General features: G+C 46.7%; 1 protein-coding gene and 1 long non-coding RNA gene across 5 annotated transcripts; both read right to left on the reverse strand.

Annotated features, from left to right (window-relative positions):
- Window positions 1-1,563: 1,563 nt before the first annotated feature.
- Fndc1 (fibronectin type III domain containing 1) lies at window positions 1,564-83,440 on the reverse strand. 4 transcript variants are annotated; one of them, XM_021635732.2, is made up of 23 exons: window positions 83,170-83,440; window positions 64,594-64,788; window positions 61,271-61,357; window positions 60,644-60,712; window positions 49,767-49,973; window positions 46,285-46,383; window positions 44,396-44,513; window positions 41,294-41,481; window positions 40,277-40,384; window positions 36,825-37,013; window positions 32,773-35,223; window positions 30,974-31,074; window positions 28,774-28,885; window positions 27,417-27,860; window positions 20,501-20,569; window positions 18,582-18,725; window positions 16,019-16,249; window positions 13,172-13,280; window positions 9,537-9,616; window positions 6,854-6,883; window positions 5,536-5,697; window positions 4,531-4,653; window positions 1,564-2,294 (listed from the first exon to the last, which is right to left on the reverse strand). In XM_021635732.2, the coding sequence occupies exons 1-23, from the start codon at window positions 83,270-83,272 to the stop codon at window positions 2,179-2,181; spliced, it is 5,535 nt and encodes a 1,844-aa protein (XP_021491407.1). In that variant the 5' UTR covers window positions 83,273-83,440; the 3' UTR covers window positions 1,564-2,178. The 4 variants fall into 4 exon arrangements, with proteins under 4 accessions (XP_021491407.1, XP_021491408.1, XP_021491409.1 ...); XM_021635733.2 differs by lacking the exon at window positions 46,285-46,383; XM_021635734.2 differs by lacking the exon at window positions 36,825-37,013.
- An 8,221-nt stretch (window positions 83,441-91,661) lies between these two features.
- Window positions 91,662-109,621, reverse strand: LOC132649569 (uncharacterized). Its single transcript, XR_009588074.1, has 2 exons — window positions 109,521-109,621; window positions 91,662-92,106 (listed from the first exon to the last, which is right to left on the reverse strand). It is a non-coding gene; the product is annotated as an uncharacterized LOC132649569 (long non-coding RNA).
- Window positions 109,622-144,179: the final 34,558 nt, after the last annotated feature.

Genomic DNA, 144,179 nt, shown 5'->3' on the forward strand with positions numbered 1-144,179 from the left:
GCATCACTAGCCTTCTTCTGAGAGCAGACGAGGATGCCAGATCTCAGCCCCCATGGAGACAGCATAACTGATTGTAAACTTTCTTAAAACATTTCCTGGGTAACCCTCGATCTGGCACTGTGAAGCACATTTGGATGCTGGAACGTGTGGGAAGTAGGGAGTCTTCTTCAACAATCTCCCTTGAATGTGGGAGAGCCTTCCCAAATGACTTAAGAGTCCTACCCAGCTTGCAAACTCAAATTTGGATAAACATATGATTTGTCTCTCTAGAGCAGGTGTGCATGACCTTTTGGCTTTGCAGTGTGATCTTTGCCATCCACAAAGTTCACACTTGAAAACTGTACGCTAGACTTACTGACAGTCCCAAAGCTTTCACCATGTTACATGCAAATGCACCATTTGGGGGGAGGGGCATTTATAGCTCCTTGGCAACCTGCGTCTCATGGGCTGCAGGCTGCTTTGGGGAGTTCTAGCACTCTCCTGGACTGTCTTCTTTGCTGTTGCCATTGTGCAAAGGTCATGGTGGAACGTGAGGAAGGGACGGACGTCACAGACTGGTCTCAGAGTTGTGTAAAGACAACTGTGTCCTTGTAAGTTTTACCTTCAGAACTTCCGATCCACGAGGTTTCACCTCAGCATGGTGCAGGAACGGAAAACCACAGCACCGCACTCCTGCGCTACGCTCTACCCTTCGGCGGTCCTCAGGAATGGCCCTCAGACCTGGCAGCATTTCCTTCCACCTCATCTCTGCGTCAGCACCACTAATGCTGACACTTGGATGCACGAAGACGAGGCCTTCATTCACAGGGCTGTCTAGGGCCATAGAGGAAGGACAGACCCTTTTACAGCAATGGGAGCAAAGGGTCCCAGTAAACCCTCTTGTATAACCATCAAGGGAGGAAGATGCTTCTATTTCAAGAAGCTGAGAAGGGAAACTGAATTTTCAGAGACGTGACTTTAAAATCACTTTGAAACTAAAATATTCATTCATCTGGAAGTACATTAGACAAAGAGCTGGTGAGGATTCAGCTAGAAAGCACTTCTTTATAGGCGTGGGATCTGAGGTAGGTACCCAGTACTCACATAGGAAGCTGAGTCCTGGGGAGACAGAGACAGGCAGCCGCTGGGGCTCACAGGCTTGCCAGCCTGAGTTAGCCTGTAGACCCCATCTCTCGGTGAGGCGCATGGCTCCCGAGGGATGATGTCTGAGCTGATCTCTGCCTCATACGTCTACCCGCACACACAACAAATGTGCACACAAGCCCCCCTCTGTTTCTGTCTCTGTCTGTCTCTGTTCTCTCTTTCTCCCTCCTTCAACAAAGGTAAACAAAGTCATCTCCATGATAAAAAGGCTGGAGGAAGGCACTTGGTATGCTGGCAAAGCTGTTACTCATCAATGCCTCCATCATGGCCCAAGGCCAGCAGCATCTGCGAGAAGCATGCATACCTTTTTAACCAAAGCTATATTCTGTAGAGGACCTATGCCCTGGCCACCTAAGAAAGATATTACAAGCAGGACCTCCATTCACAATGTCTTACACACATTCATCTAAAGAACAAATATACATGTAGCAAGTTTAATCAGTATTCTTGATGAGTGTAAATATGTATATGCATATATACACACACACATATATATATATCAAAATTGAGAATTTACAAATAAAATTTGGAGCACTTAACCCAGGGGCTGATAAGTCTTTAGGATAAATCTCAAAGAGGATATGTGCTTCCTTTGGTAATTCAATTCTACTTCATACAAAGAGGTGTGAGGCTTAAACACAGCTGATTTGAAGGTGAGAAAAGCAGAAAGCGTTCTGTGAGGCAAACACAGCATGCCAGCGCTGTTCCCTGGAGATCCCGGAGTGTCTGAGGAAGAGTCTGGAAATCACACTGGATCCGCTGCAGGGTTGACGGCTCTGGAATGTGTGATTACAAATAAACAAACGAAGCACAGAGAAGTGAAGTTTCAGCAAAACTGGATTGTATTTATAGTCCAGACCAAGAAATGTGGCCAAATTCCGACGGAAGAGGACTAAATGCCCTGTGTCCACCCTGTGGCCTCCTGATAGGCCGGGGCAGCAGGCTTGGAACGCCATCTTTCTTTTACCCACAGTTCCTAGTGCAAGTTAATCAAATGGGCTGGGAGGGCGAACTTGTGGCAGGCCGATCCTCTGGTCACCACTTTCCTGGGATGGAGACTCCACACTCGTACCAGCCCACGTAGTAGTAAGGGGTTCCAAAACCAATGTGGCCAAAGCTGACAGGCTCCTGGCGGTACTGACGATAGTAGCCTGGAAAGGCAGTGGAAAAGGTGGGGGGAAAGAAGAAGGTTCAAAGTCACTGACAGGAAAACTTCTCCCCCTACAGCCTACTTTCAGGCAGCATGTTCCGGTGAACATTTCTGGGTGTTACTTGTGAATCCCCTGGGCCAGTTCTGTGTCACCATAAAAACATGGATAATCCAGTCCTCCTCCAACTCATCACCAAAGAATGTGATTTCAGCCACCATTGGTGAGCTTTTACAGAGATGCACATTCTAACCTGGGGAAACTGAGTATCACTCACACCCATCTGTTCTCAGAGTTCAGAGCTTCCAACTTCCCAGAACTGCTCAGCTCCAAGGTTTAATTAAGCCTGAAAAGCTGAAGCAGATCTGTAGATCTTTCCAGAAAAAACAGTCTGCGCATTGCTGACCTCTCAAAGTAGAAGGATGCTCTGGTAGCCTCAAAATGTTTGGGGAACTCTATTGCTCTCGCTTCTGGCCTTATTTCCCTCTTGACAAACATTGGCTAGCTGCCAACTCTACCAGTGAGTTCGCTAACCAGTCATGGTCAACACACAACCTTGGCACAGAAATACAGAGGAATACAGATAACACAGGACTGTAACAGAAGCCAGGACGCTGCAAGAGCTGGAAAGGCGTGGACTGTGTAGATGCTGTGTATTTATCGTGACGAACTGAACCGGCTTACGTATTCAACCCAGCATGACTCTGGATGTTCCCACTGAAGCATTGCTAAGTGGGGTTACAGCTTAAATCACTATACTACCAGATTATCTCTATAATGTGACCTTATCTGATTGGGTGAAAAAACTCAACAGACATGGCAAGACTCGGTAGGAAGCAGAGGCGACTGAGCCGCTGCAGTCTCGGGCTAGAAGCACAAACCCTTCCCTGAGTCTTAGCTCCTGCTCCATCCATTGTAGGTTTGAGCTTCCCCAGAATTTACATTGACTAGAAACAATTCTCTATAATAAACCTAAACAGGCAGATAAAACCCTTGGTTCTTTATTCTAGATGAAAGATTCAAAAATATGCTCATTTGGCTACCTATGTATTTTAATTCTTTGAAAATCTGTAAGTGGTTGTGTTAGAGTTGTTTTTTTGTTTTGTTTTTGTTTTTGTTTTTTTTCAACTTGAGACAAACCAGGGTCATCTGAGTGGAGAGAACTTCAATTGAGAAAAAAATCTCCATCAGGCTGGCCTATGGGCATTTTCTTTACTAACGAGTGATGTGTGAGGGCCCAGCTCACTGTAGGAGGGGCCACCCCTGGGCAGGCAGTCCTGCATACAGAAGAAAGCAAACTGAGCGAGCCAATGAGCAGCCTTCCTCCATGGCCTCTGTTTCCATTCTGGCCTCCACGTCCCCAGCCATCTTGAGTTCCTGCTGTGGTTTTTCTCGATGGTGGTCTGTGATCAGGATGTGTAAGCCAAATATACCCTTTCATCCCCACGTTGCTTTTGGTCACGGCATTTTTGGCACCACAAGAGAAAGTAAGCCCAGATACTCATGTACAAGCTCACATATTTTTCCACAAATATGTGGACACCCTGAATGTACAACATCACCAAGAACCGAGTGCAAGATGGAAAGATGCTGGACCACCTTCAGCTGCTGTTGGTTTGCATGGAATTCTGGGATCCACAGGGACATACCACAACTACTGTGTTCCTGCCTCATAATACGATCACCCAAGAGCTGGTGCCCTGGCCCTGAGGCCTCTGCTGGTGACTTTCATGTTTACCCATGGGTCAAGCTGGGTCCCCTGGAAGGTCTCCACTGTGCCCTGTTCATATTCATCCACATTGCAAGACTCAACTCACACTGCCTGTCCTGACAACCTTCCTTAACAGCCTTGAGTGTTTGCCTCCCTTGAATGCATATGGTCACAATGATTCCAATTCCTTGACAAGACGACAACCACGTGGTGGGAGCTGTTGTACACATAGTGCCCACTATAATTAACCTCTCATACAGTCGCTTCCTCTTCCCGGTGACAGAGCTTGCTTCTGAGAGCAGGGATGAGGTCATATACACCCCCTTATATTTCCGGTTTCCCAGAGCATTCCCAAGGCCAGCATGTGATGGACGTACTTTTATTCCTTGATTTTTTATTTTCACCCTTTATGATCCAAAGTGCTCCCAACATTAATCCCTAAACTATAAATCAAAGGCAGAGCTACCATGTATTTTCTCATTATAGCCATTTTTCTTCAGTATAAAATAGCAACTTTGTTCTCCTTACCTTGAATGGTAGGGAGGGCTTCTATATAAGACTGAGGCCCTGTTCTTCCATCCAGGTGTGAATCCACAAACTGGCAATGGTCTTCACCTCTTCCCCAGCTGTCTCCAATGCTATAGAACGTGTCTGCGTGAGAGAGAATCACAGGTCAGTGACTACTAGAGTGTCACTGCTGGCTTACGAGTTAGAACAAGCTTTGGGGACTGTTTAAATTAGGAGCATTACTTAAAATATGCGTTCCATGGTTTCCATATCTGAGAAATGTTTTTAATGGCACAAATGACACTAAGTGTGTCAGGAGCCAGCAAGCTCGTATACTAACTACTCAACATATGTTTAGTAGGGGGACTTTGGGCAGTACAGGCAGCTCTGATGTGTAAATGATGGACCCTTTTAAAAAGCCCTCTGCTCTCTAGAAAGAATGAAGAAAACCACAATCCAGAAGAGATTTAGAAGTCTGAGGCAGATCTAGATAATTAGAACCTATGTCCACACATAGCTCCGGGCACAGAGCGCTGTCCGCGGTCCTGAAGCGCAACTCAAGGACCTACAGTTCTGTGTTCCCCCACACTGGGGTCCTGAAGGTGACTGTGTGTTCCCTCCTAGAAATTCTGAAGGGAGAGAAAATGGGTGGAAAAGACAGAAAGAGCTGGTGGAGATGGGGGGAGAGAGAAGGAGGGAGAGAGAGAGAGAGAGAGAGAGAGAGAGAGAGAGAGAGAGAGAATTATCCAATAATGAGATGAGGCAGGTAAATCTCCAGAGGGGGGATGTGGGGGAAGATTAGTGAGAAATAAATAATAAATTAATTAGTTAAAAATTATTCAGGCCAGCTGTTCTTGGATTTCATTTCTAAAATGTAGGCGCAGTGTATATGTAAAACTAGTATCTACAAAACTGGTTTACAGTAAAATCCTCACAGCTCCAGGCCTTAGACATGTTCTAAGCCACCTGCTTTACAAGTCAGTAATGGCCAGAAGTTTACTGCAGCCACCCAAGTGTAAGTCCTACCTTTGAGGTTGTCGCTGAGGTAGATCTTATACCTTAGTGAATTACAAAGAACGACCCCCACAAACTTCTTGTACCATGTCCGTTTCACATACTGCCGACCGTGGCAGTCGGTGTAGCCAGGGTCATGCTTGAAAGCAAACGGGATCCAGATGGGCTCGCCACCTTGACAACACAAAACACACGCTCTAAGGTACAGCGGGCTACAGAGGTTATTGTTCTACACAAACTGTCGGAGAACGGGGAGTTTTCACCAGGCCTTCCTTCCTCTCTAGCTTCTCTGAGCAAATGTGCAAACATGTTGGATTCCCCTTTCTCTTTTAATTCTAGAGTACAACTGGAGCATTATGGGTTAGATCTATTACTGTCCTCCAAAGCCTCACGCCTCTGATGGGCTACGAAGAGATTATTGGGTCAGGAAGATTTGAACTTCATCATGGGTTAACCCATTGAGAAACTCATACCTGAATGAAGGAGGGGCCTCATGAAAGAAATAGGTAACTGGAGAATGGCTTTGAAGGGATCTCCCCTGCTCCCTTCCACCTGCCTGCCTACCATGAAGACAGTTTTGCTCCTTGTGTCCCTCAGCCATAATATTATACCTCACCTCAGGCTACAAGCTAGGAAGCCAAGTGACATGCTCCTAAATCTCTAAAGCCATAAGCCAAAATAAACCGTTCTCTCCCAGTTCTCTCAGATTTTTTTTTCAATGCAACAGAAAGCTAACTACCATCTCTGAAGGGAAGGCTGCTTTTTACCCTGGAGTATTTAAGATCTTGTTATTTTTAAAAAGGATTCTCAAAGCTCATGAGCAATGAAAGACTCAAGGAAAAGCAGCTGTATTGGCATAGTTGACCCTTGGGGCATGTCACAAGTCCCTCAGCCTGGAGTCCAGCTCTTTTGGTCACTCTTTATTCCTTTCTTGAACTTGGAACACAGGGATTGCTCAGTTCATGGGTGAGGGAGGTAAAATGTCCTTGCACACTTGCTGCATTTTGACATCTTTTCATCGCTTTAAAATGCTCATGGGGACCATGTAAACAAAGAACTTATTTTATAGGGATTGGCTATTCCCCTCATAGTTTCTCACTGACACCAACATCTATAGTCCTACTAAAGCATTTTCAAGTCATTCTCTTCCACAAAGACAATGGAGGGTGGATGAATCAAAGTTGTCAGAAAAAAAAAATCATGCAGATGTAAAATGTTCCACCATCTCTGGTTGTGAGTCATGACAGTGATCACGGACCTCACGCTCACTATTTGCATCTCATTCACGTTCGCAGCCAGAGCGGCAGAATCCTCGAGGCATCGAACTCACCTGGGGCTCTCACAACGAGCAGAGGATTGTCTGCGGATGAAAAAGAAAGAGTTGACCTTGTAACACACATTGCAGTTGGGAAAATGTTGACATTCTGGCTGTAATTAAAAGAGCTAACTGAATTGGAATAGAGAAACAAAAAACATAGGGTTTATTTGTCAGCTACCAAAGAATCTCATAGGCTTCACTCTGGGAGCATTTTCTTTCGGGAAATACTCTCAGGTCAACTTTGTTATTGTTGACACAGAGGCTGGGAGCTTCTGGAAGTAACGTTTTGAAGTTGTATACTACCAAACAATTCAGTACTTCAGGCTAGCGAGCTGATCCAGTGAGGAAGAACCTGGGTTTCACCATGTGATGAAAGAAGAGAACCAACTCTCGAAAGCTGTCATTTGATCTCCATGTGCACACGCACACACGCACACACACACACACATACTCTCATATGCACACCGTAGCATACACAAATATACGTGCATACACAAATATACGTGTACACACACTCTCTCACATGCACACACACATACACACACTCTCTCATTGTGCACATATGTACACAAATACTTTTACATGCATCCTGTGGCATGGATGTGGACAGATGCTCATTCTCTCATTCACATATGCGGATTCAAAATAAAACATTTCGTGTAAACACTTCATAAAAATAAAATCAGCTCTCTTGTTTTTAAACCTCATATTTGGGAGAGTCTGGTGATTTCTTAAAATGTTCTGCATACTATAATATCACATATTTTCCATTCTTCAGTGTTTACTCAAGAGAAGTTAAAATACAAACCTAAACATTTGCATATAAACACTTATAGCCTCTTTGTAATTACTGATCGGTGCGAATAACTGAAATTATAGCTGAATGGGTCAAATGAGAGGATTGTGGCATAGCTGTATCATGAAATACAGACCAGAGATAAAAGAGAATGAAGAACTAATGAAGAACTAGTGCGTGGATCAATCAAAAGTTCATTATTTGATAGCTGGGCATGGTGCACGCCTGTAATCCCAGCACTGGGGAGGCAGAGGCAGGTGGATCTCTGAGAGTTTGAGGCCAGCCTGCTCTACATGACACGTTCCAGGACAGCCAGGGCTACACAGAGAAACCTTGTCTCCACAACAAAACAGAAGCAAACAAACATAACAATTGATTATTTGGAGAGAAGCCAGCCAGAGGGGTATAGACTCTAGGGTACTTCTGTCAAGTCCTAGAGGATGTGAACTCAGTGGGAGAGAGCAGAGGGTGCAGGACAGCAGGGAGGCCCTGCTGGAGGTGACAGGCATGCTGCTGGACAGTGGCCAGAGCTGAACACAGCTCAGAATCTACGACATTCCGTATTTTAAAACTGTTTATGCTTTAACTGTGAAAAATACATCAGAGAATATGAAACTTGTTTTTGAAGAAATTTCGCTTCCGAAAAGGATCTCTTTTCAGGTGGTGTTGGGGCTCAAACCCAAGCCCTCTGCCATGCTGGGCCAGCCTTCTGCACACTGAGCTATTTTGCTAGCACACTGATTTTCACAAATGCTGTACATGGACTAAATAAACAAGACTCTCTCCTCTCCACACTCATTCTCTCTGTATCTTAATTTTTGCAGCATTGGGAAGTAAACACAGGGCTTCAATTTGTCCATGTTTACAGCCACTCAGCCTCCGCTTAGAAAACCGGGTTTTCAGGGTGCACACCTAATACACTTTAACATATATAAAGTCTCAGAGCTTCCTCTCCACATTTAGGATATTACGTCACCCCGGTTTTCCCTTGTCCTTTGTGTAGACAGCTCATTCTGGCACTGTCTGCTCTGCATGCAGTAGTAATGTCAGTTTAAGAGGAAAAGCTCATAGTGCTCCTCTCGAATACCCCAGAACAGGGATGAAAATGAAACAACAGCAAAAAACAAAACAAAACAACGATGACAAAACCTGTGGGGTAAAACAGCCCTTTCACAGAGGTCGCCTAGGTCCATTGGAAAATATACATTTACGTTTCAGTTTATAACAGTAGCAAAATTACAAAGTGGCAACAAAAGTAGCCTTATAGTTGGGGGTCACCACAACATGAGGAACGGCCACAGCGTTAGGAATGCTGAGAACCACTGGGATAGAAGTTAAACCTGAGGTACTTAGTACGGACGCCTCCGCTTCTTCATAAAAGAAGCCATAGATGGAAATTTGGCTAGCCACAGGGGCATCGGCCCCCCAGGTCATCTAAGGTGGATGTTTTCCAGCTATTTGAAATAAAAATATTGTTGTTGTTGTTTTTAAACTTTAAAACTAAGAGCAGGTGAGGTCTTACAACCCCAGTACTCAGTAGTCTGAGGCCAGCCTGGGTTAGACAGCCAGTGCCAGCTCAGCCTGGGCTATTCTGTCTCAACAAAGCCAAAGCCAAATAATCAGTAAAACACAAAGAAAGTGCTGAAACTATTTTATGCTAATGAGTTAAAACTATCTTTAAATTGAAAACTAAATTTGCTTTTCTTTTCATTAGAATTTGACCTCAGCTCTCTCCTAACAGAAAAGGGGGAGAAATGCTTGTTTCATAAAGAGAAATCTGAACTGATCTAACAGAAAAGACATTTTCCTGCTTTAATTTTCCCCTTGCCAATAGATGTCATTCTGGTTTGTTTTTGTTTTTTTTTCAAAGAAGCAAAACAAAGATAAATATCCCCATACCTGATTCTGTAACAAATGAGACAGAAGGGCTGACAGGCCCATATCCATGAGGATTTTTAGCTTGAACTTTGAAGTAATATCTGAAAAAGAAGGAAAGCATCTTTTAAAAGAGAAATTGACTGGACCTCTGAACAGTGAGACAGATTCCCAGTATTACAAGCATGTTTCTACAATAACATTGGAGTCATGTTGTATGTTTTTAGACACACACACACGCACACACACAGAGAGAGAGAGAGACAGAGAGATACAGAGACAGAGACAGAGAAAGAGCTGCTTATCATGTGTTTTCCTGAACTTGCTTATTGTTTGATGATTTCTTGAAATGGTCTAATTAATGCAGCACAGGCACACGGCTGATGGGAATCGATAGAAACACTAATATTTGCTCAGAGGGCTTCTCCCAGAGTATCCCAGCAGGCGCTGGATGACTCTCCAAGCCCGTCCTTTAGAAACCTGCTTAAGACTCAGATGCCAGTATAAACTCCAAGAGAGGGACAACAAAACACAGAGTAGAAGTCAGGTGTTAACTCAGTCAACGTCTTGGGCTCCGTGGTGGATTCAACAAAAATGTGGCTTGTGGCTGGCAGGAGGGGCTGGCTAGAGGGTGGCCTTTTCACTGGAACTCACAAAATAGCCACGCCTTGAGCTGTGGCACCTCCAGAAGAGAGAAGCATGTCCAGGAAGGGGAGAGAGGCTTTGCTGCAGGGCCAGCTTTGTCTAGGAACAGAGAATGTTCTGGAAAGTGCAATGTTTGAGTCATCAAGAAGGAAAGGGAGTCTCGAAGCATTTTACTTCATCAACACTGATGCTCAAAGAACTGGAGACCAGAGCATCAGTTAGAACCACTGTTAATAATACTTGTGACCTCCTGGGTTCCATGTACCACAGGGCTCTTCTAGGACCCATGAATGGCTCTTTGAACCTTAGAAAATGACACTTCCCTCTAGCTTTTGGCCAGAAGGAATGTCTCACTTAACTACTTCAAAATTCTTTATCTGCTTAAGTCAGGTAGAGACGTAAGTACTGATGAAAAACTATGAAGAAATTTTAAGGAGGGACCATTCACATTCAGAGGGTGGCCACAGCCATAGTAATGATATCGCCTAGGTCACCTCTGGCCTCACTGCATGCAGAGACATTCTCCGGTGGTCTTACCAACCCAGAAAGAAGAGAAAAGCCACTTGGTAAAATCTGAAATCCATATAATATGACTATTGATTTAAAAAAAAAAAAAGGATGAACAATTAAGAGCATGTTTCCAAATCTCAATGGGTGCAATTAATGTTTCTAGATTATTTACAGACTCGCTCAGTGGCTGTGAAGTAATTTAAGGCAAAACCTCACAGGCAGCTTCAACAGGGGGTTTGACACATGTCAACGATTCTAGCTAAATTTTGCAAACACTTTAAAAAGAAGTCATTTAAAAATTAGGAGTGGTATCTAGGCTCATAAGCCCTTGTGTGAAAACCTTGTGCTACACAGCTCCTTGTGTCCCTGATGGAATGGCCCTAAGATGGAATGATCCCAGCTTTTCATAGTAAAATTGAGTTTTAAAATATGCAGACCGTAAGGAGTGATGGTGGGGCCTTCGTTTAGTGAATAAGGTAGAATGAACTTATTTTAGTTAAGAAAACAAAAACAAAAACAAAAATCAAAAAATCAGGATCTGACATAAAACACCCAAGAGGCTGATTCCGAACTCTGGGTGCCTGCGCTTTCACAGTGGTTTGGGAAGCCTCCCTCTAGTCAGGTGGTAAAATAAATAAATAAGTAATTAAGTAAATAAATAAGTAAATAAATATTGTTTCTGCTCATTGCTTCCACGCTGCTCTGACTGTTTATAGCTGCTACTTACCTGGGTCCTGAGGAAATTTGGCCAGAGAAGCTCCCATGTTACACCCTTCCTGTATACTCTACTGAAGTGGCAGAAGCCACTTTACCTGACCAGCCCCAGGCTCATGAGGACAAGAATCCCCCTAGTATGTACTCTCCCTAACCTTCCTCACGACACTGGCTGTGAAAGTCTGTCTCTGTATTGCTTTTCCTTTCTTAACAGCTATCTCCCCCACCACACAAAAATCCCCATGGAGACAGCACTATACACATTAGGAGAGCTGAATCTAGTTCACCCCCACGCCCTGAACCCTGGCGCAAAATAAACAGGAGGAACTGCTTGAATGAAGGTTGGACCCAGAGCCACCGTTAGAACACCTCCACCTTAAGCCACCATCAGTGGCAGAAATGGCAGAAATCCAGTATGGCGGCAAAAGGTGTGCAAAGAACACGGGACACAGACAGGCGGGACAGGGAAAGGTCAGGAGAGTTAAGATGCAACTTTTGTGGCTAGCGGTTCTGTGATGAAGCCACTGGAAAGCATCCTCCAGCTTTCTGATCTGTCTGGAAGCTGTGCTATAGAAGGAATCAGTGCACACAGCGGAAGAGAATGCCGACTCCATTTCCTCCGGTTCTGTTGCTTTTGTTTCCTCTGGTCGGCTTTCAGTGCTGTTAGAAAGGAACGAAGCACTTTCTCCATTCCCCAATTTATTGCTTCTTTTCATTTGCCAAATCCCGCAGTTCATAACAGTTTACAGAAGCTTGGTTCCAGTGAGCCTAAATGGCACATTAAAATGTCACAGGGAGTGCTCCCAGCTTTGGGAAGTCTCCTGGTGGCCTGGTTCTGGCCAGATTCTGCCCTCTCTAGCACATGTCTGTTCACTGAGTCATTTGTTGCCGTCTTTTCTGTGCTCCTCCGCCTGTGGAGGCCGCTTTGAGCTCTTCGCTGCAAGCCCACTGGCTCTGTACAACCAGCGTGTTGCTGTGGCTGTCTGGACAACCTCAGAACCCAGTCAGGAGCTACTCAGGGATCCTACAGGCCCATTGATACTGTGGAAACAGCTACGGTGGGAGCACCTGAGCCACCGGTACTGAAAATACTACAGATCCGGGGTTCCCCATGCACCCCATGCCCAGCGGCCCAGACAGCCAGTTGAGCAGCACACCACTGCCTGGCCACGGCGTGTTCAATGCCTCCCTCATGCTCATCCACGCATCACTTTCTGAGAGTCATACCTCCCAATCCAGGTAACACAACAGAAGAATATACAGCCAGACGCTCCGATGAGAGAAAATTTGGCCAGTCTCTCCCTGAGTGCCATAAACTCTGGCGTCCTGAACAGTGCTCTGTCAGACATGCATTTCTCTGGTGATTGTAACCTTTGCTGATGCGTGCAACGCACCTCTCAAGGACGTTCTGAACATCCACGCCACAAAGCGTTAAGTGTCAGTTACTGTGTTCGGCAAATACTGCCCCACTGACGTCACAAAACAAAACTGTCCTACCTAGCGTCACTACATTAGTGAGTAAAACTGCATCAATTATCTTCCAATGTATAGAATGACATTCCTGCCCTTATTGGAAGGTGTTGCCTAGGAATGCAAGGAACAAGCACGATGACTGTCAAGTAACAACTTCAATACATGCAGTAGCTTCTCTTAAGCAAGAGACATGGTTTGTGGCAAGCCTTCATTGGTATTCCATGAGCTACACCAAGCATTTAAGGGGATGTGGGACGACTTTGTTCTGGAGCGAAGCTCACAGAGCTGGATCTTTGTGAGTGACTGCCATGGCATACCTTGTGTTTGGCTTCAGGTTCTCAATGGGCAAATGGGTCACTGATGACGTCTGAGTTGACCATTTATTCCTGATGAAGTCCTCGTAAGAGGCACTGTAGACCAAGTAGCCTGGAAACAGAAAGAGAAAGAACCTTGTCTTAATTTGCTTTTTGGTTGCTTCGGTAAACACTGTGACCAAAAGCAACTTAGGAGAGGAAAGGGTTTATTTCATCTCAGACTTCCAGATCATGGTGCGTCCTTAAGGGAAGCCAGGGAAGACACTCAAGCCGGAACTTGAAGTAGAAACCACAGAAGGATGGTGCTCACTGGCTTGCTTCCTCCGGCTTCCTGCTGGAAGTGTACCACTCATAGCGGACTGGGCTATCCCACATCACTTAGGAATTAAGAAAACCCTACAGCTGCCTCTGTGGGCCAATCAGATAGAGGCAATGTCCTAGCGGATTCTCCCTCATATAATTCTGGGCTGTGTCAAGTTGACAGCTGAAGCTAACTGAGAGAGAACCAAGCCAAACAGAGCTATGGTGTGTTTTGAGGGCATGTACAGCACCACGAGGTAAAGCCCCATGAGATGCTCAAGGAGAGCAAGATTCACTGTGAGATGGGATGATACACTTCGCTAGTTTCTGGTGAATCCAGCACAGCAAACACATGTGCTTTCTGATGTCCTGGTCTCACTCAGCTTGTCAGGGCTAACTCTATCTAATCTTGACTTCACAGAGAAGAAAGAAGAAGTAGGAGTAAAAAAAAAGCAGTGCCCTGAGCTTCCTGTTTACTGAGCCAGACTCAGACAAATGTTTTGTTTTCCTTATTATATGTGGAATATAGATTGATGATAAATAGATAAATAATAGATAAATAGATGATGGATAGATAAATGATTGGTAGATGATAGATAGATGATGGTAGATAGATTATAGATACATACAGATAGATATAGATAGATAAATGATTGATAGATGATAGATGATTTGTAGATAGATACATGATATAAAATAGGTAGGTAGTTTGATAGATAGATAGATAATACATATGACATTAAAATAGAAGAGGATCCATTTGGAAAAAGGGAGATGAAAGGGGAGAAGGACAAGGGATAAATATGGTTAAAGTATATGATATACTGGAATAAAAATGTGATTCTGAAAACCATCACTTTGTACAGTGAAGAATTTAAAAGACAGACAAAACCCAAGCTCCCTGCAGAGACATATAGTTGTACTTTACATGAAATGAAGAATAATGGCAGTGACTCCCAGGCATATGGGTGTGACTAAAGGACTCTGAGTGATCGTCATTCATCTGTCAAAACTCATCTATGACTGTCGTCTCTTGCCCTTGTCCTAGTTGTTTAAGGACAGAAGGAACATGAGGGATCTGAAACCAAATGGCTTAAAATGAGATTTTTGCTTTACTCGGTCCTATGTGCTCACCTATTTGCCTTTAAAACTTGCCAGTTATGGCAATGGGATGATGGCTCAGCAGGTAAGAGCACCTGTGGCACAAATGTGAGGCCCTGAGTTCAAAATCTCAGGTGCGCCCAAGGTGGGCACATGCCTTCCTATAACCCCATTGCTGGGGTGGGGACACAGAAAAGAAGACTGCTGGGATTTCCGGTCACCAAACTAGCTCCATGTTTAGTTCCTGTCTCAAGGGACTAAGGTTGCCCTCCTCTGGCTTCCCTACATGCAAGGACACATGTACCTACACATGTGCACACAAACACCTCAGACACACACATCACACAAGCACTCACAGAGGGAGGGGACGTGGGGGAGGCCATTCATAAAATCACATTCAGTCAAAAAGAAAGTTCTCAATGATTGGGTTACAGGTGGCTTTGTTTGTTTGTTTGTTTGTTTGTTAGTTACAGAAATGCGCTACACTTTGCAGAGATGGGTCTCATAGAGCACACACCATGAAAGCAGCAGCTGTTGATTCTGCTGAAGACTCAGACACCTCACCCACTGGCCCTGTGCCCGTAACCCTTGGCCACACCTAGAAGGATGCATGGGGCTGGAGTTCCTGGCCCCTGACCTAGCTCTGGGGCCAATGTGCAAGCTCTAGAAGAGACTCTGCCCTTGGAATAGTCTTGCACACTTTCCTCTCCTTGAAAGCCAACACTGGGGTCCTACAGCAGCTGTAGAGTCACAAGAGAGACACTTGGGATAAATAATACTGGTCTCTAACCCCTCACACTACCCCTGCCATTGAGAGACACATTCACAGCCAGCATGGACGCCTTCCTGTCACACTGCTCACAGGTCTGGAAGGAATCACCTTCAGAGGAAGAGAGTGCTCACGGGAGAACTCATTTCAACAGACTCGTTCTCAGCTGTCATCGTGGCAGGGCCACAGAAACTCCCAAGCGTCCCACAGGACGGTCTCAGAGGAGGGGCTTAAGAGGATTTTGCCATCACTTCCAATGCCTACATAAGGAACTGGGAAACACCCAGGCTGCTCCGAGAGCAGCCAGCAGGCATGGAAGAAGGAGAGACACACCAATGGCTCAGAAGAAACCTCTCCACCAGCCTCTCCTACAGGATTTCATCTGACAGGTGCTTGCCTGGCTGTTTGCAGTGTGATAAGAGATTGAAGATGTTGTGATATTTAGTTGTCATATGAGGAAACAAGCCCCAGCACGGTGATGTATTCTCAGCTCAAGGTCTAGGATTGTTGTTCAGGACTCTGGCTTCTATCCAGCGTTCTCTAATGACCCACAAGGCTCCTGCAGGTGCTCACGTGCCCCGTGCCTCCGTCTTACCTGTTCTTTGTGCATTGACCCATTCATTTATCCCCCCACCCCCTCACAGACTGGTGGGAACACTGAGCATGCACCTAGGACACACCTGTTACCACATCTCCAGGGACAGCTTTGTTCCAGTCCACAATGACGAATGAGTGGCAGCCTTCCATGGCGACCACGGTGATGTTGCGGGGAGCATGCTGGGGAGGAAGGTCATTCTTCGTCAGGTCGTTTGGAATGAGTTCATCCAGGCTTTCCACTTGGAAATGATCCAGAGCATCAGTCAGGGAGCACGGGGCCGACGGGTCTTTACTGAGGTATGTCACGTAAGGAGCTGGAAAGCACAGAGATGCCCAGTTGGACTTCTGGGATTTTGTTTTTGTTCTGGAAGCAGAATCATAGCATGTGCTCTGTGGAACCAGACCCATGATTTAGCCTCTTCCTGCCGAGACTCCTGAGACATCTGATGCTGACCCAAGAACCCATCCCAGGGGGCTGGGGAGGTGGCTCTGGGAATGCAGTACATGCGACACCAGATCTAGGATCTAATTTCAATCCCTGCCACCTATGTAACAGTGAGGCAGGCATGCCAGCAGCCATGATCCCGACTGGAGAGGCCGAGGCGAAGGATCTGTGTGGTAGGCTGGGTAGCTAGACCACAGCAAGCTGCCTTAGTAAATAAAGGGCAGAGTGATCAAAGACACCCAACATCAATGTCTGGCCTCTACACCCACAGTCCCGCACACATGCAACTATGCATACATACACACATGCACAGCACCCACATATATGTGGGCCAAGTGAAAGATCACATCTCTGCCTCTCACGAACGGATCCAGGTGCACACAGTTTGAAATCTGGAGGGTTGCGAAAGGCCTCACTGCCCCATCAGTGCTGATGACCGTAACCTCAGAGTGATTCAGAAAGGTCCTCTGACTGCAATTTGATGTAACACAAACCTCCTGCATTCTTCCGTTCCCATGCCCTCAGATTCGGAAAACTGTGAGTCACTTAACTAGCATTCCTGCACCACAGTCCGTTCCCTCACCACTCTTGAGATCAGAGAAACAGATGACAGCCTCCAGCTTTTTCCCTGGGTGGCCTCCTGTAGCCCTCCGTGAATCTTACAATCCTGGTGGAAGTTAACGTGAAGCCAAGGCCCAAACAGACCTCTGCAACATTGTTGCTCCGCTCACTGCACGCTGAAGCCCTTCCTGCCCACATGCTTTCAGTGGCTGCAGGAAACTGGGGGTATGCAAATCAGATGGCCTGGTACCTGTTACAGTGAGAATGCACTCCTGAGCCAGGGACAACCAGTGGGCTCTGCTGCCAACCCACAGCTCTTTTGATTATAGTCCACTCTAAAAGAAGGTAGGAATGCCAAGGAATTGAAGTTAAGGCTTTACACATCCAAGACCCTCAAGTCCTCTCACCCGGAATGGCTAGAGATCTCTAGAGGCCTTTTGGTCTTCGGAAGCAATCTGTGGAAGGGCTAACGATGCCACTGGAGAGTGGTGTGGTATCATGGTACAAATGGCGTCAGTACTGATACCGCTAGTGATACCACACCTCTTTCCCTTTCTTGTCAGGCAGCAAGCAGGGAAGTGAAAGTTTGGTGGGCTCCACCAGGCTGCTGAACACTGCGGCAGGCAGACACTGGCTGGAGCCCCAGGAATGCTGCCTCAGACTAATAGTCTTGCTCTTCAGCTGGCGTGATGAGCCGCCCAGTCATTGCGTCTTGGCTGGCAAGACATCTTCTCTGCTCATGGCAAGACATTTGTTTTGGAAACCGAAAAGTATGATGTTAATTTAAGCTGTTACTTGTCTGCACTCAGTAACATATTAATTCAACTGTCTACCAACACAGTTCATCAAGGGCCTGGGAAATGACTTGGGAAGGGAATGGAAGATACTTCAGCTACATAGAATTTTCAATTGAAGTTGTTTTAACTGCTGGGAAAGAAGAGGAGAGAAATAAATTTCTAGATCCCAGTTCTTTGAGACTTAATCAAGTTGGAGAAGAAAACTGCACAAAAAAGGGGTTTGGTCCTGTGACATTGTCATGGCCACTGACAACATACACAAAGCCACTATTTCAGAGTTTAGCAAGCCTTGTGCAAGTTGAGGTCCAACCATCAAACCTGTCTTCAGAACACTGGTCACAGGGCTGGGGAGACGCTCGGTGGGTCAGAATGCTTGCCTGGTGAGCGTGAGGGCCTGAGCCTGCATCCCCAGCACCCACGTGAAAAGCTGGGCAAAGCCGGGCACCCCTGCCGTCTGGGATGTCTCCCTAAAGGAAAGAGCAAGCTCCTGATTCTTCGAGAGATGCTGCCTCAGGAACAGCACAGGGTGGCAGGGAAGACACCGGCTGTCCTCCGGCCGGTGGGTGCATGTGTGTGGGGCATGCGCTGGCACACTCTTGTGAACACACTTGCTGAAGTCCTCTGTTGGGCGCTAACAGTTCTCCAGCCCTCCTCTCATCTGGCTTTCGCCAATTAATGCCAATCTAAGTAATGGATGCTGAATTACCCTGAACAGAAATTTCACCCCAGGGAAGCGCTTTCTTCAATTTTTTTTCTCTGCCTTAGCCAGGCTGTGGCTTAGTTATACTGTCTTTAAGGGGCAAAGCTAAAACTAATTTCTCCGGTCAAGGAAGTGACATTCACCGACAAATCGTCTCTTTCCAGCCAGATCAAATTCTTCCTCTGGGAAGGAGCTGACAGTGCCTTGCTCTGGGATGATATTGGGCGTGGCAGCAGTGGTTGAGGGCATGGTGCTGGCCGGTGGCATCGTGGTCACAAGTCCATAATCTGAAAAGATACAAAGTCTTTGTAACCACGTGCTACCAGGAGAGGCATTGGTTGCAATCTATGGATGCTTATGATTCAACTGTAGACACACGTACAGCACAGAGTCACCCACATACATGACACACACAGATACGCAAACACACACACACACACACACACTAACACACCCTGGAATGACCGCTGTACGCAGCTGCATATTCAAAGAGAGAGAAAGAGAAAGAACAAAGAAACACACAGGCCCACAAACGTGAAGTCTGGGAACAGAAGAGGAGACCTTCAGGACTTCCAGGCCACGCTCATGCGCATTGCTGGTCCTGACCTCAGCTTCTTTTTCAGAGCTATAAAAGATCACCTCGGGGGTAGAGAGATGGCTGAGTGGCTAAGAGCACTTACAGCTCTGGAAGAGGACCTGGACTCAGTTCCCAGCAACCACGGCAGACGGCTCACAACGTCCTGCACCTCCAGTTCCTGGGAACCTGACGCCCTGTGGCCGCCATAGGCACCTGCACGCGTGTGGTGCATATAAACACACACAACACACATATGCACAGACAAACAGCGAGTGGCCAAGGATAATATAATAAATCTTTAAAAATCACGGCAGATCAGAAAATAAATTTAAATTAAAATAAAAGGAGAGGTGGCTTGGAATTTAAGAGCACTTGTTGCTCTTTCCGAGGACTCGGGTTTGGTTCCCAGCGCCCACACCAGGCAGCTCACAACTGCCTGTAACTCCAGGTCCAGGCCCCTCTTTTGGCCTCCAGAGGCACGAGCTCATGTGCCATCCATGCATGCACTCAGATATAACAAGTATATATATAACAGATATAACACAGAATTTAAGAATGAAGAAAGCTTAGAGAAAAATCCAGGTACGGACTTTTTCAGGGAAGAGGCTGGAATTAATGTTCTAAAAAAACAAACAAAAAAAACCCCTAATCTCTTAACACTTGAAAAAAAAAAACTGATCCTCTTCAACTGCTCAAAGATAATAATAATAATAATAATAATAACATAAGGCAGGGGGCATCTTCTAAGGTGCTGAGGAATCTTCCATGGTTTCCTAACACCTGCTGTATTTTTTTTTTAATCAGTCTTTATTTGAAGACTGCAGTGGGTTAAGCCACTGAGTGTAACTTAACACTGAATGAAGAAAGCATCAAAGCCAATGTTGTTCCTAGCACTGTGGCTCAAGACACAGGACCCCAGCAGATGAAAGGAAGCCAACAATGAGCTTGGGCATCAAAGGTACACACCACGCAGGCAAGTCTCCAAGGTGAACTTCTCACCTGCAGAGGCAGTTACAGAAATACAGGACAACCCCGGGTCCTAAGAGTAATGAGCAAGAGCAGTTGCCATTTCTTAAGAGATGGGTGTGGCTGAGTCAGGGGCATTTTGGAATCTTGAACTTAACTGTTTGAAAAGACTCTGTGATAAGAAACCAACACCTCTGTAGCAGCAGCTAAATAATTTAATTAGGAAAGGAAAAAGTGAGAAGGAACACAGCCCAACTAAGGCTCTCCACTGATTTAAACTGAATGGTTTTGCCAACAGAGATGCTGATGAAAGGGGAGGTCTAGGCAGCGGTAGTACCAGCTCCTCGAGCTTCCTGGTTTTCTTTAGATATGAACTTGAGAGTGACTTGGAAGAGGGGGTGGTTACCACCGCTGCCTCAGTTTGAACCAGAGGAAAATGCAATCATGATCAAACACTTATAATTAAAATAAGATCTTGTGATCAGAAAGCAAGCGTGTGCTTTGGGATGGGCTCCATACCATCATCATATACAACATAGTCCTCTTCCATGGGTAGAGCCGTGTCAGTCTCCAGGCCGGAGAAATCATCTAGGAAGGAAGAGGGAAGAAGAGAGATCTTCACAGGCTCTTCCCAATGCTCCTAGAATTCTGCCCCTGAGAAAAGCAACTCAGTGGCTCCCCAAAACCAGCCAGCGATACCAGTGTCTCCTCACTTTCCCAGTTGTTAGGAGACAGTTGCCTGTCCAACCATCTCAGGAACAACCTCCATCTCACTGGCAGGGTCAAAAGTGAGTTCTCATTCCCAGGCCCCTGGAAACCAACGCCTATCCTGCTTCTTCAGGTGTTTGATGTTTGTCTGTTAATCAGTAAAGAAGGTAAAGAGGGAAGCTGCTTTGTTCCTTTATCATTCCGACTTCTGGGCCAGAAGTCCAGGGGGGACCTGACTGCAAAAGCTCAGTCAAGGAACACGAAACCGGGTGACTGGGATAAGGTCCAGTCACCAAAGTTTACTTCCTTGCTCAACCCCTTGTGTTAAAATATTATTGTGTTAAAATATGCTACAGCTCCTCCCCCACTCCCCCTTGCTTTGGGGTCCTTTAAAAACTCTATACAATTTCTCTTCAGGGTTGCAGTTCAGCCAGTTCTGCATCCCTGATCAATCAGTAGCGGCCTGAGTTTGATTTTGTCATCTTTAAATAATGACGTTACTAAGATGAACGTTCAGAGAGGCAGTCAGCTCCTAGGTCTATGCTGTTGTCCCTGACTGGTCAGTTTTGGCTGCTTAATTCAAATAAAGATCTTGCTTTGCTGGACTCTTGTGACTGCTTGGGTTTGGTTTTTTGGACCCCAACAAGATCACCAGAACCTCAAAATGGAAGTCAGGCCTTCTCTCTTTGAGATCAGAGAAAAGCAATCCAAAACCCTTTACTCAGGAGCAAAAACCCCACACCCAGCTCTGGCTTCCTAGAGCCCTCTGCCACCCTCCCAGTCACCTCCACCACCCACCTGTCTGAATTGCTGTATGCCTGGAGGGAGGGCCTCTCACGCTACTGTCACTAGCCTGGACACATATGCTCAGAGGTTGGCCAGAAGAGGGAGGCCTTGGACGGTGACATAAATCTCTTCCCCAGATAAATGTTATCTGCCTTTATTCTCCCCCTACTTCTCTTTGCCACTAGAATATTCTAGAACCAGGATGGTTTCCTGCCTCCCATTCCTTCTAGCTCGGCACTACCCGAGTTTCCGTCGATTCTCTGTGTCAGCCAGGGCCATGCCTTTACATTTTGTTTGAAACGTGACAGTTCCTACAACTACAGCAATTTGGTTCTTAGAAGTTAAAGAACTTGCTTTTCCAGCCCCTGCCCTCCTTGCCTTAGGGGACCAGAGTAATTGCTGTGAGAGGTATTCCTCATTCACCTTCCATTATCTGACTCAGTGGTTACCCCGAGCAATGGCCAACTATGAGCTAAAAAGGGAAATATTTCAACCTCCTTCCCTGCTATCTCTTTGTGCCTAAAACTGCCTCCACTTGTAAGCAGATGGCAGAGTCAGGGTTTTACGGAGAACCCTTGTGTAGCCCCACTTCTCAGTTAAAGCTCCGGATCGTCTTAAGTTGTTCTTTCCCAGCCCCCTTCCTCCCTGATTACATACTCAGGAAATTGGTACCAATTAGATTCCTTGACTTGCAGGTGAACTTTGAAGCCAGGGTATTTTCTATCCAAACAGCTCAGAGGATTTCCTCCCTCCTTATGACCCAAGCCCACAGCCACGGTACAGAACTCTCCAGACACAATGCCTTCTTGAGAGGGGTTGAGGGGAGGACAGGAGGAAGGTGACTGCCTGTTGCCTTCTGGACTCTGGGTGTCTCAGTGTAGGCTGTGTGCGTCAATCTTCACAACACACCCTTGGGATCATCGGATTTATTACACCCTCTACTCAGGCTCCACACGGGGGCTCTGAGAGGATTTACAGCAGCCTGAAGCCACACGGGTGCTAACACAGAACTGGGCCTGGGAGCTCTTTGGCTCAGAGACATGCTTAGAGTTCAGCAAACCGCCTGTGCTTTTTAGAGCAGAGCTAACCAATCAGTTGTCTTCCAGCCTGTGCTGCTTGACTCAACATTTCACAGTGAAACAAGAGGGAAAGGAGTATACAAATCCCATCTCCAGGAAACCAAATGTATCGATGTGACTTTTTTTTTTTAACTGTTAGTCACTGTTCTAACTCTCAACACGTGTTTGACTATAACAGTCCTACTGGTTCTTTGAAGCTTTCCGCTCGCATTAAAGGGCGAGTGTTATGGTGCTGAAGTGAGCTCGCGCAGCGGAGGGCAGGGGGACTCTGCTGTTGGCTGCCCGGCTCTTAAACACCCAGCAGAACCCCCACAGCCACCGTCCGTTGCCCAAGACAAGGTCCAGTATCCTTGAACATCACGCACAGGCTGATAACCTGTGCTTACAGTAAATGCTAATAAGGCCATTTCCAGACCATCCACCCTTCAGGGGCAGAATGGTCATCTTGAGAAAAAAAATCCCAAGCGTGGTTATTATTGTATAATATTACTCTCCCTAGGCCAGAGCAACATCAACATGCCTGTATCTGAGCCAGTGCAAGCCTGTTTTCAGGTCCATGAGCCTCTTGGGTTTATCTTGTCGCTGGTTCCTGACCTAACTTTTTTTTTTTTTTTTGCCTCTGTGAATTTAGTTTTTAGGAGCACAGTATGACTTTCTTATTAATCATTTCCGTTATGTCTCCTGTCTCAAAAAGGAACGAAATGTGCATTCCTAATATCCCAGGTCAAAGAGAACAGGGAGAAGCGGAGCTTCCTTTGTGGATTCCCAAGTTCACGGCAACTTCTTGAGATGCCGAGGTCACTTGGACCTTGCAGGAGGCCACATGTGCTTTTTACCTGCCAACTTATATCACCTCTTGTGATGGCCAACATAAGGCCTCTGGCACAAATGAACATCCCACTGTGTAATTTTATACATTTCTAAAACCAAATAAAATCCGTTTTTTTTCTGCGTTACCACCATCTTCTCTTCAAGTAAATGTATCTTCTGTGTGTAATGATTGTACATCCATGTTTCATCAGAACAGATGACTCTGCCGTTCAAAACCATCCGTAACCATGTAAAACTGGGTATCAAATAAGCCAACCTTGATCCCCCTCCCCCACAAACACTTTGACCATCATATTAAAGTGGCTTCCAGTCATCAATGTAGTCAAATCTTCCCAGTACCTCACCCATAGTCAGGTTAAAAAAAAAAAAAAGAATGTGTGATGTCTTCAAGGAATTAGGGCCTCAGCTCCAGAGACATTAAAATGGCGTTTTAAAAGTTTGTTCTCCATAGAAATTTAGAGGGAGGAAGTAGACTCCAGCCGTGGGAAACTGAGCACATTCCCAAATGTTAGGGTGGGTCCACTGCACATACGTTCCAATTATTCTCTTTGCATTTTTTGTCAGGAGAGTGAGCGTGGCCGGCTGGAGCTTCTCTCTGTAATGACGAATGTGTGTCTCTCCAACATGTAGCAAGGTCACGTTACAAATCCTTGAGTGTCCGGTTGGTTAAAAGCACTTCCATATGTGCAGTCACCCAATCTACCGTAGGAAGAGCCTGGAAAACAAAGGTCACTGGCTTTTACCTCCGACGTCGAAAACCCAGAGTGTTTGTATCTTAAAGATAAATGTCTAAAGAAGAGAGCCTGCTACCCTGAGCAATTAGAGTCATGACGGAGCGTGTTACCTCAGTTCCAGGGTTTCGTTCCTGAGAGGAGAAGTCAATTCTAGCTAAAAAAAAAAAAAAACATAAAAACAAAACCCACTGTTTGTGTGTGTGAGCTCGCGTGCATGTGCGTGTGTGTGTGTGTGTGTGTGTGTGTGTGTGTGTGTGTATGTACAGAGAGAGGCATAAATGCAACACCACACAGAAAGCAAGCATGTAATGTGCATGAAGGGCTATGGAAAAGTACGGCATCCATAACAAATGAGGACGTATCCATAAATAGCAAAGTTGTTGGCATGACTGAATGGCCCAAGGTTATTCCTAGAACATTTCTTGAAAACAGTTTTCAAAGGAAAGGAGGAGGCATGGCTTAACCAAGGGAGCCAAGACATAGATGTTTAAAAAGATACTTTTAAAGTGGGAGAGCCGAAACAAAACACCAGGACTTTACAAATGGAAGGGAATTCCAACAGTCAGCTGAAGCAGGTTGAGAAGAAAGGTTTGGACCAGCCTCTCATTGATATTCTTCACTCCCAGCAGTTCGGGTTCCAAGTCACAACCGAGGCAGTGAAGAACATTCAAGGTCCTGGGGTGGGGAGAGCCACACCCAGGATGTTCTCTGGCTAATTTTAGCTGCGTGCAGGGGGAGCCACAGTGTATTCATGGGGAGTGCGTGTTCAGGACTGAACTCAAAACAACAAAGGAGATTATGCAAGGGAGACACGAAGGCTAGAGGCAAAGCCAGGGCATGGGTGAGCCCCAGGTGTTCTCCAGGTTCTTTGGAGGAGGCCAGGAACAGGTCTCCCCCCATGATGCTGCGGTCTCACTGGCACCATCTCTTCACTAAGTGCCGCAACAGTGTTAAGAAAGCGTTCTGCAACTGAGGCCACTACGAGGCAATGGGCCGACAAAGAACGAGTATGTTAGACAGCTGCTGAGCAGTCTTTTCTAGAGCAATCTGACTCTGGTATGGTCAGTTCTCAAGCCTTTTTTGGAACCAAGTGTCTACACAAGAAGCAAGCACTGTGGCTGGCTCATGGTTATATCTGATAACGCCATGTTAAACCAGAAGTGAGCAGACAGAAAGCCACTGGAGCCTGTTGTAAGAAACTCAGGCAGGAATAACATGTGAGTGTTAAGCCAACGGGCCAGCTTAGAGACACGGAGAAAAGTTACTCCAAGATATAAAATGGAGGGGAAAGATAAAAAAGAATAAACTGACAGTAGAGGGGAGGGGGACTCCGAGGGATGGATGTGTCTGAGGTCCTGATGATGGGATGTGTTTACAAGTCTTCTCATCCCCAAACTCCTCAGACTGTAGATTAAACACGCATGGCTCTTTACATGTCAACACCTCAGTGAAAGGGTTTTTAATTAAAATATAAAATAACTACAATTAGAATAAAAGCAAGGAAGAAAACATTCAAGTTTTAGAAACAGCTGATATAGAAGGCAAAGCACACAGAAGGATTTTTAAGAAATAACACATAGTCCATTCGGAAATGGTAGGGGAATGTGTTGTTCTTGCCAAGTTTAATTTTTTCACAAGACTCTTTGTTTATTTGTACTTGACTTCAAAATGCTGCCTAGAAGTACATTAGTCCAAGGAGCCAGAGAAGGGATTCAAGTGAAATGAACTCTATGCATTGCGATTGGCAAAGAAAAACTGACACAAATTCTAGGAAATCTATTGGATTTCATGCCAAATTAAAGTCTGGAATAGAAAAATGTCAATGAAATAAGATGCCACAGGGCCTTTAAAATGCAGGCAAAATAAAATGCAAAACAGCAGTGATGAAAATCAAATCCTAGCAATCATTCTTTTGCTTGCAACCAATTATTAAGCAATTGTCTGCACCAGTTATATTTCTACCTTCAGAAACAAACATATTAGCACATGCAAAAAGAAAAGTCACTTTAACACTACTAGAGAGTCAAAGGGAAAGGAAGGTAACCAGCACGACAGCTCAGCAGGTAAAGGCACTTGCCACCAAGCCTGATGACCGGAGTCCCACCCCTGGGACCCAAACGGTATAGAGAACTGGCTGCTCTAAGTTGTCCTCCAACTTCTCTACACCTGTTCTGGCATGTGTGTACCTAACATAACTTTCCCCAGTAAACAGATGTTTAGAAAAAGAGAAGAAAAATCAGATGTGTACTCACTGAGTGAGCATTATACAGATCCTCTCCCCAGTGGCTTGTTCCCTTGGTTTGTGTCTCTTTCCACTCTGCGGTAGACCTTCAAGGTGTGTCAAGCTTTCCTATTAATTCTTCACCGTTCCGTGCAAACAACGCCGTGAAAGTGGCTCCTCGCTCTGAGCACAGTGCTCATGTTAGAATCACCAGGGCTCATCGCCGACAGCCATGCTCTGAAAGAATTCCGGGCTTGCAAATACATCCTGAGAAGAAAGCTCTTCGGTCTGTGTAAGACTAAAAGACAGGCTTTTCAGCCGCCTTCCAAAATGAGGGAGGAGAGGGCGTCCATCTCCTCTGGGTCTGAGGCAAAGCTTTGGCCAGAATAATCTGAACTGAAGCCTGAGAGGAGAGGACGGTGACGTGCTGTTTTGCCATGACCTGGACCTTTGTGGCTCTCATTCTTTGGTGGGAAGACAGGCAGATGTCAGGAGTAATCAGAGAGCCCAAATCAAGCATGGCAAACAGGAATATGGAGGGAGACCCTCAGGAGAAGCCTCCTTGCTTGAGACTGGCTTTCTCCAGAGGGAAAGCTGATCACCACAGACGACTTCATCGCCAAACACAATGATGGCTTTCCTGGAGCTCACAGGAAAACTGTTATCTAACGGGTTACCCAGTCAGAAAGCCATCAGACCTGTTAAATCGCATGATCACAGAAACAACGTGCCTATATTTCCTCTCTCTCTCTAATACACAGTAAAGAACCTTAAGAAACATAGCCCAAACCAATGATAGTAAGTTTATGTTGTTAGGGAAGCAAAAGACCCTGAATTTTTAAATATCATTTGTGTGTGTAGGTGTCTATCACACCACATTTGTTATTTACGGAATCTGATGAACCTGATTGTATCACAGCATTGCTAAACAAACACGCTGGGATTCAAGATGCCCCTGCTTGGCTGCCATTCTGCCCTGCACGGTACTCACCCCCTTCTGGCAGGCTCTGGGGTACACCTCTGGCTCCCAGGACATTAGGTAAGTAAGTTGTCTACATTTGAGCAAAGCTGGTTACCTTCCTCGGGGTAGCACTCTGGGATCCCATTTGAGGCCATTATAAGGTTGCCGGCTTCATCCTGTTTTTCCAGGGTCCCGGGGGGACAGGTAGGTGAAGGGGTGGTAGGCTCTGGAGTGGTGGTAGTGGTCGTTGTCCTCCGAGTAGCTCGGACCGTAGTTGTGGGACGCCTGGTAGTGGTTGTGCGGCGGGTGGTGGTCCGGCGGGTGGTGGTGGTTGTGGGCTGAAGGGTTGTGGTCGTAGGCACAGTGGTGGTCGTTGTGGTTGGTGGCATGGTTGTGGTAGGAGGACGGGTGGTCGTTTTGATGACTTCCAAGCCCACTAAGGGCTTCCCTCCGAGACTTAAGATGGGTTTATCCTGAGCACTGGCCAGAGGTTTGCCATGTCTCCCCTGCCCAAAGAGGGGGAGTCCATCGGGACTCACCATAGGGGTTCCTCCCAGATCTGAAATAAAATCAAGCAAGAGAGATATGCAGAAGATGAAACAATCCCAGAGACAGAAAACACAACGGGAAACTGTCTTCTCGAAGCTTGTGCAAGCCTATGCTTTAACCAGCAAAAGGCGTGTGCCTGAGGGTAGCATCTGCTGCTATCTAGGACAGATGGGCTTAGGACAGGGTCCCCCTTACAGAACTATATAGACTCTTAAGTCAGAGCATGCCGTTACTAGAGAAAACTCTGTCTATTGAGGGGAGTATCTCTCTGCTCCTCATTTCTACTCCTAGGGGAGAAAACACGTTAGTTTGGGCCAGGGACAGCAAACATCTTCCACTAAAGGCCAAAGAACAAGTATTTTAAGCTTTGCAGGCCAGATGGAGCTGTTCAGCTCAACCCGTGTAGAGCAAAACACACAATAGACAATGCATAAACAATACATAATAGATGAGCTAGATGATACCTAAATAAATCTCCCTGTGCCCAGTGAAGCTTTTGTGTAGGGACACTGAAATGTAAATTTCATAATTTTACCACATGTCACAAGACAGTCTTTTGCTGTGGTGGTTGTGTGGGGGGGTGTTTTTTTAAGATGCTAAGAACTCTTCTGGGCTCAGAGGCCTTCCAAAACCAGGCAGTCCAGGAGCAGGCCTGTGGGCTGTAGTTTTCTGACCTGTGCTCTAAATGGCCAAGTTCAGGAACAAACAAGAGTACACGTCTCCAGAAGAGGAGTCTAAAGAAACAGAGTCTCTGAAACTAGGAGGAAAAGGCTCTGTTCTGGGTCCCCTTTGTGGACCTTCTTCCCACGTGACTGAGAGTGACAAGGACCACTAGCAACCATTAGAAACAAGGGGTGAGGTGAAGCCCAGAGCCATTCCACAGCTCCCTCAGCTTTTGTTTCTTAGGCGTCAGTCTCACTCACCCACGATGGTGCGACCATCGCCCCCGAGTCTCACCCGGAGAGGATTGCCGTGTGAGTCTTGGAGGTATCTCCCTTCTGCATTCAACACCAGCCCACGGTCCAGGTCCACAACCTAAACAACACAGACGGAAAGCTATACTGGGGACCCCCAAAATGCTCACATCTCCAACAACATGAACAGACAGGTGAGCATCCACAGAAAGGAGCAGGAAAAGCTCTCATCCTTATTTGCAAGGCTTGTGAAATTAGATGCAATTTTATCTTGTGTTTCATTGCTTACACTGAATCACAATTGCCTGCCTATATAATGCAGGAACTGTTTTGCTTCTCAAATATGCAAAAGATATTCAAAGTACCTTTTTTACCATTTTGTAATCATATCTAATATCAAAAACAGGAACCAACCTAAGAACCCATCAATTGATAGAAGATCTTAAATAAATAATTACCCGTCAGCCTCCAATGGAGGACCATAGCAATCTCATATATATTGATCTAAATTGATGCATACCAGGTAACAGGACTGATTATTTTGAAAAAAAAAATGCATTTTGTACATAAGATTGAAACTGGCAAAGGCACACATTCTGAAGGAATATCCACCAGGTTGTACCCGAGAGACCACTTCAAAGAAGCTGTTTGGAGTAAAGGATGTTTGTTTCCTTCTCTTGTATTTCTGAGCTACTTTAATCATCAGATGAACCAATGGCTTAAAAACATGAAATGTTTTTATTGTTACTTATCTTAAAATTAAATTAAAATTTGAGTATTGAATTAATTTTTAATTTATAGAAATATTAAGTATTATAGAATACATATAGAAAATTTCTATTCTAAGAAATTATAACTCTTGAAAATGTATTATTTTCCCTCTGAGGAAGAATCCTCTGTCTTCCCTCATACCCTGGACTAGCAGCCTCCCCATGTGTTAGTGACTTTTCAGATACACAATGGCCTGACACCGCACTCACGGGGCCCCACACTGAGGGACATCTCCAACCCTGTCTCTACATAACCACGAGACAAAAGGAGTCCTGCCTTGACAGCAGAAGTAAGACATTGATTAGAGACCCTACTTTCAAAATCAGCTCTGGTCACCTCTCAGCCATTTTTGGCTAGGAAGTGTAGTTGTCAAGACTTTTTCAATTCAGAACCATTGATAAAGTAATTCTGTTTTGATTTGCATGGATCTCGTATTTAGATCACATATTATGACTTTCAGAGGCCTTCGGTATATATTTTAAAACCTTTTCATTGTGAGTATTTTTTTATTCTTTCAAAGAATATTTTCAAGCCCTGAATATTGTTTTCTATTCACTCCACTCAGCCCACAAAAATCCCCTGGACATTTATTTTAGTTCCCGGCAGGGGTTTAGCATACTCTTTGTCTAAACAAAAAGCGCTATGGCATATTTTCAATTTTAGTCAGACAGCGTTCAGATTCAAAAGACTGTCTGATAAAATGATCTTTTTGACTTAGTTTTTAGTTTGGTTTTACTTTTTCATTTACAAAGGATTTAAGACGACTAACAGAAAATACATATACTAACTAATTATATACTAAGCTAAAAATAAAAATTAAATATAGGGGGCACATGGGAAAAGCCATTCTGTAGGCTGCAGGTAAGCTGCGGTGGAGCCCCACATTTATCTCATTTTCCTGTCAATCAAATGGAAAACCCTGCTGTGAGGTTTCCCAAGCCTCACTGATCAGCCACTTAAGGAACAAGTTAGTTAATCGGGAGAACCAAAGACTTCTAGGCATTGAAAGCAACTGTATTCAAGCACCTTTACTCAAGTGGCTAAAACTAAAGATAAGGGAGAGAGATAGAGGGAGTGAGGGAGAGAGAGAGACAGAGACAGAGAGAGGGGGTTTCACTTGTGGAGTGGCCATCATATTTGCTGAACATGAGAGAGCCTCAGTTTACCAGATATAAGCCAGTGCCTTTTTCTCTTTCTTAAACTGTTAAATTCTTAGCTGGGCAGAATGAGGCACTCATACAATCCCAGCACCAGAGAGGCCGTGAAGCAGGAGAATCTCGTATTTGAGGCCAGCTGGGGTACAGTCAAAATTTATCGATAAGAGAGGGGAAGGAGGGGAGAGGAGAATATGAGAGGATTTATTGGTGCACAGTATCCCTGATGTTTCTCTTCCCACCAACATAAGGACACCAAGAGTGTGTAAAGAAGTTTACCCTACCCACTTTGTTCCTTGAGGACCATTGATAATTCTTTGTCCATTTGGTTTTCCAATACTACCAGGAGGTATGTTCTCTTCTGCATTTGGTCTTCCATTATAACCTGCACAGCAGGGAAAAGGGGGAACCTGGTAAGGTCAACCTTCCTGGACTATTGACTTCATCAAACCGTGAGCGCAGACACCTCATTTCCAACAAACACAAAACGGAATTCCAACCAATAGCATCTACGTGTTGGATCACAAGCTCACACTGTGACTTCTACATGGCAATCATGTCTATAGAAGGGCAGTCAAAGGACAGCCTGACAGTGCTGGGGGACTGAGAATGAGACTCAAAAGTACCTCAGTGCATGAAGTTTAAGACCTTGGTGGCTCTGGTTTCGTTGTCACTGATTAGAAGAACAGGAATGCATTTGAATATGGGAGGTGCGCTCTGACGTGACTTAAATGCCATCCAACAGGACAGCTGTTTCCAGCTGCCTCCTGTCCCAGGTCACCGGGTAGTCCTGTGGTGTGCTCCCAGCCTGCCGGGCTCTGCAGCACAGCCTGAGAAGTATTTAGTGAGGTTTTTGCTAAGGGGCTCTTCCAGGGGACAGTTGGCCTTTGTTCTCAGCCTCTGGGGCCCAGCCCCACTTCAGGAGGGAGCGCTGGGGCTCCTGACAGCACTGCTGGCCACACTTAGTTCTCCGCTTCAGTCACAGAGCGAGCACCTATTGGGTTCTATCACATGCAGGGTGTTGGTAAGCGCTACATCTATTAATGTGATCATCCCTTAAAACAGTCTTAGTGGGAAAACTATCCCAGCGCGGGGCCATCTGGTCTGGAATACAGACAGAGGCACTATCCTAAATCAATCAATCAATCAGTTCGTCAATACCACCAGATCCTAATACAGTTGTCAAAGATGTTTAAGAAACCCCAGTTAAATGCAAGAAAAGTGCAAGGCTCAACTGAATACAAATCCATCACATATACCTCAGACCCTGCCCTGTGTCTTCACATGGACCTTCATTCAGAGCTGTCTATGTTCCATCCTCTGTTACAGAATTCAGGTTATCCTAACCCTACTCCGTGACAACTGTCTTCATCACGTGCTTTCTGCAGGTTGGTGAATGAAATGTCTAAGCACTTCCTGTACAAGACGTTTGAAACTGAGCCAGGGTGCGTTTGGTTGCGTTTTATATGCGAAAGATAAGGATGAAACAGGCAAAAGGCAAGTCAGTACATGCCGTGTGTATGGACACACACACACACACACACACACATTTGTTATTACTGTTCCTTAAATATCTTCTGCCAAGTGAATAACCAATGTGTACACAGACATATGACATACGGAACAAGCAGAAGATAAGTCAATATTTATTCACACATATAGATGTTATTACTTTTCATTCCTTTAATATGTTCTGGCAAGTGAATAACTGAAGGTGACATCTGGGCTATGACACATCTTCAGAGATGAAGGGCTAGGTTGGAGGGTGATGGGAGGGTGGATTTCATGTTAGGAGCTGCAGCTCAGGCATCTCCCATATATGTGACCTGAAGTCAGCAGCTCTGGTCTTAGGGTCAAACCCATCTGGAAAGCAGAGACCACAGTGCAAGTATCCTCCACACACGACTGAACAAAGAACTGGGAATAACGTCCATGCCCAGTTATAGCGGATGCTTGGTAACACAAAATAAGCTAAAAACGAACGAACGGACGAACAAAATACTTTCAGACATTGTGACAAAGACTAAGCTCTTTTTAGAAAGAAATACAGCAGGCTGGGTGGCTGCAGGTGAGGACCAGTTACCTGATGTAAGCACGGGTCTCGGGGGCTGGCGCGAGACTGGGGTCCGGAATCTGCGCTGCATCCGCTGGCGCAAGGAGAGCATGGGTGTCGTGGACGAGTAGCTGGGAGGGGCCCGGGTGGTGTACCTCGGCCAAGAGTGGGTGCTTGCGGTTGGGCTTGCAGTGGCAGGGTTTCGAGGCTGGTACCGGGTAGAGGGGTGCGAGGCTATTGGAGGACTACCCGGTGGTGGTCGCCTCCCAGGGATGGTGCTCTCTTCCTGCACAAGGCTCCCTCCCTGGGGAGCCAGCCCAGTGGCGGCCTTGTCTTTGTCCAGGTTCCTGTTGGCATACTTGTTGTCCCTGGGGGAGGAGGAAGAAGGCCACTTGGAAACTGAGGTAGACAGAGAGTTTTCCTTGTCTTTTAAATTTCCTTCATTTTCCTCCTCCTCCTCCTCAGTGAAGACTGACTGCTGAGATTCCAGTGGCAGGGGACGCTTGGAAGGTGAGATCTTCTTCCCTGGTGTGGCCTGGAGCCCGGCCCTGCCAGGACCCTGAGCCCGGGGCTGGGCGCTGCCAGGCCGGCTGGGTCTCACAGAGGCTCCTGCGTGGTTGGGCTGAGGTCTGCTGTCGCTGTTCCCTGACTGGGAGCTCGCCTGGCGAGGTTTGAAAACGGATGGGGTAGCATCCTTGGCGCGGGCGGAGTGAGTGGGAGCCCGGGAATCTGGGCCCTCGATTTCAGTGCTGTTGTCCTCATAGCTGCTCTGGGAATCCTCATCCTGACCCTGGGAGGCTAAGGGCAGCGCCTGATGGGAGTTCACTGTGCGAAGGCGCTCACGCCCTTCCTGAGCAACAGACAGCTTGGGCTGGGAAAGCGACCGATCGTCACCGTGGCTCTGAGAACTAGAGAGCTCTGAATGGCGACCAGGTGTCGTTCTTCTGGGAGCGGTGGACCCAGGGGAGGGCTGGGATCTCGATGCTGGAGGCCGAGCAGGGGACGGCTGGCGGCTGGTGGCCCCTGGGGATGTTTGAGGAGCATCCTCGGTGCTCTGTTCAAAGTCCTGTGCCTTGGAGGGCAGAGGGGATTTGCCCCCAGAATGTACATCTGCTCCAGCGGTTTTGGAGTTTTCTAGGACAGGCTCCTTCTGGTACACGCTGGACCCTCTTTGGGAGCCTCTTCTTAGGGTGTCCCAGCCTCCAGACACGGGCTGCCTGGAGAAGGAAGGTGTAGTACGATCGCTGACCACGGTGGCTGGCAGTGGCTCTTCATCCTCGCCATCTCCGTAGACATTAGGGCTAGGCCTACTGTGGGATGCTGGCTGCGCAGGTGCCCTGGTAAGGACTTTTGAAGCTGAGGTAGACGGAGGAGCCCCAGAGGGCTGCAGCCTTAGTCCCCGTAGTCTGGGGAATCTGTTCGGATTTCTGCTGTGGCCAGCAAAGGGCTTATTCCGTATCAAACTGAAGTGACCCAAGGCAGGCCGGGTCTGTTGGGTCTGAGCAGTGGCCTCAGCCCTCTTTCTGGTGTCTTCTGCACCTCTGTCACTATCTCCCACCCCACCAGAAACGTCATCTTCCTCAGAGCCAACTGTCAGGGAAGAGGGGTGAGAAGAGCCGGCAGCCCGGGTAGGTATGTGGGAGCTAGAGGCATGGGTATCCTGGCGGTCCCTCCACCCCTTAGAAAGCGGGGATCTGGAGTGTGGGTGGGAGGGCAGCGGTCGAGAGGACCCTCTGTGCAGTGGGAAATGTCTTGAGGGTTGGGCTGCAGCGCTGGAATTTTCCTCACTGGTGGAAGAATGGGAATGACTCGCTGAGCGGCTTTTGTCCCTGAGCACAGTAGAAGCCGCAAGGCGGCCAGCAGCTGGGGTTAGCTCGGACCGGATTGGATTCTTGGGAGGTGACTGAGAAGATGCTGCTTTGGGGTCAGGGGAGGCTGCTTGCTCATCCTCATCCTGGTCCATAGAATCATTGTCTGTAGGGCTGAGCCGGTGGTACCCAGAAGTAGCTGCCACTGATGAGTCAACCCCTAGACGAGGGTTGGGGGCCAGTGAGGGACCACGCTTGTCCAGCCCTTCTTTTCGGGGCAGTACTGGCAGGCCAGGCCTTGCTGGAATCCTGCCAGGAGCAGGAACCCAATGACCAGATCTACTTGGTACCCTCAGGGGTCGCCTCTGGTCTAGGGTCGCCAACCTTGATGAACGAGGATCTTCAAGGGAATCCAGTTCCTCCTCGCCAGTGACTTCTGTGGACTGGGGATCCAGCTCTCCCGTTTTAGGGTGAAGCTGGGTTTTCCTGGGCACCGCACCACCGTTAGCCAGGATCTTGTTCTTTGAGTCAGGGAGAGCATCCTTGACGTTTTTGGCTGGGGTCGAGCGGTCGGAGGAAGCTGCAGCTTTGGGCGTGGGGGAGGAAGGCTGAGGTTTCTCATGTTTCCAGCTGTCCCTCCCATTTGGCTGGGCACTGGCCTCAGTGGAACTGGCTGGAACAGATTTTAAAGAATGGATGTCAGAGGACATTAAAAGGTAACCACCACCCAGTGTCCAGGTGTTCCAAATTGCACATTGTAATCTGTCACTTCTAACTCCTTAGAACATTGAATATAAACATTCCCAACTACGACATTTTTTAAGTTATAGTTTACTTTAAACAGCAGAGTTCTTGAGCATATGTGTGGCTTGAATCAGGAGCTGCCAAAATGTATCATCTGAAGAACGTTTGGAATGAGTGCTTAGCTATAGTCGGTCCTCTGCATCCATGGAGTTGGCAGCTGCAGATTCAGCCAATCTTGCCTGGAAAATGTTCGAGGGGAAAAAAAAATGTGTCTTTGCGGCCATGTATATACTCATGTCCCTGTAAATAGCTCAGTGTTCATACACTGTATTGTTTGTTGTGTAGGTGAGCTCAGGGTGATTTAAGGTGTCTGGAGAGATATGTGTGCAGACTGTGCAAACACTTCTATTTCATTAAAAAAGACTTGAGGTTCTGCAGAGCTGGTATTCTTGGGGGGTGTTTGAACCAACCCTAAAATACTGAGGAATGGCTATCTGAGTCACTGGTTTTATAAGTACAAAATCCTGAGTAAGGCATTCTTAAATTAATCGTCAGTATGTCACCAATGTGGTATGGCTGCTCATAGCGCTGAGTGACCCACACTCAAGAGCCAAGAGCCATAGCGGAATAAAGTATGGAACTTCCAAGTGGCCGAGTAAGCTCTCAGCTTGTAGACGCCGAAGCACCAGAGTCCTGCCCCTCCCCCAGCGTGCTTCCACCTGCTTCCTCTCTGCTTAAAGTTTCTTTCATAATGGATGCAGTTGTATTCCCCAAATAAGGCTTAAAATAGAGCCCTGAGTCGGCAAAATAATATCTTAGACATATCCTGTGATCCCTTCTGTCTTAAGAACAGAGCTGAGTGAGGGGAGGGAGGTTGTATTGGAAGGGGATTTATATAGCAACGGGGGACCTAGAGAGAACAAACATCTTTTTCCTTGTCTTCCAACATGAAACTGTGGCCCTCACAGCACGCAGTGAAGGAAATAGTGAGGGAGGCAGCTGTGCAGATCCAGAATAAATGCGGAAGCAGCAAAGAAAGCGTGGTCCACAAACAGCCCACCAGCCTCCGGATCTTCAAGCACTTGTTACTTTTAATGTTGCTCAGACCAACCCAACAATCGAAAGTCTTCTGAGTAACATTGTATTACAAAATAACAGGACAAAGTGAACATGTCTCAACGTTTGCAGCAAAGGACTAAGGATTAAAGTGTCAAATTAAATTTACCAAAGTGTTCTTTCCCTCCCAATAGAAGTCCCAACTTAAACACTAATACTAAAGGAATCATATAATCAACATATTGATAATACTGTAAATAATTATTACTATCAGTGATAGCATCTTAGTCTTTGGGCAGATTGATTTCAAAGGGGTCTATACAATATTTTGGAGATAATAGTGCAACCTCAGCCCTGAAAAACCATCAACCCAGTGTTTCTAAACCCAGAAGCATGAATCAAAGTAACACAAAACACATGAGCAGGAATGAAGAGGGGAAGGAGAGAGGAGGAGCGTGAACGCACAATGCTTACTTGTTGGTATAGCGACAATGAAGGCTTTGGAGTGTGGCCCCGGGCCTCTCCTGTTTGTGGCCCGGATTTTGAACAGATAGCGTTCCCCAGGCTGCAGACCATCCACCAGGGCAGAAGTAGTGTGTCCAGAGAAGGTGAGGGACTTTGCTCCGAATGGTTTGAGAGCCGGGGCGTATGAAAGAATGTATTCTGAAATGATTTGGCAGATGGTTGGAAGGCAGAAAATGAAAACAGACCTCTATCCAGCAGACAGACCGTGTGGGCAGGATGAATTAGAACACACATTGCTGAAGCTAATACCCTGGCAATGCACACCTGGTCAAGAGCTGCGGCAGAAGAATGGGGTGCAAGAGAGCTCACCCTCACGAGAGCCCCTGGAGCTTACTAGCAGGCAAATTACTACTTTGAGCAAATGAAGCACATGGGATGGGGACCGTTATTCTTATAAACTGACCAAGTACATTTACACCAGTTTTTGTATTTATTTAAAAACTTCCAAATATATCTGGGCACAGGGTCTTTTCTGAGACTGACATTCAACTAAGGACCATGTATGGATATAACCTAGAACCTCCACTCAGATGTACCCTGTGGTAGCTCAGTAAGCAATTGGTTTCCCAAAGTGAGGGGAACAAGGACTGTTTCTAACAGGAACTCAATGACTGGCTCTTTGGTCTCCCCACCCCCGAAGGGAGGAGCAGTCCTGTTAGGCCACAGAGGAGGGCTTTGCAGCCAGTCCTGAAGATACCTGATAAAACAGGATCAGATGAATGGGGAGGAGGTACCCCCCTATCAGTGGACTTGGAAAGGGGCACGGTGGAGATGAGGGAGGGAGGGAGGGACTGGGAGGGAATGAGGGATCGGGACACGGCTGGGATACAGAGTTAATAAAATGTAACTGACAAAAAAATAATAATAATAAAATAAATAAATAAAAGAAATATTTAACTCAAACAAGTGCATGCAAAGATAATCAGAATCATTATTCAGTAGGGAAATACAAATAAAAACCATGCAACATCAAAAAAAAAGAACTTCCTATGATGGCTGTCACACACCCCAGTGTAAGAAGCCAAGAAGCCCCAAAAGTTCCAACTCCCGGCAACTGGTTCTGAGCAAACTGCTCATATCATGTTTCATTTACCAAGCGGAGTGACTTTTAGTGCATTAATTCAGAAAAAAAAGTCATGTTTTGCATATAACTTCACTCTTGTGAGAACTGTAAATGTTCTCCTTCACTCTATGTTGATTCAAATATTTCGCATTTTTTAAAACTGTGAAGGAAAGCCACTGACAGAGTTGTGTGGTTCCTAATGCTTCCATCTTTCCTGGCTTGTCTGTAAGCACATACTGCCCGTAATGGGCAGCCCAGCCTAAGAATCTGTTTCTTTCATTACATGGAATCTTTTATATTTCTTTACATTCTGAACTTATTCTTTACTTTGGCTTTTGAAATTAAAATATAAGTACATCATTTTCTTCATTCCTTCTCCTTCCTCCTACCCCTCCCAAGTAGCTCTGAAATCATATACTGAGCAGGTTGTATCTATAGATTTAGAAATATATAAATGCATCAACATTTAAGGACAAAGGCATATTTCACAGTAGTTTTAATATTCAACAAAGAACTGTCCTTGCCAATTCTCTAAATGAATTTAAGATTCAAAAATCTTACCAAGTAAATACAAGAATGGTCTCAGAAAAATAATTTGAATCACACACAAAAACAAATCAAGTGATTACATGAGTATGTGGTCTCGTCCCCTTTCACTAAGGTCTAAGCTTTAAAAAGTACACTAAATAATGAATCTTTCAACCAGAAATGCCTTTGCATCATCTGTCTGGGAAAAACACAGCATTCTTTTCTCAAAGAACCAGTTATTATTAGTAGGAACTAAAAATGAGAAGAGAGAGAGAGCTTCTCCTTATGATTTCTTAATGGATTAGGCACATCCGGGAAAACATTTAACCACATCAAAATGGCTGCTCTCTTACTATGCTTTATGTGTCTCTGACATAGATAATGCCCCATTAATTAATCATGAATTTTAATCTCACAATTACACCTGTATGGAAACTAAGCAGGGTGAAGATACAAAAATCTTCCATCTATAAGAATTCAGTAGCTATCATTACTTCTGGCAGTAGTTAGCTAGTGACATGTGGCTTCCTTCAGCATTAATTGTGATATAAAGTAAGACATAGGGCAGAAAAAGAATGAGGAAGTAGCATGAAAATAAATTCACTAGATGGACTGTAACTGCTGTTTTCAAAACTGAAAAACCTATCTAGCCAAAGAGGCATCTTCATTCCACTTTCAGAGGCCTTTCCAGTATCACAGTCCTTAATACCCAGGGAATTAGTGCTTATGTTGTAAAACTCATAAGGGGGCAGCTAAATATATATTTGTTTACATAACTATTTGAGTAAATATATATTTGCTTCTGACTTATTCCTGTAGGGGACGGGACAAGCTAGAATAAAAATCCATTCTTTCTGAAAAGTGAAAAGAAAACATTATGTATAGAAAACATCATGGCAATCATCGCCCTGAAGCTCCATCGTCCTATAAAAAGACACTCTACATGGGAGCCAAGGCAACTTAAGGTTGAATGCAAAAGAAATGAACCACGCAACAGTTTCCATTGGGAAAGTCTCAGAGGAGAAGGCTGATAGTGAGTTTCCTGTCTCTCTAAGCCTGAACAAACTGTTCATAGCTTTTGGGTATACCAGACTTAAATTTGCCTCCCCCAAACCTAAAGACCATAAAAAGATTCCTTTCCATCTTCCCTGCTTTGAGGGTACACTGGCTGGCAAAGCCAGGTAAAAATCCAACACGAGTCTTTAAAACGTCCAGATTCGTGAAACTTTTAGAAGTCCATTAACACCGAAGTTGAAAGATTCCTGTCTTTATTTAGCAGTCCCAAAAAGGCTAGTTTCAAACGTCAGCACCTGCACAGATCTCACTCTTTTCTCCAGAAATCTGCCCCTCCCCCTATTTTTTTCATCCTTTCCTCGACCTCTATAAATCAATACAGGCTGAAATTTAGGGAACAAATCCACTTTCTGGAAATTATGACTTAAGGTCTTCAGCCCCATTAAAAGTATTTACGGTCTCATTAAAGGTCTTTATAGTCCCGGTGGACCCCCCTCTGATTTCTCTCTTCAGGATCTCACAGGCTCACTGGAAAGGGTACAGAGGTTATGATAGCACACAGTGCAGTTAACAGCATCTCCAGGGCGGCTCTCCTGAAGATCCCACCTACAGCAAGACGACAAGAATAACCGGCAGGTGACTGCCCAGCTCTCAGATAAGGTCCACGTGCATGAAGCCTTCACGTCCCCTGGGTTAGCACCTCGCTGTACATGTCACTTGCCTAGTATTTTTGTCAGCCTCACTGAGGTAGCATTTCTCAGAAAGGCCACTCAGAGGGCAAGGAGGAGATACCTACCTTTAACCTTCCCCTCAGTCTCTGGCAGTGCATCCCAGGATACGGTTACAGTGGTGGGCTTGCCGCTGACTGGCCACACATTCAGGTTCTCAGGCGCTGTGGTGGGAGCTACAAGATGACAGGGAATCAAACATTTCACAAGGCTCTCGTGGACCTCCTGAGTGGAGATAGAGACAGGCCCCTCACACACCATTTACTTGAAGAGAGAGTGTGATCATATTGATGACACATGAAGAGATACTTTTCACGAAGTGGCTTATGTCATTTTCACCAACTCCTGTAGTGAGTTTAGACACATCTAGAAATAGTCTTTTTGGAATTCCAATTTTTTTTTCTTCCAGCTAAATATTGCAGTATTAGAAGTTAAAAACCTGCACCATCCTTTTGTATGACTTTTATTGTTGTCGTTTTTAACAGAGTCTCATTATGTTGCCCTGGCTAGCCTGGAACTCAATACATAGGCCAGGCTAGCCTCAGATTCACATAGATCCATCTGCTTCTTTGTCCCAAGTTCTGAGATAAAAGTCATGCTTTGCTGTATCCAGCCTAGTTCAACTTGTAAGGATGTAGTTTTAGCTGTTATTGAATATTATCCTTGGATACAGATAACAGTTTCCCCAAACTCAAACATGACCCCAGCCTCAGGAAGATTATAGAACACTAGCTAGGCAACCTAGGGACATCTTGGCCACAGTTATATATGGTATGCATTGGAGCTTTAAGGGTTTGGCATATCAGAAGAACGCTTTGACAGAAAGGGACTATCAGAGTACAAAGCATGGCCCTAACACAACTGCTGCTTAGCCCCATTCAAGCCTCACTCTCTCTTTTAATAGTTCTAAACCCAAACTCTAATTCTAATTAAACATACAAACTCTACTAAGATTTATAGTTAGTGAGATTTAAACACTGCCCAGGCTGGCCACCGACTTCTTGAGTTGCGCTAAGTCTCATTGCGCTAAGTCTCACTTTGGAGTGATCCTCAGTTGAAACCCCGAGGCCATTGCAGATACAAACCAGACTCCGGTGTCCTCTGGAAGATGGATGCGCTCCACTTGCCATCTCGTTCCCCTTGTGAAATCCGGACTGCGAATTCATACACTGTGTCTGGGATCAGGCTGTCCACCAGCGCACGCCTGTTGGAGACTTGTTTGTAATCCCACCTGGCCGACTCTCCCTTCTCGCGGTAGCGCACAGTGTACTGTCTGTGAGGAAACACAACACAACAATCATCCTGTGGGGCAGAGTTTTTGCAACTGAGATCCAGGGTCCTTGCTGTTCACACTCCCTGTAAGTGGTCATTTTTTAAAGTAAGCAGGGAGATTTGAGGAGAAAAATCTAAACTTTCAACTATGTCACTGACTCTAAGAGTCTGTAGCAAGGGTCCTGGCCAAGAAACATGGAGTGTGTTGCTGTCCAAGACTTAAAATGTTCCAAAGACCAGAAATAACAAAAACAAACAAACAAACAAACAAACAAACAAACCACAGGAGGCAGGCAGAATTTACCAGCACCTAATTACCTTGTGATGAGCACACAGGCTAAAAAATGTGACAATACCAAGAATCAGAACTGGTTCATGCACACACATACACACACACACACACACACACACACACACACACACACAGAGCCAAAAAGCTTCGTTTCATACTGAATTCTACAGGCTCAGGAGAACCCGGAACATGTGGTCTTAAGTAGACCTACTGCTGTGAAATAGAACAAAAATCTAAAACAGAGCAGGTCAGAGTGGCTTAGAGAGGAGGCCGGTATGATCTTCAGGGAAAGAAATACACGATGTACTGATTCTCAAAAACCCCATACCTCCTTGACGCTCTAGGAGCAGCAAGCCCTAAAGACTGGAACCCTTAATAAAACGTTTCTTCATGGCTTCTTCCCAACAGAGGGAAGGCAAGTATAAGGACCCATAGTTTGATACACACACACACCAAGTAAAAAAGCCAGGCATGGCAGCAGACACTTGTAATTCCAGTCCTGAGAAAGCAGAGACAGGGGGACCCCTGTGGCATCCTGGCCAACCAGTCTAGCCTACTTGGTGGCAAGCTTCGGGCCAGAGAGAGACCCTCTTTCAAGAAGATGAGTAAAAACAAGATTGAGGACACCTGAGGAACAACACCCAATGTTGATGTCTGGCTTCTGCATGCACATGTATACACACACACACACACACACACACACACACACACACACATACACAGAGAAAGAGAGAAAGAGAGAGAGTTATTCATTACATTTAGTAAGTCAGGAGAAGACATCAGTTGAAGACATGGCACAATAATGAACAAAGCAGTTCTTCTGAAGAGAGTCTACCTCCCCTGGTTTTTCCCAAGATTTTGGAAAGCAAAGCCTAGAGGTAATCAGGCACACTTCCCACTGGGGAACAGTATACAGATAAAGAAACACAGGGAAGCCAGACCCAGGGGCACATGTCTGCAATCTCAGCACTTGGGGAGGCAGAGGCAGGTGGTAGATCTCTGTGAGTTTGAGGCCAGCCTGATCTACAAGGTGAGTCCAGGACAGCCAAAGTTATACAGGGAAACCCTGTCTTGAAGAAAACAAACAAACAGAGAGAGCAAGATAGAAAGTGACTTCTGAGTTCATCAATAGAAATAATAGAAATAGAAATGTCATTCAAGCTGCAGGACAGTTAAGGCCATCCTGCATCTACTATAAATTACAGTTTATATACATTTATAATCTCAGCATTATACTTCTTTTATTTCAAGTATGTTCTACTTTCCTGATACAGATAGGTTCAAAACTTAATACATAATAACCAGGCCACCAAATCTTTGCCTTCCTCTTAGTTGTAAAAACTATCAAGTCTTTGAACACAATTTTTTAAGTCTATATTCACCAGTTTCTATGCAATGTGGAAAACTATAAAACTTACATGAAGATTATTCAAACCTGATAAGATTTTTTTGGGGGGTGGGAGTAGTAAGGAGATGGCTCAGCAGTTAGGAGCACTGGCTGCTCTTCCAGAAGACTCAGGTTCAATTAATGCCCAGCACCCAGCTGTCTGTAACTCCAGTTCCAGTGGATCCAACACCCTCCTCTGGCTTCCATGAGCACCATTCTTGCAATTGGTGCACATGTAAGCAGGTGAAACACCCATGCACATAAAAATTAAAAATTTTTTAAATCTTTAAAACGGGGGTGGAGAGATGGCTCAGAGGTTAGGAGCACTGGCTGCTCTGCCAGAGGCTGGTTCCATTCCCAGCAGCCACATGGCAGCTCACAGCCACATGTGACTGTAGCTCCAGAGGAGCCAACACCTTCACATAGACATACATGCAGGCAAAAACACTAACGCACATAAAAAATGAAAAGGGATCATTTAAAAAATATATTTTTTGGTCTGTGGCTACTACAGATGGGTATAAAAAGCAGAACAGGAGACCATGATGAGCAAAGAGAGAAGCAGGTGCTCTTTGTTACTACATACAACCAAGCAGGATCTGACACATCAAAGACCAGCTAATGTGTACAACATCAGACAAACACCTGCCACTCCACATAAAACCCGTTCTTCCTTGACTCTTCAAGAAGACTCCTCCCACGGCAAACTCTTCATAGAGGGAAACCCTACAAAACTGAGGCAGAGGAAAAACAAAAATCGGAAATTTCTACATGTAAGACAAAGTGGAGCAGGTGAGATCTGAGGTCCTGACCCATGAATTATACTCCAGGCCCTATTCAATTTGCAGGAAACTGATTGCCACAGAGTACTGGACCATCAAGACCAAAAGAGGGGTACACACACACACACACACACACACACACACACACTATAAAGAAAATAGAATCAGGCTGAAGAGATGGGTCCATGGGTCTGGGCTCTTCCACAGGACCCAGGTTCGGTTCCAAGCACCCACTCGGTGGCTCACAATCATTTGCAATTCCAGTTCCAGAAGCTCTGACACCCTCTTTGCCTCTGTGGGCACCAATCATGCACACGGTACATATACATACATGCAAGCAAAGATATTCATGGAGAAAAGGTTCAATAAGTCAGTCTTTACAAGATTAAAAAAGAAAACCACTGAATTCATCTTAAGGCCATTCATACAGATAAGAAATGATGAGCATGTGTACCTTGATGCAACAACTCTCTTCTGTTTTTCCACAAGAGGATCTACCCAGGTCACAAGTACGGACTGAGGTGACATAACCCGGACACTGATGTCTTCGGGTACATCCAGTTCATCTGCTTCTGCAATGATAGTGGGCACACAAAGGGTTCCTCTTAACTTAGGCCCTGTACTGACCGCCTCTGGCCAAGCCTAACTCTTAGTTGCACATGCTTAACTGAGGTAAGACGAGATAAATAGAAAAAGTGATTACTGTCTGTATAAAAGGGGAAAATCTCCACTCCTGTGTTTCCTAACTACAGACTGAGAAGCAAGTACTCCACCTCAACACGCAGAAGAGTATAAGGGGTGTGCTACACCTTGGTGAAAAGTGCTGCAAGAAACTGTGTTTGCTCATTATGAACTGCAAATTTCTCAGAAATAATAAAACTTTCATGAGCGCACACATATGGGGGCAGGGAGAAAAGTTCACTCTGTTATTCCTTAGAGATTGTGATGAAAAGTAAAAATTCTGCTTTTTAACGATGGTTATGAGTCTCATGGGAGTCAATGTCCTTCATATGTTAGAGTATGTGGTTGCATGGCAGGTTAAACGTTGCATCTGAATATAAGGTAGAGTTGAGTTTGCCAGTTTCTTATTGAGATTTATTTTTGTAACCAAAATATATAGCCACAAAGCTCACCATCTTAATTTGGTCTCTAAAATTCACAAAGCATCCTTAACTTTGCCTGTAAGTCTCTTCGTTTTGTTTTGTTTTTTTTTTTTTTGGATGGGCTTTTTTTTTTTCCAAAAGAATACAGATTTTACTTGAGTGGAGGAAGTTGGTATAGACTGTTAGAAAAATCCATCAGTTTTCTATGGTAGAAATCAATGAAAGAAATGAAACAGCTTTGGGGGAGAATCTCTATGCAATGTGGAAAAGCATAGTAAGACCCGCTTTACACACTGTGACCTCACTAAAAGGTTGTGACAGGATTTCCTCCCGTCCTGCTGAGCTTTTATTGTCAACCTCCACAACCTAGAGTTACCTGGAAGGGAGAGCCTGCACTGACAAACTGCCCCAGTCAGATTGGCCTGTGGTCATGTTCATAAGACACTATCTTGATTGTTGATTGATGTGGGAGGGCCCAGCCCAACCTCAGGCCACTGTAGGTGACACCTCCTTAGTGAGGCCAGCCCGGGCTGTATAAGAAAGCTACCTGAGCACGAAGCCACCAGGTAAAGCAGGAGCAGCATTCTGCTTTAGTTTCTGTGACAATGCCTGCCCCCAACTTCCCTCAACAAATGAGTGTGACCTGAAGTATAAGAAGACATAAACCCTTTCCTCTCCTAAGCTGATTTTGGTTTATCACAGCAACAGAAAGGAACTAGAACACCCTAAATTGAGGTTCATGGCCAGAAAATATATGTGAGGAAAAAATACACTTCAATAAGTGCACAATGATTGGGCTATTGGTGAACCATAGTTATGTATTTTCATACTAATCTCAATGCCATCACTTCTGCCTAAAGTGAGCTGAAATGGTGTGTATGTCTCCATGCTGTCCCAACACACCTACTGTTTCCCCTGCTTTGTTCAGTGTCTCAGTGGGGACAACTAACAGATGGACCAGTCCATGTCTTTCCATGGAATGATGCCTCGCTCTCTCTAGCAGTGCAAAGCAACTGTACTAGAAAGCTATCCATAATCCCCAGTGAAATGCGCTTTATTAAAAAAATTCTCCTGTCTCTTCACATGAAAGAAACATGTTTGCACCTACAACCCTCTACCCTGTAGTTTTTTTCATTTCCTTTGAAATTCACCAATCCCGCCCTCTCATCACAGCCAGCATCATGTGGAAACAGCATTCAACCAGACCACCGTTTCGCCAATGGCATCCCTGGAAACATACCTGCATTCTTGCGCTTTGTGAGGGCAGCCCTATACACGGGCTGACTCTGCCCTTGCGAGTTCGTGGACTGTAGGGAGACCACATACACCGACTCAGAGGCTGTGGACCAAAGAGCAGGACATGGGACAGTGTCCTCGTTCCCTAGGAGCCTATGCTCCCTACAGAAAACACCCCTTCCCTCCCCTGTCCCTGCCCCAACTCTGCTAAGCATTCACACGTAAGTCTTCATTTAGTCATGCTCTGCGAAGAGGCCCCTACCACTGTCTTTGTTTCATGGGTAAGGACAGGCTTGGAGGGGTGAGCTGTCTGCCAAAGCCCTAGAGTAAATTGGGTCTTGCAACCAGCTCTGTGTAACTTCAAGGCCCAGGCTCTCAACAGCTTCACCTGAGGAAGGGACAGGGCCCTAGGCAGCCGTCACAGAGATACAAAAGAGAGCATCCAGCCCTGGGCACACACTTCTCTCTGTGCCTTTGTTATTCTGGACACCAGGCATCACTACCCAATGATCCCTGGGCACTCTGCACACACCAGGCATTGCTTCCCACTTCTCACGTGTCTCCCCTCTGGCATCTTGCTGAAGGTCTTCTGACTTCCGTGTCCTCCACCATTTGCCACTTCTACCTGGAGTCTGACCTTGCCATCTCTTCTTGTAGTCCTGAGGCCCTGCCACTTCAACTATTGCTTCAGCAATACTGCATTTCCTGGGGATTTCACTGACTCAGAGACCACTGGTAAAATGTGCTTAATGATTGGCTAGGGGTGGGATTCATTGCTGATGGGACTTCAAGCCAACCTCTCTAAGGTTCCTCAGCGTATGCCCACTTCCCAAGGTAGCCCATGGGCAGTGCCATCTCTGTGGTAAACAGTGTTAAGGTCCTAAGCAGAATAAATCCCAAAGGCACAGCAGACCCCAAAGAATTCACTTTACCCTCACCCCAATCCCTGTTCTGAAGCAAGCTTCTGTTTGGGTCTTCTCTTCATAGGCACCCACTGTGGGAAGCCCAGATCTGTTGATGAAATAGCAATTCCAAAGATAACACATTATAGAAGAAGTCTGAGAGGGGCCTGCCCCAGTGTGGTTGTACCGAGTCCAGAGCTCATGTATTCCTTGGACCCAAATTTGCTCAAGTTTAGGCAGCAAAAAAGGCAAGATCATGTCATCTTAGGTGAGCAGAGGCGTGCTAGTGAAGAGATGAGAAACTAGCGGCCCAGCCACGAAGGGCAGGGCAACGGCAAACGTTAGTGATTGCTCTGGGTGTGACCCGTAAATGAAACACTCTCCACGGCATCAGACTTGCAAAGTGTCTCTACTCTCTGGCTGGATAGCTGGGTAGAGTTTGGTCCGTCTCATCAAAGGGCTGCACAACACGCCTATGAAACCACCCAGCGGCAAAGGGACAGCTCAGGAATGAGGGACTGAAGTGATCCCAGATTATTCCGTGCTCTCTTTTTTCCCACATCTGCTCTTCCCAAGAGACACTCAGCCTGAATTCTCCTTCTGTTTCCTTGGCTCTTTTGACATTTCTGTGTCACTGGAGAACAGAGGTGGTTGGTGTCTTCTTGCTGGAGCCTGGGTTTTGATGGCTCAGGGTCCTTTTGTGCTTCAGAGGGCATGTGCCTTCTTGTGGGGACCACGTAGATACAAAGGATACCACATAGTTGTCTCGTGCTGGGAACATCCTGTCAAGAGGCTTAACAGACACTCTTCTGGCTGAACATGGCATCCGATAAAACTAGAGACTTCTGGGATACTTCAGAAAGAGGGATGCAGTCATTTGCCCAGGGTCTTTGCCAGTTCAAATCTGAGCTGCTCACCCTGCAGCGTGGTCCTGGGAGCCAAGTCCTAGGGACTTGTAGGACTGTCTGCCTAGGCTCTGTAAGGATGTACACTTTGCCTTTATGTTCTCTGAGTAAACCAGCAGTGCAGGCCACGAGGCCTTCTTCCCAGAGCTGTCTCCCTGACACTGCTCTCACGCAGGGCCATTCCCTGAGTTCAAATCACTGGCCATCGTGGCATAGCGATGAATCTCTTTTTCTCCTTCATGCTCTGACTCCACTCTCACTTCTTATTATCTACATGCTCCTCACCTACCTTGGAAAAGAACTTACCTTTCATGACAGAGATGCCAAGCAAGCAAGCGGTACGGTACTTCTTTCCCTGTGTTACACTCTTACATGCCACCCACAGGCCTGTGGGTGCCTCTTTTGCCCCTCCCCACCCCAGCTTCTGTCCCCAGCAATGCCAATCACCACTTCCAGCCTCCTTGCCCCTGAGTGACGTGAGCCTTCACCTTAACTATCTATACCATCAAGTTTGCAAGAACACTAAGAGGCACCTGATTAGTGCTTGAGTGAAGAGAACAGATGTTTTACTAGAATCTTCTGAGTAGGCCCATGAAGCCTCTGCCTTGATTGAGTCTTTACCCATTAGGATATAAAAGAAGTATGAACCACGGGGACCAAAATACTTATCACGAGTAAAAGAGCAGGTGGCAGGGAGTGCACCCAGGGTCTTCCAACTTATAGCACAAGATAGATGTGCTGCCGCCAGGGACCCTGGACCTTGAGTCTCTATAGCCTAACCTCCCCAAGGAGGGTTTGTAAAGGGACCCAGCTATGCATCAGTTTATTGGGTAGATTAGGGCCAAGGGCAAGGACAAGAGTGATGTGGCCATAGACAATTCCTCAAGGGCTACCAGCATCTCTTCAAGACATGGTTTGTGTCCCAGTCTAGCTTGCCAATAAAGGTTCAGGTCTATTTAAGTTGGGACCACACAGTCCCTCCTGATGCCAGCGAATGTGCCCATCAGGATTGCATAGCTAATGCTGCCTTTGCTCTGAAAACAGGACCATAAAGGGGAAAATACCTCCCCACAATACTTCTCATCTAGAAATGTGCCATGGCTCAAAGCATCTGTGTATAGAAACCACTTACAAGACAGTATGGTCCTGCCACTGAATAAAAGTTAGTATGATGGGGGCCAAGACAGGATGGGACAAAGAAATGCTGTGCTTTGAGTAAGAAATGTCTCCTGTGGGTTTCTGTACTTGGCCCCATGCTGGGGGCTCTGTGGAAGGTGGGGGGACCTTCACAAGATAAGGCTTGCTGGAGAAAGCACATCACCAAAGGCCAGCCTTGGGAGTTTTATAGCTATTTCCAGTTCACTCTGCTTCTTTTTCTGCCAAGATCTGAGAAGTCCCAGGAACACACTCCCACTACCATAGAGCCTCCAGCCACCACGCCTTCCCCTCTGTTGGCCCCATCCCGTCCACTGTAATCCCAAACCACCCCTTCCTTCTGAAAGTTGCTCTCGTAGGGTGTTTTGTCACAGGGAAGGGGAAAGTAGCTAAGGCAGAGCTTTACCTTGAAGAGTCATCACAGCGGGGAAATGCACCTCCCAGCTAGACAGCGTTCTGTTTTGAGTGAGGGCCTAGATAGGGAGGTGATGGAAGCATGGTCTAGAAGATCATTTCAAACTCACCGAGCTTTTTAATTTCATGCGATCTCTCATCTCTGGTCAGAGGGACATAATTCATCTTCCGGCCACTTTCCCCATAGCCCAGGAGAAAACCCCGAGATCTGCGAGGACTCTTGGCCCCAGATAGGCGTGGTGCCTTCCATGCAACGGACAGTCTGTCATCTGAGGCTCGGACGCGCATCCTCAAGGGCTTGTTGGGCACTTCCTTTTCTTAAAAGGGACACGACATAGAAATGATTAAAGGCTGCGCTGCATGGAGTTTCCATCATGCTATGCAAAAATCTCTGCTCACACTGAACCTCATCAATTAATCACTGGGCTTACAACACTTGCTTTTTGGTACCCTGCTCTGTTAATTTCTAGGGTAGACCGGACCACATGGCCTTGCACTTCATGCCAAGAAGTCTCAGTGAACTTAAAATGAAAACATTCCATGCGTAGGGCTGCCAGCCACAGATCTTGGAAGCTTTATAATGTCACTTTTCATCTACTTCCTTTCATCCCCCTTTAGGCTAGACGGGCTATATTCTCTCTGGCGAGGGCTGAAGGTAAATATTAAAATATTGCAGAGTCAGTAGGTGCTATTTATAACTGGGCCCCAGAAGGCTCTTCCTCTGTGGTGTTGAAAGGACGGCTTTCCTCGTTTTAATGAGCTAAAGGCTAAGCTATTTCAAGTTGGAGTCTCTATTCCCACCCCCAAGTTTTGCTCCCAGACAAATCTTGGTTATTTCCCATCATTGCCACTACCCTCAGGGTCTCTCTGGCTTTCAAACTGGTTTCCAAAAATCCTGCACTGACTTGAAATGTGACCATTGTTAACTTTCTCAAAGTGTGTCCTGGGGACACTGGTTAGTGTTTAGATTTTTTTTTAAGTAGGAACTCATATGTTGCAGGACAAGGGTTTCTGAATCACGTGACCACCATGCTTGTCCATTTCTAATAGCCCTCTCTTGAGGATGCTGCTGAGCAAAAGAGCATCTCTCGAATTATAAAAAGCAGATGCTTCCAAGCATCCTTTCTCTGCCGTCTACATTAGCTCCAGCACCGATTCTGACTAATTCTTTCAGACTAGAAATTCGAAGCTCAGATAATAGATGAAAACTAATGCCATGAGTTGGCGTGAGCTTCACCGACACACATGAAGAGCCATCTCAGTTACTCTGGAATGAGTTATCGCCAATGTTGTACATCTAAGGAAAGGACCATCCTTTTGTGGGGTGCCTTGAGCTGCTTAATGAGCCACTGGACACCCCTTTAAGGCACCTGAGAGCAGTTTATATGGTGTAACAAAAGTTTTCCCCAATATGCAAAAATTTAAACTTTTTGTTCTCCAACAAAGTGATGCAGCAAAATGCAATGGGCATGGGTCCTTTGTGAGTTCAAGACAGGCACTGGCTGCTGCATAGGACCACATTCTCAGCCTGCACTTGTTTCCCATCCCTGCATCCTTCCAGTCAAGTAACTGGTGTCCCCTGTTCTGTCCTTGAGAGTAGCTTTAGGTTTCTTCTCTGGACAGACAGACTGTCATTTGGCAACACCTGCCTTCATTAGTGAAATGCTGAACAGTGATAAGCCAAAGAGCCTTAGAATTCTATAGTGATGGGGTCAACAAGAGGAAAGAATGAGGTTTCCAGGACAGCAAACGCAAGTCTGTTGGCTCTGGTGTGCGTCCTGGAACTCTATGCACAGTGGTCCTGTCAAACATTAGCCACACCACCCCATGGCAGAGACAACAGCCGTCCCAGCGTACTGCATGGTTCCTGCCACCATCAATGACCAATCTTCTTACTGGGGCCCTAGAAGGGGTTCAGGACCATAGAACAGCTGATAACCCATCACAATGACCTACATTAGATAGAACTCTGAAGTGGGGGGAGGGCACACCTCTCCTATCTCCATCCTGGGTGTTCATATAGTGGCCTCAGAGTGAGGCATGAAGACGGATTCAGAGGTGTTAAAAAAAATCTGAGACAAAGCAGATAAAGTCACAGAGACTTTATTCACTATCATTAGCGCCAATTAGGGATTATCCCAAGTACTCTCTCTGTTTAAACTCATACTACGCACCCTCCCACCAGCCACCGAGTCTCTCATGCTAATGAGCGTGAAACAAGAGTTTGGGTCTAGACAGGCTCCGTACAGCTTACCCTAAACAAGCCGAACTGCTGTCTGCCCATGCAGAAGGGAAGGGCTTGGGTGAGAGGCTATTCCCGGGACAATGGTAGTGTGGGTAAAAGCCACAAAGTAGAGAGAGAGAGAGAGCCCACCCCTTCAACACAGTTCCTTCTCTTTCCCGGCTTTGATTTTCAAGCACCTGGAAACTTCCCTTTCTTTAACGTTCCGTATCTGCATCCCGTCAGCTACTTCCTGCAGATCGCCCAGGGAGCCTCCCTTAAAGCAGATCCGGGCATCGTGCATACATGCATTGCACATGGTTAGGATTCATCTGCAATTGAATTATTTAAGTCGTCCCTCCGAGCTGTGTGTGCAGTCGCCTCTTAAAAGCACACTGACTTCTTCTAATAAATTCTGTAGCTCCTTTATCTTAAAGACAGGAAGTCACAACTGCCAAGAGCAGTCTGGCTCACACCCACACAGCAGAGTGTATTTATTTCAAAATTAGCAGGACATACTCTGCCCAACACCCTCCCCCCATGAGTCTTAGTGCAACCAAACCACGTAAGCCATAGGTAGAGCTGGCCAGTCATAGAAGACCTGTGACAGTTACACACTGTTCCCTGCCAGGCATAGAATGAAACAAACAGCATGTGGCTGTAGACCAGGAAGCCAGGCGGGACTGGGCTGTTCCTCATGATTTGTAAGTCAGCACATGTCAAATTTTCTTTTTTATGTCTGTAACCCCAGCTAGCCTGGGCTATACAACAAGCTCTGGGATAGCTTTGGCTACAACAATTGCATCACCAGCTTACGTTCATCATGAACCCACTTTTCCTGGGAAAATTCAGACCCAGCCCCCTGAACCCTTTCTGAATGGATTCCCTAACCTCTTCAACACACATAGTGTTTACAATACAGTGGTGAGTTGCTAAAGGCAGAAACGCACTCTTGGAAATGTGTTGTCAGGTGATTCCATTGTGTGCCTGCTACATGCCGTGCTCGCATACACTAGGGTAACTATGACATCACTAAGTGATGTAATCTCGAGGGCTAGGCTCACGTACACAGAACATTGTGATGCCTGTGCCTGCTCCAATGAGCACATTGTGATGCCTGTGCCTGCTCCAATGAGCGACTTCAATACTTTTAATTCTTTACTAAATGAGTTTTGGGGAGGTACTTAAATAAGACCAATCAATTAATAATAACAAAGGAGGACTCTCAATTTCTTTATTTTGGAATGAATCTATTGGACCATAGCTCACCAGGAATGCATCCCTCTAACAACAGACGAAGAGACTGAGAGGCAGAGGTTGGGGGAACGTTGCAGAGCTGGGTGACAACGGGCACTAGCAGGAAGTAGGACCCTGCTGTTGGATCTGTAGTCCTAGCTCGCTGTGCCTCGGTGCCTACTCAGACCCTCCTGGTGGCCGCACTGTGAGCATTCCTAGTACACCACAGCAGCCACTCTGGGAGAAGACCACGGTGCCTCGTGAATGCTCTGAGCAACAGGGATCCATTGGCTGACTTGTCCGAGGAATCACTCAGAACCCAAAGTAGAGAAAGACAGCACCCAGACACCCTGCCACCCTCAAAGACACCAGAACAGTGCTTGGCCAGTGCCTGGAGTCAGGAAAGCATTTGCAGAAGTGAAGGAGGAGAAGTCTCAAAAACAAAACGTATGAAAGGGAGAAAAAAGGAGAGAGAAGAACCTTGACATTCTCCAGGCTCCAAAGAGCCTTCACAAAGGACATAAAACTAACTTCAAACACCCACACACGGCCCTTCAGTCCCAGGTCACTGGGCCTGTGGAAAATGTCAGAGGCCCTGCCTTCCTGCTTCCAGGGTGTCCTCAAGTAAGGAAGCTACCAGAAGCCTGCCCGTCATGAGGGCAGAAACTCATGCTGTAATGAGAAGGACCCCACAGGACGATGCCAAGCTACCAGAATCTGAACCCTAGAGTTGGCTTTTGAAATCCAGCAAGCTGTCAGTCAGAGGCAAGGCAAACCCCTTGCACTACCCCAGCATCACTCAGGGAGCAGCACTTCATCACTTAAACACTTCTTCCTCAAGGTTTTCACAAGACAGCAAAGAAATTTACCTCAGTTCCCCCAAAGCCTGGAGTGGTGCTGGGTATATGCACAATCGATTTTAACCTCAAAATTCTCAAGATTGCATTTGAGTTTTGTAGACCACGTCACTGAATGCTGCCATTTGCTTTACAATTGCAAACAGCCGTTTTTAGTGCCTGATCATTGAGAGGGGACCCCCCCCCATTGGAGGTGTGCAGTTTTTCTCATGCCTTTGCTGATTCCTGGTCATATCCTGTGGACTCTGGTCCCTGGGGGCCTCAGTTTGGCTGACTCCATATATCGCGGCTAGGGTGGCTTTGTTATTGGCCCCACCAGAGTCGACCATCAGCAGCTCTGTCACCGGCACCTCTTTCACTATGTGGGACCGAGGCCCCGCTGTGCTGCAAGCTGCCAAGTTACCCACAAACCGCAGTGCATCGGCAGAGGAGGAGTCTGCGCAGGTCAGTAGAGACGCTTTTGATAGTACTGCAAGAATCTAGAGGCTCTACCACTGCCTGCGTGGATATGTCTGGGTTTTCATGAGTCACAGACCTTCCCTAGAACTCTCGCTGAGGAGACAGTCCTAATATTTCTGTGCCCCTTCAGTGATGGTGGCTTAGCTAAACATCCAGGAGACCAATGCTGGGTGCTAACATCCATGGGATTCTGACAGCAACATCACCAGCTCACTTGTAAACAGAGCTCTGAGGGTTCCCCTTGTGGAGCCCAATCTACCGGCTCCCATTTCTGACCTTATTGCCCTTACCACATATGAAGAACTTATCTGTATTCTCAGGGTAGCCAGCTCTCTGTGCTCCTAATGGGTGGCTCAGACCCCACAGCTGCCATGGTGTGTTGATTTCCTGTCCTGTAGTGTGTTGATTTCCAGCCACACTTTCTGAGCGCTCACAAGGGCCTCTAAAAGCAAAGAGAGCAGTAGTCCCTTCTGACTTCAAGAGCTGATGCCTCTGGGCCCCTTACGACAGCACAGGGATGGGATCCCAGACTGTGGAGGCTTAGAGGGACCCATGGGAAATATTCTAGGGAAAACCGTTTCTCCATTCCAAGGTTTGATTTGGTTTTCTCTGAGGTGGTTTTAAAGGAAGTCTTCCTACATTTGCTTCATCCGGGGGTCGAATGGAGAGCAAGGCATGTGTTCCTGAAAATAAAAGGCCTGGCCTTGTTGAATGAGGGCTTGGTTCCTTCAGCCTGCTACCTTTACCTAGTCCCCCAATTTGTAATAAAATCCAAGTTATGAATAACTTGATAAGAAGAGATGTTTCTTTACCGACCAATATCAGATTTTTTTTAAGGATCTTGGATAATATACTCCAGGCTGACAGTCCCAAACTTTTTTTTTTTTTTACTTTCAGACTTTGAGAGGAACGCCTTTGGTAAACACAGGGTCAGAGAGCAGGACATGGCCCCACTTGTTGACCTCCAAACACGTGTTGTCTTTTATTAAACTACAGAGGTCCTTCTAGAACATTCATTAAGGCTGCATCAGCAAGCACAGCTCAGTCTCTCCAGCTTTCAGGCACTCTGGCCCTGGCCTAGAAGCAGCCACTCCCATGGTGAGACCCCATGAGCCAAACCAGACCTCTTTTCTCTATAATTTATCCAGCCTCAGACATTTTGTTTCAACCACAAAAAAAAAAGCAATGAACTAGGTAAGACAGCAAGAAGAGGTTAAGCCGAATTTTCATGATTTCGTGGTTGAGTTATTTCAGTGTCAAATTATTTATGCAACAGTATGTGTCAGCCTTTTGAGCCAGGCATTGGGAGGCTGCTGGAGGGAAGGTTCAAAAGAGAAACCCAACCTCAAATTTGCCTTGGGGTCTCATTGTGGTTTAAAGACACTGCGTGAATGAAGCCTTCAAAAGAAGAGGTGACTCAGCTTCCCCCAAAGCAGAGAGAAAGGAAGATGGCAGTCACCCAAGGACGATAAGGTGTGTCACTCCTGGGGAGCAGGAGGCGAAAGCACCTGGCAGAAGGGAGACAGCACAGCCAGGAAAGAAGCTGATGAGAGTGGCTACCTTTTGTGGGAGCCCTCTGGGAAGAGAAAAAGCTAACTGTGTAAGGACAGACAAACTCGCTGAACCAGCGCTGAGGGCCCAGACTGAGAAAGACAGCTGTGACAGTTGAGACAACACAGGTCAGCTGAGCTCTTTATTTCTCTCCCCTAGTCCAGCTATGAGATGCTAAAGAGGGAGTCCCAGGAAGCTGGGTGGTCCGGGTGGGACCAGCGAAGGCAGTTCAAAGAGGGGAGATGTTTTGAGTGCGTGTCCGGGTTAAACCAGAGAAGAAGCAAGCCAACAGTGGCCTCAGGATGCTGTCAAAGGGAAAGGCCTGCAGAGCTCGGGCCTGACAAGGTCTGGAAGCAAGCTCACGGTGAGAGATAGAAGAAACAAGATTTCCTACCAAGAGACAGAGGAGTTCCGAACTCCAGCTTAAGCAGGGACCAACTTTAGCCTAACTCTAGATCTATGACAAGATCTAGCACTTGGAAACTGGGAGGCAGAGCTGGCCACTATCATGGATGACTGGTGTGAAAGACATTAGACATGTACCCTGGTGTACCTGGACATAGGGAGCAGCCACAGTGGTCAGTGGCTGTAACCAAAGGGTTAGAGTGTCTGGACCACAGTGCTGGTGGCAATGGCCTGAGAGAACTAGGCCATACCACACACCCAACTTAGGCCAAGCTATCGTTCAACTATTGAAAACATGAACAACCTTCATAACTGAAATACAGTTCAAAGACAACATGAAATACAACTCAGACTTAGTGTCAATTCTGGGTCCAATTCAGCTCCACAGCTTGAGGAAAAAGCACAGAGGACTGACTTTGTAGGAAAGCATGTAAATTATTAAAAATAGATATGAGCCTACTCTGTGCTAAAATTAACTAGGATCTAATGTGGTTTCCAAGATGAAATTTTGACAAATACTGAATAACCGTAGGCTGTTTACTATCCAAGTTGGGGAATGGCACAGTCCTGACCCCAAAGGCCTGCCTCTATGTGAACTCATTGCTCTGGACCCACTGCCAAGGAAGCTAAGACAGTGATGAAGAATTCTGCAATAACTGGATACACACCCAGTGTTCTAGAAAATGAACAGACTCAAGGCGTCACAGCCCTGGGATCATGAGAGGTGGTTACAGGCTGACATCTCAGCAGATAGGCTCTCCATGAAGAGCAGAGGAAACCTGATTGGGCTAGGAAAAAGTCAAGGCTACTGCCCACGATCTGCAGTTTTAGCTAGTTATCAATTCTGAGTCTAAACCTTTTGTATTTGGATAAGCGACTAGACTCAGAGTCACTCAGGTCCTGTCCAACTTTTAGGCCTCAGTAGAATGTTCCTGTTCCTCCTCCTTCTGCTCATCCTTTACTATCTCAGCTTGAATATACATTCTTATCACCAGGCTCCTCCATCTTCTTATTCGAGATTACTATGCAGGTTCCCCACACACACATAATACGTTATTATTTCACTGTATCCTCTCAAAACTCACATATTAATGTCTTAACCCCAGAACTTTGGAATGGAGCTATGTTGGGGTGTAGGGCCCTTAAGAAGGTAATCAAGTTTAAATGAGGCTACCAGGGTGTGGCCTGATCCAACCCAACTGCTGTCCTTTCAGAAGGAAGGGGTGTACACCTACAGATGTGTCCCTTTTCCTGTGAGGTGGAGGGAAGTCTGGGTGAAGAAACAAAAAACGAAGGAGGCCATCTGCACACACAGAGAATTCTTGGGGTTCAAACCTGCTCATACCTACTCTAGGCCGTCACACTGCAGAACCCTTGGAAAGGCATTTTGTTGTGCCAGCCCTCCCGCCCCCATCTGTGGTAGCTCTAGCCAGCACTAGTCGTCTGATGTGCACTGTGGGTTCCTTAGTGGCTTCCCAGTTTTCTTTCCCATTAGTGTGTACACTTTATGCCGATGAGGCCTCATCCATCTTCTTCCTCATGCTGGAGACTTCTGGTTCCTGTGCCTGCAAAACCACAGGCACTGAAGGAAAAGATTAACTGAAGTTCTATTTTTAGGTAAAGAATATTTATTTGGATCTGATAGGTCTAAGCCAGCAAAAGGAGGACTTCTGGAATTTGAATTGAAATCCTTGTTTTCAGCAGAATAAAGAATGGATTCTCCCCTGATTTCAAACTGGTGCAGCACAGACACCATCGTCCAAAGACCAGCCAGTGCCTGCAAGGCCTCATGCTAGTGCTGATGCTAAGTTATTTTTGTATTTTTAAAGGTGAATGCTTTCCTCTGAATGAAGACCTGCACCATTATGAATGCTTCTTTTGTTTGACCAAATTATCATCCACTTAACCATTACTCTGAATAAGAATGCTTTTTTTTTTTTAAGTTTCAAAAGCAAAAGATCTAGAAAACATGTCAATCAGTCAATCAGTCAATCAGTCATGGATATTTCCTGCAAAGTCTTATTATTTTCACTGATGATTTTCAGAGCCTGTGTTCTATGCATAGATACACATGAGTTGTTTAGTTTGGTGTTTTGAGGTCTGGCCTACATCATACACTGCAAGTTCAGCTAGGGATCTCTCGTCTAGTATCTTTTATTCGTCCTGTATGGCAAATGGAGATCATGTATTTTAACAGAGAGCTTTGGTAGTCACAGATCAAAAGCTCCTACAGAAAGAAGCAGATTATGTCATGGTGTACAAAAACAACAATGAGTTTAGAAAATGAACTTTTTGACTCTCAAGCCCTAATCTGTAACGCTCGGGAGGCCACATCACACATGAAGAGACATGTCCACATAGATACTTCAAAAACACTCACACACTCCCATAAATGGTGGCAGAAGAAAGTGATTGTCTATGAAAAAGCAAGAACGTTCCTAGTTCTAAAACTAATGTCAGATCAAGAGTACAAAATAAACACTTAAAATACAATTATGATACTCAAATACGAACCACGCATACCTGTCAGTAAAACGTCTGTGCCTGATTGATGTGCGATAATGTGTGTATTTTCAGGTGTAAACATATATGAAAAAAACATCTTTTCCTACGTTGCCCTTATCTTAGGTGTGTGGTGGTCCCTCGCCATCCGAAGTCTAACTTTCCCAGGGTCAATTACAGCTATTCCCGAAAAATTAAGCGTAAAATTCCAGAAGTCAACAATTCCTAATGAAAGTGCACATTGTTCTGCCACGTAGAATGGACCCTCACATTATCCCACGCCACCCTGCCAAAGATATAAGCAATGTCTTCGTGGAGGGTGTAACCTTCTGAGTCGTCAAATTGGCTAAATATGGGTCCTTCTGTTCTAGTGCCATCTCCGTGTATGTCGTAGCCTACCAAGAGTACCACAGCTCCTAGTTTGTGTTACATCATCCAGTCGCCTTGGTATTGTATCAGCTCAGAGAGGAGAGCATCTACAGCACCGTTGGCTATTCTAAGGGAGGCGGGAGAGAGCAGTCACACCCACATCACTTTTATAACGCACCGTTATAACCTTTTGACTTACTAGAGTTAGCATTAAAGTCTCATTGCACCTGAGTTACCGAGTTCTAATAGAAGGAAAAGCACAATAGAACATGGTATTATTTGTGGTTTCAGGTTCCGCTTGGCCTTTGGAACATGCTCCCCTCAGATGAAAGGATTTTCTATACATCCAGAGAGTGCCAAGTTTGATGTTTGGTCCCCTCTTCTTTTCTCTCCCAATCCTCTCCTACCCCTCTACTCTCTATAATTCAATTCTCACACTGTAGAATGACTCCCCAAACTAACTGTGTGTTCATTCTTCCAAATTTCAGCTCCTCATCTCTGCTTGTTTACAGAATGTTTCCATTACAGCACCCCGTAGTCACCTCCAGCCCAGCGTACCTGAGGAAGAGTGTACTGCTTCCCCCGAGCCAGTTTCTTCCCCTCGTCATTTTGTTCTTCCACCCCCTTTTCCTATATGAAAGACATTCTTATGCAACTGTCTGCACAAGAAATACTGATTCGAGAAGCCTATTTCAGCCATGTACTCACCTTACTCAGAACAGTGGCACCAGGTCAACGTGTTTGAACACACAGTACACACACAGGAAGCAAGCATAGTTCTTTGCCCAGTTGCCTTTGAGCTATCACCTAACCACATTCAGAAATAACTGCATTCTTGTGCATTATTTTTTTCTTACCATCAACTAAATGTATTCAAGTAACAGCTCATGAGAAATAGCAACTCTTCTCTCAGTAAGCAAAACAGTATGTCCAGACAACACCAATGTCCACACGGCAGCACACACATAGACAAATATGGAGCAGAGATGGAAGGCAGGGATCTGGCACGTCACAAAATTTTCCAGAGTATTCCAAGAAAAGTGAGGACACACAGTGGCCATTGCTTTTAAGGGTCTCAGTCAATTACGCTGTTCACAGATAAAAGGTTATGAAATTCCTGGCTGGGCCAGTCCTACCATCTCAGTCACCACATTTGCCTGTTAGCAGGTGACCATCTCCAGATGTAAGCACAGGCGCTGCCCACACGGGGACGGGGAAGAACAGGAAGCCACAAACAACACCAGCTGCGGTCTGGGCCACCGGCATGTGCATTAGTTTAGCGATGAGGACGCGATGAAGGCTTGTGAGCACATGTGTGTGACAGAGCCACAGCCCTTTTGGGAGAGGTGGCTTCAGTGAAGACACGAACCAAGTGAGCAGGAAGTACCTGTAGTGGTCTCATTAAATGGTCCTGGACCCTTAATGGCAAAACCATCAATCTTGATCCATTCACCTCCTAAATCAGGAAAATGCAACTGGATAGTTAGAAACAAGGTCTGCGGGATTCTCAGAAGTTCAGTACATCCTTAGTCAAATGGTTTGAGAGACGCCACACCTAAGCTTTAGGGACAACACCATTACTTGTAGCTAAGGTCTTCATATGAGCTGTGTTGACAAATATCAAACAAGATATTCATAAACTGCATCAAAGTTTTCTTCCCAAAATGGGAAGAAAAACCACACACACGCGAACACTGTATTCTAATTTTCTCTCTTTGAGCTTGCCATACAAGCCTACAATGTGGGGATCTTTTAACCATTATAATTTTCCTTTCTAAATTACATTCCACACGTGTGGTGTGTGTGGCTCAGAGGACAACTTTCAGGAATCGGTGCCCTTCCACTCTGTGCATCCCAGAATCGAGCTCAAGTCACCATGCTCGGTGGCAGGCGCCTTTACCCACTGATCCATCTCACCAGCACAGCACTTCTGTGTTTTTACTGGTGTGGAGAAGCCAGGAGAGGGGGCCCTCCCAGCTTAACCATCGGTGCACGGCCTGCAGGTCAGACTTACCAGGCGGGCTCTCGGCTCTGTACACCGGGCGGCTCACTCCGCTGTGGTTCTCTGCCGTAACCAGCACAAAGTACACCACCCCCGGCTCTGAAACACACGGTTCACATCAAGCCAGTGCCTCGAGCCTCCCAAAACTCGCGCTTCGTTCGTTAACTGTCTCACTTACTCCAGTTATAACCAAATATAAAAACCCAAACGCAGTGGCAAGTTCAGAGGTCGCTTTCTCTTTGGGTTCACTGAAATTGCTGACGTCCTCCACGTGCAGCTGAAACATGGCCCTAAGAATGCCAGCTGTATTCAGGACAACATGCAGGAACGCGTAACAAACCTGTACTCTTACACCATTGACAAGAGAAGACTTTCGAGGTTTGTAATGTGAACTCAGCAGAGCAATTAGGAACTCACTGACCACATTAGTACCTGGACATAGTGTCCCAAATGGAAGCTCCAAATGGAAAGATCCAGAACAAAAATATCAATGAAACCCATAAAATCTTTATTGCTCTACATAAAGCTTCGTGGAATTTTTCTTTTTCACAGTAAAATGTTCCCCAGGCTATGTCTGCATATGGTTTTTGACTATTCCAACCAAAAAAAAATTAGAAAAATATTTCCTGGAATTCTGAAAATGCTAATCTTGAAATAATTAGGCTTTGCTTTTTGACTTTGGTCTGAGGGTCAAGGCAAGTAATAGAGGTCTCCTTGGCTGAGCCCCTGAAGCTGTCGGGATCCAAAAGGAAACTAAGAGAACGCAAGAGAGCGGACACGCCCTGAGCTTACGAGTTTGTAAAACTAAAACAAAACAACATCAATTTTTCTCAGAATGAATTATTTTCTTGTGACAGTTAAGTGCGTGCAGGGGCAGGGGCGGGGGGAGGGGTTGGTGTTCCTTGAAGAGACAGTGGCCATGGGGCGGGATAAAGGGTCAGAGAGATGGGAGCTGAAAATGCAAGTAATAATGGCATTTCCGAACATCAGGGGCATTCTTTTAATCAAACCCTCATTCAGTCCTCAAGCGGAGAGAATGTCTGGGGCACCTGCTATGCTAAGTTTGATGTAACTCCTGTCTGTCTGTGGCAGGAGCTGGTGGCATTAAGGGTCTGGCCCAACCTGCTAGTGGGGAAACATTCCAGGTCCCAACAGAACACAGAATTGTGCTTTGTCAGGCTTTCCTCACTCTGGGCGCATTTGAATTCTCCAGCAATGGAGTCCACATGTCTCTGACTCTGGTCCAGTTAACTCATCACTTACTTGGGACACTGTTTAGCTCTCTGCTGCATGTTTATCTTCTCCATAGCAATCACAACAACTCAGGGTTTGAGCAAATATGGCCCTGCTCATGCCTTTGGTCTGAGAGCATCTACACTTAACCTCACAGCTGGACTTGGGGTGGGCGCCACACTGCTTCAGAGGACTGTGTGTTTAGCTGGAAACGAGAGGAAGGGAAGCTGGCTTCCTCTATGTCTGTTTTCTACACTTTCTGTTCAGTTACCCAAAGAGTGCAGTGGTACCCAGCAGAGAGTGGAGAAAGAATAAGTGGAGTAGGTCCAGGGACTCAGCCACTGATACAGAGGGGTGCACTAGCATTTGTGCCAACATGGCAGGAAAGACGATTGGTTTTCTTTAGCTGGCTCTGTGGTTTCCTCGTGTCTCATGTAGCCTAACATAATGGCAGGAATTTTAGCAGAAGAAAAGAAACTACAGAGGTAGCAACTCAAAGTCAGGGTTCAGATGCCCCTCCCTTCCGAGCTGTACGTTTAAGATAGGCACACTGGGACAAGGCTTAAAATGTTCCCAGTTTCCAGAATCAACTGAAAATAAAGTATCAGTGAGTGCAAGGGTTATGCTGATCACATGCATGACCTTCTACATGCCTGCACAGGAACATGATAGAGTTGACCTAGAGCATATGAGGAGTTAGGGGCCCCAACCCCTGTGCAGGTGAAAATCTGCAGATAATAACTTTACCTTCCCAAGATCTTAGCTACTAAGAGCTTGCTGATAACTGGAACCCCGTGGATAACAGAAGGGGTCAGCTGACACCTATTTCCATATCATATGTATAGATGTGTGTGTATATAATATATATACATACACACATATTGAGTGAAAGGTAAGCCAGAGTGACAAGATACATTTGTCCCTTATTTTGCTTTAATGAGTTGCATGATTTGCCAGGGAGATGGACTGCTCACACATGAAGGAGGCTGACATCATTAGAGCTAGCTTTTGGCAGTCATGAGTTAATGCTGAAGCCCTTCTTTATAAGTCCCTCAAAGACAAGGGGTGCTGTTCTAGCATCCTTTCTGTTGCTGTGCTAAGAACTCTGACCCAAACAACCTAGAAAGGGTTTGTCCATCTTACCCTTCCAGGTCACGGTCCATCATTGAGGAAAATCAGGACGGGAACTCAAACAAGTGCTTGAAGCAGAAACCATGGGGACATGCTGTTTGCTGCTCCATGCTCTGGCTCACTTTGGGGGGCATGCTAAAGCTTACTTAGCTTTTTTTTACATGGCCCAGGATCAGCTGCCTAAGGCTGCTACCGCCCACAGTGGGCTGGGTCTTCATATCAATTAATACTCAAGACAACCTCAAGTAGGCACGCCCACAGGCCAGCATGATCTTGGCAACGTCTCAGTTGAGGCTTTTCCTCTCAGATGACTCTAGGCTGTCATATTGACAGCTAAGACTAACTGAGACGGGTGCTGTGTGTGAATTCTAAGTGCTTGCTTGTGTAAGAATTGAGAAATGCTGGAGTTGAACAGATTTGTATATTACAGTATAGTAGCAGATGATAATGTAGACAGTTATCTGTGTATTTTGTGCATGTTTGGCATATCCAACTTCATGATATCACTAGGATTTGCAGTTCTTGGGAAGCTTTTTTTCTAATTGTCATTAATCCCTCCCCCACTAAAATGCAGATATGAGCAGACCCACACAGTTCAAACAAAATTGTTCAAGGGTCACCTGAATTAATCGTTAAATGGCTTATGACTGGGAAATGGTCATATTACACTATTAAACCATCTCAGAGTCAAGTTTCTATAAGACAAAAATAAAATAAAATAAAGGATCGATATGTTTTGCAAAGCACATTCAAAAAGTAAAACTTTGTATTTCATAAACCAAAGGCCTCATGGTGAGGCCTCCAAGAAGAGCCTCATGATGAGCCTCAGTACTCGGCTTCCTGTTTCCAAAGACTCTCAGGTAGCCTGGGCCAGCCACACTCTTTCTTGCAGACAGTTATCCTAAGAACACAGCTGCAAATGCTGATGGACAGTTAATCATGAGTGGGGAAAAAGAATACGTATCACTTACCCACATCCTCAATAAGGAGGGAGTATGTCTCCGCATTCACCTTGATGTACTTAAGACTTTTCAGTGACTTCCCATAGGCAATGTTGTAATGCTCCACGGGTCTACTGGTAGCATCTTTGGGTGGGTCCCACATGACCTTCAGGCCCGTTTTAGCGGACAGCAGTTTCACATGCCTTGGCTTCAGTGGGTGGTCAACTACACAAACAGCACAACTGTGAACTTTACAGCAACGGCAGGCTGGGAGTATGATTTTTCGGACGCTCTCTGATAGTGTGAGCAAGAATGTAAGTGACATTGGATCTGTGTGATCCTAAAGACTCGAGTTAAGTCATGTTTGCACAGCATGACAGCAAACAAACACACCAGTCCCACACGCGGTCCCGTATTTCGGATGACTGTGGGTGGTGAATTTAAACCAAACGGGAAGAAAATCAAAACAAACCTTTGGCATTCTTTGGTTATGCAGACATGCCAGGACAGGAAAATGAGTAACTTCACATATCCTCAGACGCATTTGCTCACTACACATGTTCTTGGTGTCCTGCATTCTAAGTCAGACAAGCTTAAAACCTCTCCGAGAAGAAGGTGTTAGGATCAGAATCAAGACAGCTACTCATCATATTCAAGGTGTTTGCTTCCACCAAGAAGACAAACCAAGGCCATCACCTACTTAAATGGGATGTAAAACTCTGACTTTATCTGTATAGATCTAATTTTTAAATTGTTCCATATTTTCCCAGAAGAAAAAAAATATAGAACGTTAAGAAGGACCATGGTGGGGAATGGAATGACTCAGTGCTTAAGGACGCTGGCTGCTCTTGCAGAGGACCAGTGTCGGTTCCCAGTTCCCACATGGTACAGAAATATCTGTTGCTCCGGTTCCAAAGGATCCAACACGCACTTCTGGCCTCCTCGGGCATCACACTGCATGAGCCTGGTGCTCTTGGAGAAATGCAGATAAAACATTTATACACAGAAAAATATTTTTTTTAAACTACCATAGCATCTTCAATGATGTGGTCTTAAATTTTTCTTCATTTTCAAAATTGTTAAGCTAATACATCACATTTTACCTGACAAAAGTCTCTCAATTCGTTGCATAATGGAACTGTAGTACAAGATTGTGGCGACGTGTGCTAGATATTCACACAGAAATTGCAACAGCCAAACAAATTTTCAGTTCATTTGGATAATAAGATGACTGACTATTCAGTAGCTCAAGTCACTCTCAGAAAAACAACAACAACAACAATAATAATAATAATAATAACAACCACCTAAGGGGGCAGGAAGAAAAACCTTAATTTTAAAAACATTAAGAAAAATGCACTCGGAGTCTCATAGAGGAAAAGGAAGACAACATTTTCGTGAGAACACACACGTGGGTTAGCATGTGAGTTTGATACCAGGGAAACATCTGGACAGAACAAACACAAATGATAGAAACGTTCAGCCCTCCTCCTCCCTCTGAACATTGCCCCTCGGCCTCTGGGGGAAAGCGGCTTGGGAGAAGTCACACATGAGGCAAGAAGATGGATTTGATGCCTTTTGAAGCATTAGAGGGAGCCTGTTCATTCTGGGGATAAAACCAAGATGTTAGATGGTGTGTGCTGGCCACAGCCCACAGTCAACCCCTCCCAACTCCACACGTGGGGATCCCGAAGCTCCAGGAGGGAGGAGACACAGGCGAGCCACCTGCGAACCAGAGCGACAGAATGTCAGCTACTTCCTGGGCGTGAGAAAGGAGCCACACTTGCTCCTCCTGACCACTCAAGCCAGAAAACAGTCCAGCACCGTCGTCTAGAAAGGAGCCGTCTACACACATTTACGTTACTTCCCTGCTGTGCCTCTGTGCTAATCAACCTCTCGTTGCCATCATAAAATATCTGAGAGAGTCAACTGAGAAACAGGACGGCCTTCTCTTGGTCCTGGTCCTGGAAGTTTCCGTCCATGATTGATTGTCCCTGTTGCCCTTGAGGCAGCCATGGTGGTAGAATCATATGGTGTAGCAAAGGTGCCCACCTCACCGTGGCCAGGAAGCCAAAGAGAGTGAGGGTGGATTCCACTGTCCCCTTCAAGGGTAAAACTCTAATGACCTAAAGTCCCCCTTTAGGTCTCACCTCTTAAAGACTTTACATCACACACACACACACACACACACACACACACACACACACACACACCTCCATGAGCTGGAGACCAAGCCTTTAGCATGGAACCTCTGGGGACTCATTTAACCCACAGCAGCCTTGTAAGTTAGACTTCATACAAGATGCATTTTCTAACCAAAGCTGGCCAAGGCCTCTTCCCTGCTTTCTGGAAAGAGAGTTGTAACTGACCCTTCATGTGCTCTCTTGAGGACATTAACATTCATGTGACAAAAACTTAGCCAAAGAAATGGCATTCTAGAACTAGCTTTCTAGGCCTTAGAATGTCACCAATAGAAGTCATGTTTGCACATGAAGGCTTTGGGAGGGACCTAAACTCAGGTCTCAGAGGCAGAATCAGTCCCAGAATCAGTCCAAACTTAAGGTTTTTCAAAACTCATCAGGTCGACACACCATCTCCTCTCCCTCCCAACACTGGCCTGGAGAAATGGAGTATTTGGCCTGATTAAGTGTTCTCATTTTCTAGATTTCCTTGATATTTACAACTGACAGCATTTCTAGCACCTCCTCGTGAGCCTCACCCATGGATAACTAAGAGAACTGGCTGACAAGAGGAACCTCGTGGGCCATGCCAGCCCTGCAGTGACCCCTCCCCCATCAGTGCCTGGGTACCCAGCCAGTGTGGAGCGAACTCAGCCCTTCCAGCAAGGGCTCACCATTGTGCAGACTCAGGTCACAGGAAGCTTGTGCCTGGGCTAGAAACATGGTGGTATGACCTACTTCTGATGATTGTATTGAAGGTCTAGGACTATAATCTATCAGTTCGAAACAAAGCCACACCCTGAAAGTGGCTTCTGAGCCAGGCGGTGACGGTACAAGCCTTTAATCCCAGCGCTTGGGAGGCACAGACAGGCAGATCTCTGTGAGTTCAAGGCCAGCCTGATCTACACACGGAGTTCCAGGACAGCCAGGGCCACATAGTAGGAAAAAGAAAGTGGTTTCTGGTATTACAGTCTCATTTCCAGGCTCTGGGTGAGAAATGAGTGTTCTGATAGCATGAAGCTATCTAGCTAGAAAGCTAGAAAGCTACCACACAGAGGTCCTTGTTTACTTGTTTATTTTAATATGAATATATTTGTGGCACCAGGGATCAAATGTAAGGCTTTACACTGCTAGGCAAGTGTTCTATCACTGAGTTGTATTCATAGTTTTTTTTTTGTTTTGTTTTGGTTTTTGGTTTTTTTTTTTTTGTTTTTTTTTTTTTTTTTTTGTAACACTTTATTTCCAGACAGGTTCTTTAAATTGCCTGAGCTGGCTTTGAACTCATTCTATAGCTCAGACAGGCCTTGACCTTCCCTCTGTCCTTCCTCACCCTCCCAAACAGTTGAGGTCACAAGGCTGAACTGCCCCAGGCCCATGCTCTCGAGTACCCTATAGACGGCTGAAGCACACAGCCTTTAAAAAAACAGTTTTCTATCCATTTCTCGAAGGGGAGGACCCTAGTGTGGCTCTGTTAGTGAACAAACTCAGACAAACTCAGTGGGGGAGGGGCAGCCAAGTAGTAGGACCCTGATAAGCTGCTTTTCATCTCCAGGGGCATGAGAAAAGGAGGAAGTGAGCTTAAGCCACAGCTGAAGGGATTTCGGGTTAAGTTAGAAGAATTTCCTGTCTGCAACCTGCCTGACCTCCCCCATCCCCGGCTGTCTTTGAGTGAAGACATATGGGAAGGTGCCTCTCCTAAAGCGGCAGCCAACCCTAGGCAGCCAGGGCTCCGGCAGTTCCGTGCCACGGCAAGATCATGCCAGTAGCTCATGCCAATAGACTTTGTCTAGACTTGAGAGCACTTTGCCAGGTACTAAGAGCCCAGATGCTGCATCTTGCAGGTAGCCACCCATTGCCACGCTGTGTGTCTCAGCTGCCACAAGATGTCCACTTGCTCATTTAGGAGTGCTACTTTGTGCTCAGACTGTCTGCTTACTTTGTCCCAAACTTCAAGGCTCATCCAAAAGGATTCCAGGAGGGCTATGTGCTTCAAAAGTCAAAGTGCAGGTCCTGGGAGCCAGCTTGGTTAGAGGTCACAGTATCAAACCATCACTAGTCAAGGTACCTCTACCATGACTGTCCTTGGTGTGGGGAGTCCTCAGCTTCTGAGTGCAGACCTTCAAAGATCTCCAGTGTTAATGCACAATCTCAAGCCCAAGCCAGAGCCAAGTCCTCAGGGGCCAGCCTGGCCAAGGTCTACACTATCCAGTCCAGAGCGGGCAGGGCCAAGCAGCTGGCTTACTCCTTGCCTTCCTGTTCCAATGTGTCTTGGCATCCATCCTTAACCACACACTGGCAATGGGTGAATGGAAGGGCAGCTGATAACCACATCAACCCCGAGTTCTCCAACCATAATTCCCACAAGAGCCAGGAAGATACAGGAAAAGACAGCCTGTGGATGACGGGTCACAGTCTAATTGACAAAAGAGACCTGGGGAGGCTCCTGACTGTCAAGCTCACAGATCCTTTTCCTAAGAAGATAGAAGTCATTTCAACTTTTACTGCCCTTCAACCAAGTGTGGAAGGAGACAGGCACACAAAACATGGGGCATGTGCTAAGGTCAGAGGACAATTCTAGGAGTCTGTTCTCTCCTCCAGCCATGTGGGATTGAACTCAGGTGATCAGGATTTGTGGTGGGCACCTACAACCCCTCTGAACTGTCTTACCAGCTCCCAGACAGAAATCTTAATTTTTGGTTAAATATCTCAATATTTATGCTACTTGGCAATTAATTCCACTTTTTGAAAACAGTGCAGGAAAGCACGTACACACACACACACACACACATCAGTAGGCCAGGCCAGGTCCACAGATGGCCAGTCATCAACCTCTACTTTGACCCCGGGAAAGATCCTGTAGTTGTTGACCCAGACAATCTCCCAGCATCCTTTGGTCCTTTCGGTACAGAGAGGCCTCTGTGAGAAGGGCTCCGTTTGGAAAGACCACAAGAGATGAGAGTTAAAGAGCGGGCTGGCTGGAGGGGCTTAGGGTGGGGAGGACGCGGGATGCTGTCCAAGCTTAGCGACTAGCAAAGCTAATGACTTGCATGTCTCTGCATGGTCTAACTGCTCTAGATGCACCACAGCTCTGCGTGAGCTGCAGACTGACCTCACTGTCTCACTGTTCAGTGTCTTAGTCAGCAGTAGCTGGAGAATGGTTGTATGAGCACTGGAGACAGATGCTCACAACCATCCCAGAATCCCAGGCCAGTCTACATTAGGTGGAAACACAGGTTTTCATAATTGAGCACCGCCACATGGAGAACTATATATATCTCAGAATACAGAAACACAATGTCTAAAGCACAGTCAATAAAATGAACCAATTAAAGCAGGATCCCCGAAGAGGTGATGCTTAGAAAAGCTGATTCAAAGCTATAACTGAATCCTTCTAGCTTTTGTTTTACTTTTCTAAATATAGTTGCTTTATTGGGTGATGAGAGAAAGGAAGGTGTGTGTGTGTGTGTGTGTGTGTGTGTGTGTGTGTGTGTGTGTAGAATCTGGATTGATGGGAGGGGGAAGGGAAGGCAGAAAGACCAGGGAAAGGCTTACGGGTAACACTAAACCAAGAAGAAACAAAGCAGGAATTTTCTCCTGTTTGGCGGACTTACTTTGAATTGCTCCACTGTAATTCTACTGCTGGATGATTTTTGCCAAAATTGTTAAAGCACAGAAAGTGCTGGCTCAAGCTGGCATTCGGCAAGCACTAGATGAATGGGTGAATATTTAAGCTTGCCTGACTGGCAGTTTACCATCTAGAAAGAAAGGGAAGCTACCACACAGCCATTCTCCATCCACAGCCTGCCCCAGACAGCTTCTGCTGACGGGATCATTTTAGACCCTGAAGTTAAAACCCACAGCTGTAGAGAAAACCGCTAAGAAAATATTGAGCAGGAAGAGCCAAATATTTTCTGAAGCAATTAACCACACACTGGTGATCTAAAAAGAAATATTATCTAATTCTTTGATAGTCTCCCAAGTACTTGCTGAAGAGATTTATGTAACTGAGAGTTCATTTAATTGGGAAGAAAAGAAACAAACATCTGAACAGTATATCTGAGTGACTCATTGGATCTCAAGTCATGATCACACTGTGCTAATAGCAGTCATGCGTCCATAGAACCATCCAATAGCAAACCTGTGTGTGAGAAATGGAAAAGAGCAGCGAGTGTCCACCACAGCAAGAAATACCAAACCAGGCATCAACTTTAATTTGCCTGATGGGTAAATAAGCCAACTTCTCTGTGTATTTATTTTAAACATCTAAATTCAACATGACATGAAGAAAATGGGCCGTAAGTAAAAACATCAGATTTACTGCTGATAGCTTTGAATCAGAGAAGGTGGCTTTCATGCTCTGCGACCACTCTCCTTCCTGCTTCTCTGTCCCCTTTCTCAAGCTCTGGAGCATTAGACGAATCCAGAAGAGATTCTGAAGGTACCAAACCTTCAGGGCGGGGGGGGGGGGAGGGGAGAGGCAGGGCAGCAGGCATGGCCTGTCCTAGAGAGCTGCTACATGGCAGCCTGGGGAAGCTGAGGCTTCATAGCCACTAACCCTGACTAATAGGAAAGCCAAGCAGTAGAATAGTGCTCCCGGCAAGTACAGAGGAGTACTGGATAGAACAGAAGCCAGTGTCACCTCAGTGACTTTCCCTCACAGAAGGGGACAAAGGAAGTCCCCAAGCAGCCCCAGCTGTTGGGCTGTTCCTGCCCACACGGGCATGACAGTCACTCTATGGGCAGGCTGCACCGGCTACCCCAGGTCAGCATCAAGATGACCTCGCCCTATGTTCAGGAGACCCCTGCAACACCCACCGCACCCCGGCACGTGTCCTCCCCAGCGCTGGGAATGGCCTGGTGTTTCCTAGGCCCTGGGAGGCTGTAAAGTGAGCAAAGCACAACTCCAAAAGCCAAGCTGAGCTCTAGGCTGAAAGTGGCCCTCTGAGCCTGTCCTATCCCGATCTCAAATTTTGCCCAAAAGACCCCGCCAAGGTGTAAATAAGGATATGGCGTGACCTCCTGAAGATGCCCAGGTTAGATGACAAACATTATCTGCTGAGCAGGTGTGTTCCTCTTATCACTAAGGACAGTCAAAGGACAGACACGAAGCAGTCTTTGTCTTCCAGCTTAAAATCAGAAGAAACAAGTATCTAAACATCTTTCCTGCCTGGCTTCTTCTTACTCCATTTGCCATCTATTAGATGCCCAGCTGAGGGCAGAGTTCCCTCAGCGACAGCAGCCTCCGCCATCTCTTTCAAACTGGTACAGAACTCTCAGGACACCCTAAAGCCTCAGTTCTCAACCTATGGGTCAAGATCCCTTTGTGGTGATGTGAGGGGCGGGACAGTGCAAAGTGTGTAATGTATAATGGCTGTATAATGGCTGCACCTTTCTTCCATCTATCCAGCAAAGGCCCCCTCAATTCTGTAACCGACCTGTGATCCTGTGACCCCACCAGGAGTCTTCTCTAGACTTATTCTAGCTGGGGACACCACCAAGAAGCTGGGGAGGAGTGGTTCTGATCTTGCTGTCATGCACTGAAGGAAATAGAGATCCATAATTGTCGTCTGAGTGAACATCTTTTCTTTATACAGCATCTAGCCTCGGACATTTGGTTGTAGCAGTTAAAACAGACTAATAAGGAGCTCTCGGTTCTAAGGGTCCCTAAAGCCAATTCCTGAATTTCCCCTGGTCTGGCTCCAAGAACCAGTGGATTCTGAAATTTTTTAGGAGTCCAAATTGAGATTCTGCCACTAGTATTCAGTCAGGAACTGATGGGTAAGGGCATTGTTAATAAAGGCCTCCTGTGAAAATCCAAAGCAACCTTTGAAGCCAACCCAGTACCCAGTGTTCAGTCACAAAAGCTGCCAGTGAAGAACCACCCAGAGCAGGGAGGGCCAGTGCCAGCAGGCAGAGGCTGCCGTGCCCAGTGGGCACCCACTCAGGGAGGCAGGAGCAGGTGAGGACAAGCTTGGCAACAAAGAAGGCCCCTGGGGAGTGTTTAAGGCTTTTGAAATAGGTGAGCCACTTAAACCCCAAACACACTAGTATTATCCTTCTCCAACAGGATGAAGTCTGGGTGTTGACAGGAGCCTCCCTGCTTCGTCTTTGAAAGTCAGCTTCTATCATCCATTGGAAGCATCTAAATGCTTCCAAGATTCTCTAGTGAAGAAAGCATTAATTTCAGTACAACCACTAGACGTGTGTGTGTGTGTGTGTGTGTGTGTGTGTGTGTGTGATAAAGAACAATTTATTGTGTTTTTTTTTCTGGAACACCATCCACCTTCTCTGAAACAAGTTCTCTCACTGACCTGCAGCTCACTGGTTAGACGGACTGAGCCCTGAGCCACAGGGATAAACCTGGCTTTGTCTCCTCAGCACTGGGACTACAAGCACGAAGCACAACAACTGGCACTTAATTGGGTTCCAGAAGTGAGGCGTGGGTCTTCCTGCTTATGAGGTAAGTACTTTATGAACCAAGTCGTCTCCTCAGCCTCAACTGGCATTTAACCAAAAATTCAACAGGTATGTCAGGAGAGGGTAGGGTGTACTCAGTGATAGTACAGCTTGCTGGTGAGAGGCGAGCTTGAGATTTACTTGAGAAGGGAAGTAGAAGCACTCAGCTATCTCCCACAAATGCTGGGAAACACAGGGATACACAGTGACACCCAGAAGGCTGGCAGCAAGTGGGCAAAGCTCCGAGTTAACTGGCTAGAGTTGAAATCAGTCTTCAAGTGGAACTACATTTGCCAAATAATTATGATCTTCCCTGTCTCCCCAAAGGGGGAAACTGAAGGTGTAAGTTGACTAAAGGGTATGGTAAGAGCAGGTACCGGTAAGATCCACAGATGGCTGACTGGATCTTCCCCAAGAGGCGGGCATCAGGTAGACGCAACCCACACATTAAAACAGGTTGGTTCCTCTTCTGAGGTTTCTCATCCTTGAGGCTCCATGGAAGTGTTTTCTACAGATGACATTGGTTCCTTGGGGCTCTGTCTCGGGGTCTGTGGAGACCACTCTCATAAAATGTCACAGGGACTCAGGCATGGTGGCATGATCCTTTAATACCAGCACTTGCAGGAGACAGAGGCAGGTAGATCCCAAGGTGTGTTTGAGGCCAGCCTGGTCTACATAATGAGTTCCAGGACAACCAGAGCTACATAGTGGGAGCCTGACTTGAAAAACCCAAAATAGATAGATGATAGATCAATAGATCGATTGATAGATCGATCAATCAATAGATAAATAGATAGAAAGATATGTACACACACACACATACATACATACATAAACCAAAACACCACAGAGAGTTGAAAGAGCTCTTCACAGAAAGTGCCTGACCCCAGCACAGAGAAGCCACATCATATTTCTGCACAGAGAAGCATCAAAGCAAACAGATGTATCCTGTGCCCCCCACACACACACACACACCAAGGACAGCCAAGGCAGTAGCCGGATGTACAGACAGCATCTAGTCCACAGTCCTCAGAAGCCATCGGTCCCCACACATGACTCCCTCGGTGGATTCTGCTTCCTGTACTCAGTGTGCTCTGCTGCATTTGTGCAGAGAAAGGGCTGCACACAACTGAGTGCAAGCTGCAGAGACCCGGAATGAGCAGGGCTGCTCCTGGCAAGTGGCTGCGGCATCCCTAGCTGCCATCAGCACTCACTGACGCACACAGCAGCCAGCTGGGCCCTCGGGCTCACGTCTCCTGCCACTCCAGCTAGCCTTTGGATAACAACAAAGCACCACTTATTCAGAACAGAAGGCCTCATTCCCCTGCACGAATGCCAAAGCGCTCATGACAGCACCGAGCTGACTCGGAATACGATTGTGAACCCCATTTTTTTCTTCATCAGCCCCAAGAAGCCAAGAAGCCCAGGAGTTGGATAGTGACTGACACGACCCAACTCTCTCTTGCTAACCTTCGCATAGAGTTTGCCACGGCCTGCTCTGCTACCCTCCTCATGTGAACAACTCCAGTCTGCACTCTCTGAGGAAGGTGGGCTACCTCAGTAGGTTCACACTTGACTAGAGAAACTGCACCCAACACTATGTCCCTTGGATCTGTCTATCTGCTACCTCAAGGTGGTCACATATGGCCCACCACATACACTGTTGGAAGTGGCCCAGAGCAAGAGCCCAGTCACCATGCAAGCAAGACCATCAGCAGGATGAAGATGCTGGCTCAGGATGTCTTCACATGAAACATGCCCCTGCTGCTTAGGGTCAGCACCTTCCTACAGACAGCGTTAGCACGGGCTGTTCTTGATTGGTATTCAAGGAAAGCTGTGTGGCAAAAATACCCATTCATCAAAAAGCTCTCTTCCCATCCTTCTTTCCCTGCTTCACCTCTCCCTCCCCTGTATCTGGGGAAGGAGCTACAAAGCAGAGAAACACAAAGTGGAGAGATAGAAGGAAACATCTGGGCTGGAGAGGTGACTGGGTGGTTATGAGGACTCACCGTACAATCACAAGGACCCAAGTTCGGATCCCAGCATCTATGTAATGAGCCAGACAAACATCTGTAACTCCAGTTCCAAGTGAGCCAATGCCTTCTTCTGGGCCATTGTTTTCCCTTGCCAGAAAGCTAGAATGCTAACCATACGAATGTCCTGACTCTCAGCTTTCCTTGCAGCTAGGATACACTTACAAGTGAGCCCGGCCCATGACACAGGTGAGGAAATGTATTGTCACTTGTGGAAAAGCAACTTAAAGAGCCCTAATGTGCCCAGGCCCTTTTTTAGCTTCCTCTTTTGTCACCTCCTGGGATGTCACACATAATCCCTAGACAGGCATCAACCATCTAGCAGCAGTAGGTGACAAGTGGGAGATGATGTAATGGCAGAGTGGGAACATGGGATGATCCTGGGCCCTGTTGACCTCACTAAACCTTGGATCCAGTCTAGGTCTCTCTGATCCCAAGTTTACAAGTGAAGAGATAAACAATTTCCTCATCTCTTTATCCACTGATACCAAGAAGGATTTGGGGTTAGCCACACTGTCGTTTGTGGATTCATGAGGCCAAGTCACTTCTGACTTTAAGTGAGACCTGCTTTCACTTTAACTTGTTCCTGTTGATGTTAGGGGTCCACCCTGGAAATACCATTTTGACAATGTCAGTCTTTTTGTCAGTATGCCGTTGACTTGAGTATGTACATCTGTCCTCAGAACACGGAAACCAGAAAGGAAAGTGAACATAACCAACAGCGCTGGCAAGATGTGATTGTTAGGATTTAAAATTTTAAAGCTCTTGGACTTTTTGTTTAGAAACCAACATAAACAAAAACTACTGTTTAAGGGGAAGTAAGATCCCCTCCCCCAATCTGCACCATTAGCTTCCAGGAACGGACTGGAAAGATGAACTGGAGGGATTAGGTGGATGTTTTCCTTGTAAAAACTGTGAGAAGATACGCTACTGTAAAGAGCAAGTGCTGAGAGCTGTGGGGGCACACAGCACCACGCCTGCTGGTGCCAACGCCACAGACTCCCAGGAAATCAGTCTCCCCAGGGTTTTGAAAGGATCTTTTGCACATTCTTCAAATTCAGTTTGCAACCAAGAAGCAGTTTCTTAAAGAATTGCCATTGTTCACTGGTCCAGCTCAGACTCAGCCCACTGCAAACTGCTTGACATGCCAGCTAACACACACACACACACACACACACACACACACACACAATCTATCTAAAAATTCATTTTTCCCCTCAAAATGTGAAAGTCATTCTCTAACTATGTTAAACACTCGGACATTCCTGCGTCCTTGGGCACCACTCCTATAGCCCTGAAAGCTCCCTGGAAAATTCCCTTAGAAATGTGCCAGGGGAGGACGTGGGAGGTGGGACGGAGAGATGGCCCAGAGGTTATGAGCACTGGTTGCTTTTCCAGAGGACCCGGGTTCAATTCCCAGCACCCACATGGCAGCTCACGACTGTATTAACGTTCAGGGATCTGACACTCATACAGACATACATGTAGGCAAAGCACCAATTCATAAAATATAAGCAAATAATTTAAAAAAAATGCAAACGTGCCAGCCAAGGGCTTGGGGTCGGGCTCAGATGGTGAATGCTCCCCTAGTGTGCACGAAGCCCTGAACTCAATGCTCAGCACATCAGCCAAGAGTGCTGGCTCATGCCTGCAGTCCCAGCATGTGGAGGCAGAAGAATCAGAATCTCAAACAAGCTGGTGAGTGTAAGGCCATCCTGAGTTACAAAATAAAACACTAAAAGAGAGGCCCAACAAGTGTTTTGAGGAGGTAGGGAAAAACAAACAAAAAAGCAAGTGCAACAGATGTGACCAGAAGACCCAGTGACAGTCCAGATTTCTAGTGAATAATTTTTAAAAATGTTTAAATCACTTAATGATTATTAATGGAAACAGACAAATAATCTATCAGTAAAGGGGGAGTACAAACCATATGATGAACAAAAAGGTGTGTGTGTCCCTGTGTTTTTCACTTTGGTATTACTCGAACTGACCATGAGAAAGAGCTTAGAGAGCTCTCACACAGCTAGTGAGAGACAACCATCAAACCTGGATGAAATCACAGAACACACTTGCAAAGTTCTTACGGGTAGAGAACGAAGGGTCTGGGGTGCACATGTGTACTGGCTGTGAGTGCGTGGAATTAGCATGAAGGATTGAGGATGGGATTACACACAAGCAGGTCTCAAACTGCTGATGGGGCGAGTTTAACCAGACCAGTGTTAGGAAAGACCCTGTTTATGGCCACGCCCCTTCTTTGCAATCAGGCATTTCCATGGCCTGCCCTCCGGGACCTAGCCTGAAGCAGCTTTCCCCGTGGCAATTGTTAATGCGCAGTCCTGTCGACCATGTCCTTATGTGCTGCATAAAAGGTCCAACTACCCCAGATCGCATCTTTGTCTTGTTCGTTCCGTCTCTCTCATGGCCCCACTCTGATCTCCCTCTTCCCCCAACAAACCTCTTGCCCTACCTCGGTTGCATAGCGTAATTTCCTAGCGGCACACCCCTAGTCTGTTTTGTAACAGGGACAATTTGCAGCAACTGAGGCTGGCGTTCAGCGCACCACATTGTGATGGAATCATTCCTTGGCGGCTGGCCACAGGAGCAGAGACCCAGAAAGGGTGCCGTTCCAGCTTACAATCTGTCATGCAGGGAAGTTGAGGCAGCAGGGATTTAAGAGAGACAGCACACCCACAGTCAAGAGTAACTAGCGATGAATGCATGAGCGCTGGCTTGTTGGCTGGCTCCGGCTGGCTTTCTCCTTTCTTGAGCTGTTTAGGGCCCACAGCCTACAGAACAGTGGGCCGGAGCTTCCTACATCAATTGCCCGGACAATTCTCCCACAGACCTGCTCACAGCCCAATCCGATCTAAATAATTCCGCATAGGACTCTCTTCCCAGGTGACTGTATCTAGTTGGCAGTTAAAACTAACCAGTCCCTGGAGCATAAATGCCAGTGCTGGCATTTACATGTAGCCTAAAGAAGAAAACCTGGGTAGCACCGTTAATTTCCAGATATGCAAACGCAGGTAGCCTGCAGGGGAGGATTGTGGGATTTCTAAGATTTGAGTCCAGATCCTAGGACAAGTGTATTTTAGATTACACCTTTGGGAGAACAGTTTAACAGCTTTAACCCTGATTCCCACAGGAGGAAGATGACAGTATCACCAAGCTCCCACAGGGTCCATGGAAACGAGGTGTGAGAACACAGGGGGGAGAGCCGGTTATGAGAAGGGCATTTTTAACAAGTCTGCCTGAGAGAGGTGAGAGTCTCTCCTGCAGCTTGGGTTTGATTGCGTGTTTTGATGCCACGGCAGAAAACTACAATGCTGGCTGTTTTCAACCAGCGTTTACAGTTAAGTTGTTATACTCAATTTTAAGTGTATTGTAGTATATGATATATGATTAGAATTAGAATAACTTGCAATACTCTCCCTAGGAACAACAGTAAAGCTTAAGGAAGGGAGGAAGGGAGAAAGACACACACAGAGGGAGGGGGGGAGGGGAAGAGGGATTAGTTAGCAAGTCTGTGGACACCACCACTCCCTGCGTTTCTTACTGTCCCCTGTGGTCCAGCCGCTTCAATTTTGGCCTGGGCCTACAACGGTGCCGAGGGTACCCCAAAAGCTAAAAGACTGCAAACCTCAGCTTTAGACTTAGGCTTCAGGTCCCCGCCCCCTTCTATTAATATTTAAGTGGCAATTGTTAATGCGCAGTCCTGTCGACCATGTCCTTTACACCTTAATGTTTGCAGGAAGCTTCAACGAGTGGCAAACCCAAAAAGGTTTTACAAACGGGGCATTAAAGCGACAGAGCGATAGCCTGACGTGTGCGCTCGTTTTCTTGTCCCTATACGGCCCAGCCGCCAATAAAGAAATCCCTTTTGCTAAAGCCCACGGAAGATGGGGCCGCCTCGGAAAGACCGGAGCGCCCTCTATGGGCCACAGAGCGCAAGCGCTGTCGAGCGGTGGGTCCAGGAATGAGGATGCCAAGGGGAAAGCTTCTGGGAGAAAGGAAAAAGGGACGCTGGTTTATGTGACTAACCAATGGTCCTAAATACACAGTACACAATTATTAACGCTGGCTAAGAAGTGCTGTGCGGGCAACAACCACGGTTGTTCCCTCCCCTCCCCCAACTACCTGCTTTCACCAAGTTACCCAAGTCACCGATTTGCACAAGTAACTACACAGCAGGCCCGTTCCTTTCTCTCTTTCACTTTCACAGTTTTAAATGCCCACCCCCATGATTTATGATCAAAACAAAAGCTCCTGGTAACAGAAGTTTAATTACATCCTAAGAAAGCCCTGAAATTTCATAGGGAACAAGGCAGAGGTCCAGTCCCCAGTCAGCCTCCAGGAGTAGCTCCGGGAATGTTTGTGTCCAGGTTTCTTATTCACACCCCTTGAGGTTGGCAGAGGAATGGTTCCCAAAGATCTCCTCCTAAGTCCCAAGAGCCAAGGAAGGTGGACGCTCAGTAGCAGGAAAGGGAAGAAAACGACTCATGCCCCAGGTCTCCCAAGGGAACACGGCCCTGCATTTTAGCCCTGAGAGACCCAGTCTGGACTCCTGACTGCCAATACTATATGCAATAATTCCTGCTGCCTTTATCCCAGATGTGTGTGTCGATTCCTCACAGCAACCACAGGGAAAGGATGCATGCCACATCCACATCCCTCATAGACCAGGGATGGGCCATTATGACTTACACAAAGATAGGGCATGTTGGTGACATGGGAACCCTCTAGGGATGTCTTCCTAGTGACGAGAATTGTCATTCTGACATCCCACCACACCCTCTAATTTTACAATAATGCCTCCTGTGCTAGCAAGAATGAGGGATTCGGGTCATTCGTCTGTTAGCTAAAACAAAAGGGGCATGTATTTGCAAAGGTAGGACTGAAAAGAAACACCAGAGAGGGCTGGAGAGGGCTGGGCCATAGGAAGGTTTCCAAGGATCTCATAGCCCGAGCCTATCCACAAATGAAGACGCACTGCTAAAGGCCACTGGAGAGGTGACAACGGCATCAGGATTCTGACCCGGGCATTGGGACTTTTAACTTTCACTCAGCTGCGTATCCCAGGAGCTGTAAAAGATTCATTCAAAGCTGAAGCTAAACAATAGTTGTGTGAGCGAGTGTGTATGCGTGTTTACTCCCCCATGCCCTGGCATGTGCACACATGAAGGCACACTTGCACGTGGCGGCCAGAAGATGGCTTTTGGAGGTCTCTTCTCGCTTCCTACCCGACTGGGGCACAGTCTCTCTTGTGTCGCTTGCTGTACTGGGCACGCCGTGCCATCCGGTCCACAGCTTCGAGTGATTTCCAGTGATTCTCCTGTCTCCACCTCCCACCTTGCTACAAGAGCCCTGCTGTTACGGGTGTGTGCATGGGCCCCTGGGTAACGCTCTGTTTGATAGCCAGGTGGACACACCATGTTTCATCATTTGACCTTTAAAATCATACTTTCACTCATATTGCTATTAAAACCACATCCATTCGCACCACCATCATCATAAGAAAAGTTTCTAACACAGAGAAGTGTCTGAGCATGCCAAAGGAGAGGCAGCTTAGCAGCATTCACGTGTTAACTTAAAAAAAAAATCAAGTTGCATCACTGACAAGAAATACTTTCAATTACTTTACTAGAGGCAGCTTACTTTGTTCGTTTTTGAAGAAAAAATATGCAAGAGCTTCTCATGTCAGCAACTATAGTTTGTTTGTAGCCATTTTTTTTAAAGTAAATAAAGCATTCCACTTAGAAAGCAAATTACTCAGCTGCTGACTCTAGTCACACAGGTGTTTTTCCTTGGGGTTAAACACTGTCAGGGTTTTCAATGTCCCTGCCTTGGCTCACTGTCATGTACCATTTATTGTACCCTCAAACTTTTGTTCCATCTCTGTGAACACCAGTGCAGGAAAGAGGCAGAGAGTGTCCTCATATTTCTTTGGGAATACGTCTGGCCTTGGGGATCTCTTGAAAAGATCTTTAGCTTTAGAGAAGAAAATGAAGATTACCTCTAGCTGTACCTGGGTGTCCCCTGTAAATGCATGCATGGTTTCAGTGCTCTGCCCTGAGGGGCACCCTCATTCTTTTAAGGTTTGCATAGTATCTGACTGTAGTGACGGGCGTGGTGGGGGAGGGCATAAGTTGCTTACTCTGTTTTGTTTTAATCAGCCCTAAGTTGAAGGCTCAGTGAGATCTTCAGTGTGTGCTGCAAGGAAAACTCCTGTAGCGCTATAATGGTCTGCTCCTGTCAGCTTAGCTCTGAGCAATTTGCCTCTCAGAGATGCCGGACCCCCAAAAAAGGATGGATGGGGCCGACAGCAGCCACTTGCAGGAAGCATGAATTAAGTCTGCCTGTGGCCTTGCCCGTCAGACACAAATCCAAGCAGCTGCTGAAACTGTGAATGGCAAGACAGACAGGAAGGCTCCTCAAGGAGCCCATGGAATAAATTACATGCTGCTTCGTGATCTCTTCCCTAGCACAGGAGCCATCTGCAGGCTGCTATGCCCACTTCTTTCCTTCGCTAATTGAACTTAAGTATGGTAAATGGGCACTTCGAAATGTGCTTGTCTCCTTTGTCCATTTCTAGTCTGGTCATCATTTTACTGCAAATCCCACGTCAACACAGTAGAGAGAAGTGCCAACAAGCCTTCCAGTTCCAACATTCCACAGTGCAGTGATTTGCAGAGAGAGAGAGAGGGAGAGAGAGAGAGAGCGGCAATGCTGTAGAACCCTTCAGGAGCACAGCAGCCCTGCCTTCCCACACTCACAGGCGGAATCCACCCTGCAGGTGACCCTGGAATCAGAAGGAAGGAGACTGGACCACCACAAAGCTCACTAGTGCCTCCACTTCCAGATTGCTCTCTGTACAAAAACCCTTTCAGCGCTCAGAAAACTTTGGCTTAGAAAGAGTGAGGCTGTGGGACTGTAGGTGGGGGAGTTGGAGGATTAGAATAGATTTTATTCTGTCAGGCATGGTGTGAGAGAAAAGACCCGTACTGCCTGCCTGACCTCCTTATGAAAAAGGAACTCAGCGTCAGAGTACGTGGCATACAATACCACCAAGCAATATGCATGCTAGAGCTACCAAAGGTGTCACCAGAGAGAGAGAGAGAGAGAGAGAGAGAGAGAGAGAGAGAGAGAGAGAGAGAGAGACGCTTTTTAGATTCCTGCAAGCTGATGACATAAATAAAAGCCGCAGTTTCCAGCTGCGGAAATCGTGCATGGAGGTGGGAACCAAGACGCTGAGGACATAGGGATGAAAGCCCACCGCAAGCTTTTCTCTTCCTCCCTCTCATCCTGGGTGAAAGACGCGAGAAAAATGAGAGGGAGCCAAGCCTCTTGAGCAAAGCAAGTGTCCATCCAGGCTCTGCAGCCTGAGAGTGGGGAGGGCGAGGTTCTCCAGGATCTGCTGATGGTCCCCCTTCCCTCTCTCCCTCTTCCTCCAGCTGCAGTTCCTGAGCCTGGCGCTGCTGGTTCTCTCTCTCTCTCTCTCTCTCTCTCTCTCTCTCTCTCTCTCTCTTTCTCTCTCAACTCCCCAGTGACAACATCCTACCTCAAGACAGGTGAACAGGACGACAGAAGAATGCCCCCAGGGGAGCCTAACCTAAAAAAAGTGCCCCCCAACCCACACCTCCTACTCCCATACGATGCCCAAAGTCACTTTTCCTCTCCTTTGCCTGGCTCTCCAGGGCACTTAGACAAGTTCCAGCCCCCAGTTCTCTCGAGCCGTCGGTGTCCCCCAAGCCCATCTCCCATCCGCACAGTCCAGCGCACACACCCCGCGCGCCCTGGCTCGACTCACGAGGACGCACAGGTTAGTGACAAGACAAACGCGGGCAACACGGAGCCAGAGCGGGGCAGTGGTCCCCAAAGTGACAAGCGGGCTGGCAGAGAAGACAGCTGGACGACCGCGGAGTCCAGTATGCTCGTACCTGGGGGCCCCGCCAAGGAAGCCACAGGGAGCAGCGCCGCCCAGAGCAGCAGCGCCGCCCAGGGCAGCAGCGGGCTCGGGGACGCCCTGGCCTCGGGGGCCATCGGGAACCCCGGGACGCGCGGAGACGGAGCGGGGGCGGCCGGCGGGGCGCTGACCGGGGTGAGGGGAGCGCAGGGGCACGCCGTCGGCTGCGGGTCGCCGGGCGCTCCGTGTCCCGTGCTGGCGGCGCTGCAGCCCCTCGGCGACGCTTCCTGGCCGCGCACCGCTGCCGCGCTCCGCCACTGAGGCCACCCGCCGCCCGCCGCGCCTTTTAGCCGCGCTCGGGCGCCCCCTGCCGGCGCGCGCGCAACCCCCACCCCAGGCGGGCGGGGCTCAGGACCGGTGACCCGGGAGTCCGGGAACCCCACTCGGTTTTTGGTGAAATATAAAAACAAGACGTCGGTAGCCTGCTCGCCAGGAAGAGCGACCAGGAAACGTCCTCCGTTTGTCTAATTCTTTAATACTTTTTTGGCCGGGAAAGTGGCCCAAACAGGGCGTGAACTTTGTCCCCATAAACCCTTAACCTCTCTGCGCGATTTCAGTTTCGGGGACCCGGCCAGGCAGTGGTCTGCGGGCTGGCGGTGCCCTTCCCACCGAGCCAGAGCGCTTGAGCAGGGGTGAAGAACTGTACCAGACGCCGCAGCTCCTGGCTGTCATTTCGCAGGAGCGCGTGATTCCAGTTGAAACGGAAGCAGGCTTTAAGCAAGCTGCAAGAAGCCGGCCAAGAACTCATCTGACCTCCCTTTCTGTAATTTAAATACGCCTTGGGGTCCCGTTGTGCGGGATAGCAGCCCGGGTTTTGGTCTACTCCGGCCTGAGACGAGCGGAGCAGGAGCGCCCCTGGAGGCGGCGAAGATGCGCGCGAGCGAAGCAGAGCGCGGCTCTCTACAAACCAACCTTTCGCCACTGCAAAGTGACAGAACACGAAATCCGCTCGCCGACGTGGCAACCCCAAACGTGCCCAGATTTGTCTAATTCTCCGGGAAGGACAGCACGTTAAACAAAGCGTGGAAGGTGGCAACAGATCACGGAATCTCTATTCTGAAACACAATGACAAAAATCAGTATATCCATACTGGAGGGCTCTCCGTTGATCCCCTCGCTGGAGTTTGGGAGCATTCTACTGTTAACCAGATGGTCTCAGCTCGACACTTACAGTTCTAGTTTCACCACAGGCCAGTTAGTTGCAGTCTGGCTTTTGCTGTCCCCCAACCCCTAACCCAACAACACACACACACACACACACACACACACACACACACACACACACAGAGGCGTGCTCTTCCATCAGGAATGTCAGGCTCCCTCCCCACTCCCCACTCTCTCCCAACTTAGCCTAACAAACAAGCTTGGTCCAGGGGTCCTGTCGATCTTGCTGGTCAGCCAGAGGTGGGGGAACTGATGAAAAAATCATCTCTTCCTCCATGTTCCACCGAGGGTGAAGGGCAGTGGCCATGGTTTGCTGAATCAGGCTTTAAAACAGAAGTGTCTCCTCATCGCTGGAGGCTGTGAGTATTAGGTACCGCACGCGGGCGTAGGGACTGAGATTGAGCTGAGCATTCTCAGAGAATTTAGGCTATGAATGTAATATGTATGTTTCTAGAAAGGGGAACAGGGACTTGATCTGCATATAAGGAAAGGACATGTGACCACAGATGGTCGGAGGCAATCAAGGGCCAAAGGATACTAAGGAGCAACTACCAGAAGCAGGAAGAGGGAAAGGACCACTCTCACCAGAGCCTGTGCACGGACCTGCTGGCCCTGGCTGTAAGTCCAGCAGGCCTACTATTAGACACCCCACCTCAAGAACCTAGACAAAAGAAACTTCCAAAGTTTAAGCCACGTTGTGTGTGATGCTCTGTAAGAGTGGCCAGAGGAGCCTAACTAACATAATGGCCAAAACGAGCTATGGCTCTGGCTCCAAGGGGATGCAGCCTGTGAGAAGGAAGCCTCCCACAGAAAGCCACCAAACAGGGAGAGAGCTCTGGGCTCAGAACTTGGAGCAGGAGAGAGGCCAGAAATAGGCTCCCATAGCCCAGGGAAGACCGGGGCACACAGCTGAGACATCCCGGGATCATCTGGAAACGTTGGCTAAGATGACTTCATAACTAATGGGCTGTGGAGAGAAAAGAGATCGACAGCGCACGAAGCCACGCTGTCCTCTGCTTGCGCTTTGGGACTTTTGTAATTTCAAGACTTCACCCCTCTGTTTAGACGCAGGAAATTATCCCGTGACAATGTGCAGCCACGTAGCATGACACACACCCTAGAAGGTGGCTTGTTAAAGTAACTTTCCTCTGTGAACTCTTCAGAGAGCATGGGGCAAATCAAGTTCCAGTGTTAGAGTTCTCGGACAATCCGAGCAGAAGCGGGTGGAGAGCTACTGCACACTCCATGACATAGCCAGAGTTTACAAGTCCCAGTTCAGATTAAATACAAACCTGGCCCGGGCGTGATGGCACACACCTGGAAAGCAGACACAGGTAGATCACCGTGAGTCGAGACCCTGTCTCAGAAAAAGAAAACTGACAACGCTTATCTAATTTTAAAGCCCTAAATGAGATTTCTAAGGGATCATAACTTTCAGGGAGGGGTGTGTGTGTGTGTGTGTGTGTGTGTGTCTGTGTGTCTGTGTGTGTGGGGGGGGGCACAGGTTGCCAGAAGAGCTTTTCTCAGTCTCTCACTACCACGTTTTTTTGAGACAGAGCCTCTCACTGAACCCAGAACTCACTAATTTAGCTGGACTGGATGGCCAGGGAACCACAGAGAGTCTGTCTCTGCCTCTGCAGCATTGGGGTTCCAGGATCCCGTCATCACACACCTTCAGGGGGACTGCGGATCTGAACCGTCCTCATGCTTAAACAGATGCGCTCACCAGCTGGGCCATCTGTCTCGCCATCCCATCTTCTAGGTTCAAAAGGTGAGACATTAAACTGGCCTAAGAGGCATTGCCGTCTGTCCCGCAAGTGGCTGTCTCAGAGATACAGGCTTGCTGGTGTTTTCCTTGTTTGCTTTTGAGACAGGGTATCATGTATTCCAGGCTGGCCTCAGAGTCACCACTTGTGGATGAACTTGAACTTCTACTTCTCCTGCCACTATCTCCCAAGTGCTGGGATTACAGGTGTGTCTTAGGTGTGTGTTTGTGTGTATATGTATGTGTGTGTATACCTTGTTCATATATGTGTGTGCCAATATATATATAGCCCCCCCATCATTGTCCTACCCCCTCTGGCTAGTTCCCTTCCCTTGTCCACATAGTACGCCCTTCTGCTTTGAGTGTGCCCAACCACCAATGCTGTCTAATACGCTTTACTATTTTTTCACACATTTTCTTAATCTCCTGATTGTTGCTTTGATTTCACTCAACAAAATAAAGCAAAACCCGGGACTAAAATTTCAACACTTGGGAGTTGGAGGCAAGAGGATCAAGGGTTCAAGGCCAGCCTTGTCTACATGAGATCCTCAAAAAGAAGAGGAAGAAGAAGAAAAGAACAGAAGGAAGGAAGGAAGGAAGGAAGGAAGGAAGGAAGGAAGGAAGGAAGGAAGGAAGGAAGGAACAAAGAAACAAAGAAACAAAGAAAGAAACAAAGAAAGAAGAAAAAAGAAAGATGGGCATCTCTCTCTGGCTGTGTAGATCATCAACTATTGAAATCTAATGCTCTGCTGCCTGCCTCCACCTTCATTCTATCGTTTATTTCCAGCTTCATGAATCAGGCTGTGTCCACATACACTGTCTCTGGTTCTAGTTATGTTTCAAATTGCGGTGCATCAAGAGAGTTCAGCACTCTCCTTACACGTTGTCATAGCATTCCTGAGGGAGGGGGTTAAAGTGCTGTTTTCATGCTTCACGTGGATAAATGGGAACCAAGTCTGAGCGGCCATCAAGAGCAGACTCAGAGTTCTGAGAGTGTGCATCCCGTCCCTTTCATGGGACATCCAGTCCTGTTCAGTCTTGGGTTTGGCTCTTGGATTCCTCTGGAGACACCACCTGTGCAGATGTACGTCATGACGGCAGTAGCAAATCCTATGCAATGCCCAGTACACAATGGTGATGTGCGTACTGTTTTTTAAAGGTCACACATGGAAAGAATGTGTCTAACATGCTTGGGGTGAATAAAGGGGAAACATACTTTCACCATAATGAATCAGGAAGTAAACAAGCAGAAAAGACAGAAAAATAGCATATAGTAGATTCCTTCATTCCTCTCAGTTCTGTTGATATGGAAAAAAATTCTTGCTTCTATCAATAAGATAACATTTTTTCAAACCTTTTCTAGAACTTTATTCCTTCTGCCCTTGATAGAGTCTCAGCATCACAAGGATCCAGGGAATCTGGCATGTCCCTGGTCCTCTAACCATGAGGCATGGCCCAGCCAAGCTTCAACTCCAAGCTCAGGTCTCTCTCTACCACACATGACAACTCAAAACGTGATCAAGGCAGAGATCGCAAATAAAAATACCACTATAGATTTGAGAGAAATACTCTGTTAGCAGCCAAATGGAGCCCAACCCTCTCTAGCAAGCCCTGGGTATTAAGTCATTCATCTTCTCAGGGTTTGGAAAGAGTGGGAAAGAAATGATGTCCGGGGCCAGGGCAGCATCCTGTCGCTCTGTCACTGCCCACAGTGAGATCCTGAGTGAGGTTATAACTTATAACATGACCCACTCAAGGTCATGTCAAGGTAATTATCCTCCTTAGGGCAATTGTGTTGGGGGCCGGTGAAACAAAAGGACTAAGATGTCAGATTCCCAGGCTGGCGTGTGCTTCCTTAAGAGCACTGGCCCAGTGTGTCTGTTGACTCATTCTAAAGACATAGCCTGCTCCGTTGACCAAGCATTTGCAGTAGAAGCATAAGGGCTAAGTGAGAGCCCTAGAACCCATGCACAAAAAAAGGGGGGGGGAGCCTTTATAATCCCAGCCCTGAGATAGGTGGGTCTCTAGGCCTCACCAGCCATTGAGCCTAAAGTAATTTGCAAACCCAAGGCCAAAGAGAGACTGTGCCTCAAACAGCACAGTGGATGACTCGGGAAGAACAATGCCTGGCATTGACCTCTGGTTTCCGGATATACGTCATACACACACACACACACACACACACACACACACGCACACAATGGAATGCTCACACACAGGCACAAACATGCACATGCTCACTTAGGCACACATATTCTAAAAGGAAGCTGACGTTCTAGCTCCGTCACCTACACTCCCCAATGGGCCCTTGGCTTTGGGCTCTATAAGGAGAGGTTGTATACCCATCACCTGTGTATCTTCGGTATTGAGCTTCTGCTCTTGTTCCACACAGTGTCCTGGGATCTGAACATACAAACGTGGTCAAGACAGATCCGCTCTTGCCTCAAAGAGCTCCAGGCCAAATGCAGGGGATCAACCAAACAATCAAAACCAAACTATAGTCAGCGCGGTGAGTGCTGAACTAGACGATGAAGTCCAAAGAAAAATCCACACACTATTTTATCCTTTAGGCTCCTTCACTCTATTTTCCCCAAGGATGTGTTTGACCCTACATGTACAACCTCCTATGTCCTTCCTTTAGGTCAGTGGTTCCCGACCTTCCAAATGCTGTGACCCTTATTATAGTTCCTCAGGTTGTGGTGAGCCCCAACTATAAAATTATTTTTGCCGCTACTTCATAACTGTAATGTTGCTACTGTTATGAGTAGAGATAGAGGTTTGCCAAAAGGGCTGCGACCCACAGATTGAGAACCGCTGCTGTAGGTAGACACAGTCACATTCACTCTAATCCTACAGAATTCAAGGAGGCCAGGTGTGGGTGGGAGGCGCTGGCAAGTCTGAGGAGGACCAGAGCTCAAAATGCACAGTCCTCAAGTTGTGCTCACGGTTTTAAAAGTTGGCCCAGGCACCATACCAGGAAAACACATGTCTGGCCGCCTTCCCAGGCTGCTCTTCCCCGACTTCCAGCCCCTTGCTGAGAACAGCACACAACCAGGAAGCAAGCCCCCACTACAGAGCTGCGCACGAAAGTCTGAGCTGCTGGATCGTCAAGAACATGTCCCCCAAGCCCTGGGCCCTGCAAATCCTGCATGTCTCAGACAGCGTGAGGACACACAGGCACTTGTTCTCAGAATGGGGACACTAATTGTTGGTTCAGTAGCCCCGTGATGAGCCCCCGCTGTGTACCTGGCCCACAAGGAAGGCACGGGATGTCTATAAAATGACATCAGAAACAGCTGCCAGTTGACTGGAAATTGGCTCCCGTCACCTCAGTGAGCTGCCCCATGGAAAGGTCAAGCAAGACCCTCAAGCCCCGGTACAATGTTTCTTCCCTTCAAAAGCTTACCCAACCACCTCTTTTTGAGTTGTGAGTGGCTGGGAAGCCTCCAAGCATTCCCTTCTGTATATACGTGGTGCTCAGCAGCTCACGAGGCCCCTACCCCTTCCTGCTCGTGAACTGTGAAAAGAGACTTTTGCAGAAGTAGAAACAAAGGGTTTGTAGCCAACTCCTATCTAAGCAGTCAGTAAACACGCAGCCAGGGGAAGTCAACCTGATCTCCCATGGACAAGCTTATCGATCTTTGTGTCATTCCAAAACTGAGAGAATGATTCTCCAACATGGCATTAGCAGAAACAGGATGTTGGCTGGAAGGCACCAGGCCATGGCCCCTTCTGTTTCTCCTTGGTATTCCTGACCTCAGGAAGAGGGCCGTTTTCCACACCTGTGTTCTCAGCAGCCTACTCAGCCACGGAGGCAGCCTTCCTCTACTGTCCTCCACATTATTGTTGAGACAGGGCCTCTCACCAAACCTGAAAGTCAGCGATTAGCTAGACTTTGGGTCAGCAAGCCCCAGGGATGCGCTCTGCCACTGGGCCCCGGAATTACAGGCGTGCTCCACCATGCCCAGCTTTTACAGGGATGCTTAAGGACTTGACTCAGATCTCTGCGCCTGTGTAGCAAGCACTTTACTCACAGAGGCGTCTCATCAGCGCCCTTCTGTGGTTTTTGTGTCATCTGAATTAAAGCACTTCCCTAACAGCTCATGGTGATTCTCCGCTCTTGTTCACATGATGCTCTGGGGAGGGAAAGGGGGCACTTGAACTCCTCTCTAGTTTCCCCCACCAGGGAACGACCCGTCTGTCTGCCTTTGCTTCAGTCATGACTTAATGAGCCCTCAGCACATTCATCCCCAAGGCACCCTCTTTTTCTGAGCATCTACCCGCTCTAGCTCCTCTTCACACACACCCCAGCCACTCTTTCTCCATCCCCTCTGTAGTCTAAGCCTTTTGCTGTCCCCCACTTCCGCTCTGAGCCCCACAAAGGACCCATCCACAACCTGGCTGCTCAGACCACAGGGTCATTGGATCTCCTGACAATTTGGCACTGGCCCCTGTGTCTTTCTGCCTTCAGCTTCCACTAGAGCTGCCCGCACACCTCTCGTTGTCAGGAAAATCTGCCAGTATCCACTCTGCATGCCAAATAATTTTCCTTTGTAGTCATGCTCCTGGCTGTGGAATTCTGCCTGTCTTTGAGGTTAATCCTTGTCCCTCACCCTGGCCTGACTTCATGAGAACAGGTGTCATGTCTGTTTGGGTTTTTTGTTTTGTTTTTTGGTTGGTTGGTTTTGGTTTTGTTTGTTTATTTCTTTTCCAAGATAGGGTTTCTCTGTGCAGCCTTGGCTGTCCTTGACATGCTCTATAGCCCAGGCTGGCCTCAAACTCTCAGAGATCTGTCTGCCTCTGCCTCCTTGAGTGTGCCAGCTGCTGTGTCTGGTTGTGCTCACATCCTGCATATTTGTCACCGCGTCCTCACTATAATGAATAGCTGAGGTAAGTTGCTCATGAAGAGGAGAGTGCTATTTGGCCCCTTTGCTTTGGGCCTGTAGCAAGAGAGCACATCACAGTGGGAGCTCACAGTAAAACCAAATCATTCACCTGATGGACAGGAAACAAAAAGGAGCAAAAGGGAAGGGTCAGGTCCCTCCATCCCTTTCCAGGTCAGCTACCCCATGACCTCAGAGCCCTCCAACCTGGCCCTACCTCTCAGTGTTTCCACACACCCCCAACAGTCCCAACCTGGGAACTGAACTTTTCAGCACACAGACTTTCAAGAGACATTTTTCAATCCAAATTACACACACTATGACCTACATCCTTAGGACCTAGCACAAGCCCTGCCTTAAAGCAAGTACATGGAAAAGGCTTGTGAGTTCATGTGTGCCCATTCTTTACTCTGAAGTACAGGCTTGGCAGATCTCTCTCTTCAGGAAGTCAGTGTAATCTGGTCATCCCATCCCCATCAACACCTCCATCACATCTTCATCAACCTCCATCACACCCCCATCACACGCCCTGCCTCAGTGAACTCTCTGCATGACCCTGTGGACCTGTAGAAGATGCCTCGGGGCAGAGAGACCCTGCAGCAATCACATTCAGAAACACTCGAGTTTTTGATTGTCCTAGAGCAGTGCATCGGGTCAGTTACAAGAAGCTGTTTATTTATTTCCAAGATGGAGGAATGAGTGGCAGGTGCTCATTCATCAGATTCCTTTTTCCCCCGTAGCTGGTAACACCCTGTTTGCTGTTTCCTTCCTTCCATCAGCAGTTAGATGTAGATTACCTCGAGGTGTGCAGAAATGGCATCGTGGAGCCCGGGACGGTTGCATCTTCAGTGTGGTTTGCAGCCGGAGGATTTCTGTGTAGGAGGCTGATTCTCTGTGGTGCAACGTGGAGAGCAGGCAAGAATTTTCAGAGCTGGCACCTTGTAGCAGTTCTTCTCATCACAGAGATGGAACAGAAGTAGCTTTCACAGGGCTGGGGTTAATTCTCAGAAGAAAGATTGTAAAAGCCCTAGCCAGGCTTACTTCACAACATGAGCTGTCACTTCTACGTGTGCTTTCACCGTGATGCCATCCCATGAAACTGTTGAGGAAACGGAACATACAGTGAACCTCTAAAAATCTTATCTATAAATAACTTCACGGACTTTTAAAGAAGACATTCCTAGGATACCTACCCCATGCAGAGCATCGCGATAAAGGCACAAATGTGTGGCAGACACTGTCTTCCAACTCAGGCCGTTACACATTACCCTCTAAAGTGTGGCTTAGGTGTCTATGGATTAGCAGGCTTCATCTCAGGTCAAGGCTGGGCTGCAGCAAGGTAACCACTCTGCATATTGCAATGATTAGTAAGCTCATAAACAAGGCCAGTCGGGAGAGCTAGATACTCTTTTCATTTTGCTGTTGGCATGGTCATAAAGCCTGACATGAGTGTACCATTGGAATGTAAGTGTTTTAAGCAAGATGCCTTGTTAGAACCATTGCCAAGAGAGAAAATATGTAAAGTATCAAAAGCAACAAGAAACTTGAAACTATTGCGTCATTCATCCGATGGAGTAACTATCTACGGAGAAAGTCTGTTTTACCAGGACAAACCGTATAAAGAGCAGAGTCCTCCATCAAAGGAACCAGCGCCCAACCCTATATCACACAGCTCATCTTCTCTCTGTGAGTGCGGATGCTCTGGAGCTCTGGACTCGCACCCACTCAGGGTGGTATCTTTGGTTTATTTGAGTTTCTTTTCCTAATGCATACAAACCACAGAGCTTCAGAATTTGGCCTTAAACCATCCTCTGACTACATCCCCTGCTCCATAGAGAAAGGCTTGAGAGCCTTAGGTGGAATCCAACTGTTTCCGGCCACTGCAGTTCTCTCCATCATGTCTCCTTGTGCACCAGAAAACATTTAGGATGCTACAAAAGCATTTGTCTTCATGATGAAAATTGCTGAAGATGGGGTTGGAATGAACAGAAGAGAAGACTGGTTTAAAAGATGAAGTAGAATATGACTTCAAAAGCAACTGCAGAAAGAGAGGGGTGGGCAGGGCAAAAAAGGAAGAAAGGAACATATTACTTTCTGAGACAAAGACATCTGTACATACACACACACACACATACGTGTGTGTGTGTGTGTGTGTGTGTGTGTGTGTGTGTGTGTGTGTGCACAGAGGCATGGCTGAAAACCTAGGGGAGATGGAACAAGATCCATTCATAAGGGCATCTTAGAGGACTCATTATTTTAATATAATCTAATAACTCTTTAAGGATGTCATACATGCCCACAGAGCATTTTGATCATATTCACCCTTCACTGTTGCTGAAACTTCTCCAAGATGCCCAACTTCATGTCCTCTTCCTGTTAGTTCTACTAGCCCACTGAGTCAGACTTGTACTGCCCATACATATGCAGGCATTCAAGCAGCCGCTGGAGCATGCCTCACCTACCAGAGACCACATCCTTAACGAAAACTGACTCTCCTCCCCCCAGAAGCCATCAGCTGTCAATGCCTCTCAGTTTGGGGTGGAGGCTATAAAGAAGAGTAATCATTAAGTTAGGCCTTGAAGGAAAGATAATTCCCTGGGACGTGATGATGACAGGAGGGACCTGGAGGGACCAAGGCAAAGATGGAAGTAGACTTGAGCATGTACTGGCTAGACAGAAGGATGCATGCAAGGGACCTACAGGCATCGGCTGTTAAAGATAGACTAGAATTCATCATAGAAGCACTTAAAAGAAAGACTGGAGGCAGAAGGAAGCCACTGGCCATTCCTTAGAGAAAAACAGTAGATGTAGGGGAGGCAGCCCGAGGTAGGATTTCAAAAAGGTGACAAGCTACGCAAACCTAAAGACTTCAGAACCATATTTTAAAAATACTAGGCAACTGGCTGGAGATCAGAGAGGTAGGAAAGAATAAAGGTCTAGAGGGAGTTGGGGAGGCATTGAAATCTTTCAGGTCAGACCTGAGGGCCTGAATGAGGACATCAGCACAGAAACAAAGCCCCAGACAACATCTGTGAAGGAAGGGTTAGCGAAACGCCACATAAGTGTATCAAGAGGCTTAAAGAGATGTCATGGTTAATGTCTACACCAGTCACGAGCGGAGAGTGGATCTGACACCTGACCTCTACACCAGTCTAAACCCTTTCAGGTCCCACGTCAGAGATTCTTCAAAAAAACACAAAACTTCCGAGCAAATCATCCCAACTTAGGCCCTAGGGACTTCCACAATTTAAGATCAATCAAACAAGTATCGTAAAACCTTTGAAGAAGCAAGTACCATGAAATAACTCAACAGAAACAAGGCAAGGCTCCTATGTGCTTCCTATATTAAAACTACTAAATCCCAAATACAGATTAATGTTAAATTATTGCAGAAATAAGAATAGAATAAAATGAATGATGATTTAAGCATGGCCAAACATAATGTAAATTAAAACATTACTATGGACAATACAATCTAGATAGTAGACTAGACATGGCCAAAGAGAAAATTAGGAAAGTGAAAGGCTCCTTAATAAACTACTGCCAGGCAGTTTATTACATGCTTAATTACAGCACACTGGAAGCAAAGGCAGGCAGATCTGAAGACCTGGATGGAAAAATAACAAAAAGCCTAGGTCTATGTGCTCTGCCTAATTATCTTTCAATGATTAGGTAAAATGAGAGCATTCTCCGATAAATAAACTTTGAAAGTAATTGCTGCCTGCAGGTCTTTCTCTAAGACGAAAAGACTGACTTAGAAGGAAGGTCTGGGCTTCAAGGAGAAAGAGGAGACAAAGAAATCTTAATGTGCAGTGCTTCTAATCAGACAACAAATACAGACTAGCATAAAGACCCATGATCAGGGACCTCGAAAGAAGATAACAAAAATTCTGGCTTCACACACAAAAGAAGGGAGTTCATTTTAAAGTTGGCAAAGGTGTTTGAGTGGACTGGCTTTGTTCAGGAAGGGACTTAGGAATAACTAGATTATCTTGTCATTGTCACACATGGCAAAAAGAATTTTAAGGGTAATAACTGAACACTATAGCGCATAGGACTTCAAAGCCAAGAGGAATGGCTGTCACCGTCCCTTCTCCGCTGTGTAGGTAAACTAGATGAAGTGGCAGCCTTGTGGAAAACATGAGCCGTGCACGGAGAAGCCTGGCTGCGCTGTCCTATCTACAGGCACATTGCTCTCAAGCACACGTGGGATGCTTTTTAGAAAATATTACCATAAGCCACGTCAAACAGAAGCAGAGTAACTTTCACAAACCTGGAACCCTACAAAATATGTTCCTTTTATTTTGAGATCAAATCAGAAGCCAAAATTGAAATATTAAACAATATTTTGAAAATCACATGATGTCAAATAGAACCTTTTGATGCTAAAAAAAATTGAACAGTAATAAATTGAACACTGTGTCTATAGCAGCTTATAAGATGTTGAGAGTATAGACATGAAGATTATGGCACATGTGTACCCAGAATTTTAAAAAGTAGACAGGATATAGCTTTAATGTTTGAATATGAAAGAAATTTATAATTCTGAGTTGTGATTATTTTATCTGATTAAAATCAATTCATCAAATATGTTGGCAAATTTGAAACATTAGGTAAAATTGAAAACTCCCTGAGCTTGCTATGTTGGTGCACACCTGTAATCCTGGCACCCAGGAGCTGAGGCCTGCGATTAAGGACCAGCCCAAGCTCCAAAGTAAGATCCTATACAGAAAGACCAATGGCTGGGGTGTGGCTTGGTGGTCATTCACTCACTTAGAGTTCGAAAGGCCCTGGAATCCATCCCTGGTATTCATAGGAATAAACAAAAATTTGCTAGAAATGATAGTCTCTGAATTTGACCCCAGAAGAAAAGAAGTCCCAAATTGTCCTATAGTCCGACTTGAGAGCAAAACTAGACAAAAATGATATGACAGAAAATTAAAGCATATTAACTGATGAGCTTTGGTACAAATATCATTTCAAAAATTAACAAATCAAATCTAGGTTAATATTAAGAAAATGAAAATATACCCAAATTTCCTCTGTCCTAGGAATTCAGAAGACATTTAATATTAAGAGTAAATGTAATTTACCACCTTCTGGAGAATAACTCTATGATCTTCATTTGACCCAGAAAGTATGTGATAAAATTCCACATCTACTCATATTGAAAGACAGAAGTAAATGATTCTTGCTAAATTTATATCCCATAGTCTGATGCATAGTCTCAACCAGGACTCTCCTGCAAGCCGCCCTTAGCTGAGAAACACAGGAAGCACGCCAGGTTCACGGTCATCTGTCCTCTCAGCTGCACCAGATGCTTCAGCACGGGATCCTTTATCTCTTCCAGGCACTTGGCACTTCTTCCCATCGTCAGTTTGCATGGCTTGGCACGTGAAAGCCAATCTTTCCACGAGTCTTAGCAACAGAGCAACAGGATTCTATTTACTCAAGTAATCTTCCTCACAGGGATCCTGGAAAGCACATGCTGACTATTGGCTTTGTCTTATTTGATATGTTCAACTCACATGATTAGGGTGGCTCTCAAATTTTGTGAATGACACCCTTGCTCTTAGGAGTAGCTTGACAAAGCCCCGGTTTGAGATCTGAAAATTACTCTCCTCTGGATATTTTCCATTGTCTTTAAAAGTCTGGGCCAAAGTAAGTAGAATTAAGAAAATGGACACATCTCCTCTTTTATGAAATATTTGAGGGGTTGGTTGTGGGCATGGATTCATTTCCTTCTATTCTTTCCAGGATACACAGTTCTTTATGACTTAGTCCCCCCATCGCTCATCTTTATACAGAACTCACTTTTTGCATAAGTCCCCTGGAAAGTTTTCTTTACCTAACACAGGAAACCCTACATCTGTGTACTATATAAATGGAATGATGTTTCTGGCCCAATTAGTGAGTCTGACTGTTTTCATTGAATTGATCTCTGTCAACTCAAATCACAACTTGTTCTTTTATCACACTTGGCTTTTTCTGATGGATTTTTAAAGTAAGGATACAGTAAGTGGTAAATATGTTAATTGAAGAAACTCTTAATGTCATGCTAGGCCATCCTCTTTGCCAGTATTAGTTGGTTATGTCATTGTTTATAGTCTCTAAGGTGATTGTGTAAGAATGCTGTATCCAGTCTTGTGAAGCACCCCACCTATCAGCAGAATTAATTCGACCCTAGATCATTTCATCTGTGGTGCCTCCTACAACTTAATGCAAACCAGTTGTATTCTGGCCGTAAAAAATGACTTACTTATTGGCCAGGACAGCGCCTTAATTATTATACTAAAAAACAACTATCAAGAAATCAGAGTAGTGGAGGGAGACTGGGGAAATGGCTCAGTGTCCAAGAATGCCTGCTGCTCTCCCAGAGGACCTGAGCTTTGTTCCCAACACTCACTCTGGGCAACTCACAACCACCTGTAACTCCAGCTCCAAGGAATCTGATGTCCTCACAAGGCCTCTCCTGGGCACTCACACATAGTGTTCCCAATACATACACATAAATATCATGTTAAAAAAAAATAAAAGTGGTATTGTGTTAGGGAAACTGAGTTAGAGAAGATTCTCTGTAACACCATGGTAAAAACATCAAGAAATTAACTAAGCTTTTAAAGAGTGTTAGAAGAAAGAAGTCACTTAGTGAGTTAATAAAAAGGCTAAATTACCCTGGTTGGGGGAAGAGGACCCAGGAAAGTCCTAAGGCAGTAACATCCAGGAAGCTTCTCTCAGATTCTTGTTTTGGGGGCACACCCCCTCCAATCATTTCCCATCCGTCTATTAGATTTTCCAATAGGATTTTCTGTTAGCTTGCCCAAGATTCATGTTCCCAGGAAGGAGTATATGGCTGGTTTAACTGGTTCTCCTGACTCCCTATCCCCATGGGAGTGTGGAAACAGAACTTTCTTTCTTAGAGGGTGCTGGCTAGGTTTAGGTCAACTTGACACAAGCTAGATCCATCCATCAAAGAGGAGGGAGACTCAAACTGAGAAACTGTCTCAAGATTGGGCTATAGGCAAGCCTGTAGGGCATTTTCTTGGTGATTTATTGGGGGTGGGGCAGTGTCTCATTGTGGGTGGTGTCATCCCTGGGGTGGTGATCTGAGTTCTATAAGAAAGCAGGCTAAATAAGCCATGGGGAACAAGCAACACCCTCCATGGCCTCTGCATCAGCTCCTGCCTCTAGGTTCCTGCCCTGTTTGAGTTCCTGTCCTGACTTCCCTCGGTGATAAACAGTGATGTGGAAGTGTAAGCCAAATAAACCCTTTCCTCCCCAATTTGCTTTGGTCATGCTGTTTCATCACAGCCATAGAAACCCTACCTACCCAAGACAGAGGCCAATAGTCATAGTTTAAGAGGAGCAGTAAACAAATGTCAGGCTTGCTTCCTTTTTTAGCTCCACTGGGGAACAGAGATGCTGTGATCAGAGGTCAAAGAGCTCCTGTTCACTCCCATATTGAGAACTCACATCCATCCATGTCACAAAGTTGACGGGGCAAGCAGCACGTAGCCCATCAGTGAGGAGGAAAAGTGTGAATCTATCTGTGCTTCAGAATCCTAATTCTGTTGAGTATCAGCACACCGAGTCAAGCTGCAGAACCACTAAGGCAGCTGCTGAGGCACTTAGACCACTAACACAGCCTGCCAAGGCGCTTAGGCCCTCAACACTGCTTAGAAGAACTTTGAAAGGGGTTCGCTGAGCAAGGAACACACTTAAGCTTGGTAAGGAGTTCTTTAAAGTTCTTTAAAGCATGGTCATTGGGTAAAGTTCTTCTGCTTAAGAGAGAAACTCAGACAAGCACAACTTCTGAGGCCACTAAATAGAAAACGAAAAAAAAACAAACAAAATAAAAAACCTCTGATCCTTTAAGCCCAAAACAGTGCCGAGTCAGTAACCAAAAATGTCTTTATAACCATAAAAATTCCAAACTTGACATAAAATTGTATTTTCTTAATACCTGCTGTACCTTGGAACATGCAAACTGCTGAAGCCTTTCCTCTATAAATGTTTCCAGCTTCATGGTTTCTGACCTTTCAGGGTCAAGGTCAAAGAGGCAGAGGGAAGGACCCTAAAGGAGTTCCTGCCCCACAGGAATGGTATAAGCTGCACTCCCTCTCTCACAAACATCCCACTTTTGAAGAGTTTGTGGAGGCTTCCTCAGGAAACCATTCACAGCATCTCACTATGGGTTTTTGGTTTGGTTTGGTTTTTCCAGGTGACTGATGATGTCTCTGCTGTTTCTCCAGGAATTTCCCCCCGCACACATATCACATTAGAATCCAGATCCGCCAGACTTGGTTTGGATCTCCAGATCGGCTAAACAATAAATGAGTGTGGTCTTTGCTGCAGCACCAGGAACAAACACAGACCCTTGCACCATCCCCAGTATTTCTCTGGCTCCTGCCTCTATTCTGCCAAGTCCTGGCCCCTACAACATCCACGGGACCTTTCTCGCCCTCTGGTGGTCAACTTGCAGAAAACCCAGCAGAAGTTTCCTGGGCCCTTCCAACAGCTGAGCCAATGGGCGAAAGGCCCCCGAGGCTCCCGATGCCTCTGGGTTGGCCTGACTGCCTTACATACCATTGTGAAAGAAATCATAATTTTAAAAAGTCCTTCATTATGTACAGCGAGTCACTAAAATCTTAGGGTTGTTGAAGTGGTGTCAACTTGAGCCATCTAGGAGACACACCTGTGGGTGCATTTCCAGGGAGATTTAACTGAGGACAGAAGTCCCACCCTTACGGTGGCCAGTATCATACCGTGGTTTGGAGTACGAGACTGGGTGAAAAGGGGAGACTGAGCACCAGCATTCATCCCTTTCTACTTCCTGATTGCGCACACAATGAGCAGCAGCCTTGGGTTCCTAGTGTCAGTGTCATGCCTTCCCTGCCACTGCATTAAACCCTCCAACTGTGAGCCAAGATAAACCCATCATCCTAAAGCTGATGCTTATAAGGTAGTTGGTCCTAACAATGACACAAGTAAGCAACACAGGCAGCGAGTGTGAAGCCGCGGTGGCGGAAACAATTCTGCATAAGTGGTGTGAAACCCCTAGGAAAGAGTGCCGGCTGAGCGTGGCCCAACAACTTTATGGCAGTTCGTGTCTACCTTTACTTCCCAATGACAAATATTTACAAGCTGATCTGCACACAGACTCCAAAGCCTCAGGCTCTCTGTTGTTCACCTCATGGTCTCAGGTAACTTCAATGGTTCCGTTATCTCAACTCCAACTTTCGGATGCACATGCTTCGTGACACTTATGGATGAGCTCTAAGTCAGTGCTCACGGCAATCGGGGGGTGGTCTCTGGACACGTGTAGAGAGGTGAAACTTGGAATTCCCACATTGCATGATCCTGCCAAAGGCTGAGAAAGCAGCTGTCAGCCTTCTTGCCGCAGCGCTCCTTTGAGAACTGTGCTCCAATGATCACCTTTCCCTTGCTGGCGCGCTCTCTAGCTCAAATGCTCCCCAAGCACGGTGCTGAAGGTCAGCACTCCAAAGGCAAAGCGCTCCAAAGAGTGTGCCTTGGAGACGGTTCTTGCCGGCGGAGTACATGCAGCAGTCAGTGTGATGATTGAACAGCCTATGTTAAGTGTTCCTAAGGCAGAAGCACCCAATTTAAAGCAACCATGTGGGGCTAGGGAGATAACTGATAAGGCGCCTTTTGTGTAGGAGCTGGCTCCCCACACTGTAAAAGCTGGGCATGCTCTTGCCTGTCTGTAAGCCTAGAACTAGCCAACCCCTGCGCTCCTGATTCAGAGAGAGACCCTGTCTCAAAAATCTAAGAAGAAGAGAAATAGAGGAAGACTCCTAGCCTTCAGCCTCTGTCTACACACACACATACAAACACACACAAACATCCGCACATACATGAACACATACACATATATATGTACACACATGCACACACATACACTACATGATACTGTTCAGAGAAGTCGTGATGAAATGCCGTGACTAGGCACTTACAGGAACTAAGCCTGTGTTTCCTCAGAGGAGTAAACCCTCAGAACTTACTAATCCAATGTTCATAGCCAATTGACTGATTGTAACTACCATGGAAAATGAGGATTTGCTTTGCTTCGCTTGTTGACAGTTTGAAATCAGAGAAAAGATGGCCTACCCTGGTTTGTTTCCAAACCTACACTGAAGGAAAGTTCTGGGAGTCATCCCACTCCAAAGCTTCATCTTTAACCCCTGCAGAGACGGACGAGTACCCTGGTCTCTGAGAGGACAGCCCTCCCCTCTCTGACTTCCTCCTGGATATTTCTACTTGAATATTATCAAAATTCTGTTATATTCCCAAAATTCAAATAAGAGTATCCTATGTAATATTCTGTGGCACTTCCCAGATCCTACCATACAACCATTAACCCTTCCTATTTCTGTCCGTGGCTCTTAAACACAAAACCTTGGGTACAATCTTGTGACCTTCCCAGCCCTCGGGGACTGTCAGCCAATATCAGTCTAGAAAGGCAAAGAGAGCGGGGACGATGGATGAGGAGTTTAGAAGCCCGTAAGTATGGACTGAAATGAGGGCTTCCTAGACCAGCTTTGGGGAAGCAGAGCAATCTTATTGGGGGTGAACAAGAGTTATGTAGAACTTTGGGGAGGGGCTGGGGATATTCTGGGTGGGTGTAGATCGTTGGTTGAAGGGCTAAGGTATGAGATGCCTCATTTACACTGAGAGAAATTCTGAAATTTCATTTCAGAAATCCCGGCAGCCTCTTTAGCAGACCCTTCAGCGGCCACCGCAGCCCTGGAGGGATCTTCTTTCTTTGTAGTCTCCTCACTCCCACCCAAGCCAGACTCTCCATCCTCCCATCGTCCTCAGCAAGCACTTTCTTACCAATGTCCATCTCATCTTTTTAGCCTGATTTGCCCTTTAGTATAAGACTGGCTTCCTAACCACCCCTCACAATGCCATACGGCTGATCTGATGTGTGCTTTTGTCTGCTCCTCTGGTCCAATCCCAGACTTTCACAGCCCATCTGCCTTTCCTAAGTGGGTGTCTGGTGGGGCTCTCACACCCACCACTTTGCTTCCCATGGTCCTTAGTGGACATGGCTAACTACCCAGCACACTTCCACCTCCACCAGTTAGTACAGGAGAAATGGTTTTAAAGTTCTTTGAGATGTTTGTGGGTAAATATTAACTTTAGACGTGCCATTCCTTGGGTAGTGACTGGTAGAAACTGTTAGTGACTGGTAATGGTGTTACTTCAGCCGTTAATACATTGTACCATTAATTCTTCATGACAAATCTATGAGGTTTCATTATCATTTCCATTGTTCGGGTGAGGAAGCAGAGACTCTGATGCCACTTATTTTAATGCTGTCCTTTTCAGCTGCCAATAAATTGTTTCAGTCTAATTATAATACACTTCAGGGACCTTCAGAGACTCAGAGTGTCTCAAGAACTCTTGATAATAATGAAGATTTGGGGGGGAAATGTAGTACTGCAGTCTAGATGCAAAGTATTCTTACAGAGTTGGAGTCTTGATGAGAAGGTCTGTGTTTTGGCTCTTGTGAGAGATTTGTAGTATCCTGGAAGCAGCCACCTTTAAACCAGAAGCAATTTGTCCTCATCAGGACAAGAGCATAGACTAACAGGCTACCTAAGTCAGCACTGCAGGTTGCCATCTACACACCTTGCCTAACTCCCAGAACTGTGGAGGCTCAAATCTCTGGGATTAAGCCCATAATATTTGTTTGTTTGTTTGTTTGTGCATGTGTGCATGCGGGCATATGTGTGCACCTATGATATCTGTATCATATTACAAGGTGAGATAGAGAAATGATAGATAGGTAAGTGGGTAGATAGACATAGTTAAAGGACAATAGCTAGGTTATTGATAGACAAATAGGTAACTGGTAAACAGATAATTGATAGGTAGATAAATAACAAGGTAGATCAATGATAGATAGTAAATAGATAATTGGTAGATGTGTATAAACATGATTGATAGGTAGAAGGCAGATAATTGATAGGTAAATGATAGACAGATAATTGATAGGTAGATGATTAGTCGAATATATGTAGATGATTGATAAATAGATAAGAGGTAGAGAAGATAGATAGATAGATAGATAGATAGATAGATAGATAGATAGATAGATAGATAGATAGATAGATAGATGGGTAGATAGATGGGTGGGTGGGTGGGAGAGTGGATGGATGGATGGATGGATGGATGGATGGATGGATGGATGGATGGATGGATCATTTCCCCAGTGGCTTCTCTGGATTCTGTCTGATGCAGGGGCTTACCAGCATCACCACTGTCAGCATCCCTGTCAGTATCAGTCAATGCTTCTGAAGCCCTGTCTGAAGCCATGCTCAGTCTATGAGACAGCTGGTCTCTCTTCTCATGCTTCCATGACTAGTGGAGAAGCCTTTTCCAAGATACAAATAAGGAAACGAAACAGGAATTCCCTAAGGAGCCAGAGTTGGCACACCCACCCTTTGTTCTGAGAGTCAGACTAGGAGCAACTGGCTAGGAGCCAAGTTACCTGTCCTTATTTATACTCACAAGAGGTCAAGAGACCCCTCAGTGTTGGGAACAGATCAGGGCCTTCATAAAGATGACACATTCGTGTTCATAAAAACTAAATCCTTGCATCTTTTTTCTCTGAACCTCTGACCTGCCTCAGCTTTGTTAAGGAAACTGCTCCAATTAGTTCTTACCAGCCTTGGGTTGGGGAGTGCAGGGCCTCCAGGCAAGCTTAAAGTGAAGCAAGCCAAACCAAGGCCCAAAAGGAGGGTGTGATTTTTTTGCACAGGATTTTTCTTATTTATTGGCTTAACCAATTCTTTAAAAAAAATAAAATAAAATAAAACACTTCCCTAAGGGCCTAAGATATTAAGGTTTTTATACAAGAATACACATGCATTCAGGTACCTTCCTGAACCCATAAAAGTTTGCTAAGGGAACTACTGCATGGTGCGCTCTTGTAGGCCTGCTTCCATATGTCCCGAGTGTCTGAGAGCTGGTGTTACAGTCCTCAAGCAAAGCTTTATTTTCTGAGCCTAGTTTAGTTTTCCGTTTTGATACTCTACTCTAGCCAAGTGACACAGCATACTCACACTCCTTCCCAAGGAGACACCCCTAAGTTCTAGGGAACCTACATGGTGGAGAGGCTTTGGAGGAAGTGCCTTCTGGCCTTGGTCTCCTCCTTCCTTGAGTTCTTATGTCCCTGACTGCAGCACCCTCTTTATTGGGCAGCATCTTCCATGAGTTCTGGACCACACTTAAGGACACAGGGCAAATTTGGTGGTTTTAGCTGTTAGTATTTTGGAACACAATCTGCTCCTGGGTTACCCAGCAACTTATGATGTCATCATGTGTTGCCAGCCAGGTGGCCACACCTGGAAGGTGTGGTTATCTTGCCCCTTAAAGGAACATCCCGACACGTGGTCACCCTCTCACTCTCTCACTCCTCTCTCTTCTCTCTTACTCTCGCTCTTCTCTCTCTCTCTCTCAGTGCCCCTCCCCTTTTCTCTCTCTCTCCCCATCATGTCCTATTCTCCCTTCCCTATACCCACCTAATAAACCTCTTGCATAGAAGATCGGTTGACCAGCTTCATTCTTTTATTAATCTAACATCAGCACCCTACAGAGGTGCTGGGCTTGGAACCAGCCTACCGCCTGCTTGAACAATGTACGGGGAAGTGAGGGGAACAACATTGGAACAATGCCCTGCCCTCTGTGGCATTCAGCTTGAGCTCCTCTGTGTTTTACACCTTCCAGGCAAGGTCTTACTGCTGAGCAGGGGAGCCTCCAGGATCTTGCCTTTGCTGGAAATACACAAATTCACATGTTTCACAGCCTTCGCCATGTCCTAAATCACACTCCACGGAAGCAAAGCCTACAACGAGGATATGTGCACAAGCAAATTATTGCTATGAGGATAGTACTCCCAGGAGTGAACAGGAAGGAAGCAAAGAGGAAGAAGGCTAGGCCAAGGTCAATCTCATGGAAAAGCCCTATAGAGGCTGCCCAGACTGAGAGTCCCAAGGAGCCGTGTGGGTACCTGGCTTCCCTGGGTCCACAATCCTCCCCACCTCCATGTTCCCACGGCTGGCTCAGGGCCACAGGCTGCTCCCACACCCTGAGCACAGCCCTTTAAGTGGTAAGAGTATAAAGAAATGTGTTGCAGCATATTTGATCCTGTTGTGAACCCCAACATTGTGAACTGCAAAACCCTGTTTCTTGTTTGGTGTGGTTGAGCCCTATCACACACCTTTAATCCAAGAACTTTTTATTGCAAACAGGTGATTATGGTGTGGTTCAGCCATCCCTAGCACACACCTTTAATCCAAGAGCTTTCGGTACACAGGATTTATTAAAGTTAACCCTAGGTCAAGAGGCGGAGCAAGAAACCAGCTGACGGGGCTTTATAGAGTAGGAGGGACTTTGAGTTGAGGGGTTTTTTAAAACAGCTTGCAAAAGAAGAAAAAGCTTTTAACTCAAGCTCTGGCTTTAGCTTAGGCTTCAGCTTCTCAGCTCCCTTGGATTTTTTGGCCTTTTCCTCCTGGGCTGTCAGCTGAGCTAGTGAGCCTTTTGGGTTTTTTCCATCTGGACCTGAGCTGAGAAGGAAGGTTAGCTGGGTGCTTTCTCTGCCTCTCAGAGCTAGTAGGTTTTCACCCCAGCACGTGGCTCCTGAGCCTTTCTTGGTAAATTAGAACAACGGTTGGGATTTTCATTTTTTTAAAACAATAGAAATGCCGTTGGGGGGTGAGTTCCCAGGGGCCCCAAGTAGAGTCTGGCCATTGATAAGTATGCCAAGCACGCCCCCCCCCCCCACCAGTCTGGGTAGGTAGAGTGGAAAAACTGTGAATCGGGAAAGGCAGGGCCTAGAATCAAAGACTGGGGTTTGGGAGGCTGTGCGTGCACAAAGCTCAGAGAAGAAATGCTTGCTATGAACTTCAAACGAGCTGTGTGCCCCTACTGGTTCACTGAGATTTTCTAAGAAGCGAGGTCAGCCATGGTGTGACTTGATGGGTAATGGCTTCAGGCCAAGAGCTGATCAAGTGTAAAAACATGACACAACGTAAATAGAGATTGTGCACAGACACAAACACCAGCTGTCACATGCCAGGACTCAGGGAAGAGAAGCGATTTTAGCTGAAATTCCATTTATAGGTGCTCGGGAGTCTACTGTGGGTTTTGTGTTTATTCTAGTTTATGTGTAACTAATTTAAGGGGGGAAAATGATCTCATAGGTGGTTAAGGCTTGGTGCAAACCACGAGGACTTGAGTTCAGATCCCTAACACCCACTTAAAAAACCAGGCCCTGTGGTAAGCCTCTGTAACCGAGCACTCGGAGGGACAGCAGAGACTGGCTGATGCCCAGAACTTGCTGGCAGGTCAGCTTAGCCTAACCACAGGCTCCAGGTTCAATGAGAGAGCCCGCCTCTGGCCTTCACACTCACACACACTCACTCACACATACACACACATGCATACACATTTAGAAATTCTTGTGCATCAGTTTGTGCGTTTAAAAGGAAACACTGCTTCTAGAAAAGCAGTCAAGCCAGACAAAGGAGCCTTATTTCTGGCTTTGAGCTACCCTTTTCCTTCTTTAGAGCAATGACTCTCAGTGAGACAAGTGAAGACTCCAGAACAGCGGCCTCTGCCTTACCTAGCCACCTGTCAGAAATGCAAGTGTCCAGGCTTTGCTCCAACAGACTAAGTCAGAAAAGTGATGTGAGGCCCAGAAGTCTATGTTTCCATGAGCTCCCAGGTGATGCCCAGACATGCTGATGGTCCAGAAAAAGTTGTTAGAAAAACAGAGAGACAGGAGCTTGGAGGTAATGATGGCATTCAGTGCAATATTGTCATGATGGCTCTGCCCGCAGGCACATTTGTCCGAACTCCAAGAACACAGTAGCTCCAAGAGTGACCCTGAGGCAAGCCATGGGCTCTGGGTGACCGTCCACAGGAGGCAGTTTCTTCTCCACACCACTCACTGCGGTGTGGGCCCCAGGGGGGGGGGGGGTCATGCCTGTGGCAGGAAGGTGATTAAAATTTCCACATTCTCAATTTCTGTTTTTCTGTGAGCCTCAATCTGCTTCAAACAGTAAACTCCGATTTTTTTTTTAAGAACACTCACGCAGAAACGAATGTGTAAAGGGTGTCAGAAACAACCTCAAACCTTGCCACTCAGGAAGATACCTCATGGTTAATGGCCTGTGTGCATCACTTCTTGTTTGATCCACTTATGGGTCGCAGCCGCCCCAATGTCTACCCAGAGGGGCGCGCACTAAATGTGCAGCGAAGCTGTAAAGTGTTGCAAGGCGCTTGCCCTCGTTTCATTTCTGTTGCTGCAATTAAAAAAAAAAAATCTGACAAAGAGCGACTTAGGGGGAAGGAGCCACCCTCGCTCACATTTGCAGGCTGCAGCCCGCTTGCAGGGAGTGCAGGGCAGGCACTTCTGGCGGGCGGTGACTCCGTACCTACAGTCCAGGGCAGAGAGGAAGGGCTACACCTTGCTTGCTCTCAGCTGTTCCTACGCGGCTATCCTCGATTACACAGGGAGGGATCCCGTGTCAAAGGAATGGCGCCACCCACGATGGGCTGGGCCTTCCTACATCACCGAACATTCAGGACAAGCCCTGCAAACATGCCCACAGGCCAGACAAATCCAGAAAACTCCTCACTAAGGCTCTCTTTTCAGGTGACTCTAGACCGTCCTCTTTGTTAAACTGGAAAGCAGATCAGGAATATGTTTAGTATCAGCAAGCACCGTTCTACTTGTAACTTTAGTTTACTTTCTTTCCCCTCGGAAGAAGAGCTTTGGTGGCTTGAATGTGAATGGCCCCCGTGGGCTCATAGAGTCAAATGTTTCGTTCCCAGTTGGTGGGCTGGTTAAGGACTAGGTGTGGCCTTGCTGGAGGAAGAGGTGTGTCCCTAAGGGGTGGGGTGGGATTGGGCTTTAATCTTTCAAAAAAACCCCACCAGGCCCAATCTTTCAGTCTGTCCCTCTCCCCAGTTTCCTCCGCTGCCCCCACCTCTCTTTCCCCTCCCTAGGCCTCTGCCTTGTGGATAAGATGTGAGAGCCCAGCTACTGGCCCGGTACCATGCCATGATAGTCATGCTGTAACCTTCTAAAATCGAAAGCAAGCCTTCAATGATTTAAGTGCTTTATTTTACAAGTTGCCTTTGTCATGGTGTCTCTTCACAATAGAAAACAAAGCCACAGCTCCTCTTCCTGGCTGCATCGGATGCTTCCTTCCAATGCTTCACTGCCACACACAGAGCTGCAGGCCAGCCTTGCACCAGCTCCCCCGTGCCCTCAGCTGGGTAGGTAATTTGCCAATCTTGAGTGGGATTGGATGGTCCAAGCTCCTCATGGGAGCCAGGCTTCTTGCTCCCCTCTGCTTTCTTCTGGGGTGATTTGCACAGGAATGGCCCCCAAAAGCTCGTAGTGCCAGGGAGTGGCACTATGAAAAGGTATGGCTTTTGAGGAAGTGTGTCACTGGGGGGTGGGGGGGGACTTGAGGTTTCAGAAGCTCAAGCCAGGCCTAGTGGCTCACTCTTGCTTCCTGCTGATCCAGATGTCGAACTCTCAGCTACCTCTCCAGCACTATGTCTGCCTGTGTGCTAACATGCTTGCTGTCATGATGATAATGGACTAAACCTCTGACTATGAGCCAGCCCTTATTAAATGTTTTTCTTTTTAAGACCTGCTGGAGCATGGCATCTCTTCACAGCAATAGAACACTGACTAAGACATCTTCATCCTTTCCTCTTCCTCCTCCTTCTCTCTGCCCCCCCCTCTCTCTGAAAAAGAACCCTGCCTCCACTTGCCTCCTGTTAACTTTGCCGTGCCCAGGGATAGACAGGATTTTGAAAAAACAAAAACAAACAAACAAAAAAACAGAAAAAAACAAAAAGAAAATGATAGACTTTGTTAAATAAGCAAATAAATAACCTTCTAGTTCCTATAAACTACATTCTCATATTTTCCTCATCTTCTGAGGAAAACTTGAGTCTGACCCTGTGGGGAAGTGGCCTATAATCTCCTCTGTCCCCACTGAGCCCCAGGACTGGTCTTATCTCCATCCTACTGAGAGGTATGGCCAGGATTTGGAGAAGGGCACACCTTGGCCGCTTCCTTTTCAATAAGAAGAAAGGAGACTGAGGCTGTAGCTCAGTGGCAGCAATCCAGCCCCAACACCACAAGCAGAGGACAGCTAAAAGAAGAAGAAAGCTCTGGCTGTGGTGGCAGGTCCTGAAGTCCCAGCACTTGGGAAGTAGAGGCGCCAGAATCACCCTGCGTTAAAGGCCTACCTAAGCCACACAGCAAATTCCACACTTTCCAGGGGTACGTACACTCGGCAGGGGAAGAGAGAAAATAAGGAAGGCCAGAGATGGGGGAAAGAGGAAAAGGAATAAAGGGGGAGAGGAAGGCTTGAGGTAGAAGCAGGAAGGAGCAGTAGAGGTGGGTGGGGAGGGAGGTGACATCTCCCAAGGACTGGGTCTTGCCCAGCTCTACCTTACCTCTCCTGGAGCAGGGATTACATTCAATACCCGTTACAGGGATAGTCACCAAATTATGCTTCCAGAAGTCCTCGGGCCTTGTCAGCTTCTTTGCAGCCAGCCTCCAACTAAATTCCTTTTCTACTGTGGTGGCTGCCGGCCACTCTAGCTATCTTGCCAGCAATTGCAGCTCCTCATGCTTCTGCAATCCTTGGGCCAAATTTAATCAGAAAAGCCGAAATAGCAACACTGTCAGCTACAAAGGACTCTTCCCTGTGACCATCTAATTTGGAAAGGGGGGGGGGGGCTGCAAGGGAAATAGCAACATGTGTCTGAAATTGAAAAAGGATGGAATAAATAAATCACCCTCAGACTCGGGATCCAAATTCAACCACATACTTTCCATTCCACTGTTGCAATGATAGTAATAGGTGGCCAAAGAGAGAGGAAAGGGGAAAGGAAGGGGAGGGGAGGAGAGAAGAGAGAAAGAACAGGAGATAAGAAAAGAAAGGACAAAGCAGATGCTGAGACCCATAACCAAGCCTTCGGCAGAGTGTAGGGAATCATATGAAGGAAGGAGGAATTAGTATAACCTAGAGGGGACAGGGAGCCCCACAAGGTCCAAATATATCTGAGCACAGGGGTCTTCTATTAGACTGTTTTTCCAACCAAGGACCATGCATGGATATAACCTACAACCCCTGCTCAGACATAGCCCATGGTAGCTCAGTATCCAAGTGGGTTCCCTAGTAAGGGGGACAGAAACTGTTTCTGACATCAACTCATGAGCTTCCCCTCCCCCCTGAGGGAGGAGCAGCCTTGCTAGGCCGCAGATAAGGACATTCCAAGCATCCTGAAGATACCTGATAAGCTAGGGCCAGACAGAAGGAGAGGAGGACACCCCCTCTCAGTGGACTCGGAAGGGGGCAGGGAGGAGATGAGGGAGGGAAGGAGGGAGGGGAGGATTGGGAGGGAAAGAGGGAGAGGGCTACAGCTGGGATACAAGTGAATGTATAAAATTATTTAAAAATTTAAAAAATATTTAAAAAATAAAGAGAGGAGGAGGAGTAAAGAAAGAGGGAAGGAGGACAGAGAGGAGTAAGAGGAGGCAAGGGGCTGGAGGTGAGAGAAAAGAGAGAGGACAGGGAAGGAGAGAGGAAGATCTGAGCGCCAGGGGAGGGGAAGAGGGAGAGACAATAATAAGGTCACCTTGGTGGTGGGGTAGGTTCACAGGTGGCATCCTAGCCCCTCCCACCACACCAAAGACCTTACCTGCTCTGTGCCCCGGCACTCCCTCAAAGGTGGAATGACATTTGAATCAGCTTCCCAGTCTGGGATTGATCGTCTCTGTCATCTAATGGGGCAACTGAGGCTTGACAACTCCAACACCACATCCCGGGAACTTGGCTTTCAGCTCTGACCCTGAGACCTGTGAGAGGGAATGATGTCCTAACCTTTGTTTGGGACTCAGAGTACGTTCTCAGGGTCTCCCTTCACCCTCCCCCCACCTGGCCATTTTGCATTGTGACTTGACAAGAGCTGCTGAGAGAGGTAAGGTCTACACCCTCCACCATTGCAAAACTAGACTTGGCCACGTACATCTGGTCCAGTGGGACACAGCAAAGATGGCAGCTGGGGGACCCTAGTTCAAGCACGGTGTAACAGAGCCTAGGTGGGTAGCAGAGGATAGGTCATGTCCCAGCAGGCACCAGACAACACTGGCCACAGTTAAAGGAGCCATTCTGGATCGCATAAATAAGACCACCAATCCAGAGCCTGTGAGTAGGGAAGAATCAGCAGATGGCACAGGCGGGGATGAGCGGATGATTTCAGTGTAGCAGGAACAAAACAGGGGCCATCTTTGTTTTCAGGAACTCTGTGGCCTTTGCACATGTTTTTCTTTTTGTTGTAGACAGGGTCTGTTAGATTGAGATTGATGGGGACAACGTGAAAATAAAAGAACAAGGAGGCTGAACTCTGCCGAGGCAGAGTGTCCTTTGATCAGAGTGTCCTTTGATGAAGGCCTCGGTCTCTTCTCTGGAGTGGGGCCAGCGCACTGAGGTGTGTGCGAACCTGTGTGTTGGCAGTGGAGGGGATTGTTGAAGGTTTTATAGGGCAGGAAAGGGAACTTTGGAGGTGAAAGATTCCATCTGCTGATCTGTCCCCTGCAGCATCGAAGTTGTAAATACCAGTGGAGGTTGGGATGTTGGTCTTCCTGGGAGCTGCTGGTGCTAACTGCCTGCAGACCATGTTTTCTGAGTGTCAGCATTCCAGTCCTGAGCCGATCAGCTCACGTGAGGCGTTTGAGTCATTATCCCCTCATGTCTGCCTCTGTAGGCCCAGAGATTTGACTTCAAAGGACGCTCTCCAGATTTGGAACAGTTAGGGAGCACCAGAGGCCTACGTTTGGAGATGTTCAAACTGAGCTGGGAATACCCAGTCCTGTCCACGGAGCCCAGATAAGCACCGTCTGAAAAGCCCATCCTATACACAAAGCTTCCCTGCCACACTGTATGGGCCTCCCGGGTGCATGGGTACACACATGGGCACACCTGCACACATGCCCAAGCAGGCACAGGCTTGTATGCCAAAGCACTGTCAGTGAGTGCCGGCCCACCAGTGACCAGCACCCTGGCCAAGAACTATGGAAGCAGGCTCAGTGGGGCCCTGGCGCACAAGACGCTTAGACAATGCAGCCCTCCTGGCACTCACTTGTAGAACAGCCGGGCCACCTCAAGAAGACAGGGGTACTGCCCACAGCTGGGCAGGTTCAAATCTATTTGACTGGGAATTGCTCTGTGTCCCTGAAGGACTCGGGAATACAAGAAAAGTGGTGACTGCTTGGTGCCTTGCCTTGCCACGCTACCCCCGGGACTCAGGAAAAGACACCCCTGCAGTAACAATTCTGGAATTTTTGGATTCTTTAAAAAAAAAAAAAAACACAGAGAAATATTATAAGAATATGTTTTTGTTTTAATCCCAGACGCGGGGCTGCGGGGCTGCTCCAGACAGCAGCTGACTGTGACTCTCTTTGCGCTCGAACGGAGGCATAGTTTTGCCAGCTGCAGATTGTGTGATTCTGTGACGTTTGGGATTCTGGGAACTTTTCAGAGGGTACATAAATGATAGGGCCCCAAGAGGTGGGTAGTTGTTGGTCACTGGGGTGGGGTGGTTGTGTTTTGTTAGTAGTCATGCCCAAAAGAGCCAAAAGGAAAAAAATTAGATTCAGGAATTTCTCTCTCTCTCTGTCTCTCTCTCTTCCCTCCATCTTTTTTTTCCTATCTAGTGATAAAGTGAAACTGTGGGGGTTGGGGGTGGAGAAAGAGTGGGAAAAAGAAGAACACAGAAAGTAGCAAAGACCGGCCACACACCCCTCTGTACCATAACTTGACATGTTGAACTACATAATCAGCCTGAGGTCTCTCTGCCTCTAGCCCCTATGTGTCACTGCTACTTCTGCACCATTGTGCTGGAGGGCCCCCCTAAGGTGTCCCCTCCTACCTAAAGGGCCACGCCCCCTCCAATGCGAATGGCCCCATTGTCAGCCCTAAAATTGTCTCCCCTTCTCTGGTTGGAGTCATCATCCCATTCTCCGTTAGGAAAGGGCTTCTCTTGGCTCTGGCTATCTGAACCTTCTTGGAATGTCCTTACTTTGTATAGTCACCAGGCACCTGCATATTAATATAATTGTCTGTTTTTCCCCTTGTCTATTTAGTTTATATTGACAAATTCAATTATCAAAGCTCTAAAGAGGAGGGGAAAGTCCCCTTCCATGCTCACTGTTAGCTACTGCTCCGTGCATTAGAACATTTACAAGGCCCAATGTATAATTATATGCTCTTCTTGGCCAAGATCTCATTATGCTATTGAGAAAAGCGCTGTTAGACTCGAGTTGACATGTCGGATTATTTCATTTTTACTCTAACAACACATAAGACACAATTAAGAGCTGCAGGAGTGACTCAGAGGACCCAGTTTTTGTTCCTGGTACCCACAGGGCCACTCAAGAACATCTGTAACTCCAGATCCCAGATAGCCAACAGGCGCCATCTTGTGACCTCCTCGGTACTGCATATACAGTGTTCTCACATACACAGGCAAAATACTCACGTGCATAAAATAAAAATAAACATCTTTTTTTTTTAAATACACAGTTGGGGGCTGGAGAGGTGGCTCAGCAGGTAAGAGTACCTGCTGCTCTTCCAGAGGACAGGAGTTCAGTTCCTAGCATCCACATGGCAGCTCACAACTGTCTGCAGAGTTCCAGAGCATCAAAGACTGTCCTCTGGCTTCCACAGGCACCAGGCACCAGGCACAGACATACCTAATGCAGGCAAAATACCCACACATAAAAAAAATACACAGCTGGGCTGAAGAGAGGGCTCTGGTGCTAGGAGCACTTGTTTTTGCAGAGGACCTGGGTTTGATTCCCAGCACCCATAGGGGAGCTCACAACTGTCTGCAACTCCAGTTCTGGGAGATCTGATGGCCTCATTAGTCACCACACACACACAATGCACATGCATACATACAGGCAAAACACCCACCTGCATAAACAATTCCAAGAAAATTCAACACACAATTACAAATAGATGGTAAACAATTTAGGCTTAGAGCACACAAGGAAACACAGCAGAAGACTCCTCCTTCTCTGAAGACTCAGTTGTAGCAGTATTTGCAATCCAAAACATTGCCGTAAGCCTGGAGATACCGCTCAGTTGGTAGAATGCCCGCCTAGCATGCGCAAAGCCCTGACTTCACTGCCCAGCACCGTAAAGCTGGCACGGTGGAATAAGCCTGTAACCACCATGGAGACAGAGGCAGAAAGATCAGAAGTTCAAGCTCACGCTTGGCTATACAGCAAGTTCAAGGTCACCCTGAGACACGTGAGATCCCGTCTTTAAAGAATCAGTCAAGCATGATAGGTCATGCTTACAATTAAACACTTGAGAGGACGAGGCAGGGGAATTGCTATAGGTTTGTGGCCACCTTGGGCCACATAATGTGATCCCAGTTAGTCTGGGCCAAAGTGAAACCCTGTATCAAAAGTAAGGAAAGAAGGAGGGGGGCGATTACTAAAGCACAAGGAGAAACTGAAGTATTTGAGGAGACCAAGTTCACAAACATTTTATCAAAGCATATCATTAGAATTATTGTATTTCACGGTTGCTACATGAGTTAAATCGTACCAGGCATGTATATGAATCAGAGTAACCTTACATACATGGGGTTGAGATTGCCTGAGACTCCAGGCACGTGGGGTGGAGGGAGGGCTTGGCATCCCTCTGGGTGATGGCTTCTGCGTCGCTGCTGTCACTAGAATTCAGTTGGCAAAACTAACGTGAGGGTGCTGGGATGCCTCTGGAATAATTGTCCCTGTCTAATGCAACCGGGGCACACTTAACACTACAAACTGCTGTGTGCAGCTTCGCCAAACTGCCGGGCTCCCCCTGGCACAGGAAACTCCCCATTTTACTGAGTCTGCTAGGACTGAATTGTTGGATTTAGTGTCACTGTGGCTGTGGACACAAACACAGGTGTGTGAACAGAGTTCAGTGTGTGATTAGGAACTGGTCAGCTTCACAGTCCAGAATCTGTTTATATTGATTAGACGGTCACCAAACCTCAAACAATATTAGGATTCTCCCAAGTTTGTTAAAGTATCCATCTGGGAAGAGATTTTAACCACAGGCCTCTTAAGACCCTTCCTGCTTTGAAATATTCCTGTCGGGACTGTGCGGTGGCGCCTCGGAAACAGTCATTGCAGTTCAGAGATTGGCCACCAGAGGGAGACAGAGCTCCATCATGAGAGAGGGGCCAGCCCTTGCCTTTTGACTGAGAAGAGCGGAGTCCTTGCACCACCGACTGGAGTGTGTCCTTTAGAGGCACTTCCTGGGTCTAGAGAAGAGATTGCCCGGCCAAGCGGTGCACATGGTGGGTGAAAATTACTAAAAAAAAAATCATTACTTTGCTTAACTAAGAGAGGTTTTCTATTATTTTTGTTTATTGAGCAAACTTTGAGTGTCTCCCATGTACAAGAAAGAGACAAACTTGGTATGTCCTCAAGGTTGGAGTTGCTCACAGAATTCTCGTTGGAGTCTCCATTTCCTCATAAGCACACATTATTCTTCCAGAAATAAAACGACTGCACACCTATAAAACCCAGGCACCTTACCAGGCTCAAAGCAGCAGAGAGGAATCCACACAGCCAGTGCCCTGTAAAAACTTTACATGCTACAAACTGGAGGCAGGTGTATCACAGATATTCACAGGCAAACCAGAGGCCGAAGAGCCACAGAGAGTAGGTCATAAAAAAGCTGGCTCCGAGGAAGCCCCCGAGGGGCTGAGAGGAAGGGATGTCCCAGATCACTGGTTAAACCTGTCACCTCTTTGTCCGGTAGTTAGAGGAAAGGACAAAAATCACACCAGCAAAGAATGCTGGGAAGTAGCTGCTCTGGATACCAAAGACGGAAGTCATAAATTAAAAGCAAGCATGACCAAAGGTGGCCCCAGGCTTCTGCTGAAAGACAGGCAGGCTCGGAGCAGATCACAGATGAGCTGGTTCTCCAGGGCCTCGAAGCAGAGTGCCACAGAGCCTCAGGCTGAAGCATCAAAGTTTGTCTTTTCATGGCTCCGAGTCGGAAATCGGAGGTGCTGCCTTCACTGATTTCTTCCAAGAGCTTCGCTCTTTAGAGGAAGTTCATCGCTGTGTCTGCCTGCAGTGGAGTTTGAACACACATCTCTGTCCTACAAGGACACCAGTCGTGTCAGATGAGGGCTCACAGTGTGGCCTTCAGAGACCGAAAGATTAAAAATCAGCAGCTATTAATATTTAAGGCCTGAACTAGCTGGGTGGAGAAGTCCAGGAATGCCCTGAAGGGAAGAACCGCCTAACTGCATTCTTTCCCCACCCACTAGAGATACAGTTGCTAGGAAACTAGCCCATCCCCCTAGGGAGGAACACCAGGTCATTAATGGTCTGGGGACCTTCCTATAGCCAATCAATTCAAAATGTAGCATTTTGACCAATAGATGCTTGCCAGGCAGGAATCACCCCTGCCTTGGGCATGCTGGGAGGGACCAGAATCTTTAAATCACCCAACTAACCTGAGCACGGTGCACTGGGCTCTCACCGCTTCGGTGGTTGGGGTTGTGAGCCCAAGCTGCAGCTTGTAATGATTTATAACAAAAAGATCCTCATGCATTTACAGCGGAGTCTAGTTATTCCTGGTCTTTTGGGGTTCGCGAACTGGGCAGAAGAGCCCCACTTGATTTTAATGTCCTGAAAACTCTGCTGAGGTGTGGACACAGTTTGTACCCCCAAGGTTCCTGTGTGAATGTCCCCCCTGTCTCTGACCCTCCACTAGAATGTGCCTCCTCTCCCCCACCCCCACCAACACAGAGGCCACCTTCCAGCCAGCCTCACCGTGGGCTCAAACTCTGTGTTCTCCCTGCATTCCCACAGCAGGATAGCATTTCCAGAACGCTGTCCCCGTGTTACAGTTATTTGTATACACTGTGAGGTATTGTAACTATTACTTCTTTCTTCTTTCTCTCTTCTTTCTTTCTTTCTCTTTCTCTCTCTTTCTTCTTTCTCTCTTTCTCCCTTCCTTCCTTCTTTTGTGACCTCACAGGATACTGCAAACAATAGCTAACAGGTGTTAGCCAGCAGTCCATTGTAAAGGAATCTGCCATAACCAGCAGGCTCACCTAGCTTGATTCCTGGTCTTCGGCTAGCCTCTCTGTGCTTTGGTTTCTTCGTGGATAACACGAGAATAATAACAATACTGACCTACTGGGGTTCTGAAAGAAAACAAGTTAGCACTAAGGAAAGTGTCTGACTTGGTAAATACCAGCATTATTCCACCTGAAGGCAGGTTTCTAGCAGGCCAATTCTAGGAAAGGGCCATTAGGTGATGTAATTACTGACTCCCGCCAGCAGGAGGTGGGTGGTGTATGGAGCATGTAATCAAATCCTCAAGCTGGCGGCCGGTGAGACCGTGGCCCGAACATCTCCCCTATTTCCCTGCAGTTTCACCAACCTGTTGTTACCGGAGCTGGCATGGGATGGTTTGATTGGCCTGTCAATCATTTAAAGGTGGTTACACTGGATGATAAAGTTAGATCTGCACTGTGAGTCTGGTCTCCGGAGTGTGATTCCCGAGGTTCTGTGTGGGCTTCCGTCACCACTCACGACTTTCTCCTCACCTGTCTTCCTGTGAACTGGGAGGCCATTCCCTCCTGAGCCTCATGGGACTGCTGCCCGGGGGGCAAATTAGGTTCTTTGCAAAGAGCAGTGTGTGAGGACAGTTGAGACTTCAGTGAAACTTTCCAAAGCCCTCCACAGAGGTAGAGTCATAACTGGGTGTGGTGCACGCCTTTAATCCCAGCACTCCTGAGGCAGAGGCAGGAGAATCTCTGAGTTCAAGGCCAGCCTGGTCTACAACTCGAGTTCCAGCACTCCAGGGCTACACAGTGCTACCTTGTCTTGATAACACCAAAGAAGCAGGGAGAGTTACGTCTTCTTATCTTTGAAGGCCTTTGTCCTTCACGCTCACCTACTCGCTATCCTTCCTCTCTGTCAGGAAGAGATGAAGTCAGCGGTCTGAGGAACACCTGAGCAGGAGCTCTGAGCAAGGAAGGAGTGAAGACAACAGGTGGCAACACCCTCGCTCGGACTGCAGGAAAGGAATGAGGCCTAGCACTACCATGCGGGTGACCCCACCAACCAGTCACCTGACTACCCAGAGTGTGCTACCAGGGTCTCACCAGCAGAAACCTCACAACTGTCCTTGGGTCTAACAGTCCGCATGCTCCACTGCTTGATATTGCCCACTTGAGTTGCTGGCCACCCACCCATCCATCCATCCATCCATCCATCCATCCACCCACCCACCCACCCATCCATCCATCCATCCATCTATCCACCCATCCACCCATCCATCCATCTATCCATCCATCCATCCACCCATCCACCCATCCACCCACCCACCCACTCATCCACCCACCCACCCATCCATCCATCCATCCATCCACCCATCCACCCATCCATCCATCCATCCATCCATCCATCCACTCATCCATCCATCCATCCACCCATCCATCCACCCATCCATCCACCCATCCACCCACCCACCTATCCACCCACCCATCCATCCATCCATCCATCCACCCATCCAGCCAGGCACCCACTCATCCACCCACCCATCCATCCATCCATCCATCTATCCATCCATCCATCCATCCACCCACCCATCCATTCATCCATCTATCCATCCATCCATCTATCCATCCATCCATCCACCCACCCATCCACCCATCCACCCACCCATCCATCCATCCATCCATCCATCCACCCATCCACCCACCCACCCACTCATCCACCCACCCACCCAGCCAGCCAGCCAGCCAGCCAGCCAGCTCCAGTTTTGTACCTTGCCTCTACAGACGCCTCTGCAGCTCGGCCTGGCCCCTGTAGCAGCTCGCCAGCTAGATTAGTTAACATCTGACCCCTGCAATGGTGTTCTTCACCTGCGTCAGCAATGTGCCTCCGCCCTCGGTAAGGCCTCTTTGTTCCTCTGTAACGTGCACAGCTACACGCATACACATTACTGTACAAAGTATAATATATGTTCTGAGTCAATTTGAGTACTTAAGCTCAGAATCAAAGAACCTGTGACAGCCAATGGCTGTCTATGGAGGAAAATTGTAGCCATGGAAACTGACATGGCTTATTCATTTTGTGTTATAGGTTCACCCGACATGGTACACTCGTGACAATTCTCCATCTACCACCTACTGCCTCTCCAAGCAAACACTCCTGAGCCCGTGTCACTGAGTGTGTATGGTTTTGGGGTCTCATTTGATCAGTGTATTTAATCTGGTTTAGGCTAACTCCTTTCCAGCCGTGTAGCAGAGCGAGGAGTGACAGGGAGAGCTTCGTCAGTGTTATTTGGGGCATGCTTTGTATGGGTGATCTCAGGGGGGTCCCTCACTGAGTTACCTGGATATATTTGACACGGTTTGGCTGTAGTAAAAAGGAACCGTCAAACATAAGCAAAACAACGACAAAAAAAGTCACAAAACCAACAGGCAGTTGAGCTAAGAGGGTTTAAATTCTTCTCAACTGATTGGCTAAAGGTGAGATTGCTAAGGTGCTCACCTGCCCCAAGCAGGACAAATATTTGTTTCAACATCTGAGCATTCAGCACAGGCAGGCCAGAACCTGCCCACCACAAGGGATATTCTATTATATCCCCAGAGTTCACCCTAGGATACATCAGCTACTACCCCAACGAAGCCCTGGATGGTGGGTCACACAGGACTCAAGAACCCCAGATCTGATCTCAACACAACCAACTACCTTGGCTCTTACCTAAAACTCTTTGCTCGGAGTGTAATGAGATGAGTTACAACAGTGTGACTGTGGGACCAAGAAAACACTGCTCCGGGAAATGGGCAGCATTCAGAAAGCCAGAATGGCTTCAGGAAGGGAGAAATTCCTGGGGTCACACCCGACTCTCTCAAAGCCCTGATTCCAGTCTGCCTTGGATGCTAGTTCCTGTCTACACAAAGCAGAGCAATCCACAGCTCTGAAGGGCGAACAGGACCCATTGCTGCCTGTAGAGGGCAGCCTTGCTCTCTCCCAGATGGAGGCTGCAGGAGGCTGGGACAAGCTCTTTCCCAGCCCTGAGAGGCAGTCCAGACAGGTTCTGCTTTTGCACAGCTGCTGGAAGTCCTTACAGGAAAGCCACAGTGACGGGGAGCAGAAGCAATCTCCCCCGCTGTCTCTCCCCCTATCGGAACTAAGGTCACACAGTTGTGAAGTATCATGGGTGATACCAGGACAGCTGTGCAGGGGGATGAGGGGTCGCAGAGGAAAAACAGCTTGAGGGCACTAATGCACCGCACAGTCGTGACCTCTGTGGCCAAACTGTAGGCAGGTGGCTTCTAGGATGGGGGGATGGTGGGGCACAGATAAGACGAAAGGAGGGGAGTTGGAGGGAGAATGCAGAGAACACAGCATGTAGGGATCTATTTGAAGCCTCATGCAATGGAGGGGAATGCAAAGAGGATGTGAAAGATGGTGGCGAACTCTCTGGGACGTTGACAGGAACTGCTCTCCTCAGCCAGCACTGTACACCATTTTCCCAAGCTCCACACACAGCAGGGAACTCTGAAAGTCTGACGAAGGTCTCACAAGTGAGTAAAGCAGGTGAGAGCGGCCGCTGGGACCACAGCATCTCCAAGCGTTGTTCGTCTCCTGGGGACACCTCTCTCTCTCTCTCTCTCTCTCTCTCTCTCTCTCTCTCTCTCCCTCTCTCTCTCCTGTGTCTCGCAGGGAGAATGTCAAGCCCACAGAAATGCTTTCAAGATAGGTGATTGAGGAACTGGAGAGATGGTTCAGCAGTTAGGAGCTTGCCCTATTCTCAAAGAGGACCCAAGTTGGGTTACCATCCCCGAAGCTCATGACCACCTGAAACTCTAGGGGAATATGACATACACATAATTAAGGAATAAAAATGATTTGTTTAAAAAAAAAAAGATATGCAATTAAGGTTGGTTTCAATTTACTAGCAAGAAATCAACTACTTGAATCTAGATACCACGATGTTCCAGACCGTCTAACCTTTGGGCCAGGACAGCTGTAAATGTGGCCGACACAAAGTCATAAGTAAGGAAAGGGTTTTCTTTTGCATTTTTTTTTTAAATAAATGACTGGATTGTGTGTTTCTTGGGCTTGACTGTTGTAGAAGAAGCAAAACAATTATCTCAGTGTTCACACTTCAAGGTACATGCTAAAGTACACCACAAAAATTGTGAGGATTCCTTCCCTGGGGAGCCAGGAGCAGTGTCCGCCCCTCTGCACGAAGTCCTTACAACACAGCAGTACGATTCTGCCACAATCCAGCCGGGACAGCTAAAAAGTAGGTTGGGTTCCCTCCCAGAGCCTGGTGGGGGTGGGGGAGGAGGGTTGGGGTGGGGTTACTGCAGCCACAAGAGAATTCTTCACTCAGCATGCATGCTGGATTCCCCATAGCTGCATAGCTGGAGCCCCTCTCAAGTTAACCTCCCGAAGCCTCCGAGTCCTATTACCTCCCAAGGCCATAATGCCACTTGCAATTAAAGCAGAATTGTATACAAGTGGCTGGACACAGCTAGACTCTGCCCTCCTAGGAAGGAATGTCAACGGTCAATAAGCACTTGGATTCTTGTAAGCATGCCCAGCAGATCGGATGGGGTGGGCAGCTGTTCTGGCCTGAGAAGTCCAGTGATGTTCAAGAAGACAGGTGACAGTGAGGTGGGCTCAGTGCCCGTCCCCCATAGCGCCACCGAGATCAGTCAGGTGCTGTCTGCACTTAGAGAGCCGAGGCTATGGCGCCCCTCGTCTTTTTCTGAAGATGCCTAAACAAGAAACCCATCCTGCCAGACGGTCTATGGGTTTACTTTGAGCACACACAGCTCTCTGAGGCAGCATCTAAGCACAAAATTCTGCAGATGTGGACTCAAGGAACTTAGGCCGGAGATGTTAAATGCCCTCTGGCTTACACACAAGCAAAAGCAATTCCCAGATCTCCAGAAGGAGAGGGAGAGTGAGCCACCAGCCTCCAAACACAATGGCTCCCCAGTGATTGACTGAAGCTTGTACTGTTTGCTTCAGGGACCACAGCACCCAAACGTCAGTGGTGACCTTCAGTGCCATTTAAGGAGTCTGTGTGACTCGTACTAGCTACATCTTTTAATCTAAGATTTAGTTTCACAGATGTACCTAATAGTCTGACTTCCAGACTGCCAGTCAGTGATCTGTGTGCCGGCTACATCAGCTGGTTGCTGGGGGAGCAAAACTAAATATGGCCAGGACCCCACTCCGGAAGTGTTCCCATACAGAGACAGGTGACCAGATCACACATGACAAAAAGATGGGTGTTAGAGACAGGGTGGGCGCGGCGCAAGCTAAGAGTAAGGTCCCAGGTGAGCCCTGAGACGCCCGAGAGGCTCCAGCGGGCAGTGGAATCGACTGAGGTTCTGATAGACCAAATGGATTCGGCCCTGGTAGAGGGGAGGGCTTCAAGTAGAGAGGTGCCCTGTCCTAACCTCCACAACACTGTAAAGCGTACCAGGACACACTGTTTGGCTTAGTGAGCCTACCCTGACAGTCCCTTGAGAAGGAGGAAGACATTCCTACCTTGGATGCAGCACGTTCTTTTTGTATTCGTGAGATTCCTATAAAAATGGGAAGCCTGGAACTACAAAGAGGGGCATCGAAGCCCTTTGAGAATCAGTAAACACACACACACACACACACACACACACACACACACACACACACACACTGCCCTTCTCCTGCCACCAGCTACTATCCAAGACAATCTCCCCCAAAGGAAACAAAGTGTCTCAAAACCAGATGAGGGTCTGCTGCCTCCACCTAGAGCTGCCTCTGCTTCCCCACTTGGCTTCTCTTCCCAAGCACCACAGGTCTTTTTCTACCAAATGATGTGACAGGCACAGCGAAATGTCACAGGGCTCAGCCCACCCATGCCCGGCGCCTGCACAGGCTAGAGCCGCATAGACTCCTATACAGGCGACCGGGTTTTGCTTCCTGTCACTCACGCGTGTGTGGGTGTCCTCTAGCCCAGAGGTGTTTCCCCTGAGCCAGCTCACCCCACAGCGAATAGGGGCTGCAAACAGAACATTCCATCTGGCCTTAACACAAGTGGGAGGTTTGCTAGATGATGGTGCGCGGAGCGAGGCCAACAACCGGTACCTAAGACACGTTAGAGCCAGCGTGCAGCCCAGACTGAGGGTCGAGCCCTGCCCCTTATTCGTTTTGCTGCCTTCTTCTCTGGGCTTCTTTCCTGTCTCCAAACAAAGTTAGAGACTTCTGTCCTGTTTGGGAGAAAGAGGAAAACTAAAATTAAGTAAGGCATGAGGGCAAAAATGCTTTGAACTCTGAACCTTCTAAAAACCCATGTATTATCATTATTATTACAGAAAATCATATTACAGAATAAGTAGCATCTAAGGGCAGGGGAAGGTACAGCGCTTTATTTTAATACAAGATCAAAATATCAACAGAGTAAAAAGAAGTTTTAAAGCTAGACACCTGGTCGAGAGTGTCTGTTGTCATTTGTGGTATCATAAATGTGTTTGTCTTTGAGGTTGTCAGACTATATCACTGTGACAAATACCCAAGAGAAATCACTGAAAAGAAAGTAAGATTCAATCCATGGTGCTGGATCCATTGCTCCCAGACCTGTGGTGAGGTGAGAGCATCACGGCTGAGGGGCAAAAGGACGCTCTCATGGTAACCCGTAAGGGGAGAGGGACAGAGACAAGGAAAAGATGTGTATCACAGACACACCCCCAGTGATATCTCTCCTCACCCTCTACTGCCTCTCAATGATGTCAGGAAGGTATAAGTCCACTGAGGAAGTCAATGTCCTCAGGGGGACTGGATCCACCAACTGGATGAACCAAGCCTTCAACACATGAGCTTTTGGGAGGGCACTTTATATTGGAACTTCAGAACAGAAAGAATAGGACCTTCCATACACTGCGAGGTGAAAGTCACATTCCTTCAGCTTCGTTGAATCGCGTGTTCTCCGGCTGTCATACAGCAGGTGTTCGGCGAACATTCCCATCTGTCCAAGAGTGTTCCAACACTGAAAAGGCTGTCGTGGTAAACAGTGAGCCCAGCAGGGCCACCCAGGACAGCAGTCGCTCTCTGCTCTAGGGCAGGACCTGCATGGATTCCTGCCGTTCCCTTGGCTTCCCCCAGCTGCTCTTCTGCCCATCTCCACAGCTTGGCTTCAAGCTGACCATGATGGGAGCGAGGAATGGCTGTGGGAATGAACGAGACTGCTCGTGTTTGTGACAAAGAGAACACAGATGAGCAGGACAATGAGGTAAGAGGTTTGCAAGCAGTCTGGAAACTCAGGTGGGGCACGTGGAGAAGGAAAAGCCCAGAGAGACAGATTCTGGCTCCAGACATCCCCTCCCATGCGATAGCTGTGGGGTCAGCAGGCTGCTTAACCGCACGTAGTCCCAGTTTCTTCATCTGTAAGCAGACCCAACTCTGTGGGGGAGTTTCAAGGACTGGAAAAGGATGAGAGCGAAGGGTTAGCCTGGCACCCATCAGGCAGCCTCACAGCGAAGCTGGCTTCTCAAGGCAGTGCAAAGTTGCCCTCTGGTTTGAAAACAGACCAGGCTTGGTTGCTCATGCCTATAAGAAGGGCTGAGGCCAAAGGATCTAAAACTCATGGCCTCACTAGGCTGCAGAGTGAGTTCAAGGCCAGCCCAGGCAACTTAGGGGGATCTTGTCTCAAAATAAAAAGTAACATAGAGGTATGAAGTGGAGCTCAGTGGTAGAGCTCTTCCCTAGCACTGTGAGGTTCAACACACACACACACACACACAGAGAGAGAGAGAGAGAGAGAGAGAGACCATTTGAAAATGGATAGAGAGAAAGATCCAGCAGAGTTCAGACGCTCTGGACGTATTTCATGTATGACGAAGTTTGCACACAAACCTGAGGGAAAAATGTATAAGCAGTAAGAGCTGTGGAGAATTGAGGGCACCATGCTTTCCACAAAGGGTCTCCATATGCAGAGAACTCCAAGCCTTGCAGAACACTAGAGTCACACCTGTGTGGCCTCCAGCTCTAGCCCCAAGAAAGAACAGCTTTCCACTCGGGCTTTAGCTACTCGATGCCAGTTTAATTGTGCTTCTTTCTTTTTTGCAAAGACACCCAGGGCTTGACATACCGAACTGCCGCTTCTTCCTTTATGCCAAACCCTCAGTGGGATGAGGGGAGTCCAGATGCCCTGGGGGCCTACCCGGGCCCTCTGCTCCCTTGCACCCTTGCATCTCTGCCTCTGACATCCTGTCTTGCTCTCCAGTGCCTTCCCAAAGCTCACACAGACCAGGGGCTCGCCATACACCAAATCATTTCCCATGTCTTTGGAGAGTTTGAAAGCTGCCAGCCTGCCCCACAGTCAGCTGGAAATTTGTCGCTGGTGGAGAGAGCACCGGCAGTTGTTTCCGTGTAGCCGGTACTGGCTACGTCACACGTTTCCTGCTTCAATGACTTAAAATTTCCCCTCCAGTGAGAGCAGCGGGGCCTTTGTTGTGAAACCCACTTAACCCAAGGCATTAAATTTGGGGTTTTCTCCTTCTTTTTTTCTTTTGGTGACATCACTCACTTTATGTCTCTCTGTGTGTATGTGTTTGTCAGAAAAGTAAATCCCCTGTGAGTGTTCAGCTCTAGAATGGAGAGAGAGGGGTGGCTTGGGGGATAAGGAAGATGGGGAAGGGTTGTTAGAAAGACTGGCAGGTTAGCAGCTTCCCAGCTCTTCACCTGGCAGAGCAAAGTGCTCAGGGGTGGAAGTCTTCCTCATTTCATTTTTCTATCTTTTCTTTCTGCTTTCCTTTCCTGGGCGTGTTTTCTGCGTGTGCATATGCTCTAGTCAGATGACTATAACTCTGACAAGCGTGTGTCCGTCACCCTTGGGTTTGCTCATAACCTCCTACATTTAGCTACTTGGTCAGTATTACTGGCAGCCCCATAGTGGTTGGATGTTTTCGTATCCTTTATAATCACAGGAGGCTGGGAAGAGCTAGGTTGGAGCTTGGCTCCAGCACCAAGGCTGTGTTTGAGCAGGTATTTAAGGGGCCACCATTGGCGTTGGAGGGAGTTTTAGTTTACTAGCTTTGAAAACAATAGACAAGAACACTGGGCCAGAATTCCTACTTGCACTGCCCTCGCTGCCCCCTTCAGGGATCGACCACCTTTAGGTCAGGTGATAAGGCAGGCTCTGAGGGGAGTAACAAAAATTCCTCCCTTGGGGCCAGCGCAAAGACTCCTGACGGAAGAGATTATCAGTGTTTGCTGTTTAAATACGAAGGTGTCCATAGGACCCAACACACGAGTATTTGAGTGTTACATTTGAATAAAACTCAAGTTTTTCTGTGTAAAAGATCTGCCTGAGTTTTGCCACCGTTAGGATGGAAGAGCTCCTGGAAGTGGGGAGTTATTTATCCCCCAGATACAAGAGAATAACCAGTCATTTCCCCCAGATGAATTCTGGAAAAAACAGAAGACTCCTGAAGTCGGAGCAGGGAGTCCTAGTCCCCAAACCCCGGTCTCTAAATCCAGATTTAGCCACTAAAGGCAAAGTGCTACATGAACGTGCCAAGGGCATCCTTCCCTTTGTTTTCAGCTAAAACTTTACGATGCAAGCTGAGCATGCTAGGAAGCATTCCTGCCCATCAATTTGATCTCTTAAAATGTGCTCTGTGACCTTGGATGAAGTGCGCGCCCAAATATGTGTCCACTGACTGCTTAAATCACGACTGGGCATGCTCAGGAATGTGCTCCTTAACTGAGCAGGCTCCGGGATGGACCAGCCCCCCGTGCGAGTAAGTAAAGGCTCCTGGAATAAAAGTCCCTGCTTCCTTTGTGGGAGAAGAGCTTGGCTTTTGGAATAACTACCCTGCTCTTGCCTGCTGTGTGAAATAAATCTCCCCCACTCTCCGGGTTGTACTTATTTGGACTTTACACTCACCAAGATGCAACCCCAGTGTCTCCAGCTACCTCTGTCCTGTTCCCTCCTTTGGGGGGGGGGTGCTCAGTAACCTTCTGCAAGTGCTGAAAGTCCCAGTCGCAGACCACCCATGCTTTCCTCTAGGCTGTGTCATTTATGGGCAGCGCTGGGCGCTGAGGTAGTGGGAGGTTGTCTGGTGGGTGGAAAAGCCAGAGAACAGAGCTACAGAGAGAGCAGCAAGCTGTTGCCAGTGGGGCGGTGACTCAATGGATGAGATTATCTGTTTGCTTTTTAAATAATACAAATGTGTCCTTAAGACCCAATACACCAGTATTCGAATGTCACACTTGAATAAAACACAAGTTTTTCTGTGTAAAAGATTTGCCTGCGTTTTGCCATCTTTAGGATGGAAGAGCTTCTGGAAAAACAAGAGCGTGGGTAGCCATTGCTATCCCCCGCCCCCCCCCCCCCACAAACACGCATGCATGCAAGCACAGAGGCATACGCACACAACCATGAAAACTCTTACACCTATGTGCTCACATGAATATGCACACACAGGCATGCCCTCACAAGCACGCATGCTCATAGTCACACTGCCTGCTGGGGTGACCTGTCTCTACCAGATGTGAGTAAAAAAAAAAAAAAAAAAAAAAAAAAAAAAAAAAAAAACTGACTGAAGCTGGTCTGAGAACAGCAGAAGCTGAGAACTCCTGGTCCGAGGGCTCTGATCCTGGAGTTCGGTCCTGAATTACAGCCGCCTCCCAGATAACGTCAGATCTGCGCTGCAGCTGAGGAGGCCGTGGAAGAGAACCACAGAGTGAGAGGCATGTATTTGTTCAGACTTCACAGCACGCTAAAGCTGGTCTTTTAACCTTTTGGGGGCGGGGGGGGGGGACGCTAATTAATTAAGTGGAGAAGAGAGTCCCAATGGATGTTCCCAGTTGAGAGCCTGTCTGGGGAAGGCTTGGGTCAGCTACCTGCTGCCTCTGTTTACCTCAGGGTGATATGAACATTATCACAGTCACGTGTGGATTGCGTGCAGTAGTTGGGAAAGTCTTGTCTTTGATTAAGAGCTCTTCCTGGTAAAGCCAAAAAGCTTCTCGATTCTGTTAAAAATAAACAAAACAAACAAAAACACATCTCCATTCCATAAAACAAAAAACACGTGTGCTAGCCCCACTCAGAGAAACTCTTAACATGGGCTTTGACCTAACATGACTCTTAACATGAGTTTTGACCTATTCCCCAAAGAACATTCACCAACACTTGCTTGCTCCGTTTTGAAGTCTGGAAGACAACAGTTCATGGTCCAGCCTCTGGGTCAGCAAAGAAAGTCATCTAAGGGGCAGCCCCAGCCTCTCAACGTCCCTGTCCACTCTCCTATCCTCTCCCCCTCCCTGACCATCTGGAGGAAATAAAAGTAGCCTTCTAACTGAGACACCTTTCCCAGGATTCTGTCTACTTTTCAGATTCTGTCTACTTTAAGATTGGCCTTATAGAATGCAAGCCAACCTCCCCAAACTCCATACCAGAAGGTAAGCAGGGACTATAAATGCAGCCTGGGGCCCGTGGGATTCACATGGGCTTTAGGGTCATGGTCAGTGTCAAATGAAGCCCAGGGCTGGGAAGAAGAGCCATTTTGTACAGACAATGCAACCTGGGGGGGAGGGGGAGGTGTGTGTGTGTGAAACTATAAAACTTCCGTTTTATAGAAAAAAAAAAACTATTTACCTATTTTTATACTTTCATTCAATTTCCCTTGAAAAGCTCTAATTTCAGCTCTGTGGGAAATGTGCCACCATCTAAAGACTTCTGACACCCTCCCACCAGAATTATTTTTTCTTTCTGAAGATACTTAAGAGGGTTCAAAGAATTCAGAACCTATCTGGCCTCCTCCCCTGTATCCCAGTCAGGATGTGCTGTTTTCAGAGTGCTGAGAAAGCCCCAGGGAGATGAACGGCTGCTGGGGAATCCCTGCCCTGGTGACTGACAGGCCCTCCAGGCCGCCTGAAGTGTGCGTGGCTCAGCGTTCAGCACCCAGACCTGAGAGCACTCGCGAGCAAACTGAAGTCAACAGAAGAGGAAGGGTGGAGGGCAGGGTGGTGCGGAGGAAAGCCGCAGTGTGGAAATGGGCAGCCACCTGCGGCAGTGGGTCAGGGAGGCTTCCCCACACCTAGCCACACAGTCTTGCGAGGCAGTGTGTCAGCATTACTGGTGTACTGTGTTGGTGCCTGTGTGCTAGGATTCCTGTGAGTGTGGGATATGGATGTGGAGGTCAGAGGTTAACTAGCGCCAGTCCCCATCTTCTACCTTGTTTGAGGCAGGGTCTCTTGTTGGCAGCCGTTGCTTAAGACCACGCTTGCTGGCCCGAGAGCTTCCACAGATTCCCAAGTCCGATTCCCATCTCTCCCTAGAAGTGCCTTACCCACCAGCGTGCGTGTGCATGTGCGTGTGAGTTTGGGGAATGTAGGCAGTTTACCCAATCTTAATGTGAAGTGGAATTTTCTTCTGTTTCTTCTTGCAGCTGGGGCTAGCTGGGATGCAGCAGTCTCTCCTCCAGCGGCCAGCTCTTCCCTGCAGGATGAGCGAGACAACGAGCAGTGGCTCAAAGCCTCTTTTGGCCTGAGATGGCTCCGTATACTGACTGCAACCGGGGCTCCAGGGGTCTTCAGTTCCTCATCTATGATATGGATAAAACCGGGCTGGTGTGGAGTGTTTTTGCTATGGAATGGAGAGGATTTCTGGTGTGCTTTCCAGGAAGGCTCGGGGACACTGTGTGTCATAACACAAAAGGGCCAGGGAGGAGAAACTTCAGTCTCATCTATTAGCCTGAATATAAAGAATTACTAGCTAACCATAACTGGTGTGAGCTGAGGGCTCTGCTCCACCCTCGCTGAGTTAGACACCAAGCTCATGATGGTTATATAAAACAATAGAAATTTTAAAGCCTATCAGCCTTGGCAGGCAAGAGAAGGCATGAGCCTCACTCCAGAGAGAGCCGGAGACAGAGACAGAGGCAGAGACAAAAATAATTTGGACAAATGGCTATGTGTTTGGGAAATATATCTGTTTAACCTAATTTTAATGTAAAGTTGACTTTTCTACTATATGTTTTCAAGATATACAGGGAAAAATTCATATTTGTACTCCAATTAGTAAAAACTATTCTCAAGAAGTTTTGTTATGTGTTTACAGGCTAAGAGTGTTGTTGGAAAAAAAAAAAGAATATGGGAAAAGGCACATGAGGCTGAGGTTGCCCCTAAAATTCATTGACAGAAATGCCACACCCTTTGCCTCCATGCCAAAGGGAAATGTTTCGGTTGCTTTTTACTATAAATAACACGAGATACAAAGAGGCATGTTGTAACCCGCCCCAGTGGTTTTGAAACATCCCTTTTCCCTTGAGGCAACAGTCGTTCACATTGGTAATAACCATCCTAAGAGCTGGCTACAATATTCAAAATTTCCAAGGCCCATGCTCAGACTAAGTAAGATGCGGGCCTGTGCTTTAGAAATGAATAGAAATCTCTGGACAGCAAGAGAAGAATATTAACCCCAGAACAAAGGAATCAGGGCACAGGCCGTGGACACGTGTGGACCCAGCTTTGATGCGGACCCTGCTGTGTACTTACTGTACATTAATTACCAAACCCATTTAAGAAATTTCCAAGCTTAAGACCTTTATTTAACAGATACCAGCACTGAACTACATTAATTTTGTCAAAATTCAGGTTTTAGAATAAAGCAGTCATGAAACAACACGATTCTTAAAAGCACAAATTATGGAAGTGCACTGCTTACATTTCCTGTGAGGGTAAATGAATGACCTCAGGCTGGTGTGGATGTGGTGCAGACTGAGCCAGGCACCCTCTTACACCAGTTAACCTAAACGGCCTTTCTCATCTTACAAAAGCTATGAGCTCAAACGGCATGAACTTGAGCAATTTACATCACTTGCTGCTATTGGCTAAAGTACGGAAGCCTGTTTATTCGCCACGCTAGAAGAATTCCTGATGCTCATTCATTCAAAGTGTTCCTAAAGAAATCTTAGGGCTTCTCAGAAAGCAGATCTGAGGAACATCCCAAACTTACAATGTTTCTACTTCATGAGAGGCTCTGTTCAAAGCTTTTTACTACCTTCTGTTCTGGTGAAAATTCCTACCAGGTCAGAAGTGAGAGCCCATATCTCCGCTGTTAATCCCACAGGGTCGAAGAGAAAGACCAACTACCCAAATCAACATGGCCAAATTAATTAAAGCAAACTTTTTTTTATTTGTGTGTATGGGCTCTCTCTCTCTCTCTAAAGCTGGGGTTCAAGAGATCAGCAATTGGACATGAATAAGTTAAGGGTTTTTATAGTTCAGGAGTAGAAGATTTCCAGGTTTTGGGGGCTGGGGCAGGCAATAGGTAGTGTTATAAGAGCAGAACATAAGCATGACGAGTTGGTCATAACAACCTCCTGAAACAAAGAAATGGTTGTAAGGTGGTCATAACAAGTTGGTCATAATAACCTTTTGAAACAAAGCCATGTTTGCTGTTTCCTGGCACAGGCAGTACAGAACCATTTGTAGTTAAGATTACAGGGGCATAGCTCAATTCTTGAGAAACAGACATTTAATCATAAACAGGAATAAACCTAGTTTGTTTTTACTATAAGATGGCTTTCAAGCCCAAGATGGCGGCAGCCTGATTTATCATCTGCCATAGTCCAATCGTAGAAGCAAGTCAGCCAGCTCCATCCACACCAAAGGGAGAGAAACTAAGATTCTACTTTCAAGAGCTATCAGCAGGGAAACTATGGAAAAGAAAGAGAAGGAGACTAGCCCTGAGGCCCAGGATGTCTCAGCGCTCACCTTTCCAATGTCAGTGAGTCACTAGCCTGAGTTTGGCCAGCTCATGGGATAACAAAGGGCCATGAACTCATATCTGCATTTGTTCTGGTGTGAAGGACCCAGGAACCCTTAGATTCCTTCATGAACTCCTTGGGCCACTGAATGCTGCTGCTGGTCATATAACCCACTGTTTATCTGCTTGTTCAAGAGGTGTTTGGAGGGGGGCATCGTCTGGCTGCACTATTCTGAGGACTTGTGATGAGAAAAAGAATCTTGTTCATACGGTGCCTACCTTATAGCACAGGGAAATGATAAGCATCATAAATCTTCTAGCCTATCAAAAGTGGCTACATGCTATGCAGCAGGAAAGGAGGTTGGGTAAGAGGAAATGGCAGTTGCTGGCTGGGCAGAGGGGTGTCCAGCTGCAATATTAAGCAGAATGGTCTGTGGAGACCTTGCTGCAAAGGGGGATTTTGAGCAAAAATACATCGCACCAAACAGACACTTAGGGCACAATTTCTAGGAAGAAAAACAAAACACCAACAGCAAAAGCCCAAAGTGAAGCATGCCTGGAATGTTGTGGGAGCAGTGATGTCAGCTCAGACTGGGCCTCCTTTGGCCTGTCAGTTCTGTTGAGTGAACTAGAGGGCTACTGAAAAGTAGACAGAGACAAGTGTGCTGTGTGTCTGGGAAAGGTCACTCTGGCTTGTACTGCAACAAGTAGCCCAAGACTCAAGGGAGACAGCAAGGGCAGAGAGAATTGTGGGATGGCAAATGCAGGAAAATAACTGGGAAACTAGTGCTAGAGATGGTGGCCAGTTACTGGACTCCGTGAATTTATCTAGAGGGGATGGCCACCTGCTGAAATAGAGTGGGCTGCTGGAGACAAGGGGACATCAGGGAAGGTGAAAATGCTCCAGCCCACAGAGCAAGGAGATAGATCAGCAGAGATGAGAAGGACTGAGGTGGAGGATTCTGGGACTCTGAAGTCAGCAGTTTGGCTTTGGATGTGTTGACCTGAGATGATTTTGAGCTTCTGAAAGAGAATGCCTCACTCTGCGAAGGAGAAGGTTAAGCCAGGTATCAGCCATGTTGAAGAATAAACTTGGGTTCAGTTTTGGCTGTCACAGGAACTGAAAAATTGGCATTAGTTTAGTTATTAAGTCTTAAGTAATTTTTCTTGATGTTGCTGGCTTGATGGAAATGGGATGTCCACCGGCAGGAGAGGACTCTCTTGGCCGAGATGCCGTGCTGGTGGACATTGGTGGGAGAGGGGAGTGGTGGGCCTGAGCCTTGCTTGTAAGATAACTGGGCTTCTCATCTAAGTGGTTTCTCCACTGTAACCACCTGAAGGCAAGGGGTGAATCTATCCATAGAGAATTCAGTGATGGGGAACCTGCCCACATTTGGGTGTTCTGAGCAAGGGTGGGTCATTTCCAGGAATCAGCCTGAGGCCATTATTATGGCCATTGTTTATCACTATTATTCTATAGAGTTCCTCCCACTGGCAAGTCCCAAGCTCAAAAAGTGAGAAGACAGTTAAAGAAGCAAGATAGGGCTGAGAGATAAGGAGGCTAGGGACAAAAGCCCAGCCTTGTGAGGCTGTGACAATGCTTCTGAAGCCTGAACATGGAATCCTAGCTTTACCTGTGCTGTGACCCTGTGCTCCACACTGCAACAGTCACCTCACATCACAGAATGACCCAGAAACAAGCATCCTGGAACACAGTAAGTTTCAGAAATATGCATTAGTGTCTTGCCAGGTGTCTGTCTCAGGAAATGATGGTCACACACAGCTCAACAGTGTCTCCTATTCTTCAGGGTCAGTAGGACACCTAGGAAATACATTGTGGTGTTTAGCCTTTTGTTTGATGACTGTTTTAACTTTTGTTTTTGTTTTTGGTCCTGAGGATAGAACACACTCGCGGCCTTGCACACATTAAGCAGGTCTTCTACCACCAAATCTCCCCAACTCTGTATTCCTAGGGCCAGCAGATGTTCAAGAAGGAAAATCCAAGTGCCAAACCCCTTCTTACAGACAATCACATTGTATTTCCCAATGGGTCAGCTGGCCCAAAGTCAAGAGTCTGAGAACGGCATCATGACCACCGGAATCAAGAGTCTTGATATGTAGTCCTACTGCAGAGGAATGAGAACTGAGACCAGTAATTAAAATGTATTATTATAGGTTTTTTTTGTTTGTTTGTTTGTTTAGTGAGGACACTTTTGGAGAAAACAGAGGACTTGCCTGGTATCCACCCACATCAAGTGGAGAGACTGAGACATTAACACCCAAGCAAACATGTCCTCGGAATTTGGGTTCTTACACAGGGAGAATAGATAGGGTCTAACCAAGAGACCACCCAGGGAAGAAACATTGCAAGTCGGAAACAGATCAGGGAGAGGGGCAGGCAGGAGCCAGGGTAGACAAATCCTACCCAAGTTATATCTTCCTATGTCTCTATACATACCATTGGCTACAACCCAGGAAGAGTGCTTGCTCCTCTGAAGAACAGAGCCATAAACAGATATGTTTACATCCCCGAATGGAGGAGTTATTCCCCAAAACTTTTCCAGAATTTCAGATATTCTAAATTTTTTCAGGTTTCTCTATAATAATAAATGTCTGTTTCCAAATGATTTGCCCCAAGGAATATAAAAAGTATAGTCTTTCTGCATAAAAGTACATTTTAAATATACTGCAAAATTTCCATCGAGAGTTGGTTAGTAAAAAAAAATTTTTTCTGTAATATGTTAAGCATATTTGAATATATTTTGAGATAGATTTTTTTAATTTTATGGAATTCTAAATTATTTTATTTTACAAATATTTTGCTTTGATTTTGAGACCTTTCTGTCAAAACCTAAAAATCTATATCATTGGCATATCCAAGACAGGAATCAGTTTTAACTACTGCAGACAAAAAGCAATTTTGCATGCCACGGGAGATAGTAAAGTCAGTATAATTTGTTTTCATACTTTGAATAACTAGGCTTGTGCAACTGCTCGTAACAACGGTGAAATGGTGTGTCTGATTAAGACCAATGAGGAAAGTGATTCACAGTCAAGATCTTTAACCTCTAAGTTCTAACATTAAGTTTTCAAATCCTCTGTGGTTTGAGTGATATTTCTGAAAATGTCAGTGAAATCCAAGCAGCTGTTTTCTATCGGTCTGTTTCTTATTCGCAAGCAAATCAAACCTGAAGCAGACTGAAGGATTGTGAAGGAGCAACTCAAAGAGAAGACAGACCATTAAAGAGACGAGGCAATCACATCTGAATCCAAGAATAGATGGGGTTGCAGCTTCTCCCTAAGATGACCAGCACCCCCTTTCACAGAAAGGCAAAGGGCTGTCGTGTGTCCTCGTCGGTGGCGTTACCCCCATCCTGATTCCACCCCATTTTAATTCAGCTGCAGATAATTGCAAGTAACGATTGGCTATAAATGCCAAATAAAGCTGTGACTGGCTGGCGAGTGGCCTCATGGGTAAAAGGGGGCGTTCCTCCAAGGCTGGAGGCCTATGTCTGATTCCTGGAACCCAAAGTAGAGGGAAAGAGCGGACCCGAAAAGTTGTCTTCTGACCTCGACATGTGGACCAGACTCTCTCTCTCTCACACACACACACTTTCTAAAATTAAGTAACAAATAAATATGATTGTGACAAAAATTCCAAGCATCTTTACTACAGTGAATATACTGTTTAAAAATGGAAGCTTTGCTGCCGAAACAAAAATTGCCCCATGTTATATAGTGACACGTTTTTCATGCAGTCATTAGGGGACCACAGTAAAGGCTCTGCAGAGAAAGGCACTTGCTGCCAGTCAAAGCTTAAGCCCCAGGACCCACATGGTAGGAGAGAAATGACTCCCACAAGCTGTCCTCTGACCTCCACATGCCTGCCACGGCACATGTGCCCAAGCCCATACACACTCATATACACAGACACACAGAGAAAAATTAAATAAACAAATATATTTAAAAAAAATAAAATTTCAGCCAGGCACAGTGACACATGCCTGTGATCCTAGCACTCAGGGAGGCAAAGGCAGGCAGATCTCTGTGAGTTTGATGGAAGCCAGCTTGGTCTGGTCTACAAAGCAGGTCCAGGAGAGCCAGGGTTTGTTACACAGAGAAACCCTGACTCAAACAAACAAACAAAGGAAGATACGATGATTACAAAATAAGAGTCAACAGTGCATGAATCTATCAACAAAAAATATTTTTAAAAAATTAAAATACATCCAAAAATAAAAAGTATAGAGAGCCTGGAGGGGACAGGAGCTCCACAAGAAGAGCAACAGAACCAAAAAAATCTGGGCACAGGGGTCTGTTCTGAGACTGATACTCCAACCAAGGACCATGCATGGAGATAACCTAGAACCCCTGCTCAGATGTAGTCCATGGCAGCTCAGCGTCCAAGTGGGTTCCCTAGTAAGGGGAACAGGGACTGTCTCTGACATGAACTCAGTGGCTGGTTCTTTGATCTCCTCCACCTGAGGGGGAGTGGGCAGCCTTACCAGGCCACAGAGAAAGAAAATGCAGCCAGTCCTGATGAAACCTGATAGGCTAGGGTCAGATGGAAGGGGAGGAGGACCTCTCCTATCAGTGGACTTGGAGAAGGGCATGGGAGAAGAGGGAAAGAGAGCAAGATTGGAAGGGAACTACAGCTGGGATACAAAGTGAATAAATTATAGTAATTAAAAATAATTTTAAAAAGTATAAAAAGCCTAAAAATAAATTAAAGATTAGAAAATGTAAAGGGAAATTAAAAAAAAAACCTTTAAAATTAAGAATGTGGCACACTCTTCTACTAATCAATCTATAAAAGATTGAAAATAGTAATATATTTAAGAAAAAAATCCAAGATCTTTCTAAAGAAGCCTTAATTATGGAGGCTGTGAGAGGGTTCCGCAGGAAAGAAAGCTTGCTGCTAAGCCTGGTGACCTGAGTTTGAGCCCCTGAAGCCACATGCAAGGGAAGGCAGAGAACCAGCTCCACAGAGTTCTCCTCTGTGAAGAGAGAACTCTGAAGAGAGAAGTTCTCCTCTGACCCAACATGATGCCACAGTAAATGTGCGCCTCATACAATCAATAAATAACACGTAAAATAAAAAGATTTCTGAAAGGAGCTCTTTAATAGAATTTAATTAAAATGTGAATCAAAGGACAGGAAAGGACAGAAATAGTTTGTATTCATGGAGAAGAAGGCTTGGCTGTAAAGCTGCTTCTTCACAGATCACTGTAATTTCTGTGTAGATCGAAATCCTCAGGTGATTTTTTTTAATCAATCAAGTTATTGAATTCTTCAGGTGTTAAAATATCCAAGGACATTTCTGAAAATAAACAGGGGAAGGCAGGCCCTGGCACCTCCACACCAAATGCAAACCACAGAAACCATGACGACAGACATCTTCCGGTGCTGGCATTATGGGTGATTGTTTCTTTTCTTACAGCTTTTCTTTTTTTAAAGCTATTCTCTCTCCCCAAAAGGGGAACGTATAAATATATGTAGTTACTTGTAAAATGAAGAGATGGAGGAAGACAAACTAAAGGAAGACCCATGTTTTAAAAACACAAACAAACAAAAAACAAATCACTCAGCCAGTGGTTCTCAAGCTGTGGCCCGCGACCCCCTTGGCAAACTTTTATCTCCAAACATATTTTCATTATGATTCTGAACAGTAGTAGAGTTACAGTTATGAAGTAGCAACAAAAAAATTGTTTTGGTTGAGGGTCACCACAACATGAGGAACTGAATCAAAGGGTCGAGGCATTAGGAAGACTGAAAACCAGTGACTTAGTCCCAGCCCAACAGCAGGAGACCCGCACATAGACGCCGTAACTCTCTGACCAGGCACTAAGGTAAACGTCCTGTAAACTACCTGGTAACGTTCTGCAGCACCTCAGAATATATTTTCACACACAGAAAGATACATGCATGGATAGGAATATATATATATATATATATATATATATATATATATATATATATATATATTATCAAAAAATTTCAATTTTATCATTTTCACTGAAATAGTGTATTGCCATAGCTGGATTAGTTACAAGTACAAATGAGGCTCTCTCACTAAAAGTTTTAGCCCTTTTTCTATCCTTTTTTTTTTTTTGATATTAAAAACTCTTTGTAGCTGGGTGTGGTGGAGCACACCTTTAACTGGAGCACTTAAGGAAGCAGAGGCAGGCAGATGTCTGAGTTTGAGGCCAGCCTGGTCTACAAAGTGAGTTCTAGAACAGCCTGGGCTACACAAAGAAACCCTGTCTCAAAAAAACAAAACAAACAAGCAAAAAAAAAAAATCCTACCCCAACCCTTTGTATGAGTTGTTTGTTTTTATGGTCCTGTGGATAGAGCCCTGAACTTCCTGAATACTTGGTAAGCACCCCACCAATGACCTACACCCCAGCACCCCAAATCTATCTTAAAGTACAAGGCAGTTAAGTACAATGAGATATTTTGTTTTCCAGCCGTGTTCTAGGAATGAACAGATTCATTGCTAAAAGCCCTTCGCTGTACACTCCTTCCCATGGGAGATGAGGCTCTGGCCTGAGGTGCCGGACAATGGCAATTAGCGATGGCATGGCAGGGCTGGGGGTGAGTGTGACCTGTGGAGCCAGGGGAGGGATTTTTACTGCGGGGTTTTGTGAGCTTGGACACCCCTCCCTTGCCTGTGAGATGAGGTTACCAGATGTCCCTTACAAGAAACCAGTAAATATTTAACGGTAATGTGTCAAGTTGGTTTATTTCCTTAACCGTTGATCTAAAAACTGAAATGGAGCTGGGTGTGGTAGCACATGCTGTAATCATAGCTCTGAGGAGGGGAAGGTAGGGGCATCAGGAGTTCAAGGCCTGCCTGAGACGGGCTCGCAGCAAGCTTTACGCGAGACCTTGTCTCAAAAGTATTGTGGGGTTTTTTTGCTGTTGTTGTTTGTTTGTTTGTTTGTTTGTTTGTTTTTGAGATAGGGTTTCTCTGTGTGGCCCTGGCTGTCCTGGAACTCTATAGACCAGGCTGGCCTCGAACTTACTGATCCACCTGCCTCTGTGTGCACCACCACCACCACCCAGCAAAATATGTTTTTAATTGGATCTAAGTGCATTTCAAAATAGTAAAGGGTGTGTGTTCAAGTCCCTGTACACTTTTCACCTCCACATATTTCCTTGTCCCGCTCTGCTTTTCACAGTGACAGTCGATTGTGAAGATATGCAGACCGGCAGGACAGCCCTGGAAACGGGGGGGGGGGGGGGGGCTCTGTCAAACCCTGCAAGATGGGCAGTCACTCAGCCCATGGACGGGGGCAGCTGAAGGGCAGAAGGAAGAGGAGATGCCAGCTTTGACCGCTTGCACCACGTCCAAGCCCGAGTCTCTGCAGCAACTTCCAACTTCTCCCACCGTGGTCTTCACCCCGGCTGGCTCTGCCTGCAGGTTTGTGGTGAGAGCAAAAATAATGTAAATAAGAGGAGAAGCAAAGTATAGGAACTAAAAATTAAAAAGTTCTCTCTATCCCCTCTTCTTGCACAGTGGCCATTGGGAAAAAATCTCACCTGGGATACATACACTAAGTCAAGACAAAAGGTCCTTTTTAGCACAGAACTGAGACGGTATAGGCAAGGCAGAAACCACAATGCCCTACTAACCCTCTTTCCCCCAAATCTAGTTGGTGACCGAGATCACACCACTGTACCCCTGCCACGCTCTCCACTCCTAGGCACAGTTAGCTCTCCTGAAGACTCACTCATGTCCAAGCCTGTTCACACCCTTCGTCGTCCATATTCCCGTAAGACTGGCCATCTCCTCACCTCCTTTCCACCCTTCTGAGTCTCCATCACCCATCAGCTCAGTTAAGCACCAAGATCCCACATCTTCTCCTCGAAGACCAGCAACTGTGTATTGTGCTAAGAGTGCTATGGCAGTCTGACTGTCCTCTTACCACTGCGCCTCGTGATACAGCCTTTCTGAGTCTCGCTGAGTCTCGGTTCTCAGCCCTGCCCTGCTGACTCTCCTTCCAGAGCCACCTAGCTCCCTTACTCCTTTGCTGTGAGAATCTGCTTGTTCTTTGAGGACTCACTTGAGCATGCCATCACACTAAGATCCGCCCCAGCTGCTGTGGCTACACAGAGCGGTGCCCCCGGCTGAGTCCCCACGGCTTCAGTCTCATTCTTTAGAACCATGTTGTTCCATAGGCGCCTCCAGGATGGGACAAACCTGAGCTCTCTGGCACTCTCACAAGCAGAGCCCTCCAAGCTTCACCGAGTAAGTGAAAAGGCGTTAGCACAACAGTGCCTGTGAGACGGCCCCTTGGGCCAGAAACTTCCAGATGGCTGTTACACAGCACCACCGTAGAACAGATGGATGACTCATCTGAGTCTGGACTCGGTCCCAGCTGCCAAGAGGTCTTAAACCATTAGATGCCAGTTTCCTCCTCTAAATGCTGATGTCTGTGGTAACAACAGTATGACCGCATCACAGTGGTCAGAAGGCTAAAAGAGTCAACACTGAACAACACACATGACAGTTCCGGCCGTGGAAATGCCTCCAAAAGTCCAACTTGTTCAAAACCAAGTGTTAGATTTTTATTACTTCCTTTTTCTACCATTGATCTCTTACAAATAAAAAAAAATCCCATTTCCTAAGTGTTTTCTTGTTTTAATAGAAGGATCCCATTGTCCACTTCCTGGAAATGAGAGGGCAACCTATGCTTGGTTAGAAAATGGACAACCAAGGCTAGGTAGGCCCTGAAATCAGGGGCCTGGAAACCCCAGCATTTACCACGGAAACCGTGACAGGACCTTGTTGACACCTAACCCTTCCTTTCCTCCGCTGGGCCCCAAAGCCCCTCAGGGTGGAAGGGCAGAGGCTGGAAGCCCACTCCGTGGCTTGACTTTTACTTTCCTCCCACTTGCGGCTGAGTGGGCTGCACCACAATTACTCAAGGGCCGTGGAGGGCAGGGGAACCACAGGCCTCGGCATCTTCTGAGTGTCCCCCAAGTCCCCGATAAGCGTTCACTAACGCTGAGACGATTCCCAGCAATCACACTCACGCCTCATCCAAGCATGGGGGCGGCCACACAATGGCTTTTGAGAGCCAAAGACCCCGAAGCGGGTCTGCTCTCCCCCGCAACCACTTCCTTTTAGACAGTGGTTCTCAAGCTGCCTAAAGCTGCGACTCTTAATACCTCTTAATACAGTTCCTCATGTTGTGCTGACCCCCAACCATACATTCATTGCGTTGGCACTTCATTACTGTAATTTTGCTACTGTTGTAAGCCGTAATGTAAATATCTGATACTTAAAAAGATCACTCCACCCCCACAGGGTATGTGACCCACAGGTTGAGAACCGTTGCTTTAAGACATTACTATTGTTATCCTGTTCTGAAAAGATTCAAAATACGTTCTAGTAGCTGCAGACCTAAGAAAGCCTTTTTGTTAAGCAAAGGTTTTTTTTTTTAAGGTTTTTTTTTTAATTATAAACTTTGTTGTTGTTGTTGTTGTTGTTTTTTTAACTTACAAATAACTAAAAACAATTACACAGCAAAGGTAACCAGGTTAGAGCAGGCACTTAGAATGGAATCTGTGGCATTTTGCGATATATTTTTACACTTCCAGCTTCAAATATACTTTATGCATTTATCCACCATCAAGAACAACAACAAAGATGTGTAACAGGATTAAAACTAGAAAAGCACTTGGGTTAGTCTCCATGTTTATAACTGGGGTCCATCGCCTGCAGCCAGTCCTTCCTCAGCCCCGTATAGTTAACCTCCTCCATGTCATACTGCATGTTTGTGTACATTTGTTTGCATACATGCATACGTTATTGGCTAGATGCCACGAAGGGCTCTCTAACAGGCCCAAGCATGACAAACATGGCGCCAGCAAGTTTTGTCCTCCCTCCTTCCCCTCTCCCTTGCTAAACCGTCAGATTACATTCCTAAAGCTAGCCCCAGGTCTATTCCCTTATTTGTCCACTGACTCACTCCTGAGAGAAAACATGGAGGTCCAGCAATCAAAAGTCATTATTTGGCTACACTGGCTAATCTGTCCAGCCAGGATGTACAGACTCATCCTAGCACAGAGTCCCACTTTCTCCTTAAGACTTTCTCTTGCAGAAATACCTGCTGCCTGCCTTTGCCCCATCCAGAGGCACCCCGCCTTGCACCCTGCCTCCCACCCTGCCTCTCCCCCACTCGTCTCCTTTGTGCTAAGAATTTGATATCTGAGTGTTCTGTACTAATGCCCTCTTCTGAGAATGTGGACCTTGCTTAATGTATAATCTGAGTCCATCCACTCTTCTGAAGATTGCTTTAACTTCAAATTGCTTTAGAGCTGAGCAGTATTCATATACATAATGTACATTTTGTATAATGTATACACCAAATTTTCATTATCCATTTATCCATTAATAGACAGCTAGGTTGGTTCCAATTTTTTTGTCATGGTGAAGAAAGTCCCAATAAACAGGGGTGTGAAAATATCTCTGGGGTGGGTGTGGGGGTTCTGAGGTGGGATGGCTGGGTCATATGGCTTTTGTCCTTTGCTTTTCTTTTCTTTTTTAAATCTCCGAAGGGATTTCACAATGGTTCCCTCCATTTCCTTTCCAACACTGTTGTCAGATTTCTCAATGACAGCCTTTCCGACCAGGGTGTGATATCTCCAAGTCATTTTAATTTGCATTTCCTGATTGCTGGGGACATCAAATGCTTTTTAAAAATAGTTATTGGCCATTTGTATTTCTTTCTTTTCTTTCTCACTCTCTCTCTTTTGAGAGCCATCTATTCAGTTTTTTGTTGTGGTTGATCAGCAGTTTGGTATTTAATTTCTGCAATTATTTGCAAATTCTACATATTAGCCCCTTGTCTGAAGTGGAGCTGCTAAAGATTTCTCCTATTCTCTGGCGGATTGGTAACTCTGATTGTCTCTTTGGCTGAACAGAAAGTGGCCATACCTTGGTTGTTTTATTTAAGCCAAGGCCTGGGAATGGACCTTCACTGCACAGAACCCTAACTTAACCCGTTGGCAGCAGAGTAACCATGCTCGTTCACCTTGAAGCCTCTTCTGGACGCGGGCTTCACACGGCTGTGCGCCCCGAGCACGGCTCTGCTGCCCCAGTGGCTGGCTGCGCTGTCTCCTACAGCATGGCCAGCAGCATCTCGTCTCCCACAGGCAGAAGGCACGAACTACTTCACTGCATTCCCAAACCAATCAGCTGTCACTCACCATGATGTAAACGGTGGAGGCAGACGGGAAGGGGGCTGTATCTGGGAGCTTTCCCTAAAGTGAATCCAGGGCCATGTGCTAGGCTAGCCCTGGGTGTTCTCTAAGAGGTGCTCATATGAGCAGAACATGCAACCAGCCTGTCCCAGTGAGTTATTGGGGACATCACTCCAAGCCCCAACAAATGGCTCAGTTATGAGTTCGGGGCGGTGAGAATGGAGAAATCAAGTACAATTAATCCAAAAACTTCCAGACTAAAAAACCCTCTGAATTCTGAAACTTTTATGTTTAAAAGAGGCCTTACAGGAAAGCTGGGGAGGACTCTGTGAGTGCAAAATCAATACGTTTCAAAATTTAAACAGCGGCATGTTCACAAGACAACCAAAAGTCAACGGGACTTCAGGTTGGAGGATGAAACGGTTGGAAAAGTGGAGCAGGGGGAGAGGGCGGTACGAGAGTGACACAAGGATTATGAAAAAGGACCCGGATGTGGGCAAAGGAAAAGCCAGTGTTTCCAGGCTGAGATGGGAATGCCGGAAGTTGCAGCGCGGTGGGCTCCTCCCCGTCAGCCGTTCTCGGCAAGTGCTACTTCCTTGCTCTGGAACGTTCTCGAACCTCACCCTTCCAATCCACCCTTCTTCCCCGTGAGCCTTCAGGTTTTGGCCCAATTGACACCTTTGCGGAGAGGGCTTCAATGCCAGCTAATCTAACATATTGACTAAGCCAGTGGGCGGGTGGCAGGAAGAGGCCGGCAGGAGCCAGTGGAGGAGCTGATTCTGTACTGCACCTGCCGTGGGCGCCCCCACACCCGTGCGCACCCGCACACCCGTGCTGCCCACGCCAATGTTGCTTTTTACTCACAAATTTGTCTGTGGATGGTGAAGAATCCAAACATCCACCGATTTAAAGAATCAATGTCTTCCTCCCTCGAGCAGAGTTAGCTAGGACACTGGAATGACTGCAGACACTTTGTGATGAGTTATGTGCCGCCAGCCAGCACGACACCCCACATATAGTAGGTCTTCATCAGATGCTGACTGAACAAAGTTAGTCGGACCAATTTTAGCAAAACTC

This window comes from Meriones unguiculatus, chromosome 20 (assembly GCF_030254825.1).
Source record: "Meriones unguiculatus strain TT.TT164.6M chromosome 20, Bangor_MerUng_6.1, whole genome shotgun sequence".
NCBI lineage: Eukaryota > Metazoa > Chordata > Mammalia > Rodentia > Muridae > Meriones > Meriones unguiculatus.

Coding starts and splice junctions, on each gene's coding strand:
- Fndc1 (XM_021635732.2), bottom strand. CDS start 83,272: ATGGCCCCCGAGGCCAGGGCGTCCCCGAGCCCGCTGCTGCCCTGGGCG. Junction 35,224..36,824: donor CATTGTCGCTATACCAACAA/GTAAGCATTGTG, acceptor AATCTGTTCCAG/CCAGTTCCACTGAGGCCAGT. Junction 20,570..27,416: donor AGAGTGCTACCCCGAGGAAG/GTAACCAGCTTT, acceptor CTTCCTTCCTAG/ATGATTTCTCCGGCCTGGAG.